At 62.9% G+C, this 136,924-nt stretch overlaps 4 protein-coding genes across 9 annotated transcripts; 2 read left to right on the top strand and 2 right to left on the bottom strand.

The window, feature by feature from the left end:
* Positions 27,308 to 38,324, top strand: BHLHE23 (basic helix-loop-helix family member e23). The gene is made up of 3 exons (XM_021078246.1): positions 27,308 to 29,026; positions 31,380 to 31,854; positions 32,139 to 38,324. The coding sequence occupies exon 1, from the start codon at positions 27,317 to 27,319 to the stop codon at positions 27,989 to 27,991; it is 675 nt and encodes a 224-aa protein (XP_020933905.1). The 5' UTR covers positions 27,308 to 27,316; the 3' UTR covers positions 27,992 to 29,026; positions 31,380 to 31,854; positions 32,139 to 38,324.
* SLC17A9 (solute carrier family 17 member 9) lies at positions 55,816 to 69,793 on the bottom strand. Its single transcript, XM_021078237.1, has 13 exons — positions 69,600 to 69,793; positions 64,595 to 64,792; positions 64,189 to 64,328; positions 62,358 to 62,457; positions 60,907 to 61,037; positions 60,352 to 60,448; positions 60,051 to 60,147; positions 59,545 to 59,632; positions 59,090 to 59,124; positions 58,615 to 58,730; positions 57,329 to 57,384; positions 57,171 to 57,200; positions 55,816 to 56,798 (listed from the first exon to the last, which is right to left on the bottom strand). The coding sequence occupies exons 1-13, from the start codon at positions 69,656 to 69,658 to the stop codon at positions 56,635 to 56,637; spliced, it is 1,311 nt and encodes a 436-aa protein (XP_020933896.1). The 5' UTR covers positions 69,659 to 69,793; the 3' UTR covers positions 55,816 to 56,634.
* Positions 74,800 to 81,685, bottom strand: GID8 (GID complex subunit 8 homolog). Of its 6 annotated transcripts, none has more exons than XM_021078239.1 (5): positions 81,499 to 81,685; positions 78,959 to 79,088; positions 77,608 to 77,804; positions 77,116 to 77,313; positions 74,800 to 76,656 (listed from the first exon to the last, which is right to left on the bottom strand). In XM_021078239.1, the coding sequence occupies exons 2-5, from the start codon at positions 79,074 to 79,076 to the stop codon at positions 76,483 to 76,485; spliced, it is 687 nt and encodes a 228-aa protein (XP_020933898.1). In that variant the 5' UTR covers positions 79,077 to 79,088; positions 81,499 to 81,685; the 3' UTR covers positions 74,800 to 76,482. The 6 variants fall into 6 exon arrangements, with proteins under 6 accessions (XP_020933898.1, XP_020933903.1, XP_020933899.1 ...); XM_021078244.1 differs by lacking the exon at positions 81,499 to 81,685 and adding an exon at positions 81,023 to 81,337 and having other exon boundaries at positions 77,116 to 77,310; XM_021078240.1 differs by lacking the exon at positions 81,499 to 81,685 and adding an exon at positions 79,237 to 81,334.
* Positions 81,812 to 129,881, top strand: DIDO1 (death inducer-obliterator 1). The gene is given in 18 exon segments (XM_021078224.1): positions 81,812 to 81,961; positions 100,432 to 100,559; positions 101,215 to 101,322; positions 102,370 to 103,201; positions 103,719 to 104,040; positions 105,463 to 105,675; positions 106,577 to 106,790; positions 114,500 to 114,968; positions 115,066 to 115,225; positions 115,435 to 115,551; positions 115,659 to 115,763; positions 115,970 to 116,102; positions 116,322 to 116,835; positions 117,224 to 117,377; positions 117,973 to 118,062; positions 118,547 to 118,742; positions 125,349 to 128,116; positions 128,119 to 129,881. Coding segments are annotated over 15 exon segments (6,687 nt in total). The 5' UTR covers positions 81,812 to 81,961; positions 100,432 to 100,559; positions 101,215 to 101,322; positions 102,370 to 102,371; the 3' UTR covers positions 128,521 to 129,881.

Here is a 136,924-nt window from a genome sequence, read left to right as displayed (position 1 = left end):
CCGCCTTGTTTCAGAACCAGTCTTTGCAGCCTGCTAGTTGGTATCATTTCCAGAGCCTAGACCCTCAGGGTCTGCCCTGGTGACTCCAGCAGAGCCCTGAGCCCTGACCCTGCGTCTGTGGGAGGTGATGGGGCCAGGACCCCACTGGCTCCTCTGATGGAGGGAACAGCCTGTCTTGCTTATCTTGTATTTTGTCACCGGTGTCTCATCAGCACTGAACTTAGATTAGCAGGGGCTTGTCTGTGACCTTTTGGCGTGCACGTGTGTGTGTGTGTGTGTGTGTGTGTGTGTGTGTGTGTGAGGGGGCCTTCCCCACCCCCACGTACACGTCAGGTCCCCTCCCACACACACACACACATCAGGAAACGCTGCCAGGGGCCCTCCATGCCATCGCTCTCTCTCACGCACTAGCTTTCCCGCCTGCCACTGGAAAGGCGACAGGTCAGCCCCCCTGTCTTGGGGTTGGGAGGCTGTCTCTCCCCAGGAAGGGAAATCTGGTTCCCACCAGCCTCCCGCACCTGACCTCTGCAGGGCAGGGGCCGAGGCAGGCCTCGCAAAGACCTGGCTGAGGTTCCCGGTGTGGGGACAGTGTCGCTTGCCACTGCCCTGGGAGAGCAGACCAAGGGGCTCCCAGCCCCAGGGCCCTGCTGCGGCCTTGACCTAGCTGCCTGCGGGGGGGCCATGAGCGCTGGCCTGGGACCAGTTCACAGCAATGGGTCCCTGAGCCAATTTACAGATGGGGAGACTGAGGCGTGAATAACAGCTCAGAAGGAAGCTCTCCCATCTTTTGAGTCCTCCGAGATCACCCTCGGCGGCAGAGCCAGCCTCCCCTACTGTCAGGAAGAGTCGGGCCCACACCCTTGCCGCCCACGCTGGCTGTTTCCCCTCCCTTCAGGCTCTGTCTGGCTGGCAGCTCCCTGCACCCCGCAGTGCGCCTGCTTTGGGCTGCCTCTGTCCCCCAGCCCTCGCTCAGGCCTGGGCCCCTGTGCCCACCTCCCCGCACTGCATCTGTCCCCCACCAGTGACAAGGACCAGGGAGGAAGCTGTGACAGGTGTGGGCTCGTGCCTACCAGATGTGGTGCCCACCAACTGGAACAGAGCCACTCTAACCAGCTCGTGTTTTTCCTCCCAAAGTAGAGTTCCAGATGCAGGCAAACGGCCTGGCGTTGGTTTCAAAGAATGTATAAGCGGTTATTCAACTGAATATTCGGTTACACTAAGTGGGGTGGGGTGGGGAGCAGAGGGCACGGCCTTGCCTCCCGGGCCTCCGTGTCTCAGCGTAAACTCAGGGTCAGGGCCAGTCGAGAGAGAACACAGGCCTCCTGTGTGGGTTATACCGAGCGGTGCCCAGGGTCCATGGCTCTGCCGGAACCCCACTCTCGGGGTCAGGACGAGCTTGGCCATCACAAAGCCTTTTCTCCGGGCCAGGCGGAGGAAGGGTGCCCTTCTCTCACTTTGGGGAAGTGCTATGGGGAGGGGGGAGGGGAAGGGGGAGGGAGTGGATCAAGGATGTGGCGGGGTAGTTCAAGGTCTGAGCAAGGTTAGTAAAGAGACTTCTGTCCCAAAGACACACAGCAGAGCCGTAACTCAGAATGCGTTAGGTCAAGATCGGCAGAGCCCGCTCCAGGCTCTCCAGGCTGAACGCTGTGGCTTCAGCACCGTGGAGAGAGCCGCCGGGTCCGGAGCCATCCTGGCCGGGCCCCAGCACTATGAACAGCGGGCCAGGCCAGCTCGGTGCCCCGGGGACAGTGGGCACAGGGCCCGGTGCTCTGCAGTGAGAGGTGAGGCAGGATGGCTGCAGTAGCCCTGCCAACAGCCGAGCAGGGACACTCCGTGTCCTCCCTCAGGCTGGCTGTCCTCCGTGGCCTGTGCATGACCACAGCTCAGCTCCCTGGGGCAGCAGGAGCCTCCCTGGGCCCACATTTTAACAGGCCTCTAACCGCAGACTCTAGAAGCCCAGAGCTCCTGGATGGGCCAGACGAGCTGCCCTTAGAAGCTGAGCGTGACTGTAAGGCGGGGGAGGGCTCCCTGTGCCCCCCGCCCCAGCTGCCACCTGCAGTGACAGGCAGCTCCGCTGGTGGCGGGGGCTTGGCCCTCCGTCCACGTCCCGCCTCCTAGGAAGGCGTTGGCGCCACGCCCGTGAGCCCGAAGCGGTGACGCCCGAGTGGTGGTGGCCGCAAGACGTTTCCTCCTTATTTTAGGGCTGTGGTTCTGTGCCCGCCGCCCATCCCGGCAGCTCAGCCAAGCTCCCTTATGTTCTGTGAACCCCGACAGTTACGTCCAAACGTGGCTCTGCCAACGCCAGGCTCCTGGCCCAGGGGACGTCCCCTCCCGTCCCCTCCCAGCCGAGGACCAGCTCCCTCTGCTCCCTCATCACCACTCCAGGTGCAGCTGGGGGACCAGCAGGCTGGCCTCTCCACTCTGCAATCCTGGGCCAGGCTCCACAGGCTGGGGAGGAGGGGACAGCCACAGGAAGTGGGCCCAGGGGTCTGGGGGCCTCTGCCCCCTCCCGGGGTGGGGGGCGCTCCTTTCCCTTGTTCGCCTTACAGAGGCATCAGCTCGTCCACCTGCTCCCCAGGAATCTGACACGTGCCGCCCCCCCCGCCAGTGTCCGGCCTCCTCCATCCCTCGTCCTGGCCTCCTGTCTGTCCTCCTTCAGAGGGCGACGCCTGCCCTCCAGGGTCCCACCTCTCCCACCCCAGGATGGGGGTCCCTGCTTCCTGACCCTCAGAAACTGGCTCATCCCAGAAAATCCCGTCCTTCTTCCCAGGAGATCCCTTGGGGGCAGGAAAGGGCTGAGGTTCCAGCACTGCCACTGGCACCCCGGCTGCTCTTTCTGCTAAAGCCTTTCTCTGTGCTGCCCACCCGGAGGCCACAGTGCCTCTGGGCCCCAGGGAAGCAGGTGGTCTCAGAGCCGGGATGTGGGGCCCGGGAGCCGGCACCTGCCCCGTCCTGACCACTGCAGGCCCCTCCCTGCCCTTTGCCTTGCTGAGCATCTCAGAATGGGGGGTGGGGGGGCAGGGGGCCCGGAGAGGAGGGAGAGCTGGGCTGTCACATCCCTGTCGGGGGTCTGGCTCTTAGCATTAGAGCTGGTGCTGTGCTGGGGGCTGGGGGCGCAGGGAGGGGGCAGGTGAAAAAATGAACAGACATGGGGGGAGGGGGACAGGCCACGGTTGCACCAATGGGGTTCCCAGCTCTGCCACTCCCACCACCTCCAGCAAGAGGTATGACAGCACCAGGAGGCCGCACCCCTTCGTCCCTTCCACCCACCCAGACATCAGGCAGGCCAGGCTGCTCCCCGGGGGAGGGAGGGAAGGAGGGAAGCCGGGGGGGGGGGGGGGGAAGGGGGGGGAGGGGAGGGCAGAGCGGGTGGTGAGAAGTCAGGAAACCACCTTAGGCACCAGGGATTCGGTGTGAGGGGCTCTGCGGCCCCCTCCACCTGCCCCAGCATCTCTCAACGGGAGCCCAGGGCCAGGAGCAGGTGGCAGTCAGCACTCCAGGGTCCCTGTGCCCGAGAGCCGCACTCCCCCTCCTCCGTCAAGTCTGGGCCCCACTGTCACTGTCCCGGGAGCCCTTTCTGCTCCCCTGCTCAGAGCTGCTGCCCTGCTCCCCTCCAACGCTTCCCCCAGTGTCCCTACATCGTGACCATGGTTGGGTCGGGGGGCTGTTCCCTTGGGCATCCCGCCCCTCCCCACCCTAAGCCCCACGGGGAGGGGGCTGTGCCTCCCCTCCTCTGTCTCTCCACATCCGGTAAGAACGTCTGAACTCTTGGAGGCAGGGGACCCTTCGCTTATGTGTGACGTGTTTCAGTCCTGGTTTGGCAGAACCTGAGCAGAGCAATCGCCTTGGCTGCTGCGGCATTGGTGCTGGCCGGGGTCCGAGCTGGACACATGCTCCCGTGAGAAGGGCCAGCACAGCAGCTCCCTCCCGGCAAGGGCCACTGTTCAAGGCTGTCTGATGGGTGTGTGTGGGGGGTCAGGGCCAGTGGACCATCCTGCCCCGAGGACACGCCTGCTCACTCAAGCTCGAAGAGGGAACACCTCCCATGGCCTCCCGGTGGCCCTGCTCCTACAGTTGCGCCTCTGACGCATGCGGTGCGTCCTGACTGCTCTGGCTCCCCCCACACCCAGAGGGCAAAACAAAATTGCTATTTATGTACATCCTAAGCAGACCCCGAACACCTTAAATTCTGCATTTTCTGACCATGCTTTGCCCACAGGGTCACAGCCATCCCTTTCCTAAAGACACCCTGGCCCTTGTGTTTCAAAACCGAGACAAAGGAAGGTGCCAACTGCACTAAGATAGAGGGACCTCGGCCTGGACAGACGAGTACATGACCCGGGGGAGCGAGAACATGTCAAGTGCATGACTTGACCTCTGGTTCAAAGCTTCCAACAGCGTTTACTGTTGTCCAATCTGAGCAAAAAATGTAACTGAAAGGGGTCTGGATGCTGAGCCGGTGTCTCCCACACAAGGTAGCAGAGCACCCAGGGAAGGGGTGGTCCAGCCGCCCAGAACATTCCGGGGCCCGTGTGCCTCATCATGTGGGGTCCAGGAGGGTCTGGACGGGAGCCCCTTCCCCGGGAGCAAAACCACCCACGGCAGAAGGCCCGCAAGGGGGCCTCCTCTGAGCCCTCCAGCCCCAGCGCCCGTGAATTCTGAAGCCCAAGACAGGCCACGCCCAGGAGCTGCCCAAGGACACTCGGGGTCAGCCCTGTGGATGCCTCCCCGGGGAGACGGCTCCCCAGCCCAGCACGAGCATGCGGGGGCAAAGCTGCTTCGATCTCACGAGATTCTCCCCAAAACGTATTAGCAAGTGTGGGGGGGAGACCCATCTCAGGCACCATCGCGGGGGAGAGAAGACAGCCTGGCATTGTGCGCCCATCAGCGGGTGGCGCCCCTCGTGGGAATGTGGGAGATGGGAGGTAAGCCCCACCCTGCGCACAGCCCGTGACAGAGCCTGAGGTCTGGCGGGTCCACCCCACCCTAACCACAGAGTCGACCGGTGGGCCCAGCTCCACCTCGGACAAAAGCCCAGCTGTAAAAAGAAGCCTGGGGGCACGGGGGACAGCTGCAGGCGGCCCGGCCGTCAAGCAGGACCCCGTGTCCCTCCTCTCAGGCGGTCAGGACGAGGGCAGCCCAGCAGGCTTGCAGGTGTGACGGCCCGCCAGGCCCCAAGCCAAAGGCCAGGCCACGCGGCCGTGGCTGGAGCAGCGGCTGGGGGTGTGGGGGCTGCCGTGGCCGCGCTGCGCTCACTGCGCAGAGTCTATTTCTGTGCTTCCCCCACCTCCCGGCCCCGTGGTTCGCGTGCTCATTTAGCATCCTCTGACGACTGTTAGGGCTGGGTTTAACCGTGAGAAATTGAGCTTGTGATGAACAATAGCTTCTAAAATTATTTCGATTCTGACAGCTTAGGGAGGAATGCTGCCTTGGCAGAAGACACAGAGTCTCATTTTCCCATCTTCACTTCCAGCCGACGCCAGCCTCAGTGGATCCTGGGCAACAGAGACGGTTGGACGGCTCTGCAGAGACACCCACGGTGGCACAGGGAGCCAGGGCCGGAGCAGCCCCCTCCCAGGGCTGGGCGAGCGCCTGCAGGGGCGGCGGTGCAGCGCCCTGACCAGCTGCACGCACAGCGGGCCGTGGGCAGACACACCCACAGGCGGCAGCAGGGGCCTCATCGATGCCAAAGATGGACCGGAACGTGGGTCTGGCTCCAAAGCTGCCCACCTCCTGCGCCAGCACTGTGGTCCCGCCGAGCCCGGAGCTGTGAGGACCCGCTGCTCCTCCTGCTGCAGCTCCCTGATGTGTGCGGGCTGATTCGGGCACGAGGTCTGGCTCACGGTTGATTTTCCACTGAACTGGCCACACCGCATGCCCCTGAAACATTCTTGCGAAAGAACTGTTGTGATTCTCCTCAGTGGCTGGTGCCTCTCCTTGCGACCGTCCATCAGATATGTGGTCCAGTTTCACCGAGGAGTCACCACAAACACCTGACACAGAGAACAGGCTCTGGGGGCCGTTTTTAAAAAACAAGTCTGTCAAAACCCAGAAGCGTTCTGTTCAGCCCCTGATGGGGAGATGCTTCAGGCTCCACAGTGAGGCCGCCCCATGTTTGGGGAAACAGCACGAAAGTAAGTATTCAAAAATCTTTTCTCTGAGCTCCCTGGTGGCGCAGTGGGTTAAGGACCTGACATTGTCACCGCCATGGCCCTGGTTACAGCTGTGGCGCGGCTTTGATCCCTAACTTGGGAACTTTGGCATGCTGTGGGCATGGCCCAAAAAAAAGTTTCTCATAATCACTGTTAGCAAAACCAAAATGGGAGCTGAGGGCATACGTGAGCCAGTTCTGACAAGACACACAGCCTGTGGGTGGTGTGACCTCCCTCCCCCCGCCCCCCGCAGCAGGAAATCCACACGGAAAATGCAGCAGGAACGTTTCTGTACCAGGAAAGTGGGGGCCTGCCCAGGATTTCTGTCCGTTTCTGCAGGAAGCTGCTGTGAATTTAAGCCAACACAGCAGCTGAAAGTAAACAGTCCCCAAAGGGAGCGGTCTGCGCTGGGGCTGGGCTGGCATCGCCCCTGAAAGCAGCTTCCAGAAGCTTCCTGTCCAGAGTGGGGCCACAGTGACCTCCAGCCCTGCCCTCACCCGCTGTCCCCTCCACTCTGCAGGGCTGGCCAGCATGTTCCCGTCTCAGAAGCAGAGTCGCCTGGCGTGTAAGCCGTGAAGCCGAAGCCCCCAACCGCAAAGCAGAATCTTCTCAAGATCGGAAGCCCCCGCGGCACACCGGACCCCCGTGTGGGTGCCCAGCGCTGCCCGGGACCAAACCACGCTTGCTGCTCTGACGCAGAGGGAGCCGGGTCCCGGCACCATCTGCCATCAAACAACCCAGAGGCGCCGTTGGCCAGCCGGGCTGGGCCCACGCTGAGGACGTGGCTGTGGGCTCCGAGGGAGGTGGTGCCAGGCCCGGGCCACCCTCACACACGAGCACCACACTCCTATACACTCATCCCACGTGTGCACACACATGGCGATGTGCACACACGCACACACGAGTACACTCACCGACATGTGCACACGGAGAGACCACAAACACACAGCACAAAACACTAACGTGCACATGTGCATCCGTACATGCGAGCATGTGCACACAGCCTCCCACACACGCGCACGCGTGGCTTTTGAATACACAGCCCTCGGGCAGGTGGCGGCTGGCCGGCAGCCCCCCTTTGGGGCGCAGACCCTTTTCCCCTCTGGCAGAGACCCCTCTTTCCAAAACTGTATCCTCTGGCCCCCAGGTCCCACAGCCGGGCTGGGGCCTCCGAGCCACGGCCCCCAGGGAAAGCAGTTAACCCATTGTCCCCCAGCCCAGGGCCTTGTGGGCTCACAGAGCTTAGCAAATTTTGCTCAACCTCCCTCCCCAGGGCGAGCGGCGGGGGGCCTCCAGAGCAGCTCCCTGTGAGAGAGGCGCCTTCCCGCCTGCGGGCATCTTTCGTTCTCCTCCAGATAAATTCCTTGCATTAGAAAGCTCACAGGAATATTCTGTCTCGCTGGGGTGAAGATGTCAGACTAACTGCAAGGGAGGAGGGAAACTTGGAAAATGAAAAGGCAGGAAGTTCGGCCAAGCGCCCCCACCTGGAGAACGTGAGACCCTTGACCCGCCAGCAGGGCCCCGGCCCGAGCTCAGACGGGTGGGCCCGACGCCGCTGCCCGTCGAGACGGAGAGAAGACGCCTTGTTCCTGCCCCTCACTGAATGAGTGAGGGAACCCGGGCGTGATGGGGGTGGGGGGACAGCGAGGGTCCCCTCCGCGCTCTGGGCGAAGCAGCACCCCAGGCGCTGGGCTGGGAGCGGCCCGTCCCATCAGCTTCCCCAAGACCAACCCCCAGTCCGCCGAGGGCCGCGGGCTGTAGAGACGGATGGTCACCCCTGCTGCTCCCCGCAGGCGCCGGCCTCTAGACTTTGGAGAAGATTCGGGACACTGAAATGCAGGGACAGCTTCCAGCCGGAAACCCACCCCGGCCCGGCCCCGCCCTCGCCCCGCCCCCCGGCCCCGCCCCGCCCTACGGACTGGCCGGCCCGCTGCTGCCCTCTGCTGGCCACGCAGGCCCACTACGCTCCCGGCGGGGGGCGGGAGAGGGAGGGGACCCCAGGCGAATTGGGACCGTGTCGGCTCCAGTCAGCGCCACGAGCCGGTTGCCATGGCAACAGCAGGGTGGGGGTGGAGGGGCTGCGGCGGAGGCCTTCTGGAAAGCCAGGAATGCGCTGGCCTCCTTCCGCGGGAGCCAAATTCCTCACGCTCTGCCTCTCCCGCGAAGCCTGCATGACCGGCCAGGCCCCGGGAGGGGGGCAGCGGACAGGGCCCAGGGCGGGATCTCGCTCTCTTGGGATGCGCTCCGTCCGCGGGACCGCTCCTTCCTCCAGGGCCCTCAACGCCTGCAGGCCACGTCTCCTCCTGAGGGTTGGAGGGCGCCTGGGGGCGGTCACCGGGGCTCCCCTGCCCGGTCACGGAAGAGTCTGTGGACTCAGCCGAAAGCAGAGCGGGGGCAGGCCTGGCACGGAGGCGGGGCCGAGAGCTTCCTGAGGCCGCTGGGCATGCACCCCTGGGGAGGGGGTAGGCAGCCGCCCAGGCTGGACGGGGTGGGGGCGGGGACCGTGGGCGGCAGGGCTGTTTGGAGCCAGGACCCTAGGCGCAGAGCAGGCAGCCCCATTAGCATGCATGCAGCTCACAGCCCCGGGAGCCACACCGCACACCCTGGGCCAGGGGGCAGGCCTTGGGCACCCCTGTCACCTATAGCAGGGGGTGGGCAGCGGGGCTGGGAGCCAGGAGGGCCCAGGAAGCCCCCGATCAGGGATGGGGGGTGCTGCCCGGTGGGAGGCTCACGGGGACCCCAGGCGCCAGCGCCCCTAGGCGGTTCCTCCCACGAGGTGGATTTATGTAAACAAACAGGGGAGTCGCTGGCTCTCAATGAAGCTGTGTGCCAGTGTAAATTAATATATCATCGTCTCCCTGAATAGAATCACTTGTCTCTGGAGGAATCACGCTGAAGACTGACAGACGGTCACTGTGTTCATTTGCATATGCAGATATGTCTAATTATTCAACTCACAATTAAAGGCTTGTGTCAGCAAATGAGACTAATTAGCTACATTTATCTATGATAATCAGCTTTTTCCAAACAAAATAGAGCCCCTTCCTTTTGCCGGGAGGTGGCACAGGAGTGCGGCCGCTGGACCCAGGGCTGACTGGCTTGGCATGGCACCCGTAGGGCCCTGGGCCTCGGACCGGACCAGCTGTGCTCAGGCCACTGGGGGGGGGGCATCCTTGTTCCCACCCGCAGGGGGGGAGGTGCAGTCGGCCCGGAAAGTGGGTCTTCCAGATCCTGCAAAACCATGGGGTCTGAGGACAGGCCTCTGGGCCATGGAGGGTCCAGGAGAAGCACAGCCAGCACGGCACATGCTCTGTCCCGGAAGGAAAGGCAGGTGCCTCCCTGGGCAGGGGGAGGGCCCCGCAGGGACGCTGGGCACAGTGTCTCTCAGCAGTGTGAGCGTCAGGCGTGAGAGTGACTGTGGCTCACAGCTGCTGAAGCCACCAGCCCGGACACTCATGGAGGTCACCCCCAGCCTCAGCTGGCCCTGGCTCCTCGAGACGGAGGGGCAAATCCCAGCCCTCCACCTGGAGCACGTCCAGTCCCAGAGCCACCCCGGGATCCTGCTGACGCCCCTCCCTCCCAACAAGGCCTCCTGAGGCCCCTCAATTTCGTGTCCCCCAAGTTATCATCCAGGCTCTGCTGCAAGGGAGCCCCGCCCATGACGCTCGAGGACCCCTCAATCTCCTGGGCCATCCTGAGCCACAAAGACCCCAGCCCCAAGGTTCTCTACCGGCCCTCACTCCAGGCAGAGGGAGCAGGCCGGGACCTCCTCACCTGCTGGACCCCTCGTCTGTCTTCCCACCGTGAACCTGCTGTGCACAGGCCTGGCTGGGGACAGTGACGCCCTGAGCACTGCAGAGAAAAAGCGGGACACTGGACAGGAGAGGGGCAGCACAGCTGGGTCCAGGCACAGGGGCGACGTCCATGCAGGGAGGGGCCGCGGCCACCTGGGGACAGAAAGAGGGTGTCCGCACACCACGGAGGCAATGAGCTCTCACTTCCTGCCCCTTCTAGATGCCTTGAGAGACAGAGCGTCCATTTGGGGCAATTAAAACCTTTATTGGGAAAAGGAAAACTTCAGTTTCCAAGGCCCAGCAGCTCTCGAAACAGCATTAACTCGAGCACGGCCAGGGCGGATCCCCCAGCGGGAGTGGCGACAAGGAGCCCTCTCGCCCGAATGAATGCTGACCTGGCTGGCCTTTCTCTGCCCTTGGAGGACGGAGGCGAGAAGCCCGGTGAGTGGGGTCCGGGCAGGGCCACGTGGAGTGGGCAGACAGGCAGGGGCACAGCCTCCTGGAACTCAGAGGACACCTGAGCCTGTCCTGGGACGCCCGCCACAGCCGTGTCTCTCCGGAAGGCCCAGTGCGGAGCTGGCGAGGCTGCTTTAAATCAGATGCTGCCTCAGCAGGTCCCCCCGGAGCTGATGGGAATCTAATTAGCCAGGCAGTCTGGCCCCAAATGTCCTCATTTCCCGGACGCTTGGGGACTCGAGTGTCTCTTGGCGGCTGTGGCTCCAGGCCCCACCCGGCCTCCGCTCTGATGGCGCTGGCGCTGTGTCGGAGGACGCCTGTTGGAAACCCTGGCTGTTTTCAGAACCTCTAATTAATTAGGCCCCGTGTCTGAAAGGCGCTCAAAACACCACAGGGCGTGAGAGCGGACGCAGTCTCCGGGCTGCCCCACTGGGGTCCCCGGGGTGGGGGTCCCTGGCTCCCACTCTCAGGTCCAGGGCCCCGGGGACGAGCCCCGAGCCCATGCCCCGGGGCCTGGGCAGCCTCCACGGGCATGACTGCCCTCACTCTGGCTTCGGGCCGGTCTGGCCAGCAGGGCCAGACAGGAGGCGGCCGGGTGGCGCTGGCTTCCAGCCTCCTGCGCTTCTCCCGAGGGGCGGCCCCCGAAGCCCTCGGCTCCCCCAGGGGCGCTGCCTCCTGCCCTGAGCTCCTCCCTCTCCGGCTCCCTCTCCACACGGCGCCCCAGTGCTCTGGCTGAGGCCCGACTCCTGGTGGGAGCCAGCTGGTTGGTCACTTGTCGGTGAACTCACTCTGTCACAAATTTTTTTGAGCGCTTGCCGCGTGTCAGTGAGTGTTTAGTCACCAGAGACGCAGCAGCGGGAAAAGCCGACCTGTGCGGGGGCCGGGCTCCCCCGACACACGGGCCCCCCTGGCCCCGGCACAGCAGCAGCGCTGTGGCTTCGAGCTGGGTGGTCCTGAGAAGGTGGCACTTGGAGGCCCCCAGGGAGCCTGCGGCTGTCGGGTGGAGACCAGGCAGAGGGGGCACGAGAGTGAGAGATGTGGCGCAGAGACTCAGAGGGTCCCTGCCGGACATGTGGTCTCCTGGGGCCCACACGTGACTTCCTGCAGGGGCGGGCCCGTCTCAGTCCCATCTCAGGTGGACTGGGGACAAGGGGGTGGGGACCCTCTGGGGGGGTGCTGGTGGTAGGGCGGGGGGGGCGGGGGTGAGAAGGCACCCTGGGTGTGGCACTCCGGGCTCGGGGGCATGGGAAAGTGCACGAGGAGGCTGGTGGCTGCCTCCTCGCCGTCTGTGGCTGAGCCCGGAGCGTCGGGAGGAGCAGCAGGCTTCTGTCCTGTGACCGCGGTTCGGAGACCGTCTCCCCACGTAAGTCTCAGACCCTCAGTGAAAACCACCTCGCCTGCGTGTTCTCTTCTCTGTGCCTGATCTTGTTATCTTTTTTGGGGGTGGAGGGACCACCCCCGCGGCATATGGAGGTTCCCAGGCTAGGGATCGGATTGGAACTGCAGCTGCCGGCCTACGCCACAGCCACACCAGATCCGAGCCGAGTCTGCGACCTACACCACAGCTCACGGCAACGCCGGATCCTTAACCCCCTGAGCGAGGCCCGGGATTGAACCCACATCCTCATGGAAATTAGTCAGGCTTGTTACCGCTGAGCCACAGCGGGAACTTCCTGCCCTCGTTATCTCAAGCAGTTCAAACACACAAATGCTGCACCATGAAGAGATCGGGCCGAGGGCTTGTCCGGCCGCCGTCCAGAGCCCGGCCGTCTCCTCCCTGGGGCTCTCGAAGCCCTTTGTCAGGTGGTCTGCGGTCGGTCGTGGGGACGGTGGTGGCGACGGTGATGGCAATGACAGCAGCAGGGACGCCCCACCCAGGGGCCAGCAGCCTCCAGGACTGCGGGGAGGACGTGGACGTGCAGGGACCCTTGGAGGCTGCCCTGGACGGCAGGACCGGCGGCCCCTGCCAGAGCCAGGAGGAGGCAGCCGTCTGCCCCGCCCAGGGCACAAGGCCGGGGCAGGGGGGCTCGAGGCCAGGCTGCTCCCAGCAGGACTGAGCACAGGTGCAGGGGAGCATCCTGCGGCTGCGAGGCTCACACCGCCCACTCTGGAGGGGGATGGGCTTTCTGCAACCACAGGGCAGGACCCTTGCTGAGGGGGTGTCCAGTGCCCGCCCCCCCCAGCCCCCCTTCCTGGACAAGAGGCCAATTCCTGGACCACCGTCCAAGTCCAGACAGGTTCTCAGCAGCTGGTTGGGGAAGCGCTAGTGTCTCAAACTGGTGAGTCCGACCTGCTGGCAGCCAGACTCCAGGCAAATCCAGAGGGCAGTGGGGGCGCCTGAATGGCCAGGGCTGTGACCTTGCCCGGCTCCCAGAAAGTGACCTCTGTGGCGTGTCCTGCCTGGAGGAGAGTGTCCTTGTTGCTGTGGCCGAGGACCTTGCTGGACCGTCCACGGCAACACAGGGTTTATGGCACCGCCCGGGCCTCACGTGCCAGCTCAGTGCTCGTAACGGAGGTGAGGCTCAGACTTCTCGCTGGCACCACTGGCCCCGTGGCACCTGGACACCCAGGCTGGGGCTTCCCTGTGGGTGACACACGTGTGTCCGATTGCGGCCGGGGTCTTGGGGGAGGCCAGTGGGGACCACACAGCTGGAGGGCCGGGGTAGGGAGGAGGGGGGGAAAGAGACGAAGACGGGGATGAGACCGGAATTGAACCCTGGAGCCTTGGTTTGGAGAAACCCCTCCTAAATCCTGCTCCTGGGGAGGTTGCACAGGGCGGGGGGCTGTACACACCTGCTGTTGGGCCTCAGGGTTCCTGTCACCTGCCATGGACCCCCAGCACGGTTCCCCCCAGGGTCATGCCTTTGCAACAAACCGAGTTAAAGTTAGCCCTCAATAAGTTCATTCTGTTAATACTTTCTGTCGCTGCAATCACAGATTTTTGTTTTGATGCCAAATTCGGTAAAACTTTAGGGTAATTAGGGTAATTCAATAATGAGCTGTAGGATGCCAAGCTAGCAAACAACTTCCCTCTCCCTCTGACACGGCGGAGGGTCAGCACCAGCAGGGTGCGATTGCCTCAGGGCAGGGCGCGTGCGGCGCCTGGAGGGGGCCTTAGGGCCCAGGTCAGTGGTGCCCTGGAGGCCTGTCTCGGGTCACGGCCTGGCAGCCTCTGCGTGTGTGGCACGGAAAAGGCAGACCTGTCACGAACCCATTCCTTCTGGAAGCTTCACGGCTGGGAGAGCAGTGCGGTTGCTGGGTTTAAAATGGGGCATGCACCTTCAGACCCGACCAGGCTGCAAACCCCGCGTTTGTGTTCCTGGGCCGCCGGGAGCGAAACCGAAACGAGGCGGCGGGTGTGCACCACCCTGTAAATGCCGCTTTCATAGACTTCCGTCCTGAATGTGCCCCGTCAACCAGAAACCGAGCACTTCCCCAAACAGCCACACGGCTGAGGCGCACGCCTGTAATGGGTGCATCCTGGGGGAGAAAGCCCCCAGGGGCAGGAACACGGCTCAGACGGGCAGGAGGGTGGCTGTGGGGACAGCGGCAGGTGCGCTGTGGCCTCCGCTCTCACGCTCATCCCGCGGGAACTGTGACTCGGTCCTCTGGGGAGGGGCCCGCCTCCACGATGCCCCAAGCCAGGCGGGAGCCAGCACCCACCACCAGCAGGCACGTGGCTCTCAGGGGGGCCCCCTCCGTGAGCCTCGACGTTGCCCAAGACCCTCCGCCTGTGGAGCGAGGGAGGCGGGCAGCGTGACTCACTAAACGGGGGTGAGGGTTGCCCCACCCCCACCACCGACGTCATTAAGATGCAGGAGCTGGGGACCCCGGACCAAGGCTGAAGGACCCAGGCTGGGGGGAGGCGCTGCGCCGGCTCCAGAAGTCAGCTCAGGAAAGAGAGGGGAGGCCCCTCCCCGGGGGTGCTGGGTTGGGGGTGTGGGGAGACACCGGCCCAGCCTCTCAGTCCATCAGAGGCTCCCCAGCGCCCTACTGAGTGGGCCAGGGGAGGGCGGGCGCCGGGGGTCCGGGAGGGAGGGTGGAGACCCAAGGGTGCTCAGCTGCATAAAACCCAGTGTTTCGTCTGAACCCCGCCCACGTGCCGCGTCGGCGGTGTCACTCCTGAGTGTGTTCATGCCTTCCTGAGTTTGCCGAGCTCCCGGGCAGAAGTGCCTCCACCCTGGCAGCGCACGCGGCTCCCCTCTGGTCCGAAGGTAACGCCCGATCCTGAGCCCCAGCATGGAACGGAGGAGGAGGAAGGCCTGGAGGTGGCTGTCACTGCCTCCAGCTGCAGGTCCCTGGGGCCCGGGGCCTGTGTGATCTGCCGAGGCTGGCACCTCCGGCCCAGCCTCCCCACTCCCTCCAGTGGCCCCTACGCACACCAAGGGGTGGGGCTGGGGGAGGAGGGTTTATTTCTGGCCAATGACCCGACTCCAAAGCACAATTTGAAAACTACGTTTGCACTTTCGCTGCCCCACCGCCTGCAATTAGCCTCCACGTCATACACAAGAAAGCGACACTTCCCAATCGGGAAAGCAGCTGCTCTTTGCAGCCTGAGACTGTGGACAGGACAGCCCGTGGTGTTCTCAGGCCCCCGCTGGCCCCTGGGAACCAGGAGTCGAGGCCCCCAGTTAGGTCCAGCGCAGATGCAGCTCTCCCCCAACATGGAGGGAGGCAGGGTGGGGTGGGGGCTGGGTCTGCCGCCCCCAGACGCCCCCTCACTCTCCCTGACGCCCCTGGGAACCTGCGGACAAGGAAGACGGGAGAGGAAGAGCTGGGGCACCCCGGTGTTCCCATAGGGGTACAGCCTGGGAAGCCCCGCCCATGAGGCTGACACCTCAAGTGTCCCACCCACACCTTGGAGGAGGAGCCCAGGAGCCACTCGGGAGGCGCTGCCACATGGCCCCATGTTCCCCCACTCTGGGTGCCTGGGCCGCTGTATCCAAACCAGCTACCTGGACCTGTCAGCAGCCTGCCCCCGAGGCCTGCACAGGCCCCCCAGCACCCCAAGTGGGGAGCCCCAAGTGCAGCTCACTGAGGGGGACGAACGGGTCAAGCTGGGTGAGTTCACAACGGACCACAGCCCCTGGTCCAGCAGAACCCAGGCCAGGGGGCTTTTGTGGAGGCACAGTCGCCCCTAACCCCAGGCAGCACCTGTCCCTGGCCTGGGCAGCCCTGCACCTGCGAGCTGCTGGCCTTCGGGTGCCGTGTCCAGCGAGCGGACAGCACATGGTGGGGTCTACACACATCCCAAGGCCCAGGCAGGAGGGCGGGCGCGGCTGCGGGCCTTAACTGCAGAAAAAGACATGAACGTTCTGGAAGGTCTGGAGCGTCTGGATTCCCCACCTCCCCCCCAGGACAGAAATCACGGGCAGAGAGGCCGCGCGTCTCCTCCGGCTCGGCAGGCGCCTCTGCTCTAAGTAGGGCGGCTGCTTCCACGGGACCCGGTCCCCATTCATCCTGAGAGTGGAGCTTCTTCAAATGCAGAAGTCACTTTGGAAAGGAGGGCACCGGGCTCGCGGTGGCTGCGCGCAGAGCGAGGGGGGCACGGCCTGCTGGGGCCAGGCGCCACCTGTCTTGAGGCCCGGGGCCAGGCTGGAAGGAGCCAGCTCAGGCCTGGCCAGCCCTGCCTGGCACCTGCGTCCACACTGCACCTGGTAGGCGCCCGAGGCCCTTTGAGGAGGGGGCGCCCTGAGCAGAGGTCCCGGGGGGCTGTGGAGGTTCAGGGCTGAGCTGCGGCTCTGTCCTGACACCCACGCACCTTGGTCCAGGGAAAAGGCGGTGGCCGGGCCTCAGGGTGGTCCTGGGGGGGTGTGTCCAACCCCTTCCCATCAGAGGATGCAGCACAAGGAGAGGAGGGCAGAGAAAAACAAGAATCCTGCTGTCAAGAAGGAGCGCCTTAATTTCACGCCACTTTGGGGCAATCTGGCGGAGAGCCCGCGAGCGTGGGTTGGTGGGTGGCCCTGCCACAGCTGACACACACCCCACGTCCCCCAGGCGGCCGGCGCCCTCCGCTAACTGCAAGCCCGATTCAGTGGCACTGAATTAACGCCATCTGTCTTCACGCAGCCAGACCAGCCACCAGACACGCGGCCTCTCCCACCTCATCGTCTCTCTGTTAGAAGAGGGGGGGTGAGCCCCCACCGCGCAAATGTGCAGAAACTTAGGAAAAGCAGGAGGGCTCGACTCCCTCTCCGCAAAATGACTCTTCTGCTGAGGGGAAAAGCCTAATGAATGGCGGTGCCCATCGGCACAGCCAAGCAGTGGCCGCATCTTGATGGGGTGCTGGGTCACAGGCGGGGCCAGGCCCCTGGATACTGGGCAGGTCTGGGCCATAAGCCTTTCATCACTTTTCACTGATGAAACCCTAGTGACAGCGGCATCCAGCTTCCTCTTGGCCGAACTTCTAGCCACAGCGTGCATCCCACAGGCCAGGGTCCTGCCACCAGTGACACTGGGACAAGACTGTGGCTGGCGCTGGACAGCAGTCCAGCAGCGAGGGGACACCAGAGCCATGGCCAGGTCCCAGGGGGCATCCCGCACCCAGCACCGTTTCAGTCTCGTAGGGAGATAACGGCACGTTTTTAGCTAATGAACATTTTTCTGATGAACTCTCTAATGTTCACATTGTTCCAGAGCCTCGCCTCATGTGGAAAGCTTGAAATAATTCCAGGATCCTGCCCTGGTTTTTGAAGTTACCGGCAAATGCCTCATTTCCAAACTTGGGGCCAGGTCAGCTGCAACTGTCTTCCACCCCCACCAGGTGGCGCCACCGCAGCGAGAGGCTCTGCCCTTCTTGGGCCGCAAAGGTGCCCACTGGTGGCTGGCTGGGTCCAGTCTGGCCCAGGGACAGCCGGCTGCCTCTTCTCCTGGGTGGCACCCACGCAGGAGCTCTGCTGTTGACGTGAGCAGGAGGGTTCTGGTGACCTTGGGCACACACAGCCCTCATTCCCTCAGAATTAAGCCGAACTGGGGTGACACTGTCTCTTCACGGGGATGGACCCAGCAGGGGGCAGTCACAAGGGAAAAGCCCCACCAGGCCAGCGGGGTTGGGGTTAGGGGCCGATGCTGAGCAGAGCTGAGTCCCAGCCCTCCTGACACAGATGGGGTTAAGGGCTGACACTGAAGCTGAGGGAAGGACCAAGGGGCAGGTCTGTCCAGCTCTGGACCCCAGGGAGCAGGGAGGGATGGCAAGGAGAGTGATGGGGGGCACAGCAGGATGGCAGCCCTCTGCTCAGACAGGACGCCACCCAATGCAGCCTCCTCCAGGAAGCCTTCCTGGAACTAACCCAGCTCCGTGACTGTCTTCTCACTGCCGCTTTCCAGGCTGGCTTGAGGGGCCTGCAGGGTGTGTCAGAGGGAGGGGGCCCACAGGTAGGTGATCAACCTGGACTGGGGGCTCTGGGGACCAGCTTCGCGGGCAGCCTCGGCACAGGCCAGGTGCTGGCGCTCGCTGGACCAGACGGAGCTGGGTCTTTCGTGGGAGGTAGGGGAGGTCCTGATGGCTGGGTGCTCACCCCAGCAGCTGGGGATGGGGCGGCCGGCCACCCAAACCACCAGGACCAAGGGAGCCGGGGCTGGAAGGGATGTCGGCAGCTCCTTCTCCTGCCTGAGAGCGAAGGCAGCCCAGCCAGCAGAGCGGCGGCGAGGCCGACCACACGGCCACCGCACACCCACACGGCTCTGGACCGGGGCTCAGACTGACAACACCCCGGGACTGCGTGTCTCGGTGGGGGGGTGGGGACTCTGATGCCAGGACGGCACCCAACTGCATGTGCAACCAGGACAGGGAAGCCCCCGGACCGTCGTGACCACCGGCCCAGTGCCACGCCCCTGCGCCTGGACACATGTCACGGCATCAGGACGCAGACCAAAGTCGGAAGTGATGTGTCCAGGGCTGAGGGGCCAAGCGAGGGGGACAGCGGGGTGCGAGACCTCCCCTGGTCTCCCCAGTGACCTCTCGGCCTCACTGACCCATCCCACAGACGGGGAAACAGCCGGCCTCGCACCCAGGAGGCCTGTGGACGAGCCAGGCCCTTCCAGATGGCCGGGCCCATGCTACGGTCACCCCAGCTGGGCTGAGCCCCCGAGTCCGTGAGGCTGGCAGTGCACATGGGTTGGGTCCTCAGAGTCACCTAAGCACAGGCCCCCAAGAGGCAGGTGCCATGCTGGGCCTCAGTTTACCGAGTTACGGGTGAGGAGAGAGTGGGTGCCCAGTGGGAGCTGCCAGGGGCCTGGCTCCGGGCCCTGAGTCCTGACCACTGTCCTCCGTGGCCTGTCCCCTCCTGCGCCTGATGCCGCTCAGCCGTCTGGGCCTAGAGCCTCCCTGTAGCCAGGCCGCCTTCCTTCTGGCACCAGCTGGCGTCCTGCAAACGCCCCTGCTCCCCGCAGGGCTCCCAGCTCAGTGGTGCCCCTCCCGGGCCCAGACCTGCTGCTGGTGACCCCAGACCCCACTCTGGAGCTCACGGTGACCCCAAGGCTGCAGACGGGCAGGAGATGGCCTGATGCATTTGCAGCAGGCCCTGGGGGGGAGCAGGGGGCCAGAGGTGGGGCCAGCAGACCTGGTGCCCCCACCCCAGGAGGCCCCCATCTCCTCTCCGTCTGGCCCACCATGTAGAGCCCAGCACTGACCACCCTTCTGCTGCATCCGGGTTATGCCAAAGGGTCCCAGCTTGTGGTCTCGCCCAAGGGCAGCCAAGGACACTCTCACCCCCCAGGCTCCCACTGCCCCCATATCTCTCCTGGCATTGGCCTCTGACCACACAAACCCGGGGGTCTGCTGCCCCCTGGAGGCCAGAAGGAGACCTGGCCCTAAGTGGCCGCCCCCCCTTCCCCAGTCAGAGGAGCAGTGGGGGTCGCCCCCTCCCCCCAAGGCCTGGTCACCCAAGCTGTCCCCCTATGGGCACCACTGAGGAGCCAGGGCAGAGCTCGCCATGACCCCTCCCTGAGCAGCCCCTGCCCACTCAGAGCCCCCCACTCACCACACACCTGCTAAGTGCTCAGCAGGTGCCCGGAGCCCCTCAGGTGAGAAGGGCTGGGAAGTTGTCCTCTGACCTGTGCCTGCACCTGCCATGAACAGGGTGGGGGCTGAGCCGCTGGCTGGGAAGAGCAGGGGCGGGAGCCAGGCTGGGGGGCGTCAGGGCCGGGAGGGCCGGGGTGGGGAGCTTGCAGGGTGCTCTGCCTTTTCTTTCATTTCATCCCAGGTGTTGGCCTGGGTTTTCTTCTCTGGGCTCCCTGCCTGGCTTTGGTATCAGGGCAAGGCTCGCCTTGTATTGAGACCGGAAGTGTTCTCAACTCCGCAAGTTTTGGGAGATTTTGAGAATTGGTGTTAATTTTCCTTTAGATGTTTGGCAGAATTCACCAGGGAAGCCATCTTTGTTGGGGGTTTAACGACTGATCCAGTCACCTCGCTGGCGATCGGCCTGGTGGCTCTTCTGTGTTCCTGATCCCGTCTCGGCAGGTCCTGCGTCCTCTCGGAACTCACCTGTGCCCCCAGGGGACCTGCCCGGGGTCTTGCTCGCAACAGTCTCTGATGACCTGTGGGTTTCTGCGGCTTCGGCGGTGCACAGCGGATGTTCACAGAGACGGTATCCACAACGGCCAACACCTCACAGAAGACGCAGAGTCTCTGTAAGTATGTGGAAATTCTCAACAGTACAGTCAATCAATTGGACCAAAGTGATTTATACGGGACATCACGGCCCCTCCCCTCCAAAAAGTCTACAAAACTTGAGCAGAGGACAGAGTTGTAGAGGTTGGGGTGGGGACAAATAGTATCCAGGGGACTTTTAGGGCCCTGAAACCGCTCTGTATGGTGGATACATGTCATATACCTTTGTAAAAGAATGTGCAACACAAAGAGTAAACCACGATGCAGGGAGTTCCCGCTGTGGCTGCGCAGGTTAAGAAGCCGGCTAATATCCATGAGGACACGGGTTCGATCCCTGGCCTCGCTCTGCGGGTTAAGGATGCAGTATTGCTACGAGCCGCAGTGTAGGTGGCACACACGGTCGGATCCCAGCACGGTCGGATCCCAGCAGCTGCAGCTTCGATTCCACCCCTAGCCTGGGAATTTCCATACGCAGCAGGTGCAGCCCTAACAAGCAACAATAAAATAGTAATGTGTCAATACTGACTCATCAATTAGAATAAAATATGTAGCACACGGGACAAGATGTCAAAAGCAAGAGAAGCTGAGGTGGGGTGTGGAGAGCAGTGGGAGGGAACTCTCTGTAGCTCCCGTTTCCCTGTCAACTTTAAACCTGCTCTTGGGAAAAAAAAGGTACAAAAAAATTTTAATTGGCCATATGCTGAGTCTAAACCAAGTTTCAAGAAATAAGTAAGCATATTACTGTCTTTAGGGAACACATTTTGCAGATGCATCTGAATGTACCCGTAGAATGGCTTTACGGGCAGTCGTGGATCCCCCCCCCGCCCCCCCGGCCACCTGTCAAGTTTTGTCTGATATATTCAATAATGTGGTAATAAAAGCCTTTATCATACCTCTTTCAGCGTCTTTCTGACAAATACCCCCGCAGAAATATAAGGGCATAAAGAATTTGAACAACATAATGTGTTTGATACGTATTGGATATAGAAATGAAATATATATAATGCATGTGTATATATATATACGTGCACAATTTCAACTGTGCCCAATAAAATTCCCATCGTACACATGAGCCAGGTTCATTGACCACATGTGATAAAGTTAGAAATCAACAAGGAGGGAAAAACAAAATGCGTACCTGGATTTTTCACCCACAATTTGTTTACAAAATTTAGAATTGATTTCCTACGAGGAAATCAAACAGTTTCCGAGGAATTTAAAGGCTCCAGGTCTAAGCCTGGGGGCGCAGAGGCAGCATCCTCAGCCGGGATGATGAAGCTCACAAGCCTTTTGGCCCAGCTCGTCGTTCCTAATGAACCCTGATAGGTGGGCATCTGGTCCAGCTGGCAGAGGGTGCCAGGAAGACCCCCTGGACCAGGAGGTACTGTCAGGCCTGTGGGGTGGGGAGGGTGTTCTAGGTGGGCAGATGGCCAAAGCCAAGGCACAGAAACTGGAAACATCCCACCTCACTGGTATCCATGTGGCCCAGCTGGTGGTACCACGGGCAGCACGGGATACAGGCAGGCGTAAAAGACCTGGCCCGTCCCCAAGGCTCAGGGACCCCATCCGCAGGGGACTGGGAGCTGCTGACACCTTCGTGGCAGATCAGGTCAGCAGGGATCTGTGTGGTGACGGAGAAGAGGGCGGGGAAGACGGGGGTAAAATCAGGGCTGAAGCCGCCGAACCAGAACCTGGGAGGCCCCACCTGCTCCCCGAGGTTTCCCGGCGACTCAGCTGCCCTCCTTATGACTCCAGGTCAGCGGCTGTGCTACAAACCAAGGCATCAGTTTAGGGAGAGGAATTCCCGCTGGTGTATCCCAGGCTTACCCCCAAGACATCCCACAGGGACTCCTGCGTGGGTACCACGTCCATGGGGGCGAGGGCCCAGCTGGTGGGGCGACTCGGGGTGGGGAGAGGGTTGGCGCAGGGGTTGTCTGCTACGTCCCATCCCGAGGCCACCAGCCAACAGCTCGGATGGCGTTAAAACCTCTCCTGCGACGTGGGCGAACCTGGAAACACACTCGGTGAGAGGAGCCAGTCGCAAAAGGCCACACATGGTACGAGTCCGTTTACACCAAACGTCCAGGGCTGGCAACCCCATAGAGACGGAAGGCAGACGGCAGGTTGCTGTGGGCTTCGCGATCGGGCGCGCGGGCTTGGTGGCGAATGGATACGGGTCTTTGGGGGGCAATGAACGTGTCCTGAAAGAGACCGTGGTGATGGAGCGTGACCCCGTGGGTGTACGAAAACCACTTCAAATGGGCGAATTGTGTAGCACGTGGGTTATATCCCAATAAAGCTGCTTTTTTTAATTTCTCCTCATCTCCGTAGAATCGCCTGGCACAGTGCCACTAGTGGGGTGAGGGGAAACGGGGAGGGAGGGAGTCCTTTGTAAACTGTCAAGTTCTGTCCAGATGCAGGAGTGGTGGCTTCGTGGAGAATCTGACAACAACGTGAACAGAAACTGGTTCCTGCGAGCGGGCTGGGGGCTCTCCTTCCTTGTCGTCCCCCCAAGGGGAGTGAGCCGGCCTGAGACGGTGGACAGTTAGCCGCCAGAGCCGCCACCCCGAGGCTCTGCCACTCGCCGGAGGACTTTGGGGACACTTACCAAGTGGTAAACCTGAAGCAGCTGGCGAGAGGCACAGGGAGACACGCGCCCCTTCAAGTCAGCTAAGCAGCAGCCTCCAGAGGCGGGGTCCTTGGGCCACCGCCCATCACCAGATACCCACAAAAACCAGGGGGGCAGGAGCAGAGTCTCACCGCAACTCCCAGGGCCAGCGCGGCCCCAGAGGAGCTGCCAAGCCCCTTCCCCACCTTACGGAGTCTGAGGCCATCCTGCTGCCCGGACCCAGTGCCCTCGGCCTCCCCCAGGACCTCGCCCCAGAAGAACCATCCTCGCCCGACAGCAGAGTCATGGCCTAGTCCAAACTTTTGCACATAGGAAAAATCACAGAAGCAAGCACGGGGTATAAAACAAAATCAGGAGTTCCCGTCGTGGCGCAGTGGAAACGAATCCGACTAGGAACCATGAGGTTGCGGGTTCGATCCCTGGCCTCACTCAGTGGGTTGAGGATCCAAGGTTGCCGTGAGCTGTGGTGTAGGTCACAGATGCGGCTCAGATCTGGTGTGGCCATGGCTGTGGTGTAGGCCGGCAGCTATAGCTCTAGTTGGACCCCTAGCCCAGGAACCTCCCTATGCTGCGGGTACGGCCCAAAAAGACGAAAAAATTTTTTTAAAAATTTTAAAAATCAGTAAAAACAACGAGGTTTGGGGAAAAAAACTCGAAGAGGATTGAAATCAATGTTCTCTATGCATCTTTCAGCCAAGGCCCAGGATTGGCCCTGCGGCCTCTTCTGTGAAAGGCGCGGCTCCTCAGCGGGTTTGGAGAGACAGCAGAGCCGTCAGAGGGGACAGAAGGACGGGGTGCGAGTCTAGAGAAGTTCCTGCTTCCGGCCCTGGAAAGGTGCAGCCTTTGGCTCCGTGGTTGGCGTGGGTCTCCACCCAGGTCTGGGGCAGCGGCCTGAGCGTCTGGTCTTTTATCCGATCCCCATTCTGGTGAAGGCCTGGGTGGCGAAGCGCTGCGTCCCAGCGCCAGCAGCGTGGGCTTCTCGGTGCTGCCAGCAGTGACCTCTTGCTGTGCCCGACTCTGCCCCTTGCAGACAGGCTGTGAGGCTGGCCCCAGGCCCACCCAGCCTACCCCGGGCTCCCCAGGTGAGCCCCAGTGCCCCACACCTTGGCAGCACAGCGGGGGCGCCTGTGATGCCTGCGTGGGCCACGCCCCTGACGGGCACAGGCCAGACGGCCACAGAAGGGCAGGGCACATGGAGGGACCCCAGCTGCCGGCTGGGGAGTGAACCAGGGGGCAGGCCCACCCCGGGGGTGGTTGTCAGAATTCTCCCCATGAAGATGACGCCGGGGAGGCGGTGCAGCTGCCCAGGTAATCACGGAGGTCGGTGCACAGCGGCCTCACACCCAGCGCTGCCCCCACCCCGCCCCCGAGAGTGGGGGAGCCCGGAGGCCCACGGCCGGATGTGCTGCAACAGCCAGCTCCCCGGGCGCGGCCTGGAAGCTGGCGCACTGGGGACATGGGCGCCCCAGGGAAGGACCTGCGGGTTCCCCCCTTCCCCACCGTGCACACGCCAGACGCCTGAGAAACCGCCCCCAGCAGCCCCCTGACCAGGATGCAGGCCTGAAAACACGCACTAACCTGCGGGCGGGTGGGTGCAGTCTCCCGGCGGCCAGCAGGTGGCGGCATCTGACCAAAAACACGGCTCTCCCTGGCTCTCGGGGATTTACCGCTAAGCCCCGCCAGGTGGACCCTCCCTGGAGGCGGCTTGAGGGTCGCTGACCCCAGAGGAAGGCCCGCCCCGGCCCACGCCCACCCCTGCCTCCAGCCAGAAAGTGGCCCAGAGCCCTGGTTTCTGGGCCTGGCGTTGGGACCTCCCAATGCCCGCCAGACCCCAGACTGACGATGTCCGATGCCCTGGGCGGTGCCCATGTTGGCTTTAATTTAATTTCAGCGACTCCACCTAACATTTGCACGTCCAAGGGCCTGCCAGACACCCCCCAGGTGGATCCAACACCCCCTACTCAATTTGTCCACGGCACTCCCTCCCCCTCAACCCCAGTCCCCTCACCTCCCAGCTCTGAGTCCCAGAGGCGGGAGGTCATGCAGCATCCCCCCTACACCAGTGCCCACCACTCATGTCCTCCTTGGAAGAGCAGGGCCCGGCTGCGGAGCGCTCTCCCTCCCACTCGCGCCGCTCCTGCTGCAAGGTGCCGAGGAGCCCGCGGGGACGCTTCGGCCGTCCAATCAGAGGGGACCTGGTGACAGCCTTTTTCCCGGAGCCCAGCTCCATCCGCCGCCGCCGCGCAGACCGACGGCCAGCGGTGGGGGGACCGCTGGATGGGAGGGCGACAGAGGGCTGGCAGGAGGCCGGGTGGCGGCGAGGCGAACCAGGAGAGCTGGGTCTCCACCTGCGTCCTCCTGCCACCCCATAAGCTCCCGTCCCCTGTGGGCGCCCGCCTCAGTTCGTCTTGGCCTCGTCTTTGGTACGTTTTGCAGGAGCCACCTCTGGCGTCGCACAGGCAGAGGTCGGAGCAGGCAGCGTGCAGCACCCCGCGGCGGACACCCTGACCCGCCCAGGCGGGAGCCGGTGAGGAGCGCGCACCTGGGGCGCCCCTCTGCTCCTTGGTCTGCAGGGACCGGAACGTGGAGAATCTGATGCTCCCGGTGTGTCTGCTCATCTCCTCCAACACGCGCATCCAGCAGGGAAGCCCTTGAGACCAGGATCCCTGTCATTGCTGGACTTCCAGAACCTTCCAGAGCTCACACAGCTCTCATTCATTTGCTCCATAAAAAAGTGCCTGGCTCCTGCTCACCTGCCCCGAGCAAACACATGGATTATCTCTGTTGCTCCTCTCCCTGGTGGAACCTGGAGAACAGAGAGGTTAAACCACTCTGCCAAGGTCACACAGCAGGGCACCACGAGTAGTTCCCAGGCAGTATTGAGCTGGAAGCCAGAGTGACACCCATCTCCGGACTGAGTGGGGAGCAAGCATCCTTGCCAATCTCACAGGCCCCAGGCAGCCTCACCTGGGAGAAAGTCTGGGGTTTTCACCCCCTGTTGGAAGGACTGAAAAGGTGGACCCAAGGCTGGCAGGCCTCCCATCAAATGGGGCAGGACCCGAGGGGAGGAGGTGCCTCTGGAGACTCTGGCAAAAGCCCTGCCAAGCCCCTGTGCGCCTAGCGCCCTTGGACCTGGAAGAAAGGCCAGGTAGTGGTGCCTGGTGGTGAGGTAATGCCCTGCACCCACCTCCAACTGCTGTGCAAAACAGGGAGTCCGGGTTTGAAAAGAAGCCAGGCTGCCCTCCTCGTCCTACCCTCGAACCTTGAGGAGGGTCTGGCCTTCCTCCTCGTCCCCTCCTCCCAGCCCCCGGGGCCCTCCTGGCCGGCCACCCCCGCTCACCCATGGGAGCGCTGTGCCCAGAGACCAGCACAGCCCCCCCCCCCATTCCAGGCCGGTGGGAACACTGCAGAATCAGGTATCAGATGCTACCCCGCTGGCGCTTGGATGACAGCCCTGGTCTGATGCCATCCGGGGGCTCCACCCAAGTCCCTGGAGAGGTTTCTGGGTTGAGACTCAGGCTGGGCACAGGACCCGCCCCCACCCCAGTCCCCCACTGGTGCAGCCCCCACCTCCTCCTCCACCAGAGCTGCCATCCCCCCCAAACTGTCGCCCCCCCACCCAACCCCCAGGACAAAATTCCCCCTCTGTGGTAAGAGCAGCATGGAAAAACCTTCCACCTGAAATATCAGGTAACTGAAACTACAGATTTAGCCTAAAACAGGGTTTTGTCCTTATAACTCCAGTCCCTGCCTCAAGTCACTGAGACTTCAGGGAGTGTGGGAACAACCCCAGGACTCACTTCTCCCTGGAAACTGCGGGGGCGGCGGCGGGAGGCCAGGAAAGGCCCAGCCACCCCGGGCGCTGGGAGGGCACAGTTTGCCACTCGCTTATGGGGCTGTGCGGCTGCTCCTGGAGGGCTGCGCGCTGACGCCCACGCGGGAGGGGCGCCCCAGGTGCGCGCTCCTCACCGGCTCCCGCCTGGGCGGGTCAGGGTGTCCGCCGCGGGGTGCTGCACGCTGCCTGCTCCGACCTCTGCCTGTGCGACGCCAGAGGTGGCTCCTGCAAAACGTACCAAAGACGAGGCCAAGACGAACTGAGGCGGGCGCCCACAGGGGACGGGAGCTTATGGGGTGGCAGCCCCCCGTGGCAGGAGGACGCAGGTGGAGACCCAGCTCTCCCGGTTCGCCTCGCCGCCACCCGGCCTCCTGCCAGCCCTCTGTCGCCCTCCCATCCAGCGGTCCCCCCACCGCTGGCCGTCGGTCTGCGCGGCGGCGGCGGATGGAGCTGGGCTCCGGGAAAAAGGCTGTCACCAGGTCCCCTCTGATTGGACGGCCGAAGCGTCCCCGCGGGCGCCTCGGCACCTTGCAGCAGGAGCGGCGCGAGTGGGAGGGAGAGCGCTCGGCAGCCGGGCCCCGCGCGCCGCTGCGCGGAGGGTGGGGGAGGGGGCAGGAGAGCCGGGAGGGGGAGGGCAGCGGGGGAGGCGGGGCCGAGGCGGGACCCAGTGGCCCCGCGCAGGGCGGGGAGGCTCGGCCACCGGCCCGCTGCGGGACGGACGCGCGAGCTGGAGCAGCACCGAGGCGGCGGCGGCGGCGCGAGCGGACCCCCGGGCGGCGCGGGCCGGGCTGCGGGCGCAGCCTCCGGTCCGGTGAGCCCTCGGGCCCCGGAGGCGCGGCCATGGCTGAGCTCAAGTCGCTGTCGGGGGACGCGTACCTGGCTCTGAGCCACGGCTACGCGGCGGCGGCGGCGGGCCTCGCCTACGGGGCGGCCCGGGGCCCCGAGGCGACCCGCGGCTACGGCACGCCGGGCCCGGGCGGCGACCTCCCCGCAACGCCCGCGCCCCGCGCCCCGGCCGCGGCGGCCGAGAGCAGCGGCGAGCAGAGCGGCGACGAGGACGACGCCTTCGAGCCGCGGCGGCGGCGGCGCGGGCCCGGGGGCGCGGCGGACGGGCGGCGGCGGCCCCGGGAGCAGCGCTCGCTGCGGCTGAGCATCAACGCGCGAGAGCGGCGGCGCATGCACGACCTGAACGACGCGCTGGACGGGCTGCGCGCCGTCATCCCCTACGCGCACAGCCCGTCGGTGCGCAAGCTCTCCAAGATCGCCACGCTGCTGCTCGCCAAGAACTACATCCTCATGCAGGCGCAGGCCCTGGACGAGATGCGGCGCCTCGTGGCCTACCTCAACCAGGGCCAGGGCCTGGCCGCGCCCGTGGCCGCCGCCCCCTTGACGCACTTCGGCCAGGCCGCCGTGTTCCCCTTCTCCGCCGGCGCCGCGCTGCCCTGCCCGGACAAGTGCGCCGCCTTCTCCGGGACTCCCTCAGCGCTTTGCAAGCACTGTAACGAGAAGCCGTAAGGGTCCCGGGCCGCCCCCTTCCGCCGCGCGCCCCCCATTTCCCCTGCCGCCCAGACTGTGTCACCCCGCCCCTACCGGATCCCGCCCGGGGGAGAAGGCGGCCCGACCTCGCTCCAGCCCTTGCGCCACGAACAGTCGGGCTCGCGGGAAAAGCAAAGCCCATCCGGGCGCTGGATTGAACGGGAGAGCTGGCCTCTGGAATCTAGCCGCGGAGCCCGCAGCGCCCACCCGGCACCCTCCCGCCTCCCCCAGCCATCGACCTTGAGGACGGCATGGGGGTGACCAACCGTGCTCTCCTCTGGGCACCGCCGCTCACCCTCAGAAAGAAAACCAGGGCGGCAGTGGGAGCGGGGACCGGCACACCCTGGCACGGATGTGCCTCCCCAGAGCCGCCCAGGGACTCGCGAAGCCCAGGGACAGAGCGGAGCCCTGCTTGGCGAGTTGTGGCCCCCTTGTTGGGCCTCTGGCGACGGCTGCTCTGCCAAACCCCAAGGTAGCCGTCTGCTTGGCCGTGTTCCTGGGGTCGCGCCTCAGCGCCTCACTCGGTTTCTCCCGCCTCTGCCCGCTCCACGGCCCCAGCGCCGCAGCAGCGCAGCTCCTGGATGCGCCCAGACCTGGCGCCGCAACTGTCGTTTGCAAAGGAGCTGGACCTTGGAGACAAGACCCTGGGCCGGTAGCTTTTCGGCTTTCCCAAGTCTGTTACGTTTATTTTCCTGCCTGCCCGGAGGTGTCTGCCTCTGGGGAGGGGGTGGGCTTGGAGCAGATGCTACCGCCCGGTGCCTCCAAGTCTGCATAGTGTGTCCCCTCAACAGCCCCGGGATCCCCAGCCACTGCTGCCCCCACCGGGCGTTCCTGCCGCGGCACCAGCGGGGCTGGTGGAGCTGGATGCAGACCAGTGCGTGCCCTCTGCTTAAAGGCGGCTGCCCGGAGGAGAGGTCCTGGGGTGTCAGGGGACGGCTTGGTCTGGCCCCGGTGACCGCCCGAGCCTCCTCCCCACCAACCCCGCGTGTTTCCGGGACAGGAGACCAGGCCAAGGTGAGTGCGCTGGTGGGGGTCTCGGCCTGGCCAGGGGTAACAGGGTCTCTTTTAATGTCATTGTGTCGATGGGGTCTGTGTCTTTTCTGTCAGTGTGCCACCAGCCGGGTCCAAGTGCCATGCACAGCCGGCCACCCGCCCTGGGGACCGAGCTGTCGGCGCTGGTTTGCGCCAGAGCGGTCCTGCGACAATATTCGGCTTTATTAACCCAATTTCCTCGGCTGTCGCTAATGCTATGCTAATAGGAAGAGGACCTGGCCCTACAAAGTGGCCTGTCTACAGCAGTTAACTTTAATTAATACGTCTCCAAAGGCCCTTTTGTATTTGCAAAATGAAGTGTGATTAAGCCTTATTCATAAAGACATATGCTGAATACTGGTTTTTGCTAATTTCCATATTTATTTCTTATTGTTTTTTCCCCCCATAATGGACTAGTTTATCAGTTTTGCACGTTAAAAAACTGGTTGGAAACTCTGTCTCAAATCGCTTCTAGACAGCTACGTTCTCAGGTGTCATGAACTTGCAGAGTCATTTCAAGCGGCCCTAAATTCAGCTTTATAAATTACTTTTCATGATCGGAAACGGCAGAGTTGCTTATTCTGGTTGAGGCAGACATGTTCAGTCCACCCTTTACATTCAGAAAAAATGTATTTGATTGCAACTAATTTTTAAAATGATATGATGAAATTTTAACATCAAATCGAACAGTGCTCATTTGTGACTGAACTCATAATTTCAGTTTTCAAAGAATTGTGTCAGTTTGGGCGACGTGCTTTTAAGTCAGAGTCGAGGAGTCCCTTCGTGGCTCAGCAGGTTAAGGATCTGGCGTTGTCGCTGGTGTGGCACGGGTTCAGTCCCTAGCCTGGCAACGTCTGTGCGATACTGGTGTGGCAAAAGAAAAAAAAAAAATCGCAGCGTCTAAGATGCAGACAGCTGATCCGTAAACAGCTATTCAGCTGTATGTGAAATAATAAGAAAAAGGTGAAGGAAAAAATCTCTCTGCCCCCTTTCAGGTGAAAAATAACCCATTTTTAAACGAGCCATTTAAGTCATCATAACTCCTTCCAATAACTTCACTTAAGTAAAAGTTAAATTCAATCTAAACATTTTTTAAAGCTGCAAAAACTCTTCTCCAGCCTCTCAGCGTGCGGGTCCCTGGGGTGAGTGGAGGAATGGTTCAAAGTGGAATTAGGTCGTTTCTTGACAGCTAACCAAGCAATCCAGTCAATCGGAATAAATGGCTGTCGGCTCCTCCCAAGTTTGCAGCAAACTCCTCGTGCTAAGAGAGCCTGGGCATTGGAAGAACTTTCCCAGCACAAAATGTCTAACACTCCCCGCCATGGCCGCGTGCCCCGAATATAATCAACCCGGGCCGTGTTGGCATTGCCTGCGTTATAAGCCAGAGCCTCTCTGGAAACTTCTGTTGGGGGTTGAGTGTCTTCCCCGAAGGCTTGCTCTCCCAGGGCTGGCACGAGCTGCTGGGGATGGGCTTGAAAAAGCTCATCACCCCGCAGCTGACCCCGAGTTCACCTTTCTCCAGCCGTCGGGGAGGAATGAAATAGGAAAGAGCTTTGCCGGTGGCTCGGATGTGAGCCGCCTCCTCACGATCCCGCTTAGGAAGGGAAGATGCACCTGCTGTGACCAGTGGAGCAGGTGTCTTGTGTTAGGCAGGATCCGAGCCGCCTCTGCGACCTACCCCACAGGTCACGGCAGCGCCAGATCCTTCACCCATGGAGCAAGGCCAGGGATCGAACCTGGAATTTCATGGTTCCTAGTCGGGTTCATTTCGAATGCGCCACGACGGGAACTCCAAGTGTCCTGTTAACAGTGGAGGACCGAGGTGTTAACAAAAGCCCTTTCCACCGCGGCTGCCCCGGCAGAGTGCCGGCCACATGTGGAATCTTAGTTTCTGGCGGCCAAGTGACAAAAGGAAATAGAAGCAAGTGACTTTTATTTATCCCAGCAAACCCCAGCTATTATCACTTCAACATGCAATCCATGTCTTTGTGCTAGGAGTTCCCATCACAGCTCAGCGGAAATGAATCTGCCTAGTATCCATGAGGACACAGGTTCGATCCCCGGCCTCGCTCAGTGGGTTAAGGATCCAGCATTGCTGTGAGCTGTGGTGTAGGTCGCAGACACGGCTTGGATCTGGCGTGGCTGTGGCTGTGGCGCAGGCCGGCAGTCACAGCTCCGAATGGACCCCTAGCCTGGGAACCCTCACATGCCGCGAGTGCGGTCCTAAAAAGAAAACATACATTTCTTATTTGTTCTCATTTAAAATGTTTTTGTAACCAATATTTTCAAATGATTAAGGAGATATTTTATTCTCTTTTGTGTCTTCAAACCCCAGCGTGTTCTGCCCTCAGCGTCTGCCTCAATTCAGAACAGCCCTGTTTCAAGTGCTGAGTGGGGCTTGTGGCCATCACGGTCACGGCAAAGGAACAGCACGGTGACAGCGGGTCCTCCGCGCTCCCACCGAGGGGTGGTCTGGAGCCAACAGAGCCTCTTCTTCTACTGACCCCGCCAATGAGGGGCTCGGCCGCGCTGGCTGCACGTTGCTTGAGCAACTCACAGACCAAGACTCCTTCATGCTCAGGTTACGAGCCGCGAGGCCTGGGGGCTCCGTCGCGGGCTCCGTGGGCCAGAAGAGGCAAGCTGCCCCGCCGGGGTCCTGCTCCCGCTTTTGTCCAGTGGCCGGCGTGGCCGGCGTGGCCCCGGTGCTTCTGGCTTTTGGCGGCGCCCGCCATTCTTTATGTCCACAGAGCTTTCTCTTCCTCCTGAGGAGACCCACGCGTCTAAAACGGCACCCTGGTCCCCGGCGACAGGTAAGGGCATCTAGCCTCCGAGGCAGAGCCCTGCCCGCGCCTGGCTCTGCCCCCAGGGCCCGGGAGGACGGCCACGCCATGGCTGCCCAGCCCACGCGGGGTCATGACAGACCCTCCCGGCCCAGGCACGTGGCTTCTGCCGCTGCTTTTTGGTGATTTCGTCCCAAAGATGGGGTTTCCTGTTCACTCACACAGATGTCCCAGGGTCCTGAGGGAGCCTTCTCGACCTTACGAGCGAGTGCAGACGCTTGCTTTGCCAAATTCGCCTGTCTGTTGCCTTGCAGGTTGGGGACGCTCTAAGAAGAGGCCCTGCCTCGTGGGGACAGACGCTGCTCTCCTAAAGCAATGGGGAAACGCACCGGCCACCACTCCAGCTGGCACAGCAGGCCTTGCGCCTCCCTCAGCCGTCTGAGAAAACTCCCACCGAAGCCTCGGAGCAGAGGCTCCTGGGCCCTGGTTAATCCAGCAGAGTGATTACAGCAATTTTATCATGCGAATTCGCTTGTGATATGTTTTAGTCTTTAATCGCTTTTGGCGTCCCATTGAAAGGGATAGAAACAGAGGGATTTACAACGTATTAAATCATTTCTCTAACAATTACCTCTCCAGGTTCATAACTCTGGACGTAATATTCCAGCTCCCCAACCGAAGTCCGTTCCGGAAAATTAGGAAGTGCATACACATGTGCAGATTTAACTCCAAAGGAACAAAGCCCACGTGACCATAGCTGCAGAAAGACGGAAATAATTAGCGAAGTTACCTTCGATCCAGCATCGCCCCGGTTTTAAAAAGGGCTGTGTGTTTCCCTGTCTGAAAGTGCCTGAGGCTCATGTATTCCCGTGAGGGTGTAAAAGCTTTTTTTGTGGCTCCCTGTGCGGGAAGACGGCCGGAATTACCGTGAGGTTAAGGTGAGGGTAGCCTTGTGAAATGCACGCATGCCAGGGTCCCTGAATGGACCGCCATTTCTCTTCCGTGGTCGGCCCTGGGGAGCCACCCGGCTGTTGCCTGGTCCGGACACAAAGACAAGCTGCCTGTGGCTCCAGGCATCTGTTTCCTGGGGACGCAGCCCTCCGAATGCAGCACAGAGCCCAGCCTGGGCCTGGCCAATGGCCTCTGTCCCCCACGACCCTCGAGGCCTCCTGGGTGCCAGCCAGCACGGGGGAGCCACCGGGGCTGCGCGGTCCTAGCTCGAGTCTGCGCAGGGAGAGCTCGCCTGCCCGCTGAAAACGGCCCGGGCTCCCCGCCAGCCTGCCTTCGCCTCCAAGCTCCGTTTTGTCTCCGCGATGAGTCCACAGTCAGTTGCTCTCCTGGGGGCCCTGATTGGGCCTGACGGGAGCCCCGTTTCCGGGTTCCACGTGGCCAGCCCTGGCTGCCCTAATGAGGCCCAGGCCAGCCGGGGAACCTGCCTTCAAACCCAAGACGCAGTCGGCCCCGTGAGGCTCTCCGATGGCCACAAAGCAACTGACAGGAGGTGTTTTTGTCGCTTGCCTCACTCTGCAGCCGGCTGGCTCGCGGCACCAGATCTGTGTCCGCGGCCCTCCCAGCTCTGCCCTGCCTTTGAGGATTAAAGTCCCGCACCTCCTGCACGCAGACGGAGCCGGCAGACACCAGGGCTCGTGAGTCAGGGTCTCGCAGTCGGGCCCAGCCTGCATCTGCCCAGGGATCCGACGGGAATCAGCCAGCTGGAGAGGGCTCACGCGACCGGGCCCACGTCACCACCAAGCAGGCAGGAGCCAGGTCCCTCCACCAAAGGATGGAAGGTTTGCGCAGAGCAGCCTGGACGCCGCCCACGGGCCGCAAGCTGGTCAGGAGCCAGCTGACCCCTGCGGCGCGGACACGCCTGCGGGTTTTAGCAAGAGGATTCGGAAACCCCACTGTCCGTGGGTCGCGTCCGGACTGCGGGTCGGAGGGGCTGCGTCTCAGCATCTGGACATGAAGACCCTCTTCCCTCCGGCACCTCCCTGACCAGCGATGCCAGCGATGCCAGCGTCCCCCCGTCCTCCCCCCACTGAGGATCCTGGGAAGGCAGAGTCTTCCCTTCAGACAGCAGACACACGCACGCGCGCACACAGGAGGGTGTTTATTTTATATTCAGGAGTCTGGATTTCCACGAGAAATGAAAGCCTTTCACCTGCTGCCAGGACTTGACAGTGACTGCCCTTCGTCTGCCCTTCGGCGTCTCCTCCGGGCTGTGGGGTCAGCAGGAGGCTCTCTGTCAGCTCCACCGCCACCTTCGGGACTGGGGCTGCCGGATGGCGTGGAGAACGCCATCCGGGAACAGAGGACGCCGCCGCCAGGCCGCGGCTCACACATCCGGCTCACTCTTCCTCTCAGTGGACAACAAGCTGGAGCAGCTGTTTCCTCTGCCTGAGTGTCGTCTGCACTCGCACACGTGTGCACGCATGTGTGTGTGCACGCATCCTGCATGTGTGTGTGTGCGTGCATGAGAGCGTGTAGTCGAAAGTCACGCGGTAAACAGTCCCATCCCCTGCCAAGGCCACATCGCGCCTGCGGGGACGGGGGTTGCACTGCCAGCGGCTATCCTGGACGGTGGGGGAGGCGCTGGGCGCAGCAGTCGCAGGGCCTGAGAGGAGGGGTCTCTAGCTGGTTTCAGGGGACAGTCTCAGTGTGGCCACAGTCAGGAGTGACTCTGCAGAGAGGCGTCAAGAACCACACGGAGGGGGCATCCCTCGGGCTGCCGTCCCTTCCAGGTCGCCCAGCCTGGCCTCAGCGCTGGGCCCTCCCCACTTAACCCGTGGCCCACCCGGTTTCCGCAGAGCGGAGGGAGGCCTGCCCGCAGGACAGAGGTCTCTGGGAGCCGGGGGAGCATGTCGAGGGGCCGCTAACTGAGATGCGGGAACAGGGAGTGGACGGCAGGCGACGGGCGGGGCCCCAGCCAGCGTGTTGTCGGGCGATCTCGCCCGTTTTCCGTCTAAGAAGGCTGCTCGAAGCAGTGGTCTCGAGGGGCCAGTGGCCTCAACGCGGGTGAAAGTGCCGCGCCCGCTCCGCGTCCTGCAGGGACAGGCGCCTCATTAACGTCCTGTCGGCAGCGGCTGCCCCGGCAGATGAGGGACACGGGCGAACCTTCAAGGTCCTGACTTCACCACGGCAGCTCACGACCGCGTGGACCTGCTCATCGCCGGGCCGTGCGACGCGCCCAGCGTCCCCTCCTCCCACCCAGCTGGGGGAACAACGTTCCCAGACGATGACCCGCAAGCAAGGTCAGGCCTGCAGCCGGGCTCCGAGCCCGCTTCCTCCTCGTCCGGGGCCTGGCGATGCAGCGGGGGCACCAGGGGGCTGAGCTGAGGTCCCAACGCATGGCTTCGCCTGTCCCCCAGCCCCTGCGCCCAGCAGCTTCGGGGCTCCATGTCTGTGACAACAAAGGGCGCTTTGCTGAAGGGCACGGTCCCCTCGGGCCCCCTGAAGAGGCCGCAGGTGGAGGAGACAGGGGGCGGCCCTCCCAGAGGGGGCATCCTCCCGTCCCTCTGCCCATGGCGGCGTCCGCATTCCTCGTGTTGCGACACCAGACTCACCATCTCGACCACTTTCAAGTGCGATTCGGCAGCGTCAGGTCCGTTCAGATGTCGTGCAGCCACCTGTTTCCAGGGCTTTGTTACTGCCCACAACTGGATATTCCAAACCAGGCCCGTCGATGAGAAATTTACACGCAGTAAAATGCACCCCTTTGATGCTGCCCCTCAGATGCTGGGAACGGGTGTGAGTCACGGCCGGTCAGGACAGAGAATCTGGCCGTCAACCCGGAAAGCCCTCTTGCTCACCTGCTGCCGCTTTCTGGCCCACAGGGTCGCTTTTGCCAGAGCATTGTCTACTGAGCTCACGGGGTGTGAGTTTTGGGGTCTGCCCTCTGTCGCTCAGCGTGACCTCAGAGGTCACCGTCTGGGAAGTGGGGAGGTGATCTCAGTGGCCGTAGGGGAGCCTCCTAACCCCCAGCATCATCCCCCCACCGAGGGCTGCGGGCCGTCGTCAGCGAGATCCTACTGTGCCCACCGTGGCGCTTTGAGCGTCAGGGGCCGTCTGCATTTTACAGAAGGATCCCCGCCCCGCGTGAGCCTCTGTGACGGAGAGAGACTTTGAGGGATGAAGGGAGCAGCCCAACCTCAGTCTTTAGGGGAAGGTTTCCAAGGATGGCCCTGCCAGCAATCCCGGGCAGCCCCGGACGAGGCCAGAATCCATGGCGCCCTGGATGCCAGTCGCCCCGACGGGGTTCCCCGACGGGGTGAGGGGCGGTGAGGGTTGGGGAAGGAGTTGCAGAGGCAGCCAGGCCAGGAAAGCCGAGGGAGTGAGAGGACATTGCCGCTGAGCTGCCCCGATGGCCGCTCGCCTCCAGGGAGGGGCCGGACTGCGTGGGTGTGTAGTGGGCGCCCTTAGGCCTGGACGGACGGAGATGGGCGCGGGGACCGGGCGCCGGGCAGCAGGTACCCCATGATATCACTGTTGCATAAACTCGGCACCCCGGGCGGTCGCTAAGCTGCCTGTCAGTTAGCGTTAACCTGGAGACACGCAGCCCCTTGCTGGGAACCACGGAAGATAAAGCAGAGACAGACGACCCTGGTGAGGAAGCAGGAATCGCTTCTGCCAGGGAGAAGGGACCCTGGCCGGGGGACAAGTGGCCAGAGACACGTCCCGCAGCCATTGTCTCCACAAACTGGGAAGGCGGCCAAGGGCTTTCTGCTGGTGTGCTTGTTTGATGGAGAAATCGTATGAAGTCTCTAACAGGCAAAGTGAGGTTAACGGGCTGTCAAGTCGGGGTAAACGGCGCGACCGCCTGGGACAAGGGCCCCAGCACCCCGCCTGCGTTGTCCCGCTCGGACCCCTGCGTGCCCAGGCCAGAGCCATCAGCGGGAAGCTATCTTCACAAACAGGAGGCATTTATAACCCCCTGGTGGCAGCTCAATTATTGGCTCGGCGGCGAGCAGACATCATGGATGAGGCTGTGATTGAATTTCCTCCTGTAACGACCCTAAGTAAATCTTTGCAATTTTCATTTTGTGGAGATTTAATATAGATGGGTGCCCTGTGGCTGGCTCCCCTTTTAATCCAACATCACTCATTAGATGGAGACGGGCAGACGTTGGTGGGCGAGGCCTGTGGGCTGAGCTGCGGACTGGCCAGCGAGAGCAGGGCCAGATGGACAGCTGCTGCCCTCCTTCTGCCATGGACGCTAATCTGAAACCTGGACCCGCTTCCACCACATCACGCACAGGAAATGCCCCAAAATTCCGGGGGGGAGACCTGGTCCGCGGTCCACACCGCTCTCCCCAGGTGCCTCTGGCCCAGAGCCTGCCTGGGACGCGTGGGCCAGCACGTCCCCCAACCCCCCCACCCAGGTCTGCTCCGTGCAAAGGCCCCTGGAAACTGGTGGGCTTCCCTGCCCACCTGGGCGCACAGCCCAGCTGGGGTTGCCAGCTAAACGCCAGCCAGTTGTTTGTAACAAGACTGTCGGAGATAATTGCGTGGCAAGTACTTACACTGAAAATGTGTTTCCTGATTATCTGAAATTCAGAGGGTTTTTTTTTCCTTTTTTGGCCACCCCGCAGCATATGGCGTTCCCAGGCCAGGGATCAGATCTTAAGGGGCAGCTGCGGCAACGCCACATCCTTTACCCGCTGCGTCAGGCGGGGGATGGAACCCGCGTCCCAGCGCTCCCGAGATGCCGCTGACCCTGTTATGCCCCAGGGTGTCCTGTACTGTCCCGGGCTGCTCTGGCACGGTGCCCAGCCCGCGCACGCTTCCCGCTGGGCCTCCCTGCACCACACTGGCCGGGTTCGCTCACGTGGCTGGGACTCCGCCCCGGGACCCTTCCTCCAGAGACCCGTGGGTTTCCTGGGCGCCAGACGAGCTGCAGAATAGCAGTCCCAGCGCCAAGTGAAAACACGGGGCCCAGGTTCCAAAATGATTAGGAACTTCAGTGACCGCCTTCTGGGGGGTGGGGGCTCCAGGTGCATTGCTCGCTCAGGCCACCGCCCATCAAGCCGCCCTGCTGCAGGTGGGGGCACGCAGAGCAGCCCGCACCCTGCCCGGGCCGCACGCCCAGAATGGACCCCTTCCTCCCACCCGCTTCTCCTCCATCCTGCAGGGCCCCTTCTCCTCAGCAGCCCAGAGACGCCGCACACATTCTGACACAGGTACACACAAATGTGCACACGTCGACACACAGGCTCCCGCCCGCACACATGCGTGTCCGCTGGACGCTGCTCATTCGGGGACGTGGGGACAGGTCCTCTGAGTGGAAAGGCAAGCTGGCCGCTTCTAGCCTCAGGGGACAGGTGCAGGCCTTGGGCCAGCAGTCCTGCGTGGGACCGCACCGCTCAGCAGAGAGGCTGAGGATTCGGGCTGTTCCCAAGACTGGCAAAGCCACGAGAAGCCCTGTTTACACAGCCTGAAACTCCGGCTCTCATGACCTCCTCACAGACGTGAAATCTCTCCAGAAGGGACGAGGCCCTGCCCACGGGGCCCCTGAGGAAGGAGCTGGGGCCGCAGGCAGGCGGGGGGAGCGGCTCCCCCCACCCGGAATAACTTTCTTCAGAACCAGGAAGTAGCGGTCACGGGCTGAGGGTGGCCCCCAACGCGGCGCCACAGCCTCATCCCCAGACCCCGCAAGTAGTACTGACATGGCTGAGGACAAGCGGAAATGATGTGGGGGGGACCACGGCCCCCGCTCCGAGCTGCCCCTGCTCCACCCACAGCCTGAACTTCCTCTGACCTTCGCCAGGTCCCAGGACACCAGCTGCCCCCTGCAACCTCAAGGGCTCGAGGTCGCAGTCTCAAGGTGGCAGCTATTTCTGCCCCCACCTGAGCCCCCTTAACCAGCGCCCTCGCCCCTCGCCCGCTCGGGCTGTAGCTCGAGAAGGGCGGCCCGGTAGCTGCCTGGCCCTGGCCTGTTTGTCTGGCCTGGGGCCCCGCGTCTGCGGTCTCAGGGGACACAGCTCAGGCACTCCGGACCACTCTGTCTCCCGGGCTGCAGTCCTAACCAACCCCAAATAAACACCCTCTTATCTCAACCAGTCTCCATTTCCGAAATGTTGGGGGACGTGGCAAAACGTGTGATGAATTTAAGGGTCTCGAGAAGAGGCAGTTACCTGGGCTGCCCGGTGGGCCCATCACATGTGTCCGTATAAGAGAAGGCCGAGGGCTGGGGCACGAGCCACGGCGGACAGCCAGAGCTGGCACGGGCAAGGACGACTGTCCCGGGAGCCCCGCGGGAGCTCGGCCCGGCCCCGATCCCGCTGTTCACGGCCCGGCCTGTGTGCTTGGTTCCGGCAGCTGCAGAACCCCCTGCAGAGCCACCGTGCTGGGCACACCCCACCCCGCACCCCGGAGGCTTCATCCTCCCAGGGGGTCAGCAGGGGACGGTGGGCGGTGGTGGCTCCTGGTCTCCCGGGAGCGTGAGTGTACAGCCCCCAGGTCAGGCCCCCAGAAGCGGCACCAAGCGGCTCGGCCTCTGGAGCAGAGGGAGGGTCGTGTGGACACAGGTGCTGACACCGTCCCCGTGGTGGCCGCACCTGCAGGACACGCCAGGAGCCCCGAGGCATCAGCTGACCTGAGGAACCTGCGTGCCTGGCCGGTGAAGGGTCATCTCGGGTCACTCAGCAGCCGCCGGAGGCCCCTTTGCGACCCGTCTTCTTTCTTCTGCGAGCACTGTCCCCACAAAGGGGGCGGGGGCTTCCCTCAGGAAGAGACTCACGGGGCCCCGGGCCCCCCCGCACCAGCCTTGACCTCTGACCTCGGTGCGCAGATCGTGATCCAAGCAATGGGGTCCGGCTGGCACTGGGGGGCGGTTCACGGTGATCCGAGACCGGGGCCCGGCCCGGGGGTGCGCCCCCTGGGGGCCCGTCTCCCCGCGGCCTCCCGACACCACTTCCCACCGGGACCTGCTCAGGAATCCGCTGTGCGAAGCCAGCGAGCCCACCCCTCGCGGCCTGAAACGATCGCCGACCCTGGTCACCATCTCCCCGCTGGGGGCAGGAGCTCCGGGGCGGCCGGGCTGGGTGCGGCTCTCGCAGGGCCTCTCTCGCGGGGCGGCCCGGGGGTCGGCCGAGCCTCTGGTCAGCGGGAGGCTGGACGGGGCTGGAGGGCTCCCTTCCCGGCTGGCTGGCTCCACGGCCCTTGGCTGCGGGCCTCAGGTCCTCTCCCCGGGGACCGTCCACAGGCCGCCCGCAGCGTGGCGGCTGGTCCCCGGGGGAGCGATGACGGGCGGACTCAGGCAGGACAGGCTGTCCCTCCCCCGCACTTCATTCCTTAGGCCGCGGCCACGCTCAGGAAAACAGAGTTATCCCTCCTCTCGAGGGGACGATGGTCAAAGAATTTAAAGGGTTTTTTTTCTTTGAGATTTTATTTTATTTTATTTGGTCTTTTGTCTTTTTAGGGCAGCACCCGTGGCACATGGAGGTTCCCAGGCTAGCGGCTGAATCAGAGCTGTAGCTGCTGGCCTCCACCACAGCCACAGCAACACGGGACCCCAGCCACGTCTGTGACCTACACCACAGCTCACGGCAACGCCAGATCCTTAACCCACAGAGCGAGGCCAGGGATCGAACCTGTGTTCTCATGGATCCTAGTCAGATTCGTTTCCACTGAGCCATGACAGGAACTCCTGGAGATTATTTTAACACCACCACATTTGTGTAGTTCAATCAAAAGGACTGAAAGAAAATCAGCCAAAGATACCCCGTCCTACAGGTAAATCTGTTTCCACAAACAATCACAGGGTCAATGATTCAGTCCTTAGATAGTCATTTCTTTGGCTTGAGCATTGGGTCTCCAAGTTCTACAGTTGGACATGAATGTCTCTCCAAGGGGTTATGTGTGAGGACACTCCTCTGTCAACCCTTTTCAAGAGCAACTTGCTGTCCTTTCTCAGAGGGTCTTTGCTGACTGTCCTCTGGGCCACACCTGCCCCTCAGCCCCATCGTCAGTGCCTGGGTCATGTCGGAAGCAGGGGGCACTCAACAAATGGACCCGGCTGCACCTCCTGGTTCCAGCAGGACGTCTCACCCTGGACCCCACAGAGTTCCCACTGGTGTCCAGTGAGGTCCCTGCCCCACCCCCCGGCCCAAGGGCTCAGGAGGGACAGTGTGCAGACACGCTGGCCCCGCCAGAACCCTGACATCATCTTTTATGGGCGGTAATAAATGCCCGCGCTAATTAACAGGATGGGCTTGATGGCAGTAATGACTGTGTATCACAGGAGTGGCCGTTCTGGGCCCGATATAAAAACTGCCATCGTAAAATTTTCTCGGTGGTATTTGCAGCAAGTTTCCACTGTTCTGAAATGAAGGAAGAGCTGGAACATTCTGCAGGGGTGCCAGGGCCTCACGCTGACACGCCAGGGCTCCCGGGGCTGGGACAGGCGCTCCGCTCCGGCTGGAAAGGGGGAGGCTGTGAACAGCAGGTGGGGCGCCCCTGACCTGGCGGTGCCAAGGCCGCCCGAGCCTCCACCTCCCGGTCTGTGAAATGGGGCTGAGACGGCGGGGCCGGGAGCGGCAGCCCTGCTGCCGCGGGCCGAGCAGACAGGCCAGCAGACACCCAGGCGGGTGGCACCGTCTTACAAACGGCCCCCCCGGGACCCTGACCCCGCGTGAAAGACCCACGCGCTCCCGGAAGCCGAGTCGTGTGCACCTCTTCCCAGACAAGACCCCGTCCTCGGGGACGGGACCCGTGTCCCCCCCTGGATACGCTTCTGCCAGTCAGTCACACCCTGACTTGGTCGCAGACCCCAGGGCCGCCGCCGCGCAGGCACAGCACTCCTCAGATGCTGGGGGAGGAAGCAGGGCCTGTCCCCGGGAGGCCCCGGCTCAGCCGAGGGACCCTCACCAGCTCGAGGTGTGGGAGCCCCCCGGCCGACCCCTCTGTCACCAGCACAGGACCAGCAACACAGGGGCGCACGCAAGACCCGCACAGGCCGCGCCTGCGAGGTTAGGCTCTTGTGTGTCCCTCCTCCGGTCCCCAGACTCACGGTCAGTCCTTCGGAGACAGAGCAGTGCCGGGGGCTCCATCCCCCGGATTTGACAAAGCCCGTGGAGTTGGGGCTTTGGGCTAACTCGGGTTGTTCTCAGCCAGCATCCCCCTCCAAGGCCTCCCTCCCCCCTCCGCCCTCCCCCTCTGCCCTCCCGAGGGGCCTGGGCGGATACCCCCTCTGCCCAGGAGTCGACCGTGGCCTCCCCGGGTCCCTCTGTCGCCCAGATGCTTCTGCAGACTCTGGAGGCAGAGTTCCGCTTTGCGACCAAAGCCAAGAGCCGATGCCGCGGAGAGGCGCCTGCCCCGCGGCCGCCGCGGGCCATGAATATTGATGGCGCTTCCTTTGTGACACGCGTCCCGCCGGGCGGCTGCTGCGCGGCGGCCGCGCTGAGATCCGTGCAGCTTTGTTCAGAGGCAGGGCGCGCGGCGCGACAGATGGACGCTCGCCTTCAAACCCCGAGCCCGCGCCCGCACACCGGCCTGGGATGGGGCTGGTAGCACACCTGCCCGCAGGCTTGTTTTCAATCCCACTTTCCAGGGGCTTCGGCTTTTTATCAGTCAAACGCCTTAAGCACTTTGTCAGCTTGGACATCTGGCCACACGTTTAGAATTTTTTGCTAAAATATTTAACAGTGCGGCAGGGGTTTCTCTGGGGACTCGGGCTGCCAGGAACACACGGACACCAGCCGCTACCTCAGAGACCCTCGGGGCCCCAGGGCCACAGCCCAGGGACGCGGCCGTGGCAGGCACGGTCCTCGTGGCCCACACTTTGGCCTCTAAACCGAGGGGGGCTCTGGGGACTCACAGGACGGCCGCAGCCGAGGGCAGGGACGCAGGTCCTTGGACACGTGCGTCCACACAGCCTCTCAACACCCCTGATCAATGCTGAACAGGAGCCCACACGGGGAAACAGCCAAATGCCCCTGGTTGAGGCCTGCTCAACAGAAGGCGTCTGTCTGGACATGGGGGGCGGGCACAGAGTGACACCCTGCCTCGGGGACTAACCTTGGGGACGTTAGGATCAGAGACAGAAGCCAGACACAAAAGACCACGCGGTGTATGATTCTGCTGGTACAAACGCCCAAAACAGGCAAATCCAGAGACGGAGGGTGAGCTCGTGGCGGCCGGGAGCTGGGGGTAAGCGGGGGCTGAGAGGACTGCTAAGAGGTACAAGCCGTCGCTTTTGGGGTGATGAAAAAGTCTGGAATGCGGCAGAGGTGTTGGTTGCGCTCCGACACAAGCAGTTCCAGTGGGAAATTTGCACAAGACTGTCGCGAAGATGAGATGAGGCTGGTGTCGATCGCAGCAGCCTTAACCCGCACCGACTCCCAAACGTTGTTAGGGATCACGGTCCCCTGTGCGCCGGGCACAGCAGTCTGCTGAGAACACACCAGCGAGTGACAACAGCGGGCCTCGGCCCTGGCAGAGCCCGCAGCTGAGCGCAAGCACAGACGGTAGCCAGATAAGTGAGCCCGAGACGAAGGAGGCCTTCCTGGAGGAGGTGACCTGAGGCTGGGAGCAAGGGAGCAGCAGGTGCAGAGGCCCCGAGGCGCGGCGTGGCCCGAAGCTTTGAACGGTGCGCTGGTGGAGAACAAAGAGGGTGGAAGGCAGTGCCAGGGGCTCGGCTGAGCAAGGTCAGGGGTGCAGGCTCGTGCCAGGAGTCTGGTCTCTGGCCCTGGGCAGCCGTCATGGCTGTGGAAAGAAGGCATGTCCAGGGCAGCTGGCATGCCTGGCATCAGCCTGGCCCTGAGCCCGTCCCTGTGCCAGGCTGGGAAAGTCCCTCCCGCAGTGCTAGCCGTGACCTCTCACACACCCTGAGAGTGACCGCAGGGTCACTGGCAAGGGTCATGCTGCCCCTAGGCAGGGCCTCAGCCCACGTCTGGGTCCAGAGCCCCATCCAGGCTGTCCCGGGACCCTCCGGGGGCCAGCAGAGAGGACAGCCACCTGCCGGGTCCAGTGTGCACCCGGGAATGAACCCTGAGAAGTCCCGGCAGGCTGGCCGGGGCTGAGGGGCTGCAGCCTGTTCCCGGGCGCCGAGTGCCGCGGTGTCGGGCCAAGGACCCGGGACCAGGGAAGCCTGCGTCTCCATCCTGCACCCCCCAGGCCACCTAAAGGGGCCGCCGGATCTCAGAGCCTCCTCCCGCTTCCAGGAGCAGCCAGGACCCACCCGTGTCTCCAGAGAAGAGCCCACTGCTGGGCCAGCCCGGCTTCTCCTGACGCCCGGCTCTGTCCGGAGTCCTGGGAGTCGGCTCCAGGGCGGAGAGGCCCAAAAGCGGATTAATCTCTGCCCAGCGAGGACAGTTACCTGAGGACTCTGGGGAGACGAGAGCGGGTACGGCCCTGGGGCGGTGACCGAGGGCTGCGGGGCCGGCACGGTGGGCGGGGGCGGCGTCACGTGTTTCCCAAACAAGACCTTCCCCACGCTCATCCCCTGCTCTCAGACCCGGGACCAGAAGGGAGGACGCTCGGGCCCAGGACAGGACCTCAGGTCAGAGCTGGAGGCGACACCCCGACCACGCCCTCGGGCAGCCCCATCCCTGGGCCCTGGGCTCCCAGGGTCCAGCCTCCAGCAGAGAAGGGCACCCGCTCTGGGGCTGCATGCGTCTGATGACCCCATCCCCGAACGCCTGTCCCAGAGCCAGGCAGACAGGGGACACCAAGCGGGCTGCAGTGTGGGCAGGACACACCGAGAGGGCCACAGTGAGGATAGGACACATCGAGAGGGATGCAGTGTGGACAGGGGACACCGAGAGGGACGCGGTGTGGACAGGGGACACTGAGAGGGACATGATGTGGACAGGGGACACCGAGAGGGACGCAGTGAGGATAAGACACATTGAGAGGGATGCAGTGTGGACAGGGGACACCGAGAGGGATGCAGTGTGGACAGGGGATACCGAGAGGGACGCGGTGTGGACAGGGGACACCGAGAGGGACATGATGTGGACAGGGGACACCGAGAGAGATGCAGTGTGGATAGGGGAACCCTGAGAGGGACACTGTGTGGACAGCAGAGATTCCCGTGCAGCCCACTCACCCCGACAATTGCCCTCCAAACGGCAGTTCCCAGAGCCGCCGGAGCGAGGTGCTAACCTGCACCCACCGGGGTTTTCGCACCTGTTCCCGGAGCCCCAGGGGCCCTTCCCCGTCTCACCCACCAGATCCCAGCCGGATGCCTCCTCCTGGAAGTCACCCCGCCTCCCTGGGCCCCCAGGCTGTTTGCCGAGCTGGTGGGGCATCCGGGTTGATGTCTGGAGCCAGCACCTTGGACAGGGCCTGGGCAGGCCCCCAGCCAGGATCCCAGAAGGGGTTCACCCAGCGGTGACCCCAACTCCCAGAGGAGACGCAGACGTCAGGTAGCCGCAGGGGCTGACCCCACTCAGCCCCACCCGGGAGAGATGGAGACGGCGGAGGCGGAGGCCCGGGGCGGGGAGGGTGGGTGTCGCCTGGCGGCCGGCGTGCCCCACGGGCCCCGCCCGAGACGCTGTGTCCTCGTCGCGTCTTCAAAGGGGACAGTGTCCTCCCCTCAAGGAGACCGGTTCTTTCCTCCTCCTCCTTGGGGGGAGCTTTCATGTCTCGCAGAGGCAGCCGTTGACACGAAAGGGTCTGCCCATCCCGCCCTCCTGCGGCCACGTGGCCACCTGCGCCTCCCGGACAGTCCCCCCTTGTCCTGCACCGCCCCCCTCCCCGGGACCCTGGTGGATCGGACTCTGCGGCCCCCTCCGCCAGCAACACCAGGACCCAGGCTGGCCGGTTTGGACTCTGGCGTCTCGCTCACCTTTAGATGTTCAACAGCCTGAATATTCTTATTTTTTATTTAAAACTAATTTGGAGTTCTCGCTCTCCAAGGGGCCTCTAATCACCAAAAAGCGCCCACGGCAAGAGCTGATTGACAGGCCAGCGTGGCCACTTCTGAGGAACAAATTGGCCATTGGCGGTGCCACATACAAAGGCAAACGCCAAGGGCGCGTTATTTATGAGCTATTAGGAAAGCGGACTGGCATCTGCTCCCACGCGGGCAAAAACACCTGTCAGACACCAGGAGGCCGGAAACGGCGCAGGCGCTTAACCATCACTTTGTTTAAAAAGTCATTAAAATCGAATGTCAGCTACAACTTGGGAAAACATTTATTCTTCAAACCCCCTTTGAATCTTGCCGATGAGGAGACAGGACTGTTTCTCCCGCGACAAAGACACGAGTTTGTAAACAGGCAGCCAAGTCCCCGGAGCTGCCACAGCGACAGAGGGGGCCTGGGAGAGGAAGGGCGGCTGTCGGGCCCGGACAGCGTCCCCGCCTGCCCCCAGCAGGATCCCGGCCCCCGGCAGCAGCCCCAGCCCCTCACCCTCATCCGGCCCAGAGCCGCCCGCTAGGCCCAGTTCTGGACAAGACTCCACAGTGGGAACCCACGGCCCAGGCCCAGGATGGGGTCTGAGTGGCAGTGGCAGTTGGGGCCTGGGGGCGCTGAGTAAGGAGCCAGAGCCGTGTCTGGCCGGCCCCGAGGGCTCTTCTGCAGGAGGGCTGACGACTGGCTCTCCCTCGGGCGTCCCACTGAACAGTGGTCCCAGGGACAGAACCTGGCCTGAGGCTGCTTGCTGCCCACAGTCTTAACTCGGTGGGGGCAGAAGATTGAAGACGAAAAAGGCGTGGCAGAGGCTGGCAGGGGCAGGAAGCCCCTCTGGACTCGGGCGGAGCAAGGACCGGGCTTGCCGGAGCCGTATCCCTGACCGGCTCTGCAGGGAGGGGGAGGACGGCAACGGGCATCAAGCTCGAGCCGGGCACGGGCGGCAGGCAGAGCTCGGGCTGGGCCACCACTGGGGACTTGGGCCTGGGAGTGGCAGTCTCGGCCCAGATTTTGGCTGTTCTTTGCCCGAGGCCTGCGCAGTGCCGCTGGGCTCCGCTCAAGGCTGCACTCAGCATTGACCAAGGGTTGCAGGGAAGGAAAGCAGCAGTGAGGCCTGCGGACATGCCCCGGACACGAGGACAAGGTGGACATGGGCCCGAGGGCCCAGATGTTACAACTGGCCCGTTTTGACACAGACAGGCAGCTGGGCTTGTGCGTTTGTCCCATAAAGGAAGTGACCCGCTGAAAATCATTTCTGGCAAGATCCCACATGGCGCAGTGGGCTGTGGACCCGGCATTGCCGCAGGCGTGGTGCACGTCTCAACAGCAGTGCGGGTTCGATCCCTGGCCCAGGAACTGCCCCGTGCCACAGGAGTGGCCACGAAAAGTAATCATTCCTGCCAAGGAAACATGGAAACAGAGACAATGGACACAGGGAGGAGCCACATGGATACGGGACAGAGGAGCTGGGCAAAGCCTGCCAGGCAGGGAGCCTGGGGCGGGGGCGGCTGCAGCTCGGGGCCCACCAGCTCCTGGGACCCCTCTGTGCACAGATCAGCTGGCAGACGTGCCGACGGGGGAGAAGGCAGAGAAATCTGAAGACCCATCAGCCTGGGGAGAAAACTGCAGGAGACCTGAGGCTGAGGGTCTCCGCCCCGGACCCCGGGGCTACAGCGCCAGCGCCGGCCTCCTGCACCCACCCCACCCCACCCACCGGCCACTGAGCTCATCAGGCAGCCAAAGGGAGGAAGGGCTGCCTGTGCCCCCCGGGCCTGGGGACAAGGGGGCCCAGGGCCCAGGCTCCCTGGGGCTTGTCCCCCCTCCTCTGTGGGTGACTGACCACTGTGCCCTGGGGAGCTGAGAGTGTCCCACCCCTGCAGTGTCACCTAGGCCGGCTCGGGGCCCTGCCCTTGTTCAACGTCTGGAGAGTCTCCGACTTGGGAGGCACGGGTCCCTCCCGAGCTCAGAGGGGTTCTGGGGGCCCCCGGCCACGGTCTGGGGCTCCCCCCAGGCCGGGCCCTGAACACACCAAGGTGGGGATTTGTTGCAGGAGGTCATGGGAGCAGGGTGGGCAGAGGAGAAGCTGGGGTGCGAGGCAGCCCCACAGAGGCCTCCACCTGCCCCCCGGGAGCTCTGGAGCCTGTGACCCTCAGGGTTGTCCTCACTGAGGCCGAGGGTGGGGCCCTCGTGCCCCCACACCTGGGGTCCCACACCTGACCCTTGGGGGTGGGGTCAACCCAGGGAAAGAGAATCGGCTGTGAGCTGCCCGCAGGGCCCTCATCTCTAAGGGGGCCTACGACACCTGCTATTGTCACCAGGGCAGGGTCCCCTGGCTCCTACAGCCCTGCGGTCAGGGCAGGTGGAAATGGGGGAGCCACACTGTCATGAGCTGAACGAGGTGCCCCCCCAAATTCATATGTTGAGGTCCCAGGACTGCAGAACGTGGCCGTTGGAAGCAGGGCCCTTGAAGAGGTGACCGCCGTGGCCCAGGGCCACTCTGGGTCCTCAGAAGAGAGCAGGAATCGGCATCACCGCGGCCACTAGAGGACCCAGGGCGAGGGCGGCCGTCCTCACGCCCAGGAGAGAGGGCTCAGGAGGGCCCTGCTGCATCTTGACCCCAGACTCCCAGGCCCCGGGACACTGAGAAGGCCCATGGCTGTTGCTCAAGCCCCGCCCCCAGCCCCTCGGCTGAGCACGTCGTCCTGGCAACCCCAGGACGCCACCACCAGACCCCTCCTGATGGCCCTGGGAATGGCCACCCAGCCTGAGCGCCTCCTCCAGCCGGAGCAGGGAGGCCAGCAGGCACAGGGCCGCAGGACGGCCAGGACCCCTGGCCCTCAGTCGTTCAGCTGGACAGGCCGGGAGGCATGTGGGGTGGCCCCGTATGGGGTGCCTCCGGAGGTCTGTCTTTGGCACTGACTCCTCCTGGCTCTTTCCTAAAGCTGCTTGTACGCCCACCACCCTCCTGGCCAGAGGCAGCTCCCTGCTTGTAGGAGGGGGTCAAATTCTCCCCCAACAACAACTGGACAGCCCCAGAGTGGTCCCCTCCGCCTGGCCAAGAAGCCCTGCCGCCAGCGGGTCCTGCCTGGGCTGTTCTTCCCGAGCAGCACCCTAAGCAGCCCACGCCGACCCAGCTCAGACACGTCTGCTCCCGCACCCCACCTGGCCCCCCGTCTTTAAGCCTCCAGTCGATCCCGCAGGATGCTCCCTCCAGCTCTGACCCGGTGGTGATCCTGCCAGTGAAGCACCCCCAAACCTGGTGATTCTCTGTCCATTTCCATGGGTCAGGCATTTGAAGAGGGCTCACCTATGCCGTTCCGTGGGTGGGGGTTCTCATGCAGTCAGCCGATGGCAGCCCCCGCCCGGTCTCCGCATACCCTGGAGGCTGGCCTGGGCTTCCTCGCAGCATGGCAGCGGCTCCCGTGGCCAGTACCCCCAGGAGCCAGATGTCGGCTCACCAGCTCTGCCCAACGTCACACTCTGGCTTCTGAGTAGCCCCAGCCCTGCCCCCCAGATTCGAGGAGGGCACAGGCCCCATCTCTCGAGGGGAAGAATTTGGGGGATGGGTGCTGAAATGGCCTCAGCGTTCCATGCCAGCTGGGCTTCTTGGGGCAGGATGGGTACCCTTCCTCTGCCCCCTCCCCGGATGGGCACAAAAGAACGCGATTATTGCTGAGGCCAGAGGCCCCAGGGCTTCTGCACCCTGGATGCAGCCAGTTCCTCCTGACGGGCACTCCTGCCCGGCAGACCATGGGTGCTCTGCCCCCCACCAGGTCTCCTCTGCTCTGTGCAGGCGCACCCTCACCAAGGCGCCCCAGGGTGGGGGGCACAGAGGGGCCCCAGACTACTGGGCCCCCACACCCCACATCAGGACCATCAGCGGGTGTGCGTGAGTGCTCTCCTGTGTTCGCGTGTATACATACATGTGCGCACACAGTGAGTGTGTACAGGTGTGCTCCATGCAGCGGGGAGGGTGATCCAGGCAGAGACAGAGGCCACAGTCTGCAGGTGGGAAATGCGGGCAGAGAGCCTGGGTGTGAGGGCTGCGGGCACGGAGCCCCGGGGCCCGGGGGCTGAGGCAGGAGCCTCTGGGCACAGGCCCAGCGAGGCTGGGGGCAGGGGGCGCCGTTGTCTCTGGGACCTTAGAGAGTCACATCAATAGATGGTCAGAGTGAGGGGCCCAGGACCCCTCTGGGGAGAGAGAGACAGCGACAGAGAGAGACAATGAGGAAAGAGACAGAGACAGAGAGACAGAGACACTGAAGAGAGACAGATACTGAAGAGACAGAGAGGGGCAAAGAGACAGACAGAGAAATAGAGACAGAGAGACAGAGAGGCAGAGACAAGAGAGACAGAGACAGAGACAAAGACAGACGACAGGGAGTTCCCACTGTGGCTCTGCAGCAACGAACCCGACTAGTATCCACGAGGACACGGACTCTGTCCCTGGGCTCGCTCAGTGGGTGGGGGACCCGGCGTTGCCGTGAGCTGTGGTGTAGGCTGCAGACGCGGCTCGGATCTGATATGGCTGTGGCTGTGGTGTAGGCCGGCAGCTGCAGCTCTGATTCGATCCCTAGCCTGGGAGTTTCCATACACCACGGGTGTGACTCTAAAAAGCAAAGCAAAAAAAAAAAGACAGACAGACCCAGAGGGAGAAGCATGTGAGAGCTGGAGTAGGTGTGGGGCCGGCAGGGCTGCTTGTCGCTGGCTGGCAGCAGGTGGGGGAGGGAAGGGGCGAGTGTCCCTTGGGAGCCACACGGTTGCAGGTGGGCGTGGGTGCGCCTGCCGGGCTCGGTCACTCTCAGGCGACAGGACGGAGGACCACCCCGCACACGGGGCACTAGGCGTGGCCTCGGTCTCGGTCAGGGCCGTTCTGACCGGCCAGGTCACTGGCCTCCTGCCGCCCATCCAGAGCAGGGCAGATCCAGGGGAGCCCGTGGGGGTGCGGGGTGGGGCAGCCCGCTCTGAGGGTCCCTTGGCCCACCTCCAGCTTCCAGCCCCTGCATGCAGGACACAGGGCCGGCCAGGCTGTGTCGTTGTGTGTCCTGGTGCCTGTGACCTCAGGTGACCCCACGTGGTCACCCGCCCTGAGCTGGGGGGGTGGAGCAGCCAGGGTTTTCTGCCCCCGAGGGGAGGAAGGTGGACGGGGCGGTGGGAGGACGAAGCGCCCAGCGGCCTGGCCGCCCCTCCCCCCGCCTGCACCCGTGTCTTTCAAAGTTGGGAACCTCTTTTGTATTCCGGAGGTCAAGGGCCAGGCCTGCCTCAATTAAAATGCACGTCCTTTAATTAAAGGCCCCATAACACATGAAGGGCATCCACTGAAAGACAACGGGTGACACAGTCGTTTCCCTGCTGTTAATTACTAATTAATGAAGCTATTTCAATTAATAGCTTCCCCACCTCGCTCCCCCTGTGAGGGGCTGGGGAGGCACAATCAGACGAGGCTCGCAGCCACCTCGCTGAATATTCATGCCGTGGCTTCGGCGGCGCTCAATTAAACATAATATAGGAAAAATCCTCGTCAAAGCCGTCCCAGCGCAGCCCCGCTCCTGCAGGAGCCAGCGGCAGGGACGGCGGTGACCGAGGGGATGGCGGGGGTGGAGGGCTCCCCTGCGGCTGGACGAGAATGTGGCCCATGGTCCCAGGAGGCGCCCCAACCGCCCAGGGTGGCCCCTGCATGTCCTACTGGGGAAAGGTGAGCAGGAGCCCCGAGGACACCAGTGAGGACCCCATGGTGCAGCCGACCTACACTTGAAGGACGAAGACAGACGTGGGGGAGGGGAGCCCAGAGAGGTGGAGGGGCCGTGAACAAGCTAATTGAGTGGCCAATAAAGAGCCCATTGAAAGGAAGGACAGGAGAGTGTCCTCCCGGCGTGAGTGGAGGTGGGGAAAGCGCCCGGCAAGGCCGGCCTGAGACTCTGGGGTCAGGAACAGAACATCCGGGAGAACGTGGACCCAGCCCATCCTGGGCGCCAGAGGAGCCCAGCCCGTCCTGAGACTGAACTCCCGCAGTCCCAGGTGGGGGCTGCCCTGCCCCTGGGGACACCTGTGCCCCGGGGAGCGGACGGGGAGGGGCATCAGCCCCTGGAGCCACCAACCACCAAGTCCTGGCTGCAGCCTCGCCTTGGCACGGGAGGACACACACACAGGGCGGCCAGTGGGAGGGACCCTGGGGACCCAGAGCTGGAGGAGGGGGTAGGGAGAGGGCCTGCCCCTGTGGGTCACCCCAACACACCTGGCCGCTCCCCGCGTCCCGCTCCCCACCACGGCGTCCAGCCTCGCACCCTTACTGAGCCCGGAACGCCCTTCCCACTCTCCCCTTTCTGCAGAGCCCAGCGGGCAGCTCTGCGCACCTCCCGCCTCCCGGGAGGAGTGGTGACAGCTGGGGTCCAAGCCCTGTCACACGGCGCCCTCTGTCGGCCAGCTGTGGGGGGACAGCCACCTGGCCCTCCCCAGGCGCCTCCCGGGTGGGCCATGCAGGCGTGTGCACCACACACACGCACACGCACACACAATGCCCAAACACAACACCCACAAAAACACACACCACACACCACACACATAACAGAATATGCACACACACACACTGCACACACCCAGCACACACGCCCTGGCAGCAGAGCCCCTCTCAGGAGCGAAGACTCCGCAGGTTTGGTGTCTGGTGCTTGGTGACCCTCCAGACGCGGCCCCACCCTCCCCTGTGGCGCTCAGGGTGGTGTCGGTCCTGGGATCCCGCCAGGGCTGCAGGGGCGCAGACCGGCTGAGCCCGACCGCTGGCGACAAGGAGATAACGCGCACGGTGGGGCCGGGGCTCCCCCCACCCCGCCCACTAACCGCTCCCTCCACCAGCAAACACTCCCGCCCAGAACCCGAGGAGCCCGTTCCAGCGCCCAACACTGGCCTTGGGCAGGGGTGGGGGCCGCAGCCAGCTCCAAGGTGCCCCTCAGGACCAGGACAGGCAGTGACAGGAGGAGGCACAACGGGCCCCGTGCTCCTCCCGCCCTGTTCTGCAGGCAGCGACAGGCGTGAGCCCAGTCTGCACGTGAGCCCCAGACCCCCTTTCTGAGCAGGACCCACCAGCCCCTCCGGGGCCCGCAGCTCCCCAGGGCTCAGACGCTGAGGCCCCGATGGCTGGGGCTCCCGTGGGAAGAGCCACGTCCTTGCTCACTCTCCCCGAGAGCTGGCCGTTCGCCGCGGGTTCAAGACAAGGGTGTCACCCTCACACCCACGCTCAGAGCCGCCAATTCGCAGCGGCCAAGGGTGGAAGCAGCCCGCTGTCCGCTGATGGATGATGGGTGAATGAGACCACCCGTCGCAGGAGGTGGCTTCAAGAGGAAGGACTCAGTGAGAGGGACTCGCCCTCTCGCTGTGCACAAAAGTCAGCTCCAAGTGGCTTAAGGACCTAACCCAAGACAAGACCCTCCAGCTCCCAGGAGGGAGCAGGGGCAGCACAGTCTCCGACATCAACCGCGCAGATGGTGTCTTTGGTCGGCCTCCCGAGGCAACAGAAATAAAAGCAAAAATAAACAAACGGGACCTAAACAAACTTACAAGCTTTTGCACAGCAAAGGCAATGATTTTTTTAAGAAAAGAAAAGACATCCTACAGAATGGGAACAATAGCTGCAAATGATGTAACCGGAAAGGGCTTAATCTCCAAAATATAAAAACTACTCATGAAACTCAACAGCAAAAAACAACCCAACTGAAAAATAGGCAGAAGATCTAAACAGACGTTTCTCCAAAGCAGGCGTGCAGACGGCAGCAGGACGTGAAGACTGCTCAGCGTCACTAGTTATCAGAGAAACGCAAATCAGAACTACAGTGACCACATCACACCGGTCAGAATGGCCGTCACTGGAGTTCCCGCTGTGGCACAGTGAGATTGGCGGCGTCTTGGGAGCGCTGGGATGCAGGTTTAATCCCTGGCCGGGCACAGTAGTTCTAAGATCCAGCGTGGCCACAGCTGAGGTTTAGGTCACAACTGCAGCTCAGATTTGATCCCTGGCCCAGGAACTCCATATACCTCAGGGCAGCAAAAAAAAAAAAAGAAAGAGAGAGAGAGAGAGAGACAGAGGGAGGAAGGAAGAGAGAGAAGTAAAAGAATGGCTCTTCTTAACAAGTCTACAAACAACAGATGCTGGAGAAAAGGGAACTTCCTGCACTGTTGGTGGGAAGGTCCATTGGTCCAACCACTACAGAGAACAGTACGGAGGTTCCTCAGAAAACTAAACCTAGAACCACCACATGACCCAGCAGCTCCACTCCTGGGCATCTCTCCAGACAAAACTCTAATTCAAAGAGATCCACGCCTCCTGTGTCCACAGCAGCACTACCCACAACAGCCAGGCTGTGGAAACAACCAAAATGTCCACGGACGGAGGAGTGGGGTAAGAAGATGTGGGACACACACGCAATGGAACACTGCTCAGCCGAAAAAAAGAAGAAACGAATATGCCACTGGCCGCAATACTGAGGCAACTAGAGGTTCTCATACCAAGTGAAGTAAGCCCGGAACAGAAAGTCAAATACCATACGATAGCACTTCTATGTGGAACCTAAAATAGAGCCCAGGAGTTCCCGTCATGGCGCAGTGGTTAACGAATCCGACTGGGAACCGTGAGGTTGCGGCTTCGGTCCCTGCCCTTGCTCAGTGGGTTACGGATCCGGCGTTGCCGTGAGCCGTGGTGTAGGTCGCAGACGCGGCTCGGATCCCGCGTGGCTGTGGCTCTGGCGTAGGCCGGGGGCTACAGCTCTGATTCGACCCCTAGCCTGGGAACCTCCATATGCTGAGGGAGTGGCCCAAGAAATGGCAAAAAATAAAAATAAAATAAAATAGGGCCCAGATGAACCTATCCGCAAAACAGAAACAGACTCACAGACATGGAGGACAGACTTGCGGTGGCCAAGGGGGAGGGGGAGGCACCGGGAGGGACGGGGAGTTTGGGGTCAGTCGACGCCAACTATTGCATTGAGAACTGATCAGCTGTGAGGCCCTGCTGTCCAGCACAGGGACCTCCACCCAGTCTCCTGGGAGAGACAGGCTGGAAAACCACATAATAAAGAGGATGCGTACACACACACACACACACACACACACACACACACACACACACACGACTGGGGCAATTTGCTGTGCGGCAGAAGTCGGTACAACATTGTAAATCAACAATACTGCAACAGGACCTAAAACATGGAAAAGAAGGAGTTCCTGCTGCGGCTCAGTGGAAACAAACCCGACTAGCATCCACGAGGATGTGGCTTCAGTCTCTGGCCCCGGGCAGTAGGTTAAGGACACGGTGTTGCCATGAGCTGTGGTGTAGGCCGCAGACGTGGCTCGGATCTGGCGTTGCTGTGGCTGTGGTGGAGGCCGGCAGCTGTGGCTCTGGTTCGACCCCTAGCCTGGGGACCTCCACATGCCGCGGGTGCAGCTCTAGAAAGCAAAAAGCAAAAAGAAGAGATGCTGGTGCAGGCTGCACGCGGATGAAGCCTGGGGACCGGCCCAGTGAGCCAGGACGGGCGTTTCCAGGAGGTCCCACACAGACGGGAGGCAGACGGTGAGGCCGGCGTCTGGCAGAGGGAAGCGGGGCTGGGCGTTTAACAGGCTCAGTGTCGTTTGGGGAGGATGAGAAAGGGAGCGTCCATCACTGAGCTGTACTGGCCGAGGGCCTCGAGGGCACCCTGGGTCCTGTGCCCGAGAAGGCCGCCCGCCGCGGGCTGGGCTCCCAGCTCAGAACAGCGCGGCCCAGCCTCCCCTCCAGGCTCCCCTCGAAAACCCGGGCCGAGCAAACAGAAAGGCCTTTCCGGTGAATTTGCGTGCTTGCTGCACCTCCATCAACACTCAGGCCAAACCGACAGAGGCCGGACTCGCTCGTGAGCAGCAGTCTTCCTTTCGGGTCCCCTCTGACCACAAGTGCGGGGTCTTTGGGGGGACGTCTTGCTCGACGTGGGAAATCGCGAGCTGTCCCGTTCTGGAAGCGCCTGACGTCAGGCGCGCAGACAGAGCCCGGGGGGAGCGGGAGCCAGGCGCCCCCCACCCGTGTCGGCGTCCCCGGGGGATCAAAGCGTCTGTTCTGGGTACTCGCCCCTGACTGTGTCTGACACTTTGCTGGTTCCCGGAACAAGTGAAATCAATCTCTAACAAGTGTTCATTCCTTTTATAAAAGGGTGTTAAATCACAGCACTCCTCTTTTTAAATAGTTTGAGTCATTTAAATAAGGCGTTGGGGTGATTTTCCTCGTTCTTAGAGCGTCTTTCCTCTGCACGTGCGTCTTGAAAATCTGTCATTACTTCGTGCGAGGGCCGCCCGCTCTTTGTCAACAGGGAGGGAGGAGGACCTCGAGGACAGGCGGGGCACGGTTTCTAGGGCGCGTCCAGGCCAGGAGGGGTCCCCACGCGCCCTTGCCAGGGCCTGGGATCCGTGGGAGGGGACTCCGGGGGCAGGTCCCCAAGGATGGGCAAGGGCCCCAAGGTCCCACCCCACCCACCCACTGAACTGCCTTGGCCTGGCCGCCTGGAGAGGCAGCACCAGGGCAGTCTCCACGGCCTTCACCCAGAGCCGGGGTTGCCACCAGGGGGCGGAGGCGGGTCCCCCGGGACACTTGGTCATATGTCAGTGTTGCCGTCACAACGGTGGCGGGGGGCAGGGACGCTGCTAAACACCCCGCTGTGCACAGGAGGCCCCACCACAGACCATGCCCCGACCCCAGGTGCCGAGAAGCAGAGCCAAGCAGGTTTGGGGGAGACTCTGGCCGGGGACCCCGGCCCCGTGACACCCGGGCCCCAGGGGCGGGCCGACCGCGTGGGGCATGTCCGGCCCACATGGAGCAGACCAGTCTAATGAAGCTGCTGCTACTAAAGGCACTAACCCACGCACCCCGTGGTCCCACCGACCCTGGAGGAGGGTGCGACCTCCACGGGCAGGGGGGCAGGGCCGGGGGTGGGGGAGGGTGGGTCGGGCGCTAGAGGTCCTCGTGGGCGGGGCTCAGGTCCACCCGCTGGGCCTTCCCAAACACCAGGAAGATGCACAGCCCCAGGCTGCTGACGGCGGCCACCAGGTTGAACACAGACGCCCAGGAGCCCGTGGTCTCGATGAGGTAGCCGCCCAGGCACACGCCCACGACACCTGCACGTGAGGGAGGGGTCAGGCAGGCTGGGGACGGGCAGCCCCACCCCCTGAGCGCAGTGGGGGTGCTGGGGGGCCGAGGCAGAGGCCCCGTCAGTCATCCAGGCGCTGGACTCTGGGGGTTCACCCACGTCTGTGGGCCAGGTCGGCAGGGGCTGTTATAAGGCACTGTTCTCCCAGGGGCCAGCTACAGAGTCTGGGCAACCCCTCTGCCCTGACACTGTGGGACCCCTGCAGGGAACCAGCCCCATCCCCACCCCCCCACCCCCGCCCCACGGGGCTGACGCTGCCAGGAGATGGGAGGCTGCCAGGTGGCACCCTGGGGAGCTCTGGACTTGAAAGCCACAGGCAGGGGCCCAGCCCACCTCTCACCTGCCAAGGCCCCAGCTGTGTTGGCCACACCTGTGAACAGGACAGAGGGTGAGCACAAGGACGGGTCAGAGGAGGCCCTTGTGACCCGCTCGGGGCAGCCCACAGGGGTGGGGGTGAGCTGCTCTCAGGCCGGGGCGGCCCAGGTGCTGCGTCCTCACCAAACAGAAAGCCGGCACAGGACGGGGCCAGGTCCTGAATGTTAACGGAAATGCCACTGTGGGAAAGAGGAAAGGAGGCAGGTGAGTGACCACAGGGTGGCCGCCACACGCTGAGCCAGCGGTCTGCCCGCCAAGCACCTGCATCCTGGACACTGGCCAGGAGTCTGGCCTCACCCCGGCCAATGGCTCAGTCCCGGCTTGGCGGGGACGCGGCCCAGGAACCCAGTCCCAGGACAAAACACAGCAGGAAGGTGGGCTTGCTTGACCGCAAAGGCACCTGCTGTCGGATGATTCGGGAAACAACATCAAGTTGCCGATTCCCAAAATGCGCTGCCGTTTTCCTGGTTAAACGCTAAGCTGCTACTAGTTACAACAGCCAAGATGTGGAAACGACCTGAACGTCTGTCCACCAGGAGAGGACTGGGTAAAGGAGGCGTGGTCCACACACCGTGGAATACTACTCGGCCATAAAAAAGGAAATCACGCCATGTGCAGCAACACGGAAGCAGCTAGAGAGTCCCAGACTAAGTGAAGCCAGACAAAGACAAAAATCTGATATTACTTGTATATGGAATCTAACAAAATGGTACAAATGAACTTCCAAAACAGAAACAGACTCACGGACATAGAAAACAAACTTATGGTTACCAAAGGGGAGGGGTAGGCAGAGGGTAAATTAGGATCTGGCATTCACATGTACACACTGCTATGTGTAACACAGACAATCCACCACGGCCGACTGCATGGCACTGTCACATATATAATACATATATTCCACGATAGGGAAATATACTCAACATTTTATGATAACCTATACGGGGAAAAAATCTGAAAAAGAATACACATATACATAAAATCACAAAATACATGCAAAAAATCTGAAAAACAATACACATATACATAAAGCAAAAGGCTGTACACTTGAAACTAACAAACACAACACACGCACACACACGCGCACGCGCACACACACACGTGCGCTTGGCCTGCGGCTTCGGCCGTCCAGGCTCTGAGGCCTGAAGCACAAGCCTGGGGCGGGCTCGCGCCCCGGGGCTCACGCGGTGCTTCTGGAGACCAGCGTCTCCTCTCCCAGCCCCTCCCCAAGCACCGGTTTTGTTTTTTCCCAAATGGTCCTGGTCCATGCGGGCTCCATGCCGCCAAGCCCCTCGCCTCGGGGCGCACGCAGGTCCACCCTCCACGCACCCCCCCAGCCATGTGGCTGCCCGCGTGCCTGGGACCCAGGAGCCCGGAGGCGGTGCGGGCAGCTTGGAGCGCCCGGCCCTCACCTGTGGTTGAAGGTCTGGAGGCCGATGGAGGCCGATGCAAAGACCACAGACGTGCAGAAGCTCGAGGTGTGACCCAAACACAGGGCGAAAACGCCGGACAGGCCAAGGCCCATCACCTGCAGAGAGAGGGACAGACAGTGAGGACACCATGGACCCTCGTCAGCCCACGGACCCCCCCCGTCGTCGCCACCTGGGGTGCCCTGAACAAGGGTCCGTGGGCAGCCGTCCCCGGGATACGGGGACAAGACCACCAGCTGGTCGGAGCCCAAGCAGAGACCCATTCGACGTGAGCAGACCCGGCCCTAAAGTGGGCACCGGGGCTCAGGGAGGGGCCTCAGGTCAGCCAGGCCCTGGCACCGACCCTCAGCGCCCTTCAGCCACCGGGCTCCCCGGGCCCCTTCGAGGCCAGGGGACTAAGAGTGGGAACAAAACAGGGACGTGCAGGGGGAGCCAGCCCATCAGAGGAGCCTCCTACCTGCATGAACTTCCGCACGGAGATGGTCCTATAACCTGGACAGAGGGGGCCGGGGGTCGTTGGCCGCTGTGCGCTGCCCCCCACAGGATCCGCCCCCCCGCCCCCCGCATCCACCCCCACCCCCACGGCTCGGTGTGAGTCCCACCCGGCCTGCTGCGGGGAGGGAGCGGGGAGAGGAGGGCCGGGCCGGGCTTGAGGAGGGCATCCCAGGCCTTCGTGAGCGTGTGCCCACGTGTGTGGGCGCGGGTGAGGGCACCACCCTGCCGCGTGTGTGTGCTCTGAGAGGGTTCGAGGCCCAGGTGGGCCCAAGCCGCCCCACGGTCTCCCAGTGCCTCTTTGCGTTTCTGCACCTGTTCTGATTTCCCGCAGGAAGCCCGGTCCTCGGCCTCTTCCCAGGACTCCACCCGCACCCCGGGGCGGCTCCCCGCCCCGCCCGGCCCTCCCCTGCACCTCACCCTGATTGATGAGGTGGTCAGACAGAAGCCCGCTGAGCAAACTGGCAGGAATGGCCACCAGCCAGGGCACCACGTTGAAAACCCAGCCCTGCAGGCGGCAGGGGGGACAGGGCTCAGAGGTGGCCAGGCGGCCACCCATGCCCACACTGACCAGTGCGGCTCTCCGCCCACAGGCTGGGCGTCAGGGGACAGGCCCTCCGGGACCCTAACTCACCCCCACCCGCTGAGGAGGGCACACTAGCCCCGTCTCCCCGGGCGCAGAACCTCCCTCGAGGCTCTCACAGCCGGTGTGACAGAGCTGGGGGGACACGCCCCACTCGGATTGTGTGGCCAGGGGGTTCTGGGAACCGGGAGAGTGGCCAGGCAGCCGAGGGGGAGCCGGCTGCGCTGACGGGCAGGTGGCAGCCGTGTCCCCGTCACAGCCCCCGCATGGCCCCTCCAGCCGCACCCGGCGGCCTCGTGCGCGCCCAGCCCCCACCCTGGGAACGGCGGGGCCGCCAACCCACCTTGGAGCTGGGGAATGTCTCCTCAAAGAAGGTTGGCAGCCAGCAGAGGAGGATGAAGAAGGAGCAAGCGGCAGAGAGCTGGGAGGTGACGGCGGCCCTGGGGGCGGGCGCCGGCTCAGGATCCATGTGCCAGGCTCGGGATCCACGCCCCAGCCCTCTTCCCGCTCCAGGTGGCCAGGGGCCTGGGGGGCAGAGCTGAGAGGGGGCCCACCCCGTGCGGCCGCTCGTCCTCTGGCTGTGGTCCCCAGGGCCCCAAAGCCCAACCCTGCCATGCCCGCCGTGCCCGCTGTGCCCCACTCACCAAACCGCAGGCTTTCGGAAGAGCTGTCTCCAGGGCACCTTGGTGGGTCTGGACACGGGCAGGCCCTGCGCCAGGACACCCAGGGCCAGGATGAGATCTGAAGGGGCAGGGCAGGTCCACATGAAAGCCGTGCAAATCAGGGACAGCTCTGCTCCCACAGGGATCCCCCCCACCAGCCCGGCTGTGCATGGGGCAGGGGGGGCAGTGGGGGTGGCGGTAGGGGGGTTCCTGTCCTCTCCATTGGCACCCAGGCTTGGGTTGAGTTTGAACCAACTTCCTCCATCTGTCCCCAGGTCCTCAAGGCCCCAGCCCAGCTCCCTCCACCGGAAGCTGCCGCCTCTGCCACTGCAAACTGCCTCTGCTCGTGCCAGCCTTCACTCAGCGGCTCACAGGCTGGACTTGGCCATGACTGGGCTGAGGGTTCAGGGAGCGGATGCCTTCTGTGAGGCTCCACCTAGAAGGCAAAGCCCAGCCCCGGGCGCCCTGGCCTGCTCTGCGGGTGCCGGGTGGAGGGGACAGGTGCCAGGCCCTCACCCTCCCCGGCGGCGCACGCACCTCTCTCGCTCAGCAGGCACTTGTACACGTACCACACCCAGAGCAGGGTGAGCCCACCCGAGAAGTAGAAGACGCTCGGCCAGCCGTACCAGTCCAGGAGCAGGGAGCCCACGGCCCCCGTCACCAGAGTCCTGCAACAACAGGGGTGCGGCTGGGGCCCCCACTTCACCTGGGCACGGGACGCCTCCAAGGCCCCCACCTGGCCCTCCCGGAAGCCGGTCTCTGCGTAGTTCACCGGGGATGGGAGGGTTCAGGGGCCTCACGTTGCCAAGGGGCCAGAGTGAGCACGGGCACAGGCACGCAGCCGTGCCTGCCTCTCTGCTACGCCTTCAGGTTGACCTACAACTGTGGTGTGGATGCTTTTAAAATAAAAAAGGCACCAAGGAGAGTTCCCCGGTGGCCTCACGGTTAAGGATCTGGCGTTGTCCCCGCAGTGGTGGGACTTGCATCCCAGGCCTGGGAACGTCCGTCGGCTTCGGGTACAGCCAAAAAAACTAAAAGCAGAAACAACCAACAAAACCTCCGCGCTGTTTTCAGCTTCAAGCATCAGAGAGAACGAGACAGAACGGAGAGACCAGACCCAAGCCCCCTCAGGTCCCACGGATCCTACGGTTCCCAGTGTCCCCCTGGGCCCTTCCTCCCGCCCGCACGCAGGCTGGCCTGTCCGGTCGGGCGGCCCCATCTGCGGGGGCTTGGCCAGGAGACAGTTAAAGGAGAAAGAAGGGGAAAAGCTTCCCCGCCAAGGCCAGGGGGCCCGGGGAGGGCCGGCCGCCCCCCGCACCTGCCGGGCCGGGTCTCTCCCCGCGCTCCCCCCGCACCCCGCACCCCGGGAAACTGGGACTGCAGATCCACAACGACCTTTGCGGGGTGAGGACACCCCACGAGGCTCCCCTGAAATTCACAGTGCCAAGGGCGCCCCGGCTGTCCGTTGGGGCTGCTCCCGGCCCCTCCACATTCTTGCCTAGACCTGGGCAGCAGTGAAGTGAGGGCCCTGAGCCAGGGGGCGTGAAGCCCAGAGGACAGCGGGACGTCCTTCCCACCCCAGCGCGGCCTCCCCAGGGAGGGTCTGGAGCTTGGGGGGGACAGGGCGAGGGGCACAGGGTTTCAGCTCTGGACACGGCGGATGCCCTCCACGCCGATCACAGGCCACCTCTCCCACCGGGATGGACACCCCGTCCAGTCCATCGGCAGAGGCGAAAGGGAGAGGGATGCCCAGCCCATGGGCCGGAGCCCCTGAGCGGCACCTGCCTCTGGCCCCCAGGACACAGAACTCAGGTCAAGAAGCGCTCTGCACAGAGATGGGGGCGGGGGGGGTGGGCGGCAGCCAATGCCTCCCGAGCGCGGGGCCCACCGTGGTCTCCAGACCTATGCCGCCCTGTCGCAGATGTGCACGCGGCCTGCCCCTCCCCTGGGACCCCCCGGGGCTGCTCTGCCAGACAGCCGAGACTCACCCGAACTGGGAGCCGGCCCCCACAGTGCTGTAGGTGAAAGCTCGCTCGCTCTCCCGCACCTTCTGCGACAGCAGGCTGGTCAGCGCAGGGAAGTAAACCCCTGAACACGTAGAGAGGGCAGGGCTGGGGGCGGCTGTGTGCCCAGGCGGCCAGCCGGGGGAGGGGGCGGGGGGTGGCTCTAGGGGACAGTGGGGGGACAGCGGGGATGATTCAAGTCTTGCTGTCCTTTCTCCATGTCACCCGCAGTGCTGAGGAGACGTGCAGCGGGGGGGCGGCGGGGGGCTCACTCAAGGTCCTGCCACCAGGACAGCTGCGGGGGGACTTCTGCTCTGGCTCCCAGAGCCAGTCCTGGCACTGACACGCAGCATCCAGCGTGCCAAGTGCACACACACACACTCACACACGCTCACACACGTGGTGTGCTTACATCCAGTGAGACCTGAACAGCCCTGTGGGATCACACAGCCAGGTCCAGGGTGTGACACTGCCCTGCAGCTACTCGAGATGTCACCACAGGGAGGGGGCAGGGAGCTGGGGACCTCCCTGCACTGTTCACTGCAACTTCCTGTGAATCTATAATTATTTCAAAATGGAATTAAAAAAAAAACCTGCACAGGGGACTGTAGTCTTGCCTGTTACACTGTGGTTTCCTCTGAAGCGCCTGGGGGAAGCTCGGAAGCCAGGGCACGGGGACACGGCCTGGTGACCAGCTTCCCATGGCCACACCAAGTGCCTGTCGCCCGGGGTGAAACTGCTCCTTGAGCCCCAGTCTGGCCCTGTAACGGGCCATAGGCTGGCCACACAGAGAAGTCCCTCTGGCTCCCAGGAGGGTGGGGAGAGATGGCCGCGCCGAGAGCCGCTCAGCTGGGTACCCAGCGGGCCACCCCCAGCCGGGCGTCACATGGCTCCGTCCTGGAAACTTCACCTGCAGGGCAGAGCACCAGCCACAGCCACATGGGGAGCACATGGTGAGTCTGAAGGAGGGCAGGTGCTGGATCCCCGGTGCCCCTGGACCACCCGTGGGTCAGATAGGTGTAGCCGATCAGGAAACAGGGAGGCCACTTCTGGGACAACTGCGGCCCCAGGATACGGGATGGAGGCAGGCCCACGCCCTACGCGGGCCCTGGGAACGGGGACCTGAGGTCAGGAGGGGTCACGTCCAGGCGAGGGTGCAGGCAGGAGCTCAGGAGCTCCCCCTCCCTGGAGGGTGGGCCATGAGCCCCTGCCACCAGCGCTCTGGGGTGACATTTGGGGGCTCCCTCCATAAGTCTAATACCGCCAAAACATGGGAGCCGAGGTCTTGGGAAAGCTGGCACCTCTCAGTCTGCTGGCTGGCCAGCGGGGGCCACGGACTCTGACCGGCCACACACACAAACTTGGCAAGACCCCACCGTGTGACCGGAAGAGCTGATGGTACCACATGGCCACCTGGCTGCACCAGACCCCTGGCAGGGGAGGACATGTGACCCCAGAAGGTGCTCAGGTGCCAGGGCTTCGGAGCACAGGGAAGTGCAGCCAAGAGCCGGCAGCCCACCAGCAGGGACAGTCCTCGCGGCCGCCTGGCCCCAGCTGACCCACCGCGGGGGAGGGGCCCTCATCGGCAACAGCGCTGAGGTGCTGACACACTTGCTGTCATTCCTTCGAGGCACAGGTTGAGGCACAGCACACCCAGGGCCACACGTGAGGACACGCATGCGTGCACACGGGAACCCACCTGAACACGCACCCGTGCACACAGGCACACGCCCACCCACCTGCCCCCGGCTCTGCCAGGCCTGGGGCCGGAGGTGGCATGCCGGCAGCGTGAGGGCAGACCCCGCGTGCCCCTTACCTTGGAGCAAGCCCGTGAGGATGCGAGAGAAGGTCATGAAGGCCAGGTGGGCGCTGCCCAGGTGGGCGAGCAGCGGGGTGGCGGCGGTGATGAAGCCCCAGGCGGAGGCCGACAGCAGGATGACCTTCTCCCCGCCGATCCTGCACAGCGACGGGAGGGCGGCTACGGGGAGCTGCGCGGCCCGGCGCCACCCCTCGCTTGGAGCAGCACTCTGGGGGGTGGGCGCTGCAGCCAGCTGTCCCCACCGGCCCCAGAGCTGCCTCCGTGGAAGCCAGGCGCTCCCTAGGCAGCCAGGTACCCTAAGCCCCACCAGTGCCGGCCCAGTGTCCCCGACGTGCACCTCGGGCCTCCCCCCTTCACTTCCTGGAGCCCCCTCCCCAGGAGCAGCCCCCCCCGGCGGGATTACCTGTCCCCCAGGTGGCCGCCCACCACCTGGGTCAGGCAGTAGCCCCAGAAGAAGCTGCTGAGCACGACGCCAGCCTCTTTCTTGTTCCAGCCGAAGTCCTGGCTCATGGCAGCGGCGCAGACGGGCATGCTGACGCGGGCGCAGTACAGCAGGCACGTGCCCAGCAGCAGGGTCCCTGTCCATACCTGGCCCTCGGGCCTGCAGGGGTGAAGGGGCCTGGTCAGGCCTGGGGGAGGCCGACCCTCTGCACGGCGGTCACCGTGCCAACATCCGTGTCTGCTGACTCCCAGGAGAAACAGGCAGAAATGGCACTCAAGCAGCGACGTGGGGACGCCCGGATGGCTGCCGTGGCAGGTGGAATAAAGAGCGGTTGGGGAGGTGCTGCTCCCAGGACCTGGGGCCCAAGAAGGCAGCTGGGCAGAAGCCGGCAGCCAGGAACCCGCCAAGCTATGCCAAGGGCCGGCAGGCGGGCGAGAGGAAGCTCGGACTCCATCTGCAGACACGTGGGCAGGTCTCCCGCCGGCCGGCCCCTCGGGGCTCAGGCTGCAGGCCGACTGGGGAGGGGGACAGACCAGCATGAGGCCAGGATCACCGGGGTGGGGGGAGCTCTCGCCTGGATGCCTCCAGGGAGAATGAGGCCTGGAGCCCGAGGGTGAGGGCGGCCTCACGCCTGAAGTGGCTCTGAGCCAGCGGGCAGCACACTCCCAGGAACCGGCTAAGTGGGTCCATCGGTCTGTCTGTCCATCCATTATCTCCGGGGCAGGCCCTGGGCCGGCAGCAGGGTGGGGCCCCACGGCAGCGCCCTCCTCCAGCAGGCTGGACCCCTGACCCTGGCGCTGGGAGAAAGTTTGGGAGCAGGAAGGAGCCCCTGGACCTCGTCACGGCTGCTACCACCCGGAGCCACAGCAGCCACCACGTCTGGGGGAAAATGCAGAATGAGGCCCCCGAGCAGAGGGGCTTGGCCCCCGACACTGGCCTCCCTCACAGGTCAGTAAATGGCACGGTGACCCGCCGGCTCCCGGTGCCCCAACAGGAGCCACTGACTGGCCTGGGGGAGGCCTGGCATCAGTGTCCAGGTCCTCCTGCCCGGCCCTCTGCACAGGCCACTCCCCCCTCAGCAAACTGCAGGGTACTTTACCCCCAGGAGCAAGCGGGGGACGCGGCCACCCCAGATCTTAGCTACTGAGGCCCCACGGGCCCCCCAGGCCACACCCTCTCCTGTCGCTGCCCCAGGGAGGAGGCAGCTGACTCCAGGCTCAAGAGCACAGCTCTGGGGTTTTGCTCATTTCCCTTTGGGCTGCCCCGCAGCACAGGAAGTTCCCAGGCCAGGACCTGAGCTGCGGTTGCGACCGACGCTGCAGCTTCGGTAACGCCGGATCCTTAAGCCCACTGTACCGGGCTGGGGATGGAACCTGCGTCCCCGCACTCCAGAAACGCTGCCTATCCTGCTGTTTTTCTTTCTTTTTTTACGGCTGTGCCCGTGGTGGCATGTGGACGTTCCCAGGGCAGGGATCGAACCCGAGCCACAGCAGTGACAAGGCTGAATCCTTAACCACCAGGCCATCAGAGAACGCCTTTATTTATGTTGACGTTTTAGAGTCGCACCTGTGGCGCATGGAAGTTCCTAGGAGCTACAGCTGCCGGCCTCCACCACAGCCGCAGCAATGCAGGATCCGAGCCGCGTCAGCAACCTACACCACAGCTCAGGGCAACGCTGGATCCTTAACCCACTGAGCGAGGCCAGGGATCAAATCCACACCCTCATGGATATTACTCGGGTTCTTAACCCTCTGAGCCACTACGGGAGCTCCCATCACTCGTGGGTTTTGGGGCAAAGGAGCCCAGCCTGCCATCCCCAGACGGATCCATGTGTGCGGGCCAGTGCCTGGCTCAGAGTTTGGGAATCACTGCCCAAAATGCTACCTGGCCCTTGACGGAGTGTGTGGTCGGAGGCGTTGACCAGCTCTCCGGGAGGAGGGTCTTGGGTGCTGTTCTGGGCCCTGGTATGACTCAGGGGAGCCCTGCCCAGCCATGGGGCCCGGCTTCCCAAGTACACAAAAGAGGCTGCACTCGACCATGGATTTCAAGCTGGTAGCTGGTCACTAGGCGCCATGCGGTCACCGTGGGCGGGGCTCCGGAACCCTCGCTGTGACCGCCTGCTTCCTACACTAGAACCCCCTATACGGGTCCAGCGGGCAGCAGCTGAGCCGGGAAGACCCATGGGTCTGCAGGTGCAGAAGCCTGACAGGGCCTCCACTGAGGCTGAAGAGGGGCCCCCCTTGGAAATGCCCAGCGACCCTCATTGACCAGGGAAGGCATTCTGGCCATCACACCTGGGCCTGCTTCCTGCTTCCTAAAATGCTACCGGGGTGACGGGGAAGCCAGGACGATGGGAACGGAGGCGCCGTGACAGATGAGATGGCTCTTGGGGCTCTGCCTGAGAGGTCAAGGTGGAGGTCAAGGTGGGACCCCACGGCCCAGCTCACCAACCCTCCCTGGGCCTGGTGGACCCCAGTGCTGGTTTTCTTTATAGAACCAAAGCCTGAGCTTGGGGCGGGGGGATCTATGAGGCCCACGAGGTCCCAGGCAGCCCATCTTCCCCGGGAAATGACGGCCGCAATCCACCCCCTCACCCTGGTTTCCGAGCTGGGCGCTGCAGGCCTTTGGGGGGACGCTGCTCCCTCTCGGCAAACACTCCCGAGGGGCCGAGGGTGAGGCGCAGTCCACGGTGCACATGAGAGGCAGGCCAGCCGGCCCCCAGCCCACCTCAGCCGAGCTGCCAGGCCCCACGGGACTGCACTGCCGTGGCCTCAGGCACCATCAGGAGAGCCCAAGGCAGGCGTACGAGCAAGGGCTGGTTTTTACCGTCTGGTGCCAAGGCGAGTGGTGGGGGCTGGAGAGCAAAGCTTTGACTTCCCAGGAACAGCCCCGGTGCCTTTAAAGGGAGATACATTCCTTTATGTGGTTGAGGCCACCAAGGGTCACCTGCTTGCAGACAGGCCCACGCCCTGGGCCCCCCTCCCTCCCGCAGGTGCCCTGCACTGTCACCTGAGAGCCCGGCTGTTTGCTTTCTGGGTGAGACGTCCAGGTAGAAACAGGGGAAGGCTGGCAGGTCCTCAGAATACAGTGCTGTCCCCCCACCCCCAGCCTCCTTATGGCCCTGGGAGGTCCAGAGAGGCCCATGAGCTTCCAGGCAACCAGTCGCCCTGGGCTTAAGGTGCTGGCAGCTTTCCTTGGGGGCTGTGGGGAGCCAGGGTTTGTGTACTTCCTCCCCGGGCCCTGGAGGCCCCTGCAGCCCTGTCCCTGAGCTGGCAGGCAAAGGGTTGTCCTCCACAGCTTCTGGGGACAGAGAACAAGCAAGTCTGGCTAGAGGGGGGCAACCCGGACACGGCCAGCCGCTAGCGTGCGGATTAGAACACCAGACCCAGAATCCAGTAGGAGCACAGATGGTCGGTCACAGCAGGATGGGTCGCAAAAGGCCTGAAGAGCTAATCCTGCCCACTCTGGTGGGACCCGAGTCCCAGGTCTGTGCCCCAGCTCTTCAGGATGCTTCCTGCAAACTTTCTAGAACCTTCTGCCTCCCGCAAATGGCCCCTGAGATGCATCCACGGCTGAGCAAACAGGAGGTCACATGGCCCCTCCATTCAAAAAAGGGAAATGCGCCAGTGCCGAGGGCAGAGGGCGGCCGCCAGGGAAAGCGCTCGGGGCCAAGGTGGCCGGCTGCCTCCGCCTCCGCAGTTGTCCACGCAGGGGGCACCCAGGCAGCAGCCACACACAGGAGCACTTGTGACAACTCTCATGACCATTATCCACTCGGGGGTGTGAACAGCCTTTTCCCGCCGAGCCCCACCCCCCAGGGCCCCCATCTGCCAGGGCTCCTTCCTAAACTGGGCATGGAGGCAAAGGCAGCCAGGTCCATAAGATCGCAGCCTGCAAGGGGGGACTGCTGAGGCCCCAGCTCTCTCCACCTAGCTGGCTGCAAAGCCTGCCTGCCACCTGGGTCAGGGCAGTGCCTGGCCTTGGCAACCGCCAGGGTGGGGTGGGAGGAAGTAAGTGGAGGCAGGCGGCAGGGTGCTCCCTGGCCCCGGCACACCTCTGTGCCACCCTCCCGCACCCACAGGCACCTGGCAAGGAGACCGCTGCTGGGATCTGGGCGCCCACCCAGGCACTGAGCTCTCCCCCAGGGCACCGTGCCCTGCCCCGCCTCGCAGAGCCTCTGGCTTCAGAGGGCTTCTTGTGACCTGACCCCCGCCGGCTTTGCCCACTTCTCTGCCCAGCCTCCGGGGCTGTCCCTTGGGGCTTTCCTGCAGGGCAGGGGAAGGCCCCGGACAGCCGGCTCCCGGAGGACTAGGAGCTGGACTCACAGGGCCTGACTTCAGGCCTGGGGTCCTCTGGCTTGAAAAGGGGCCTCAGCCCACAGAACCCAAGGGACCGCTGAGCCCCAAGTGGGTGGTGTGGGGGCTCCTCGGGGGTTTGAGTTCTTGTGAGTCACATTCAGGAACCAAGCCCCTGTCCCAAGGCCCCCTGCACGTGGCAGCAGGTGGTGGAAACACCAGGACAAGCAGTGGTGACCTGCCTGGGCTCTTTCTCCCCCACCACTGACACCCCCATGGGGCCCTGGTTCCCATCACCCGGCTGGCACTTAATGGCAGGAGGCAGCCATCTGCCCCAGGTTCCAGGGTGTGGCCCCCACCAGCCCAGTGACTGCCCTGCAGCTACAGGTGGCCCTCAGGTGGGTGGTCACAGGGGGCCTGGGTGGCAGATGTGTATGGTCCTACCGGGCAGCTCCCTCTGCGCTGCCCAGAACACGGCCCCGTCCCCGCAGGCCTCCCTGCAACGCCCCCAGACCCCGGCCAGGAGAGCGCGCTCAGGGGACCCTCCCCGCCCTGCGACCCAGTGGAAGGGAGGAGTGTCCCGGCCCCCCGCCGGCGACGCGGCCGGAGGTGCGCGCCCCCCGGACGCCCGCCCGTCCCCTGACCGCCGCCCCAGCCCCGCGCGGCCCCACCTGGACCACTGGGCGTCCTCGGCCCCGTCCCTGCGGGCCTCGTCCGCGGGCGGCTGCATCGGGCGCGGACGGCGCGGGCGCGGCGTGTCCGGGGCCCCGCTCGCGCCCGGCCGACCCACCGGGCAGCGCCGCCCAAGTCCACGTGTCAGTCCCAGCGGCGCTTCCGTCCGGCGCGCTCCCAGGACGTGTCGCCCCCGGACGGCCACCGCGGCGGGCGGGCGGGGCGCGCAGCTCAGGTCCCCGCCCCGTTCACGTCCGTCGGGGAGGCCGGGCCTCGCGGGCCCGCGGGCGGGTGGAACCCTCGCGCCGCCTGGCTTCGGCCCCGCGGCACTGGCGTCCGGAACGTCGCGGGCGCTCCGCTGCCGGCCCAGGAAGGATGGGGCTCGGGCGGGGCTGCGCCGGCGGGGAGCCTGGCTCCACCGCGCTGCTGGGCGGGGAACCTGCGTGCCCTGCGCACAGCCCGCGGGCGCGGGGGTCCTCCGCTCATGGGGCTGCGGAGGCTTCAGGTGGGAGGGTCTCCTTCCCCCCGAGAGGGCAGCCGACTCCGGGGGCAACCCGTTTCTAAAGCAGACCTCGCTCGGCAGGTGGGCTCCGCCTTGCCCCTGGACCAGCCCAAGGAAGCTGGGCAGCCAGTGCTCAACCAGGGGCCTGAGCCCTTCACGGCGACCTTCTGGGGAGTTCATGATGCGGCACAGTGGAAACGAATCCGACTAGGAACCATGAGGTTGCGGGTTTGATCCCTGGCCTTGCTCAGGGGGTTAAGGATCCAGCATTGCCATGAGCTGTGGTGTAGGTCGCAGACGCAGCTCGGATCCCGCTTTGTTGTGGCTGTGGTGTAGGCTGGCAGCTACAGGTGGGATTCAACCCCTAGCTAGGGAACCTCCACATGTCGTGGATGTGCCCCTAAAAAGCAAAAAAAAAAAAAAAAAAAGACCTTCTGGAGTTCCTGTCGTGGTGCAGTGGTTAACGAATCCAACTAGGAACCATGAGGTTGCGGGTTCGGTCCCTGGCCTTGCTCAGTGGGTTAAGGATCCGGCGTTGCCGTGAGCTGTGGTGTGGGTTGCAGACGCGGCTCGGATCCTGCGTTGCTGTGGCTCTGGTGTAGGCCAGTGGCTACAGCTCTGATTCGACCCCTAGCCTGGGAACCTCCATATGCCGCGGGAGCGGCCCAAAGAAATAGCAAAAAAAAAAAAAAACTTCTGGGTTCAGTCGCCTGCCAGGCCCTGTGCACTGGGTCCCACGGACCCTCGTGCTCCAGGGCACAGTGGCCTGGCCCATGTGGCAGGCACAGCCAGGGTGGAGGGGCTGCGAAGGTTGGGACGGCCACGGCGAGTGGGCTTCTGGCCAGGTCTGCTTCACCCAGCTGCCACCTCTCACGCCCACAACCCGCCTCCACCCTGACCCACCTCTGCCTGCCCTCCGCACAGCACCCTGGCCGACTCAGCCCCCCCGCACGTAGGAGCCCCTCCTACCAGAACCTGACACCCTACACCCTGGGCCCCCCTTCCACTCCCTCCAGCTCCTCTGTGTCCTCCCCAGGCCGGGCCTCTGCGGCGCCCCGGGCCTCGCGCCGAACTCGTACACGCCGGCCCTTCGTTCCGCCCTTCTGTGGTCCACACGATGCTCCAGGGACCAGAGAGACGGCGGGGAGCTGGAGCGGCTCATCCCCAAACAGCCCACGGCTGAGGCGGACGGGTGAGCACCGCACAGCTCCCCTGCCTCGGGCAGTTCCCCTCGCATCTGCCGCCCGAGGCTCTTCCACGATTCCGTCTAAAGACCCGGAACTACGTCATGGTGGACATTTGTCACTTCCCCACGCCCCTGTCCTCCTGGAGCTGACGATCCGGGCAGAGAGAGAACACAAGAAGGAGACCGGGGGCACGGGCAGGGCCTGCAACAGGAGGGGCTGCTGGTGTCCCCGAAAAGGTGCAGGAGTCCCGGCTGAGAGCAGGGAAGGTGCGGGCGGGCTGGAGGCCAGCTCCAGGCCGCTGGACCCGGGGGCAAGGGAAATGGGACAAAGCTGGGGGGGGGGGTGTCACAGGATCACCCTGGCTGCTGTGTGGATGGCTCAGGGGCCAGGGCTGAGGTGGGAGGACTCCGGGCCCGGCGTGGGGGGCTCCGGCCAGGCTGGGAGGGGTGGGCGCAGAACTCAGGGTCCGGGCTGGGTGAGGAAGCTGACAGCAGGGCTCAGGGGAGCACCCGACAGATTCCAGACACCCCAGGCTGGCAGGGCCTCGGTCCTGGGTGAGGCAGAAGGTTCGGAGGGCAGCCAGAGCCGCCAGGCCAAGCACCACATCCGGAGAGGGAAGCGGCCCTCGACGGTACTGGCGGCCAGGGTGGACACGCGCTCTGGCTTCGAGGGGCCTCTGTGAGTTACCTCAGCCCCATCCAACAACGGGCTCCCGAGGTTCAGGCGGACAATGACAGCGGCCGTGTCCAGGGCACACGGCAGGCCCCACGAGCGGGGAGCCCACAGCTGCCGAGCGCGAGGCCAGGCCCTGGGGCTTCAGCAAGGCTCTGTCCAGGGTCCTGGGCCGCCTTCCAGGGAGGCTGTTCCGGACCCTGAGAGCGCCGGTAGGCCCCTGGGCCTCGGCACGGGCACGAGCACACGGTGGAGCGCCAGGTGCCAGAGCAGCCCCTCTGCTTTGAAGATTTGGAAACTCTCATAAGCAATGACAATGACTTAGGACCTTCTAATTCAGCTTCAGGTCACAGGGCGGGCAGCCTGACCAGCTCCACTGCCTCCACAAAACTGAACCTTAATTTTGTTTATTTAATTAATTTATTTTTTTAGGGCCGCACCAGCGGCATATGGAGGTTCCCAGGCTAGGGGTCAAATCGGAGCTGCAGCTGGCAGCCTACACCACAGCCACAGCCACGCGGGATCCGAGCTGCCTCTGTGACCTACACCACACCTCACGGCAACGCCGGAGCCTTCACCCACTGAGGAGGACCAGGGATCGAATCTGCATCCTCATGGATGCTAGTCGGGTTCATGACCGTGGAGCCACAGTGGGAACTCCCGGAAAACTGAACCTTACGGGCGTGGAGAACAGAGGGCAGGCTTCCGGGTGGGACAGAGCCACGGCAGAGGCCGGAGCTCCCTCCCACTCTTTCAACCCCCACGGAGAACGCGTTACATGACACTTAATTCTTTGTTCCGAGCATCTTCATGGGAGGAAAACAACGAGCTTTCAGATGACACTCTGAGAAAAACATGAAACTTTTGCCATGAGATTAAGAACAGGCGGCACGAGTGGCCTGTCCTGCATTTCTCAAAAGATCCTGGGGGCCCCACCCACGCCCCACAGGAATCGTGGGGAATCACAGGCTCGAAGGCGTGCAAAGTGCCAGGACGGGGACTGTTTCACGCAGCGTCTGACACGACCGATGCTCGCCAAACACGCGCCCGCCAATCCGAAAAAGCAAGGCGTTTCTGAACCAAAGACACCGTGTCGTGCGTGACGTGCACGTGTGAGAATAAGACAAGTCCCGGCAGCGATCACACTGAGCCAAGTGAGTTAGACACGGCAAAGAGCACGTGGGACCCACACGCGGCATCTAACAGAGAGGGTGCAGTCGGACCCTCAAAACAGGATCCAGCTCAATGATACAGAGACCAAGCTTACAGTGACCAGCGGGGAATCGTGGGGGGGGGGGGGGCGGTAAACGGGGGAGGGGACGGCTGGACGCTGCTCGGTACCCACAGCGCTAACAGGACCCGCAGCACAGCCAAAGGGCTACCTGCTCAGCACCGTGTGGGCCCCGCTGTGGGAGAAGAATCTGAGTATAACTGACTCGCTTTGTTGTGCACCTGAAATCAACACAACTCTGGAAGGCCACTGTTCTCAGTAGAATTAAAAAAAGAAAAAAAAGGCCAGAGCGCTGCCCTCCCGGGGACGCCCCGCCCGAGCGGCTCAGCCTGGTCTTCTGTTCAGACCGAACTTGGCCGAACCACCCAGAAGGGAGCCCTGCTCCGCCACCCTGACGGCGGCACCAGCTCTGATGTGCTGTGTGTGCAGTCCCCTCCGAGGGCCCGGGTCCCCCGCTGCCCACGCTCACAGACGCAGCGCTTTAGGAAAGCGGCCCCCTGGCAGGATGGAGACAGGCGGGGCCGGGGTCTCCGTGCAGGCCGGCCCCGGGCCCAGCAAAGAGCCGACTTTCCTAGAACCTGGGAACCTTAATTCAAATGGCAAACACATTGGTTCTCACTTGCTTTACAACAATCCCCGCACTTGAGAAGATTCCAAACCAGGGTTTTTCCTGCAGTGACTTCATTATCAGGAACACAGGGTACCAGAATATTCTCCCTTTATCTCAAGGCACTTTGGGACTTTCTAGAGCTGCACCTGAAGCATATGGAGGTTCCCAGGCTAGGGGTCGAATCGGAGCTGTAGCCGCCGGCCTCCACCACAGCCACAGCCACGCCAGACCCGAGCCACGTCTGCGACCTACACCCCAGCTGACGGCAAGGCTGGATCGTTAACCCACTGAGCAAGGCCAGGAATGCTGGTCAGGTTCGTTTCCACTGAGCCACAAAGAGAACTCCCACAACGCACTTTCCACAAGAAAGCATGGAAGAAATAAACGACCCCTGTAAAATATGACATTTTAACAAACACCACCGAGGGGGCAGAAGGGTGCAGACACTGAGCATTCGCTTTCTGGAAAGGTCTGAAGTTGATCTGCTTGCGGCAAAGAGACCGCAAAGAGGAGGAAACAGGAGAGTCTGCAAAGCTGCCCCCTTGAGGGTTTGCAGCCCTCTCAGGAGGAGCTAAACCCCTTAAAGCAAGGTAAGGAAGCTGAGAAGACTCTCTGAACCCCCGCGTCGCACCAGCGCCCAGCTCACCTGTTTTGGCACTGGCTCATCAAGCTACTGAGTGAGCTGGCAAATAAAATACAAAGACTTTCTACAGCCAGAATTCCGGTTGTGGCTCGGTGGAAACGAATCCAACTAGTATCCATGAGGCCACAGGTTCGATCCCTGGCCTCGCTCAGTGGCTTGGGGATCTGGCATTGCCGTGAGCTGTGTGTAGGTCAGAGATGTGGCTCAGATCCGTGTTGCTGTGGCTGTGGTGCAGGCCGGTAGCTGTAGCTCCAATTGGACCCCTAGCCTGGGAACCACTACATGCCATGGGTGTGGCCCTAAAAAGACAAAAACAAACAAACAAACAAACAAAAAGAAAAAACAACCAACTTAACTATAACCATTTAATGGGATCAGGCAGGAGACAAACCCACACAGGTCCTGATGGTTTATGGACACCTGCTGCTGGTAACATGCATCTCAGACCGTCTGCTTTCAAAGACGGGTCAAATTGACTATGTGCTAACTGTGCATGGAAACAGTCTTATACACGCTCATGATAAAGGATTAGAAATAAGCTGAATGGCCTGGTGCTTTTCAAAAAGTGTATAGTTCTCTCTCTTCTTCCTTAATATTTTTCTTCCAGCTTCTGCTGCACTTGACTATTAATAACTTCAAGGAGAAAGCCCGTTTTCTCTAACTTCAAACTTCAGAGGAAGCGATGCTAGAGAAAGGACACCTCCGAGGTGGACTGCTGAGACGGAGTTGAAAGGCATCATTTTGGGGATCAGGAAAGGCCCCCCCATCCGCACAGGGTCAAAGGGCAGGACAAAGGGCCAGCTGAGGCCCGACTGATCAATCACCCTAGGGAAAAACTGCCAAGCACTGACCCCACGGAAAACCGGTCACTCAGATGCCACACGGAAGGAGAGAGGGAGCGGGGGGCGGGGAGGGCAGCAGGTGCCGAGGACGCGTAACCGGGTCTGCAGGGACGCCACCAGCACAGCCCGCCCCGCACCCTGAGCACCTGCCTGGCCTTGCTTGCCAAGGCCAACGGGCCCCTCAAATTTGCCTGCTGACGGCTTTTCTCTCCATCCAGTCGGGGCCCAGACACTCCACCTGGCAAAAGGAACCACACGGTGCTGGAGCCCCTGCCTGGGGAGGAGCAGCTCCGGAACGAGCTGGCACCAGCACCAGGGGCACCCATGCAGGACCCGAACACACGGGCCCGCGCTCGAGCCCCACCCACCACACAAGCATCCCTCCCCAGCTCCCCGCTGGGCGGGGGCAGACGCGGGGCGGGGAGTCAGGACTCTTAGGACAGCGGGGGTGCAGGCCTGGGTGGCGGTGCTCCCTGGGGAAGCTCGCCCCGCCCCCAAAAAAGGTGTGTCGGGGCAATTAAAACTTTCTAGAGGCTGTTTTGGTCCTTCTTGACGTTAAAGGGAAACCTTTATTTTCAGCGAAACGGCCTAGGAGAGACGGTTCACTGATCCCCTAGGAAAGAGCCTCTCCCACACACAGCACCAAATATATATTAAAACAATTAAAAACACACAGCCCCCCCCCCAAAGCCACACAACCCAGACCAAGAGGGCAAACAAATCCAACTCAAAACCCTCGCACCAAAGTCTGTGAGTTGGGACCTGCAAATTGCTATCCTCTTTCCGATGAGAAAACCAAAGGAAGAATCACGGGGCTGTGGACACGCTCCCACACGGAGACCTGACCTCGCCTCGGAGGACGGAGAAGAGCGGGCTCTGCCTCCTGCGCCCACAGAAAGCAAACCGAGCGTCAGAGGGCGAGCCTCCGGGGCCCACTGTTCCCAGGGACCCAGCCTCGGCGGCACCCGGAGGCCTCCAGGGACCGCAATGCCCCGAGCGCCCGCGGCAGCCCGAGCTGCTTCAGGACGCGCGGCGCCATCCGCGCCAGCCTTCCCGAGACAGCGTCCAGGGCCTGAAAGGGCCCCTTTCCCTTAGAAAAAGGTGCTGGGTCAGAAACGGCAAAGGGGAAAAGTCTCTGCTGCAGAAAACGTGCTCCGTCGCAGGGGCTGCGGAGCCACAGGCCCGCCCGCGGCCTCTACTTGGGCTCCTCGATCGCGCCTTTGCTGAGGTCTGTCATTTTGGGGTATTTTACTTTCTTCTGGTCCAGCTCATTCTGAGCCCAAAGGAGGAGTTTCAGCAATTTTGCCAGCTTGGGCGTGGACTCACGATTCTCATAATCGAGGACGGCTTGGTTCACCTCGCTCCACACCTAGAAAACAAACCCGCCGGTGACCCCCGGCCCGCAGGCAGAGCGGCGGCGGCAAGGGCCCCCAGGAAGCGCCCTTGGTCTCAGGGGAGAAGCTTGTTGTTTCTTTACACAAACCCGAAGCCGCTCACAGTGAGGCACCCGCAGGCTGTTAGACACAGTCTGCGCGCCCGGCCAGGCCCAGGGGTCCAAGAGGAGAGGAGAGGCCGGCACGGGGCCGGACCAGAGGGGACCCCGAGGACCCACCCCTGCAGATGGGGCACTGCCAGCTGGAGCACAGCAGCGGCGATGGGGACGGGCAGTGTGGAGGCACTGGAGCCTGAGGGTCTCCACGCAAACAGGAAGGGCGTCAAGGTAACGGAGACACGCCGGCCAGGAGGCTGGACGCGCCCCGAACCAGACATGGCCTCTGTGCCCGGGCTCGGGGGCAGCTGTGCCCAATCCCCCCCGCCCCGAGCCCACCTTCTGCCTCTGCAGCATGTTGAGCAGGTCCCCGAAGGGCGACTCCTCGGGGCTGTCGAAGGCCAGCAGGGCCAGCGTGCGCTCCATCTCCGTCAGGCACTCCCGGCTCTCCTCGCCCTGCTCCGCCAGCTGCGTCTGCGCGAACTCCAGCGCCGCCTCCGTCTCCCGCTGGCGGATCAGCTCGATCAGGTGCTGCTGCTGGGCATCGGCAAGCAGGTGGCGTGAACCCTGGGCAGCCAGCCGCAGGGGCTGCCCTGTGGGCCACGCCGCCCAGAGGCAGAAGCGCATCTCAAAGGACAGCTTCCTAGCACCTCTGAGTTACTGGGTTTGCGTTTTTAAAGCAACAAATAGCTTCTGAAATCCTACGCCAACAGCCAACTTCCCCGCGTGAAGGAAAACACTACGAGAACTAGCCTGGGCACTTCTGAATCCCCGGAGGTGACCCCGCTGACCCAGTGTCCACAAACCAGACGCCACTCGACCAAAACTCACCTGCAGGTGGAAGTAAAGGTAGCGGTTGGTGTCCAGCAGCTCCGGGTGCAGACTGTTGATGAGCGCGATGGCCTCCTGGATCTGGCCTTTCAGAATCATCTCCCGGATCTTGATGCGCTCGTCAAGCGTCTCCAGGTCCACACTAGGTTCGATGCCGGATTCCATCCGGAACTTCTCAGCCGCTTCCTTGAAGCCCTCTGGAAACGAAAGCCACCATGGCTGCTCGATTAAGGCAAAGCCCTTTCATCTCCAGAAAGCCTTGAATGAAGACCCTCTGAAGCATTCCCGGTGTGGCGCAGCGGAAACGAATCCCACTAGGAACCACGAGGTTGCGGGTTCGATCCCTGGCCTCGCTCAGTGGGTTAAGGATCCAGCGTTGCCGTGAGCTGTGCTGTAGGTGGTAGACGCGGCTCAGATCCGGCTGTGGTGCAGGCCAGCGGCTACAGCTCCAATCAGAGCCTTAGTCTGGGAACCTCCATATGTCGTGGGTGTGGCCCTCAAAGAAAAGACAAAAAAAAACCCCAAAAACAAACACCTTCTGAGAGGCACCCTTGTAGGGGCGAGGTGACTGGCTCGTTAGGCTCCTGATGCACAGAAACAAAGCAGGAGCACTTTGTCACCGTCCATCCCGCCCGAAACACCCCGACCTCGCCGATGGCGAGGATGGGTGCTGAGGCCAGGGTGCTGGTGCAGCTCCTTGCAGGGGCTGGGGCCAGGCCTGGCGGGGAGAAGCTGTCCGGCCGGCCGGGGAAGCAGGGCCCTGGCGGCTGGCAGGACGCAGCCACTGCCCCTTTGGTGAGTCCGTGACCCCCTTGGACATGAAAGCAACGCCACCCACAGCGCTCCGCCCGCCGACACACGTGCGCACACAGCTTCAGGCCGCTGCTTCCTAACGCTTGTCAGAAAGGAGCCCTAACAGAGATGGACCCGGGCCGGGGGCGGGCACCCGGAACCCCCAGGAGGAGACTCGCACCCTCTGGAGACCCGTAGGTGGTCTCCCAGCGCCCAGAGCCACCCTCCTCCTCTCCAGGGTCAGGGGCACTGAGGGGCAGTGGCTGGCCAAACGGGCCAGCCCGGCCTTCGCGTTGACTCAGAATGACCCTCGCTACTCCGGCCAGTTACAAAGACGTCCAAGGCCGAGCAGCAGGGCTTGGCCTCTGGTCCCGGAGCCCTAGGACCGTGACATCGGCTCCAGAGAAGGGGCATCCCTTTAAAACGATCGCTGCAAGGTCACTGTGTCCGCACTGCGTTTGGCTGAGGCCTGACCGCGGGGCAGGGCCGTGGTAAGGCCTGCTGGGCACAGCCCGGGAGGAGCCTGTCCGAGCGGCACGGCCTCAGCGCAGCCCGTTACCTGTGACCAGGTAGTTCATGATGAGGCGGTTCATGTCTGCTCGCTGGACGTGCAAGTTGTTGAGCTTCTCCATCCACTCGTCCTTCGTGATCTCGTCGGGTTTTTCCGCGTAACTCATTCCGAATTACTTCTACGGGGGAAAAAGGAATGTTTGAGGAACCGACGAAGAATTGTGTGTCAGCTGCGAACATTTTGGAAACAAACACAGCGACAGAGCAAGAAGTAAAAGGCAGAGGGGGCAGATACTTGCGATGTGGAAAACAGCAAGTGCAAAGGACCTGAGCCTCAACACGGTCGGTGTCTGGAAGGTAAGACGGACGCGAGGAAGCGCTGACGGTCTTAGAACCAAGGTCTGGCGGTCAGCTGGGGTCAGACTAGAGCCCTCCAGGCCGAGGGAGAGCTCTAGAGGGACCCTCTCCTAAGCAGAGGGCGGCTGCGGGAGGTACAGGCTGAAGTCCCGGCTGCTGTGTGTGCCTGAGAGAAGCCTGCGTCCCACAGCCACTGGCCAGGCAGAAAGGGAAAGGTCCGACGGCAGCGAGAGTTAACAGAGCCACGGGGCTCTCCCCACCCGACCCTGGGCTCCCCCAGATCTGCCTGCACGCAGACGCGCGCAGCTCCTCCCGCTGGACGGAGTCCCTCCAAAACTCACCACTGGGCTGACACACACCAGCCCGTGCACAGACTGTGCAAAATGGCACAGTGTGGAGGCCGTGCACCCAGAGTTCATCCAACAGCAGCACGGACAAACATCCTGTGCTTCCCGGACCACAGGCCCAGCTCCGAAACCCTGGCACAGACTGGTTTCAGAACTTAGAATTGCTCAGACTGTACAGAGACCATCTGGGGAGTTCCCGTTGTGACGCAGCAGGTTAAGAGCCTGACAGTGTCCGTGAGGACGCAGGTTTGATCCCTGGCCTCGCTGGATGGGTGAAGGATCTGGCATTGCCGAAGGCTGCGGTGGCCTGGACCCGGCGTTATGGAGGCCTGTGGCTGTGGCTCCAACTCGACCCCTAGCCCAGGAGCTTCCACAGGCCGCAGGTCAGGATGTAAAGAGAAAAAGAAAGTGTTCAGCCATACACACACACACACACACACACAAACAAAACTGCTTTGTTGTTGTTGTGAGGGCCTGAAACATGACCCTCGGGAGGCGGTCACCCCTGGGAGAGGGTCCCTGGGAGCAGCAGGCAGGCTCTCGAGACAGACGGTGAGTCCACTTCAGTTTTACCCCTGTTACTGACAAAGGTGTTGCGGATATTACCTTACATCCAGCAAAGTACATCTGAAATTGCGTCCAGACATGAAGCCTAAAGGACGCTCTGGTTTCCCGGCAGACGTGGGAGGACTGTGGGTGGTGAGGGCTGAGCCGGAGGATGAGCCAGGGGCCACCCGGACAAGGAAGAGCAGCTATGCAAGAGCCAGAGGGCAGAGCCCACCTGAGGACACCGAGCCAGGTGTCTGCTGCTGGACCTCACGTGGAAGGACAACAGAACCAATGCGATGAGGACCATGGAGACCGGGAGACCCTGGCGCGTGGAGCCGCAAGTGAGGAGGAAGGACTGGGAGAGGAACAGGTTTGAGGAGCCAGGCCAGTTTGGGCTGCCTATTACACACGCCGCAGGAGTCAAGGCGGCACCTGGATCACAGGTCCCGAGCTCAGCGCCGGAAGCATTCATTAGGGAAACATGCGCCACACCAAGACTGAAAGCCCGGATTCCGCCAAGGCTGCCCAGGGAGAGAGTGGGCGTGGGGAGCAGAGGGGCGCCAGACCAAGTCCTCGGTAGCGGGGACGCCGTGCCCAACTCGGATCAGCAGAGGAGGAGGCGCGGCGAAAGCAAACTTAGCTTGTAGGAAGACCTAAGCGGGAGCTGCGGTCCTTCCAGCGCACACCTAGCCCTCGCGGCTACGGCCAACTTCACGACCAGCGGCGTAACTCCCTCAGATCCAACCCTGACTCCCAGACAACAGAGCGAGAGCTGATGTAACAGCGCTGGAGAACGGACCCGGGAACCACCCCAGCTCCGAGGGCGCGGGACCCCAGCTCCCCAAGCGGCAGCGTCCGACCTCAGCACTTGGACCTCCGCTCTGAAGCGGCTCTGTGTCCAAACAGTTCCCTTGCGACACAAGTGCGCCGTGTCGACAACCATCACCCCAGCAGGCGACCGCCCCTCAAGGCTGCAGCCTTCCCTCGAAAGGCGCTCGGGTCGGGAACACACACTGAATCCCGGACCCGGGCTCCGCCGCGGCTAGCGAGGAGGGAGGCAGGTTGACTCGCAAACCCTGCGAGCGCCGCCTCCCGCGAGAACGCGGCCCGATTCGGTCCTGCTCGGACCTTCGACCCGGAAGGCCCTGGCGCGGGACGCCCCGGCCCAACCCCCTCTCCGGCCCCTCTCCCCTCTCCCGCCCCGCGCCCGTCCTCCCCGGCCCCGACCCCGGCCCGGCCCCTCCCCTCCCGGGGCCCTCCGCTCCCCGCCCCCGCCCCGCCGCGCTCCCGCGGGAACGCTGGGCCCGACCGCCCGGGCCCGCCGCGGCCATCTTACCGTTCGGATCCCGCCTGCCGCGCTTCGGGGGGGGGGTCTTCGCGGCCGCGCGGGGGGCCGGGCTGGGCGGGGAGGGGGCGGCGACGCCGGGGAGGGGGAGGTGGAGGCGGGGGCCGCGGCGGAGGCGGGGGCGGGGAACGGGAGGGCAGACGCACCGGCGGCCGCCCCCTCAGCCACTTCCCGCGAGATCGCCAGCTCGAGAGCCGGCAGCCAATCAAGTGCTCCCGAAGGGGGGGCGGGGCGAAGCGGCCCACCGGAAGCGCGGAACCCCAGCTTCCGCCCTTGCGCAGAACTCCCCTCGCGGCGCCCTCGCTCTACGGATTGGCGCGAGAGTCAAAAGGCGTCGGCCGCTTCTGGGTAAGATGGCTGCCGCGGAGGTGTCGTTGTGGGGCAACTTTGCGTCGGGACGGCGACATCTAGACTGAGTCGGAGGCGAAGGTTCCAGCGTCCTTCCGTCTTTGGTGTGAGCCCGCGGGCATGGGCGGGAGCGGGGGGCAGGCGCCGGTGCTCCGCGCAGGCCCGAGGCAGGGTTCCTCCTGGCCGGGCGCCTGCCTTCGCGCAGGCCGGGGAGGAGCCGCCGCCCGAGCGCGGCCGGCGGGAGGTCTCCGCTCCGACGGTTGGGGCGGGCTCGGGGGCCACGCGGCCGCGGCCGAGAGCGTGCAGCCGCTCGCTGCCGGATGACTCACCCGGAACGGGCCTGCCCTCAGGGAGCCTCCCGCCCGGGGGCCCTGCGGCCCGGGGCCCGGGGGTCTTTCCCGCCCGGGCTCCCTTAGCCGCGCTGGGGTTGGGCGAAGGCTGCAGCATGTGCCACGGGGGCCGGGAGAGCGGAGGGTCCCCCTGCGCCGTGGCCGGACCTGGTGCTCGTGGAGGTGCAGAAAGGCACCTTCATTTGGTTGTTTTCGTCCGTCTGCTGGAGCAAAGTGCAGACTTGGTCAGAGCAGGGCCTCGTTTTCTCGTTACTGGAGAGTAAAGTGAAAAGATGTTAGAACTCTTTCAGGAAGGAAATTGAGGGGGCAGCCCTTTATTCCATCGGATGAAATCCGCCGTCCTCCTGCAGTCAGAGGCTGGAGGGTTGGTGTGGTTGCTCTAGAGTCACCTAAGAAACGTGGAGGTGGTGTGGGGCTTCTTGCACAGAGAGCTATTTGGCAAATAGGTTTGACAGGGAGGACGAATTGTAGATTATTTCCGTTCGTCGAATGAGCTACATTTGCAGGTTCAAAGCTTTGGCACAAATCTGTTTAAAGTGCAGATGTAAATGCCTGACAGACGTGCGATTCCATTCTTTTCAGAGACTCAATCCTGTAAACAACCTTCGCTGTCAGCTCAGTAGTGAGAGGTGCAGACTTTAAAAATTATTTCAAGGGTGCACGAGCACATGCCGGTGCCCTGAGGAGACAGAACGTTCCAGCCCCTAAAAAGGGTTCAGGGGGCCTTCTCTGTGGGTCATAGGTTAGCGGCCGCTCTCCCCAGGTCCTGCGCCCCCCTCATTCCACCTAGACAGGGGCTGCCTTCTGTGGCTCCCAGCCTCGCCCCCACAACACCGAGGCGCCCTCCTTCCTCTCCTCCTCCGTCCCGGGGACCCTGCCAGCTCCCTCGAGACACCCCCGCGGCAGGCAGGGCGATCTCCCTTCGTCCCTGTCCTCTTCACACCCCTCAGAGACTCCCCTTTGGCACCAAATGAGCTGAAAGCCTCGCTCCCCTGTCTCGCCCTTTCTCTCCCCATCGCCCTCTGGGCTCTCGGCCTGTGTCCCGCACTCCCCAGGCTCGCTCCTGGGAGTGGGGAGAAGGACCCTGGCAAGCAGGCTGTAGCGCCCCCCCCTAATGCTCACCTGGTCCCCACACTGTCCCCTTGGTGTGTTTAGCTCCTGACCTGTGTGGCAGGTGCCTGTGAGCGGGTCACGACTTACCTGAAACACCTGAGCCTCCGCAGAGCTGAAGCGTCTGGCGCGTGGCGGGAGGCCCGTGGATGCTGGCTGGGAATGTGGAGGAGGGAATGGATGCGCCACGAGGACCCCAGCTGGAAGCAGGGACGGCCAGGGGAGGGGACGGTCTGGAGTGGGTTGACGGCCGTGGAGTGACAGGGGAGGAAGGTGGCGCTCAGGTGCGTGGCCAGTGAGGGCGGTGGTGGTGGCACCAACCGAGGGAGAACGTGAGTTCAGCCTGGGCCGCGTGCGTTGAAGTGCCTGTGAGTGTCCATAGCTCGAGGGCAGATGAGGCTGCAGGTGACAGTTTTGCGGCGACAGTGGTGACAGCTTGTGAAGGTCAGTAGACAGGTCAGTAGGCACATTCAGGGTGGGTCCTCCCAGAGCCGGGCCCGGGCACTCCTGGGGCCTGGTTTCTAGCGGGTGTCCCGGCCGAGGTCACGTGTGGAGTGGCTGTTGACTTGACATCCACCAAGCCTGCCCGAGGGACGGCCAGGAGGTGCAGTGAGTGTGGGGTGAGGTGTCCAGTCTGGAGAATCCACTGGGGCCCTGCAGTGGACGTGGGGCGGAGTGACCAGGTGGCACCGATCCCGGGGAACACTGAAGCCACAGGGTTTGGTGGCTGGTGTGGCACGGGGGTCGGGGGAGGGGGGGAACCTCTGGGCTTCTCATTGGTGCCTTTGAGTTTGTAGGCGGGCCCATCACTGGATGGGGACAGGAGAGGTTCTGCACTGGTGGAGAGCCTTGGGGGTCGTGAGCTCATTTCACAGGCGCTGGGCCTTGAGGTGCTTTTGAGGCATCAAGTGGAGAGGTTAGGGGAGCGGGTGAGTGGAAAGGTGGGCCAGACCTGAGAGCTCGAGTCCCCTTTGGGGAGAGTGGAGGTAGAGGCAGGGGCAGCCTGCGCGCCCTGAAGACTCAGCCTGCAGCGGGGAATGGGGGGGCGGTGCGCAAGGAGGTGAGTGGCTGCGGGGCCACCTGGTCCTCGTCGTGGCAGTGAGCAGGTGGAGCGAGATTTCAGCCCTGCGGGTCGTGAACTGGCTTCTAAGCAAGAGGTGGCCTGCGGAAGAGGGCGCCAAGCTGCCAGGGGGCCAGAGCTTCCACCGTCCTCCAGGCCCAGGGGGAGTTTCTTTTGGCGGATAAATGTTTTTGTCCCCTCCCTCGTCATAACTGTTTCTCTTTGTCTAAAATCAAGGTCTCGTTGAGGTGCATTGTAGGTTTGGGGTGTACAGCAGAGCGCTTCCCAGGGTAGCAGTCTGCCCAAGGGGGCCATCAAAGGTTGCCTTGTTTTCAGAGGGCGTAAGAGTGGGGGTTTGTTTTGTTTTGTTTTGTCTTTCTTTGGGCCGCACCCGCGGCATATGGAGGTTCCCAGGCTAGGGGTTGAATCGGAGCTGTAGCCACCGGCCTACGCCACAGTCACAGCCACAGCCACGCAGGATCCGAGCCGCGTCTGCAACCTACACCACAGCTCATGGCAAGCCGGATCCTTAACCCACTGAGCAAGGCCAGGGATCGAACTCCAAACCTCATGGTTCCTAGTCAGATTCATTAACCACTGCGCCACAGTGGGAACTCGGAGAGGGCGTAAGAGTTTTTTAGCAAGGCAAGTGTGTTTTGAGAATAAAATGCAGTGTTTCCGTCGATCAAATCCTGGACTGTTCAGAACCAGGCCATCCGCCCTGGTTTACAGGACCAGTGTTTTGGTGGGTGTTTGTCTTACTCTCAGTCCCAAAAGCATAAACGCAAACCCTTACACGCTAGAGCCCTGCTTTCACGGGGATCTGGCAAAAATCAAACCTGGTTCTGCAGGTTAACGTGTGAACTGAGGGCTTGCGGCTGTCAGAGTCGTGACAAGTAGGGGGTCAGCTCCCGGGAAGCCGGTGTCCCCAGCCTGGTTTTTCACAGTATCTTGTCCTGAAATTCTTCACGAAGACGTTGAAAGGAGTAAAGACCACTTATACTCAGAGGCTGTAAGTCTTGGCTAAGTCCCTGGGAAGCGTGTTTGATGGGGTCTCGGGGTCCCCCGTCCCCCCCCGCCCCGCGGTATCTCCCTTTCTCGACGGCTATGTGACACGTTTCTCTGGTGAAAGCAGGAGTGATGTCTGGGCTAACCCTTTAACTCCGGCCTGGAGCCACCTGAGCCCCGGGGGGGCGCGGGCCCGGCGGTGCGTCACTCCAGGTCACCTCCTGCTGGACTCGCGGGCCCTTCGGACCCGGCTGGTGAGGGGGTCCCGCGCGCAGGGCCCACAGACAGCGGGGACCGCGCCCGCGGACACCCGGGAGGGTTCACGGGGTCTGGCGCGCGCCCAGCCGGTCGACCAAAGGTCTGGTTGGGGAAGGAGAAGCCCGGTGGACCGGAGGCGCTTTTCCAGTGACATCCGCGCGCTCCGCACACTCGGGAAGTTTCGTTTTGGCTTTTTGGACTTTAGAATCCTCGTGTGTTTACTCTAAACGCCTTTACTTTCCGCTGGAGCTAGAGGAACTGTGTGTCTGACAGGCGCCCCACGTTTTTCCACTTTTCTGTGCCACCGAATAGGCAACACCACCGTCTGCAGACGGACTCGAGACGACGTGCGGCCTGTCCTCGGACTTGTAAATTTTAGAAGCAGCTCGGTTTGGAACTCACCACCCTTTTAGAATTCAAAGGGTAATTTATGGGTGTTGGTTTGTTGAAATTCAGAGTAAAACCTTTTGGCGTTACTGATGGCTCCGCCTTTGTCATGCTTATTGGTGTTCCCTTCAAACGCACGTTTTCGCACTTTCACCATCTTGTTTCTGTGAGCCGGGCTGGAGCAGGAGTTGATACTTTTTTCTTCTTTTTTGGAAACGCAGAAAGCCACTGTTAGACCGTCCGTTTCACTTCTCGAGTATCTTCACCTCAGAGAAGATCATTTTCAAGTGTAGCCCGTCTAGCTGCAGCTGCGCCCCTGCCCTGAAGCCCCGCAGGCGGCGAGGGCGGGGGCCCTGCCCTGGGACACCCTGTCCGCAGACCGGCTCCCTGTCCCCGTGGGGCTTCCTGTAGCTTTCTCGTCGGGCTCAGCAGCCGGCTTAGGAGCTCTGTGCAGGTCTGTGGGCTTTGTCTGTCCTTTTTTCTGTGTTTCATCCTTCGTGGTGTGATGAACCCCGGAGGGTAAAAGGTCCATTGGAGCACGTGGTGTAGACGGCACACCCAGTGGGGTGTTTGCCTTACTCTTCAACTGCTTTTCTGGAAAAATCTGTGAAAAGCTTTGGTTTTTCTGCTTTTTAAAATCTGGTGTGTTCCGTTAGAGACTTAAGAGATGAAACCAGCCAGAGAGGAAATACAGTTTTTGTGTCTTAGACTCATGGAAGTTTTCTTCCGGAGTCACCTTGACTTACTTTTCACTAACCTCACAGGAAAAAGGCGACCTCTCAGTGACAGGCACGGCTCAGGACGGCACGGTCCCTCGTGCTTGGACAGCCAGGCTCGGACTTGCCGCGGGGAGACCGTGCTTCTCGCGGCCTCTGGGCGAGGGGAGGACTGAGCAGAAGGCACCTGGAGGCAGGGCCCCGTCTCTGCGCAGGCCTCCCAGCCTTGCCTTGGGTATTGAAAGCCCGCGGCCACCTGCCCGTCTCTTCCAGTGGCTGGGTCACTGCTGCTTCTCTCAGTCCGCCACGGCGACAGTTGCTAGCGTGTTAAAGATGGACCCTGTCCCCAGGCGGGCTCCGGCACCGTCGGGGGGCGTTCCTGCTCCCCTGCTCTTGCCCGGAGGACAGAAGGCTGCTGTGACTGCGCACTCCTTTGGATGGGAGCTCTGTCACATTCCGCTGGCTTCTCAGCAGGTTGCGCTCATCCTAACTTCCCCCCAGTTTTTAAATTTTATTTTTCGCTTTCTAGGGCTGCACCTAAAGAGGCTCCCAGGCTAGGAGTCGAATTGGAGCTACAGCCCCCAGCCTACGCCACAGCAATGCAGGATCTGGCCTGCATATGCGACCTACGCCACAGCTCTCGGCAACGCCAGATCCTTCACCCACTGAGCAAGGCCAGGGATCCATCCCACAACCTCATAGTTACGAGTCGGATTAGTTTCCACTGTGCCACAGTGAGGACTCCCTTTTTTAAAATTTGTTTATCCCCCCCCCATTTTTGCTTTTTGTTTTCTGGCCTCTTTTCCATGGTGTTGGTTTGCCTTGCCTTAACCGCCGAGACGAACGCCACGGGGCTCTGCTTCTGAGGCCCTGCTCCCTCACCACCCACCCAGCAGGGTTCCTGCAGGCCCCGGAGCTGTGGCTTCTGATGGTGGTACACAGAGCTGGGCTCTGTCCTGCTGCTGGACAGGTCTGGTGAGGAAGGCTAGCCTGTTTTCTTTCGAGGGGAGCCAAAGCCTCGTTAGTGCTGTGGCCCGTTTTGCTTTGGGGGAAGGAGTTTCCAGCTTGCTTTCGGCCTTGCTGAGATGCCAGGGCTGTGCCCTGCCACAGCTCAGGTCGCTGCTGTGGCACCAGATCCATCCCTGACCCCGGGAACGTCCACATGCTGCAGCTGCAGCCAAAAACATACAATTACCTGTGAAAGTTAGCTGGCTTAATACAGTGTAAAGGTCATGAAAATTCGTAGGCTTTTCAAAGAGAATACAGTGGTTGATACTTTTGTTAGGGACATAAGAAAATACTAGATTCATCTGTTTCTGGGAACTTGCGTTCTAGCCTCAGAAGGGTGGGTGGTGTGTTTTGTAATGACCTTTGCATTTAGCTAATACCTTCCAAAGGGGTAAGCCTACGGCCTCTGGGTGCCAGGCACCCCGGGGCCCTGGAATAGGGTGAGGAGCCCCACAGGGACCTGCTGGAGTGTGTAGCTCTCCTCAGTGCGCCTGGTGCCATCCACCCAGCCTCGGGCCTGGGCTGCCCATGGCCGCGGGATCAGAGGGCGCCTGTGGGAGCTCCTCCAGGCTGCTCCTCGGGGACGCCTTTGCCCCCTGGCTTCCTCTCTCCTCCTCGGCCTTGCTCTTCTGCCCCCGACCTGGGTCTGAGTTTGGGTCCAGGATCCCCGGGGACCTTGCCCGGGGCCGGGTATCAGGCCCCACCCTGGGCACGGACCACCCAGCCCCTTCTCTGCCTGCCCGCCGAGTGTCCTGGTTGTGCTCTTCTGTCTGTAAATTTACTCAGCACCGTCCCCTGGGGAGGCGGCAGGAAGGCTCTGGGTTCTGCTCATGCTGCTGCCGCAGTGCCCCCCCCCGGGGGGGGGGCACGGACGCCTGGTTAGCGTCCTGCTCGTCCCCCGACTCTGGGGGCGTGTTGTGTGTGCGTTGCGCTGTTGAGTAGAGAACTTCAGGCAGCTGGCGTCGGTCTTCTTTAACCTCTTCCTCTGGCTTTAGCTGTTGAAGCAAGTGTGTCAGAAGGTATTCCTTAGCTAGTAGAGCGCAATTAAAAAAATACCCAAACTGCAGTCTCAGAAGTGCCGTTTTCACCAGGGAACGGCAGCTCCCACTAGTGACCCGCACGTACCTGAAGAGGTCAGAGAAGGGCAAGGGCCTGACTCCGCCCGTACGTGGCAGGTGCGCCTCAGCTCAAAGGCCCATCGTCCGAGCCAGCTCCTGCTGGGAGATTGGAAAGGGAGGCCTGGGAGTTCCCGTCACGGCACAGCGGAAGCGAATCTGACTAGTACTCGTGAGGACGCCAGTTCGATCCCTGGCCTCGGTACAGTGGGTACCAAGCATTGCCGTGAGCAGTGGTGTAGGTCGCAGACGAGGCTCAGATCCCACGTTGCTGCAGCTCCGATTCAACCCCTGGCCTGGGAACCTCTATATGCCAAGGGTGCGGCCCTAAAAAGACCGAAAATAAAAGGGAGGCCCGGCTGGGTGGAGGGAGGAGGGCTGAGCTGTTCCCTTCCTAAGAGCCTCCTGAGGATCATGGGGCACCTGTCTGTTGTCCCTTCTGTCCCCTTGGTTTTCTGCTCAGAGCTTCCTCTTCCCCTGGTGCCTTTCGAACATCCAAGCAGCACCCCAGTTAACAGTCTCACCTTGTGGAAAGATCTGCTGCTGGCTCTGCCTCATGTGAGGATTCTCAGCTAACCTGGCCCGGCGGGTCTCCCCATTCCAGCTCCTACTTGGGGCCCTTTGCAGGAGGCCGCCTGTGAGCCCCTTGCCGGAGCATGGGAGCCCTGCTTTACAAACAACCAGCCGGAGGTCACAGCGAGTTTCAGTTCCGTCTGTCTGGTGTCTAAACTCATGACACCTATGGGGCAAACCTGAAGACGAGCAAGAAGCAAGTGTAGACGGCGCCCCTGCAAGGCTCGATGCGGGGCTTGGGGGGCAGACGGACTCACACCAGCAGAAACAAGCCGGGGCTGAGGTGCTTGGAAGAAGACGCACAGTCTCTCTCGGAACCTGGCGGCCGAGTGAGTGAGATCGTTAAAGGCACGCCTGCTTCTCCACGTGGAAGCACCTGGAGGCCCCTGCAGGGGCAGGGCTGCAGTTTTAGTGCCCCAGGGCACGTGTCTGCTTTTTGCCCAGCGGTTCCTGCTTCTCGGAAATGGGGCAGAGGGATCTATGGAGGCAGTGATGGGGACGAGGGCCCTCTGCCAAGGAGCTGCGGGCCTTAGGGCTGGTGTCCGTGGCGTCCAGGTAGCAGGCGTTTTCCCCTCTGAGATCCGTTTGCTGAGTATCTGGGGACGGCAGGCGCTGGGGGGGTTACTAGAGGAGAAAATCCAGGTGGAGGGTGGTCGTCGGCCGGAGCGCTTTCCCCGCCGCCCCAGTGGCAGGTGTGCCTGGTTGCTTGAGCTCCGCTCCGCTCCGCGGGTATGCGGGGGCGGCGCGGGCGCTGAGCTCCTTGGCCGGGCGGGCAGCCGACGCGAATCCCGGAGAAGCCGGGCACGCAGTCTGGTGGCAAAGGAGCGCCGCGCCTCGCTCCGCGGTCCTCGTCCCGGCCCCTTCGGCCTCAAAGTGGGCGGGGAAGCGCCGTCGGGACCCGCGCGGGGCCGGGCCGGCGGGGCGGGGCCGGAGCCGCGCTCCTTCCTCCGCTCGCCGTGCGGGGGCGCTGCTCCGGGCGCGGCCGGCCTCTCTACCCCGGGCCTCTCGGTGGCCGGCGTCTTCCGTCCGCTCGGCGCGCGGGCGGCCCCTCTACCCCCGCGTCTCGCTGGCCGGCGCCGATCCCGCCCGCCCGTTCCGCGGCGGTCGGAGGAATTGGCTGCGAAGCCCTAGAGGAGGCCTGCGGGCCGCGGTGAGTGGCGGCCGGGCGCCCGGCCGAGGGGCCGGCCGCCGTGCGGCCGCGTCGGGGCGGGCGCGCCCGAGCCCGGGCCGCCGGGAGCCGCAGGGGCCGCGCCCGCCCGCGTTCGGCCGAGCGGAGAAGATGGCGGCGGCCGCGGGGCTGGGGGGCCGCCGCGCGGGGCGGGGGTCGGAGCGGGGAGAAGCGGGGCGCCGCGCGGGGCGGGGCGGCGAGGGGGAGAACGGGGGCGCCGCGCGGGGCGGGGCGGGGCCTCCGGGCGGGTCACCCCCTGAGCCCCCGGAGAGGAGCGCGCGCGCAAAGCCGCCCGGCGCCCCGCCGCGGCCGTGCGGGAGGGCGGACCCCGGGGAGCGAGATGCTCCTTCCTAGAAGTTCCCGGCCGGTTGCTGGTGCAGGGAAACGATTGTTTCAAGCAACCTCAGCGTAGGATTAAATCCCCCCGCCGCCTTATTTTCCAAAACCCAGTTGGTTCCTCTAGAATCTTGGAGATGAAGTTCAGTCTAGATTTTTTGGAGTGTGGTTCTGTCCGCTTTCATTTTGCTTGATGGTCTCGGTTTCTACTCGACGACTTATCAAGGGTAACATGACAGTAGTTGCGTGGTGCTCGGTGCTTAGGAAGCAAAGGGGTTGTCGGAAAATTGGTTTCCCTTTTTTAGAGAATATGTGCCTAGTCTTGAAATACAGATTTTTAGCTTTTATTGCGTGACTCGTTGGACTTATGACACAAATTTGTGTTATAGTTTACTCTCTGGCCATCCCGAAAGTACAGAGGGGCCACTCTCGCCTTCCACGGGAGGTGTGCCTAGCTGTCCTCTTTCTGGCTGACGTCTTTGGGGATCAGAGCCCCCTCGGCTTCCTCGCTTTGTTGGGGGCGTCTGTTGCTCCTCCAGCGGGTTGCAGGTCGGGGCAGGTTGTTTGCTCTGAATCTGGCACGTCGGGCAGTGAGCTCAGAGCTGAGGCCTTGGAACAACAGCTCATGAGTTAGCTTGAAGTTACTCTAGTTGGTATCATCGGTGTGGTCGGCACCCGGTGGGATCGAGGTCTGTGCCGGCTGTCTTGGGCGTTCTGCAGGAGGGAGAGGCTGTGTGTGCAGCTGTTCTGAGCAGTTGATGGGTGCGATGCGTTCCGCCTAACCAGCAGCATGTTTCCGCGCCCGTTGCAGTCCCAAAGAAGCTGGAGCGCCTGTGCGAGACTTGCCCGAGACTGCAGAGCTGTGTGGTCCTCGGCTCGGTAACTTGCTTCTGAGAGAGGCGCGTGAGCCATTCTCCTTAGGGAGGCCAGGTCTGCGACCTTCAGAGTGATTCCTGGTTGTACTCAGCACACAGCTGTTGGGCCCCCCGCCCTGCAGAGGAGGGTAATGGGGACTCTTGAGGCTCTGCCAGCTCCTTCATTGAAATCCGGTGTTGACAGCCCTGGGCCCATCTTGGGGTTGGCATACATATACAACTCTATAACTGGCCCCCTGTTTGCCCGCTTTAACATGGCACAGACCTTTCGGGTGTCAGCTGGGAAGACCAGCCCCAACCCTGTTGTGGAGCTTTCTGCCTCGTGCATTCCCTAAGCCCTCTGGGTTTCCTCGTTGCCTGTGTCCCTGCAGACTTGTTTTAACAGTGAGTTTAGGAGTAAGATATATCTTTAATTGACTTTTGGTTTTCCACAGAGAACTGTCCATTATTAGTATTTCATCGGGTTCAGGCGATTTCAAGCAGGGTGCACCATGCTCTGATAAGAAAGGGCACAGAGTGAGGTCTGTCGTTGGCTGCCCCCTCTGTCGTCTGCCCGTCCCCCCTTACCCTTTCTCTCAGGGCACGCAGTGCCCCTCCCAGCCAGTGTGCCTGTGTGAGCATCACAATGGCTTGTTGAGGAAATGTCACTGGGGCTTGGGCCTGGCGCACCCGGCCAGGGCTTCACGCAGCCCTTGGAGTGGGTGAGGTTTGTCTTCCTGGTGGGGAGGGAGGGCTGGGAGCGGCCACTTGGCCTTCCATTTGCTTTCCGAAGGCAGGGTTCTGGGGTCCTGCTGTGGACCCTCTAAGTCTTCCTATGACCATGAGTGCCTGCGTGGCTCAGAGCCCCTTCCTGGGCAGCCCGTGGGTGGGTGCTTCTTAGCCTCAGTTGCCAGGTGTGCAGGTCCCGAGTGTTGTGTGTTTCTGTTAACATGAGGGGTTTGCCTTTTCATCCACTTGACCATGGGACCAAGGGACTTCGTTTGGCTCTTGGAGAGCCAAGACTGGACATTTACAGGCCGGCTCCCCAATTCCTTGGGTGCCTGCAGTTGGCATTGTGTCCGAAAGACACCTGGTTTCTCGTGTACCTGGTGGGCCCAGGAAGCCCCTTAAGAAGACTGGCCTTAAACAGTCTCCCTTTTGCTTTTCTTCTTGAGACGGTGGCATCCCTCACAGAGGGTTAGCGGTACCCTCTATGGCCAGCATCGAATGATGTGTGTGAATTTCGTTAACAGAGGCTCCGTGGTTACCAGTCAATGGACTGGACGAGCACTAGTTGAGAAGGCGGGGTCAGAAACAGCCTTTATGAGCTCACTTCCTCCCAGTGCCCACAGCTCTGGAGTCTCTTCCTTGGGCCACTTTGTGCGTGCGTGTGCGTGTGCATGTGTGTGTGTGTCTTTTTTGTGGCGTATGGAGGTTCCCAGGCTGGAGGGTCCCGTTGGAGCTGTAGCCGCCAGCCTACAGCACTGAGGGATCTGAGCCAGGTCTGTGACCTATGCCACAGCTCACGGCAATGCCAGGTCTGTAACCCACTGAGTGAGGCCAGGGATCAAACCTGCGTCTCATGGGTACGAGCTGGGTTCATTAGCCACTGAGCCACGAGAGGAAGTCCCTCGTTTTGTTTTTGAGTAGGGCATTTGACCCTTGAACAACACGGGTTTGCACCGTCGGAGTCCGCTCATCCAGGCGCTTTTCCAGTAGTAAATAGCCCTCTATTGCAGGAGCTCTAAGTGCGGGTTCTCTGTGGGGTCTTGGCTCTAGCAGAGCGGGAGCCTGACTCCTGCGTTGCTTAAAGATCAGCTCTGACGTTGAGGGTGAGTTGTCACGTGATGTCGAATAGGCGATTGTACTTACCTCGATGAGAATTCTTGCAGCCAGGACGTTACAGCTGCTTCATCAGTGGGTGTGGTATCTGGTTGGCGTCAGAGTGAGGTGCTGCGGGTTTTGTCCTTCATGTGCTGACACCGCCACTCACGTGGTATTAACACGCCTTTTACAAGAAGGTAAATGAGGATCCCCCCCGCCCCGTATAAAGATAGCCGTCCTGTGTTTGGGCTGCAGGGAGAAGCGTGTCTGTGTAGAGAGAACTGAACACAATGACGGGCATAAAGGAGGTGCCAACATGGCTCAGCAGAAATGCGTCTGACCAGTATCCCTGAGGACGCAGGTTCCATCCCTGCCCTCACTCAGTGGGCTAAGGACCCCTTGTTGCCGTGAGCTGCGATGTAGATCACAGATGCAGCGCGGATCTGGCGTGGCTGTTGCTCTGATTCGACCCTCGCCTGGGAACCTCCATATGCCGCAGGCGTGGCCCTAAAAGACAAAAAAAAAAAAAAATGCAAAGAAGAAAGCAGAAAGCCCAGAAGTGGCTCCATGTGGAAGCACAGTTACAGCTGGGGACCTCCTTTTGAATTTGGGGGAAGGGGTGCAAGAGGTGCTGGCAGTTGTGAGCTGCCATGGTCATTCCGGCGGGGGCTGTTCCAGGGCAGTGGCTGTAGGGTCCGTCACCCTTTCCTTACAGTCTTGAGGCGTCCCGGCCTGTGGATGGTCCTTGACTCCCCCCCCCCACCAGTCCCTTGGTGAGGACATCGGCTTGTGTCCTTTCTCCTAAGGGGTGGGGCCTGCTGGGAGCAGCCTCATACACGCACCTGTACCTTCCCGGTTACCTGGGGGGGGCCCTGTCCCGCGCTGCGGGTCCAGTGGGGCCGGGCACACAGAGGTGCGGCCTGCTCTTTGCCAAAAGCACCTGAGGGACACTCTGGGTGAGTATTTGCAGGCGCTTCTCTGGGCGCGTCTGAGCGCTGACAGCCCTCGACGAGATGCGGGCTCCGTTTCCTCTTAGGAAGCGGAGGCCGGCGTCGTCCCCGTTTCCTGGGCGCTGGGTAGGTTCACAGCTGGGGTTGAAGCCAGGGCCCGTCCTGGAGGGAACCCTGCTGTCTTCCACGTGCTGCCCCTCCAGCCTCCCAGCCCCCAGCCTGCTCATGCCTGGGGGGAGGGGACCCTGCTGTCTGCCCTGGTCAGGTCCCCGGCGGCTGAGCCTGCACAGGCCGTGGCCCCCGGTGCCCACGGAGACAGGGTGGGCCCGGCCGCTGCCGGGATGCAGGCCCTTGGCTCTGCAGGGTTGTCTGATTGTGGCTTAACTGCGTCTTCCCTCACCTGAGGCGCTGGCAGTGCCGGGACGGCTTGTCCCTGCACCCCCACCTGCGCCGCGGTGGCAGGGGTTGGCAGGAGTTGGGGACGCCGCCTCAGGTTCAGCTCTGCACGCCTCGGTAAGAATGAACCCAGAGAAGACGAACACAGAAAACCCCTGTAACCACTTTCCTTGAGGCCAGGCCTTCCCTGTTGGCCTCGCCGAGCCTTGGGAAAGAAGGGAAGGCGGCAGTACAGGGTTCCCGACTGTTCCCGTGGTCTCCAGTATTTATCTTTGCCCCCCGGCCTGTGCGCTCCTGAACCTTCACGCCGGAAGCCAGTGCTGGGGAGGGAAGCAGGCCTTTGGGGGGGTTTTCCCTCCAACCACTTCGCCTCTGGACGTGGGGGCAGTCCTTCTGAATGCTGCTGTGGTTTCAGAATTGGGCATCCGGCCTTCTCAGCCATCGTGAGGGGAGCTGGGGGCGGCCTGGGCAGGTCACTCCTGGAGCAGCGCTGTCCCTGTCCTTTGGCTCCTTGGGAGCGGTCCTTTGCAGTTGTCCTCCGTGTCCAGGCTGTGTGGCAGCCCTTCTCCAGCACCTGCTACTAACGAGGACCACAGGGGGCTTTCGTGCCTGTTGCATCTGCTGATGCGGCCCGTGTTTGCCACTTAAGTGAGTCTTTTGGAGTTCCTGTCGTGGCTCAGTGGAAGCGAATCTGACTGGCATCCGTGAGAACGCAGGTTCCATCCCTGGCCGCCTCAGTGGGTTCAGGATCCTGCGTTGCTGTGGCTGTGGTGTAGGCTGGAAGCTGCAGCTCCGATTTGACCCTTGGCCTGGGAACCTTCATATGCCGCGAGTGTGGCCCTAAATAGACCCAAAAAGAGAGATTTACTTATTCATTTAAAAATAACAACCCTTGCGTGTTAACGTAAATAGCACTTTACAGAAAGTAGGTCCTGAGGTAAGACAACTTGGTGGGAGCGCCTGTCTTTCAGTGTTGCAGGCCTCTTTCCCGTCTGGCTGAAGCGGCAGGAGCTGCGTCCGGCCCACGTCCGGAGCGGCCTTGGTCCTGCAGCTTCTGAAAAACTCCACTCTGGTGCCACCTGGGGCCCTTCTGAGAGGTCCGTGGCCACGCCGAGGACCTCAGCTCCAGGTGTGGCTAGAAATGCCGTGTTGTTGAGACACGAGAATTAAAAGAACAGCTGGCCTTGAAATTTAACACATGGGGAAATGTGTTAACTTTTAAGAAGCTAGTGGTGACTTTGAACTTGGGGCTGCGGGGTGCTCAGCCCTGTCCTTGTTTTTTGGGAAGAGCATGGGTGTAGCTAGTTTGTCATCCCCAGGGAGGAGATTTCAGTGCAGCCGGGTGCTGGGGGGGGGTGTCTTTTGGCTTCGGGGCACGATGGCATTTGGCCTGGGCATGGGGGAGCCTGTGGGACCTGCACAGCAGAGGGCTGGGATCCTGCTGCAGTGCCTGCTGGGCCCTGGGGGGAGCTTTGTGGGTGTGAAAGCCCCCCAGTGGGCTGCAGACTTAGAGACTCCAGGGGGGGGGGGGGGGGGGTGACCGGCAGGGGTGACTGCCCTGGGAAGGAGAAGGCACTCTCTCTCTCCTGGTTCTCCTCCCAGGAGCCCATCCCAGCATCCTTGGGTATCCGGCAGTAGCCAGAGCTGCCCTGCAGGGCAGCACCTCCCTGAGGACCACAGCCTGTTGGGGGAGGGTCGGCCTTGTCCTAGGGGCGCCAGTCACGGGGATGTAGGATTCAGGGGGTCCCTTGGAAGCCATGTCTTGTTCACTGTGAGACGGGAGGGAGCTGGCCCAGGCCCCTTGGGGGTCACACACCGTGGGTCTATGTCTCACGGCTCGGACAGCTGGAGGCCCCCGTCAGGACCCCGTGGCAGGGACCTGGGCACAGGCCTCCTTCAAGGGCAGTCTGACCTCCCGACTGGGCCCCTCCCCAGGCCCCACCTCTTCGTCCTCCCGGGGCCCCCGGGTTTCCATAGCAACGGGGCCGCGGCAGGGCCGTCCAGGGTGGCCGTTTTGGGGCTGTGTCACAGCCTTCCTTCCGCAGGACGGGGCGAGCCGCCTTTCCTTGGCATTCCCCGGGTCACAAGCCGGGTTGTGCCCTGGACATTGTCGTCGTGGTGGGTACCTTTGCTTTGGAGCAGCGTTGGTGGTGACCGTGCTGACTGGGGAGCGGCCACCTGAGGACGGCAGGTCGTGTCCACGCTTGAGTCAGGGACTGTGTTCGGGTAAATGGAGGTTGGGTTTGTTCCTTTACCTCGTGGGCTCCTGTTTCGTGGACACGTGTGGGCGCCCGCGTGGCCGGCAGTCAGTCGAGGCGTTGGTCAGAGGACACGCACTCCTGCGGCAGAATGTGGCGCGTCGTCTGCGGTTTCTCTCTGGGTGTCCTCTCTCAGGGGCTGTTCCGTGAAGAAAAGGGGGCGGTCGTCAGGGTCTCTGATCGGGAACGCCCGCCGGCCCCTCTCGCTTTCAGCGTCTTCTCCGTCCCCCTCACCCGCAGCCGAGGATTCGGTGGCAGGTGGCAGGCCCTTAGCACCAAATGTGAGTGGCCTCACCTGTCAGAACTGAAAATCGAGCCGAGAGTCTGAGGGTGAGGTGGCGGGGTCGCGTTGGGTGCGGTGTGTGGCGGGCAGCTTAGAAGCGCTTCAGAGTTCAGGCTCGCCGCTTGACTGTTGCTCCGGGCGGGGGCCGGGTATCGCGGTTTGGAGAGTGCAGCTAGGCTCTGGGGTATGTTTTTGACCAGCTGTGGCTGTTTTCTCACGGTTGTCTTGCTCTGAAAATAGGAGCTTTGCCGCGATTGTGTATTTTAAAGCGTCTTAGAGAAACTAGTCTCGAGTTGGTAGAACTAAACATTTAAATGGGCACGTCTCGAACTTGAGCCTTCAGATGTAGAGTGGTTGCAGTCAGGCATCGCTGACGTGGTTGGGGGCGGGTATTCTTGGTGTCTTTCCTCGGACAGTCACTTCCAGCAGCTTCACTCGTTTTTGAGTTTGGCAGCCTAAAGGGAAGACGGAGCAGTTATCTCGGAGCAGTTAGTGGGAGGAGATGTTTGATGTCCCAGTCCTGAAGCACGGGCGAGTGCTACTGCTCGGCCGCCCCGGTGGGTCCTTAAGCTGCTGGAAGCTTTCCCGGTGTTTCAAACCCTTTTGGGGACTCAGCCGTCCCAGCTCTCCTGGTCCCGGGTGCCCTTGTAAGGCACAGGCCCCACGGACTTCAAATGCGCCGCCTGCCCTGGGGAGCGGGAGCCGCCAGGCTCTCTCTGGCCAGCGCTGCGCTGCGGTGGCTAGAGGATGAGCAGTGTGGACCACTCTGCGGAAGGACCCGCCCCCAGACCGCCTGCCCCGTGTTTTCTCAAAGATGAGCAGCGGGAGCCTCGAGGAAAGCAGCTGACAGTATATGTAACGAAGGCCAGCATTCGAGCGATAGGCGAAAACTAGGACTTTGAAACGTCGTGTTTGCACTCGTGGCTTTCTGGGCCTCCCAGTAAGTACACACCCTCCTGCAGATGGGCACTGACGCTAGCAGACGCTGCCCGCAGCAGTGGGCCAGGACTTGCCACGTGACTGCCACGCACGTGGGCCAAGGATGCCTTCCCAGTGCGTCGTGATGGGGGGTGTAGCGTCACATTCGTGTCACAACTAATTTTTATGGAGCTGTTACGTGTCGTTGAACGTGGGATCAGCGAATATTCACACTTCTGAAAAGCTCTCAGATTTAATTTTGGAACTATCGGTAGGTCTCGCATAAACGAGAGGTCTTTGGGGTTCTCTCTTGAAGAGTAAAGGGGCCCTGGCAGCCCCGGGTTGGAGAGCAGCTGCCGGCTGTCACCCCTGGGACGGCTGTCACCCCTGGGACGGAGATCTCTGCTGCCGTCTCCAGCCGGCAGCCTGCACCGGGGAGCAGGCAGGGGACGGGGAAGTGCTCCTCGGGCGCTCACCGCCACGCCGCCTCGTCCCCGCTTCCGGGGGGCGGGGGCTGCCTGCCACCCTTTTCCGCTGGGGAGACGTTTGTTACTAGTAGGGCGCGACCTCAGTTCGCCCACCTGCTGTCCCGGGTGGACCTGCCCGCTCTTAAGCTGTGTTAGGAATGCAACACAGTTGGGGTTTTGTTTTTACTTGTGCCTTGGTCATAGGCGTTTTATTTTTCGTTTGTCTTGGTGCACTGCTTTTATTTCATGAGCTGAAATTGTATGTTAGAATTCCTGGGTAGAAGAAATCCTAGAATCACTTTGGTAAATAAAACGTTCAAGATACACCAGTCCAATTATCTAGCATGATTTGACGTGAACTTTTTATCAGCGGTAACGTCCTCGTTTCTTTGCTTTTTGTAAGTGTCCCCCGCTGTGAAATAAGAAAGGAAAGATGATCTCCAGCTCCTCCCGAGGAGGAGCGTCTTTAGAGATGGGTCTGCGGCCCGGGAGAGGGGCGGCCGTCGTCGGGGCGGCTGTCGGCTGTCGGCTGTCGGGGCCAGGGTGGGGGCTGCTCCAACCGGACCGGCGCCGTCTCTTTAAAAGGAGCCGGGGCGGAATGCCTCCTCTGAGGTCACTAAGGAGACCACAGTTAGGAGGAGGCCGTTGGAGGGAGGCCGGGAAGAGGTGCCATGCGGGCGGGGGGCTTGGGTCTAGAGTGTGAGTTGTGTTGAATTCGGATAGCCAGGGCTTTCCTGGGGACAGGGCCTGTTTGCTGCCTTTAAACTCGCGGTTGAAAGGGGATCGGGAGGGGGGAGGTTTTGAAGTGGATGCGACAACGACCGCGGGGACGCCTCTCTGAAACCTTACCTTTTACCCGAGAGGACAGCGTGCAGTTTCTTTACCTTTTACCCGAGACGACAGCGTGCAGTTTCTAAGTAATTCCCGTCAAGCACGACTTTGTTGTCCATCGTTTTGTGTTTTGTTCGTGTTTCTCTCTGGATTCTAGTGACCGGGTCCCTCCCCGCAGTAGATCGGTAACTGGACCAGAGGCCACTGTGAGGCCGCGGCGCCTCCCTCCCCGGCCTGTCCCAGCCCTGCTCTCGGAGCCTCTTTCCTTCCGTAAAGTTCCTTAAGGAAGAGGGCTGGGGCTTGTGGGTTTGGGAGGGGTTTTGGACTCCCCAGACGTCTTTGTAGATCACATCGAATGAGACACTGCTGGGAAAGTTCGATGTCCTTTTCCTTTTGGTCTTTAGAGGGCCGTACCCTTGGCGCATGGAGGTTCCCAGGCTGTAGGGGTCGAATGAGCTGCAGCTGCCGGCCTGAGCCACCGCCCCAGCCCCGCCAGCTCCGAGCTGCATCTGTGACTTAGACCACAGCTCACAGCAGCGCCGGATCCTCAACCACCTGAATGCGAGAGCCCAGGGATCGAACCGGCATCCTCGTGGATACCAGTCAGACTCATTTCCACTGCACCACAGTGGGGACTCCCCCTCTTTTTCTTAAACGTGGTTTTGGTTCCAGGTAAAATCAGTGAACCAGCCGTGTTCTCTTTCAGGAGCTCACTCTGGGCGCAGCCTCGGAACAGCCTGTGTTGCTGGCAGCGGTGTTCGGGGGCCTGGGGCCTTCCTGGGTCACACATCGCCTCAGCCAGGAGTCAGAAAAAGTGTCCAAGCTTTGGGACAGGTAACCTATCAAGAGCATGTCCTTCCCCCCCACCCGCCCGTCTTTTTAGGGCCACACCAGCAGCCTATGGAAGTTCCCCGGCTAAGGGTCAAATCAGGGCTGCAGCTGCCGACCTACCCCACAGCCACAGCCACGCGGGATCCGAGCCGCACCTGCGACCTACGCCACAGCTCACGGCAAGGCCGGATCCTCCACTCGCAGAGCGAGGCCAGGGGTCAGACCCACGTCCTCAGGGATCCTAGTCAAGTTTGTTCCTGCTGAGTCACGACGGAGCTCCCGAGCTCACGTTTTTAGATGACTGCAGTAACAACCACGGGCTGAGAATTGGCCTCAGCGGTCCCTTGATGGTCTCGTTAGTGCACCCGTGTGACCCGTGTGGACTCTGCTGACGTCATGCCTAGCGCCCTTGCCGAGGGTGACATGTGCACCATCTCCGGCGGAAGCTGCGCTTTGCGGAGGATTCTTGCTGTGCTGCACAAGAGCCGCGTGTGTCCGGAAGAGTGCTGCGGTCCGGGCACAGGCGCCCGTGTCCCGGCTGCTCCGGGGCGGGGCTGCCGAACCGGTCGGGAAGGGGCACGCGATGACGCCTCGTGGGAACCGGAAAAAGAATTCAGTTGCCTGTGGTTTTGAACTTTATGTATTTTACCTTTTGAAGGTTTCTGTTCTGTACCAGTCCTGCCCAGGATGGAACGTGGCATAAAATCTGAGTCACGTTAGCATTTACCTGTGATTGAAGTCTGCACAGCTGGGAAAAATTCTCAAGGTACATACTAGGTTTTTTCATTTTATTTTTTATTTTATTTTATTTTTTTTTTTTTGTCTTTTTGTTGTTGTTGTTGCTATTTCTTGGGCCGCTCCCGCGGCATATGGAGGTTCCCAGGCTAGGGGTTGAATTGGAGCTGTAGCCACCGGCCTACGCCAGAGCCACAGCAACGCGGGATCCGAGCCGCGTCTGCAACCTACACCACAGCTCACGGCAACGCTGGATCGTTAACCCACTGAGCGAGGGCAGGGACCGAACCCTCAACCTCATGGTTCCTAGTCGGATTCGTTAACCACTGTGCCACGATGGGAACTCCTTTTCATTTTAAGTGAAGTTTTCACAGACACGACCCTTTAATCATCTATTAGAAAGATAGTTGGAAAGAAAGACTAGCCAGAGAAAGAACCCTCTGAAGGTCCTGCCTGGCCCCGTGTTTTGCCAGTGTCCCGTGTTCCGTGGCCACGTGACCCCACCCCAGAGCTCAGGGGAACCCCAGCAGCATGGCTTGTGTCCATACAGTCTTGGCTCAGGAATCTGGGCCAGGTTCGGGGCCCGAAACTTGACCTCACGAGGCAGCCCCAGGGCCCCTGCGGCTCAGCCCGCTTCAGCAGCGCGCCTGCACTTGGCCCCCGCGGCTGGGCGGTCCATGCCTTGGGTGCAGGTTCCGAGCCCACGGCCGAAGCAGCGAGTCGCGGGGTGGACAGCGTGCCGTCCTGCTGTGTCCTGGCGCCGAGGCTGCTCGCGAGCCCTGCCCCTGCCCCTCAGATCCTCGCAGAGCAGTGGGGGGATCAAGCAGCCAAGAGACCTGGCCCCCTGCCGCCTTCCTCTGAATGTTCGCCGCGACGCATGGCGGCTTGTCCCGCCCAGCACGCCCAGGAACCCCCTTCAGTGGTGCTGGGTGGAGGATCGTCCCCTTGTGCCCGGTCGGGGGTCCCTCCCATCCCAGCAGGGCTGCCTCCGTCCCCGCGTGTCCCACAGCTGGTCGTTCCGGGCCCTCGGCCCGGCCCCGGTGGACGCCTGTCATGCTCTGCTTGCGTTTCCTGTCAGGTATGGACGAGAAGGGCGACCCCAGCAGCGAGGAGGCACCCAAGGCCATCAAGCCCACCAGCAAAGAGTTCCGGAAGACGTGGGGCTTCCGGAGAACGACCATCGCCAAGCGCGAGGGTGCGGGGGACGCGGAGCCCGAGGCCCTGGAGCAGCCGCCGCCGCAGCAGGGCCTGTCCCTACGGCGCAGCGGGCGGCAGCCAAAGCGGACGGAGAGGGTGGAGGAGTTTCTCACCACCGTGCGCCGCCGGGGAAGGAGGAGCGCCCCGGCGCCCCTGGAGGAGCCCGGCGAGCCGGCGTCCTGCCCGCTCACGGATGGCGACACCGCCTCTGAGGGGAGCGTGGACAGCGCCTCCGACGGGAAGGGCGGGCCCAAGCCTGGCTCCTCGGCTGTTAAGGAGCGGCCGGCCTCCTCCAAGGCCAAAGGGGGTGACGACGATGAGGACGACACCTCCGATAGTGACAGCGATGGGCTGACTTTGAAAGAGCTGCAGAACCGCCTGCGGAGGAAGCGGGAGCAGGAGCCCGCCGACCGGCCCCCGAAGGGCCTGCAGAGCCGCCTGAGGAAGAAGCGTCGCGAGGACCCGGTGGAGACCGCGGGCGTGGAGGCGGCCGACGCGGGGGAGGGCTCGCTGCCTGTCAAGGCGGAGCCCGAGGCCGACCAGGGGGCCGCGTCCCCAGCCGCGGAGGACGACCGCGAGGGCGAGCTGCAGGGGCCGGCGGCTCCGGGCGGGAGAGAGCAGGAGCGCGGAGGCCCGGGGCGCCCCAAGCCGGAGTGCGAGGTGTACGACCCCAGCGCCCTGTACTGCATATGCCGGCAGCCCCACAACAACAGGTGAGCCGCTGAGCGCCCTCGGCAGGCCCGGGCGGGACCTGCCTCGCCGGAACAGCCGGACGGCCATGGTCACGAAGCAGTAAACGGGGTGGGCGGGGACTGTCCAGAGCCACCGTCCCTCTGCTGTGGCTGGCGGTGGCCGGTGGGGCTGTCGATGCCTCCGTCACGCTGGCCACACACAGCTGGCGCCGTCACAGAGAGTGGCCCCGGGGACACCGCGCCCAATGGTCCCGTGGACGCCGGGCAGCCCAGGGCCTCGAGCTGCGACTGGCCGCTGGGGGCGTTCGGGGGCAGGGGCGTGGCTGCCGGGTTGGGCACCCTGGTCTCCGGGGCAGATGCCCCCCGCCCCCAAAAGAAGACGTGAAGGCTTTGGCTGAAGGTCAGTACCCGCGAGGGAGGCGTGTTCCCGTTGCTGGGTGTCTGCACTTGTACAGCCAGAGCGTGAAGACCACGCGGCACCTCTCGGACCTGGAGCGTGTCTCCTTCGCGTGCCTCACGCCCTTGCTTGTCGTTCCAGGTTTATGATTTGCTGCGACCGCTGCGAAGAGTGGTTCCACGGTGACTGTGTGGGCATCTCTGAGGCGCGAGGGCGGCTCCTGGAGCGGAACGGGGAGGACTACATCTGCCCCCACTGCACCATCCTGCAGGTGCAGGACGAGAGGAGCGCGGAGAGCGCGGGCCCGCAGGCCGCGGGGCCCAGGCCTGCCGACGCCGACGGCGCGGACTTGACGAGCGTCGGGACCGTGGAGCAGACGTCGGGGGGAGACCAGGGCATCAAGGGGAGGATTGAGAAGGCCGCGAACCCGAGCGGCAAGAAAAAGCTCAAGATATTCCAGCCTGTAAGTACCCGTCTCCCAAGGCCGCTGTGGCGGGACTGTGGCGCCCTCGGACAGAAAGCACCAAGGCCGGGCGCCAGGTTGGTTTCCGGGCGCAGGAGCGCCGTCCTGTGTGCACGCCTTCGTGCGGCCGGAGCGCCTGGGGCTCCCTTTGTGAACCCTGCCATTTCCTTTAATGGCCTCCGAACGGTGTTACTTCTTTAGACGGCCTTGCTTTTTAAGAAGCCCGTAGGTGTTCCCACCGGTGGAATCTCCAGCTCAAAGCCCACGTGTTGAGGGCCGAAGTTATTTTTGAGTCATGGAAGTGCCTGTGTCCCCTGGCAGCACCCGCCCCTCTGCGAGACGCCGGGGCGTGGTGGGAGCTCTCTGGTGCGCACGCAGCCGGCTCTCCTCTCCCCGGCCCTGTCTGCCCGTGGGTCCTCCCAGGGGCCAGGGTTCTTTGTCCCGGGTTCCACGTGTCTTGAGAACTGTCTCGGGCTCCTGTGATTGTCCTGCTCCGGCCTTCCCTGAGGCAGGGCCGAGTCTGAGCACCCCTGCTGCTGCGTTAGCTGTGTGTCAGCCTCAGCACGGGGCTGGGGGTGTGAGGAGCACGGGGTGGAGGCGGGCGGGTAACGGGCCACTGAGGCGGGAACGGAAGCATAGCTTGAGGAGCGCTGTCGTCTTGCTGCTGGAGAGTGGGGGACTCCGGAAGCTTTCGTCACCTCCGGTTAGACCTGTGCTCGGTGGAGGAAGACAGGGGCAAAATTTGAGAAATATGCTTTTGCCCAAGTGTATCTGAGGACCGTGGTCACGCGTGGTGTCAGCCCTGACCCAGAACGTGCTGTAGAAGCCCTGAGCCCGAGCAGCTGCTCAGCCCCGGTGGTGCTGCCGCTGCCACCAACCAGGCGGCTTCAGACGCACATAGTTCCTGGCCCAGAAACTGGGGTCTGGTTTGGCCAGGCCCTGGGCTCCGGTCTCGCACGACTTGGCACACAGATAGGTCCCGCTAGGGCTGAGGCTGCTGTCTGTGCGGCGGAAATTGAAGAGGCTGTCCCGGGGGTCACCTGGCAGCCTTGCCCTCCAGCCCAGCCCTGGGTGCCCCTCGCCTCCCCGGGACCAGCAGTGGGGTCCTCCCTCTGCAAGGCCCCGTCCCTCTCTTAAGGGCTTTTGCCTGGTAAAGTCAGTGCTCTCACTCGGGATTGTAATGACGAGGCAGAATCCCTGCCCACTCGCCCGGCAGCACGACCGCGCCGTCTGAGCCTGTCGTGTGTGGCAGTGCAGGCCATTGGAAGGCCAGCGTCTCGGTCGGGGCGGGGGTGGGGGCGCACCTGAGATAAAGATCCGTTCTCACTCCTGAGCCCGTAAGCTCGGTGCTGGGGGAGCGGGTTTCAGAGGGCTGCCCTGCGGAGCCCTATCCACGCATCCAGGCCTTGCCCTGTCCTGCAGGTGGTGGAGGCGCCAGGCGCCGCCAAGTGCATTGGCCCTGGGTGCTCTAGCGCGGCGCAGCCGGACTCCGTGTACTGCAGCAGCGACTGCATCCTGAAGCATGCCGCCGCCACCATGCGGCTGCTCAGTGCCGGCAAAGAGCCGAAGCCAAAGCCCAAGGAGAAAGGCAAGACGAAACCAGAAAGACTCATTCTTCAAAAATGTACTGTTCAGGTAGGTTGACCAAGGCCAGCCCTGAGAGTCGAGGACACGGAGGTGTCGCTTGTGGGCCTGGGGGCCAGCAGGCCCAGGCGTGGTGCCGACGGTGTCAGCTGCACCCGGCCCTCCAGCTTGCCCAGCAGCTCCTCGGCAGACTTAGGGCGAGCAGGTGTCCCAGCAGTGCTTCTCCCTGCCTCTCGCCGAGAGGCCCTTGATAGAAACGCAGGGACCAGCTGCCGCCTGGATGTCGCTTTCGGCCCGGAGCCGGCCTCTGGTGAGAAGGGCCGGAAAGTTGACTCGGGCAGGCAGCCGGGGATGACGAGTGGGTTCCAGGGAGAGGCCCTGTGCTCTGATGGCAGGCCTGGTCCCCAGCTCGCCATGTTACCTTGGCCTTGCGCGGCCGGGCATGTGGGAAGCGTTGGGGTCCACCGGCTGCCTTTCCCCTGGAAGACCCTTCCTGGAGCTGAAGTTCAGTTTGGCGTGGCTGTATTGCGGCCCCCTTTCTGCTCGTGCAGAACAAAACACACTGCGTGCCGTTGGGGGTGTTCTCGGTGTTTTTGCTGCTGCCTGGGCAGGAGCAGCGGCTGCCGGGTGCGGTCTGGGGGCGCCGGGGGCGGGGGTGCCGCAGCTTCTCCTGTCCTCCCTCCAGTGGCCGTCTTCCGTCCTCAGCCAGAGTCCGGGTTATTCTGTCGGGAGGGGCCCTTCATGTCACTCAGATGTTGACATCCTGGACGGGACGTTGGGGTGCTGAGGGCCTGTGGGCCGTGGGAGGGGGCCAAGCAGATGCGGGGCACGAGCTCGGGTGCCCGGAGGGCTCGTGACGACCCCAGGAGCTGTGCTGCAGGGCCTCCGTTGCAGGGACATGAGCGGAGGTCCATTCTGACCGCCTGGTAACTGGGGCTTTGCTGATATCCAGGCAGGCATTAAAGTCGCTCCTGTGCACAAGAGACCGGCGCCGGACAGGAAGGAGAACGCAGCGAAGAAGGCGGCAGCTGCCCCGCCCCGGAGCGAGAGCCTGGCCCCGGAGCCGGCCTCGGAGAGCAGCACGCCGTCGTGGGCCAGCGACCACAATTACAATGCGGTCAAGCCCGAGAGGACCGCTGCCCCCCGGCCGCCACTGTTGTGTAAATGTACGTATCACCAGGGTGCTCGGGACACTTCCCGCCTCCGCGGGCGGCCGTCAGCGCCCGGGGCTTGGCCCGAGTGCAGGCCGCCTCCAGAGCCTGCGTGCCTGTCCTTGGCCCGGTGGGCTTCCTGGCACGTGTTCCCCAAACCTGTGCAGCCTCCCTGCTTCTCCCTGGCGCTCGCGTGTCTAACCGCCGTCTTTACCCTCAGGCTGGGTGAGTATCCGTAGGGCCTCTGCAGCGCCTGCCCCTGCCGCTTGGCCCGGCAGCGTCCATTGTCCACGGCCACCCCCCGCCCTCGCGGTCCCCGCTTCCCATGTGTTGCGGGAACTCTTACTGCACAAGACTGTCATGGCTGGTGTGCAGCTGGAGTGTGATTCTCAGGACTTCAGTTATTTTTGACCAACCAGACATTTTTTCATGCCCGCTTCACACACTACACACCACATGCACACACGGGCCAGTCCCGAGGGCCGCGTCCTGCTGCGTCCTGTTCTGTGAAGGTAAGTGGGCACGACCTTGTCTGCTCTGAGCAGCTCCCAGGCCAAAGGGAGGCCCCGAGTCCCAACTCCACTCTGGGCCCCATGAGGCCGCCTGCCCAGATGGCACGGAGACCGTGCAACCTGAGTCTCTTGTGTTTGTTCGTGTTGCTCAGCTTCGTTCTCCAAAATTAAATTTTGGAAGTTGAAATTGGTCATAGGGCTCATTCCATTATTAAGATTATCTTATGCAGCTTTTATTTACACTTTTTTATACGCTTGTGGCTCTTTTAAAAGTGCCAAACGGTTAGCCAGCCCCAAGTTGCAGGGTGGTGGCGGTGGGCCGCCGCCTCCGTTGCGCCAGCCCTTCAGCTGCTCACCTGGTCGATGCTGCTGTGCCGCGGCCGGAATGCGTTGAACCAGATCCTTACTTTGAGAACGAGATGGCCCAAGACGTAGGAAATGGAGTCACAGGTGGGCTCCAGAGCAAGAGCATGTGTGTATCTAACCACTTTCTGGATTTTAGGAGTCGTTAAACACAGAATTAAGCCATTGCTATGTTGAATGAGTCTCGACACACCTTAGGTTGTCCGAGCTGAGACGTTCATGCTAACACCCTGTCTCAAACGCCCATCAAACGCTAGCCCCCCGCACCCTGGCGGCGCTCTCTGCTCGCAGAGGTTAGGAGCAGCCCTCAAGCTCGGGGAGCCGCCGCTGGGCATCCTCCGCAGGACGCAGCAAGGGGGCCCAGGCATGTGACAGTAGGAGGAGGAGGGGCAGCCCGCAGACCCCCCGGGTGCCCGTGTCTGCCGTCAGCTTCCGTCTCTGTCGACCAGAACGGGGCACTGCCCTGGGACCCTGCCCTGGGACCGGGGAGGGCCCTGCGGGGGGCGGGGTTGGGGCTCTTGCCAGTTGGGCGGGGGCAGGGAGGAGGCGGCAGCTCGGCTCACAGGCCCGCTCGTCTCCTCTGCCACCGCTGCCGCTCCTGAAGCTGGCGAGCCTCGGGGATGGGGGCAGACGGATGGCTGGCTACCCTGCTCAGCACACGGACACCTCAAGGTCGCAAGGATGGATGGCCACCTTTCTAGCACGTGCAAAGGACCTGTCTTTGAGCTCGTTGCTTTGATCACTTTTGTGACCCCGGAAATGTCGTCTTCCCCAAAGATGGTCGGGAGCGTAAAGGGTCACTGTCCCCTCCGCCTGGTGAGGAGCACTGGGCCGCTGCCTCTTCCCCAGACAGAGCATCACCTCGCCGTCGCCGGGCCCTTCCCGAGTCCCCGGCCACGCCTCACAGACCCGGACTGTGCTCAGGGGGAGCGATGCCACCCCTGGCCCCGGTCGGGGCTTGGGCAGCCAGGCTGCTGCCCCGGGGCGGCTCTGGGCCTCCCTCCCCCGGGCTGTGGAGCCGGCCTGGGTCGTGGGTGCAGGGCGGCTCTTCTGAGGGCATCGAGGGTGAGACCTTGCTCTGCAGGGCTCGTGAGCAGCGGAGCCTCCTGTGTCCTCGGGGCGCGGGGCAGACACGCACTTGTTCTCGGAGGTTTATCAGGATTTCTGAACAGCTGCCCGTCCCCTTCTCCCCTATCACGTTTCTTTGTGTTTCCACAGCCTGCCTTCTCTTCCTCCTCCTGCCTCTGCACTCCCACTGTGGGCTCCCCTCTCGTTGCTTTCCAGGGCACGAGCAGGGCTGACGGCGTCTGTTCCACCGTGTCCCTGGGTTGGTGGCAGTTGGAGGTGGGCTGCTGCTGAGTCGCAGGCACAATTCTAGTATCGTGGGCTCCACGAATGGCTCTGAGGCGACTTAAAACACAGGGTCAGGGCAGATCGGAACTGGAAGATGGGATTTCTACGGCTTCATCTCGCTTTGAGAACCAGAATGGAACCCCTGAGGGAGCCTGCACGCCCAGCTCTGGCGCTGCCCCACGCGCCACGCGTCACAAGAGGAAGTGGCTTCCTCTGGGGAGAGATACATGGGGTCCTGAAGCCAGGCCTCAGTCGAAATCCCATGCTTGGGACGGTCTCGTTTTATCGGTTGCACAAGCCATTTTTAACTGTCTCTATCAGAATTGTCTGTGGCCAAAAAACGTGGGTGGGGCAAGCAGACCTGTGCGTCCGAGCCAGTTTGGGGGACACCGCCCCGAGCAGTTACGGGGTTTACCGTGACAGGGTTTCCCAGTTCCCGCCGAGCTAGGATTCTCTTGGCTGTCCTTGGCAGCCCCACACTTGTCACAAGGGTTGGCCACCAACTGTCCAGAAAAGTAGGGCGAGAGGTGTCACACGCACCTATGCTCTGACGTTTTCAGAGATCTCGAGCTCCCCCGCCCCCCGCCAGAGGGGTGGAGTCTAGAAGCGTCTAGCAGGATCGACCCTGCTCCCTCACCTGCTCTTCCTCAGCCATCACGTGGCCTTTGGGGGTCTGCATCTACCTAGCGCTGCTCACAGACGGGTGCCGCAGCCAAGTCCTTGGGTGGCCTTGAGTCCAGGGTCCCTCTGGAGACGGTGCAGTTCCCGTGCGGGACACGCGTTTCAGTGCATTTGAAGTTAGGATGCTCTTGGCTGTGCGTGGGCACGTCCCCGTGCACATAGCTGCAGGCTTAGCGCTGAAAGTTAAGGAAGCAAACCCAGAAGATGGAGGAGAAGCTTTTCCACCTGCGTTTATGTCAGGGAAGGTCGGGGTGACGCCCGTTGCTACGCACCCGGAGGCCTTCAGCAAGACGCACAAAGGTAACCGCTGCTTGGCCTGCGGGCCCAGCCACCGGCCCTCTGCTGAAGGTCACCCTTTGGGACGAGGGGCCTGGGGGGCACGAGTCTGAACACAGGCCTGGTCCTGTCGGGTTGCTTCAGATAACCTTACCCCAGTGGGGAGAGGGCCGGGCACTGCCCATTGCAGGTCTGGGAAGGGGGCGAGGTCCCTGGGCACGGCCTCAGCGCTCGTGTTGAAAGATGTGACCCGTCCAGCACGACTCGGGTGTGGGTGTGGCTTGCAGGAGGCTCTGTGTGAGACGACTGACACGGGAAGGGCCCTTTGCCTCCAAGCCACGCTTGGACGTGGGCGAGTGTCTCGTGGGCAGCTGTAAGCACCTCCCCGTGGAAGGTGGCCGTCACTCGGACCCTGGACGTGCGTGGGAACAAGTCCGCCCAGAAACGCTCACTGCGGCCCCGAAGCACCACAGCCTGGCTGTGGCCCCAGAGAAAGACCAGCACGCGGGCCTCGGGCCCCCTGGAGGGGTTCGGGGCGTGGGAGCCAGTTGGCACGAGGGGCGTCCAGACAGGCAGAGGCACGAGCGCAGTGGCTCGCTCTTGCTGCCGGGTTTTTCACACTCTGGAAAATCGTGTCAGGAAGCGGAGTTGAAACGGGGAAGCTCCTTGTACATGTGTCACACTGAGCTGGCAGTAGGGCTGATGTCCCCATGGACCCCACCTCCCCGGCTGCCCCTCTGTCCTCTGAGCCTGGCACTCACTTCCTGTGGCAGTGGTGCTAGCCGCCTTGCTCTTTGCGCTGAGCGGATTCAGGCCCCAGTGGGGTGGGTGGGGTGTGGGGTCGGGGGCCCCGGGAGGGAGCCCCTGGGGGCCGCCTCCCTGCCCCAGCAGCTGGGGCTCTGCCTGGCTCCTTGTCCCGCCAGAAGCTGGCTTTGGTTTCTCTGGCGTTCACAGCCAGCCGTTGGTGAGCAGCGGGCCCCCCCCCCCCATGTCAGGGACCGAGAGCCTCACATCTTCTGGGGGCGGAGGGTCAGCTGGCTCCTCGTGGGGCGGGACAGAGGGGACAGAGCAGCTGTGGTCGCTGGGGCTTCTCAGCAGCCCTGTGAGGAGCTGTCGAGGCCTGGGCGGCACGGCGCTTGCAGCTCCCGTCCTGCCGGGACTCCCTGGGCCGCTGGGGGCCAGAGCAGTGCGGCCGCCCTGTCCTTGGCGGAGGCTCGCCACTGCCACCCAGTGGCCAGCGGGGCCGCAGCGCCTCGGCCGGCCTTGCAGTTGACGCGTCCCTGGTTTCGTGCCTAGTGGGAGATGAGCCAATTAGAGTTGCTGGCCCCTGCCAGGCTCCCCACGGCCCCCCAGGTCCCCATGCAAACACACGGCCCCCCAGCAGAGGCTGGCTGCTCCCCAAGACGGCACCTGGCCTGCAGCCCGGGCCACTCTTCCTCCCCGCAGGCAGGCCCGCCCAGCCCAGGCTGGGCACGCGCTCCCGTGGGCCGTCTGGGTCCAGCACGTGGGCAGGCGTCCCCTGGAGCCACTGGCGGGGGCGGGGAGGGCTGCTTTCCTCAAACAGGCTCTTGGTGGCTCCTTAGGTGCTCCGAGCCCCTCTGCGGCTTTGCACGCACCACTGCAGTACAGTTTGGGGTGCAGGGCTTGCGAATTTGCTTTTAGCCCACTCGGAGATCTTGTTTCTCTCACGATCAGACACTGGTGCTGCACTGTAGTCGCTTGTTCCAGCAGCAGCCGACCCCCAGGCGGCCGACGGTGGGACCGCGTCTGGCCGTGGTGTACACGGTCCCCTTCAGAGTGGGAGAGGGATGCGGCCAGCGGGGGGAGTCCACCTGCTCCAGCTCTTCCCAGTACCTTCTCTGCAGACCTAGCTGTTGGCATATTTACTCTCGGAGAGACAGGGAAGGGATGATGAAAGTTGACTTTTCAAAGCCAGAAGCAACTAATTTTGTAAGAGTCGCTTCGTAGTTAAGGAAAGCCATCTTCTGCTCCAAGATAGGTTACATCACTCACTGGTCCGACCATTGGCTCGTGGGTCCCACTCATCACGTGTCCTGGGCACGTCCTAAAAATAACCTCCTGGCTTGGGTTTCCCTGGACGTTGGATGAGTGGAAACACTGATCCTGGGGGCGGGGGGTTCTGGTGAACGTGGGTTGTCACCTGGCGAGACTTGTTAGAGGCCCCTCACCGCGTGTCCTGCGTTTACAGTCAGCCCCTCACTGGGCGTTCTGGAAGCACCGTGGTCCAGCCCTCTTGCTTTATTTACTTTTTTTTTTTTAATTTTTATTATTTTTTTTGGTCTTTTTAGCTATTTCTTGGGCCGCTCCCGCGGCATATGGAGGTTCCCAGGCTAGGGATCGAATCGGAGCTGTAGCCACAGGCCTACGCCAGAGCCACAGCAACGCGGGATCCGAGCCGCTTCTGCAACCTACACCACAGCTCACGACAACGCCGGATCGTTAACCCACTGAGCAAGGGCAGGGACCGAACCCGCAACCTCATGGTTCCTAGTCGGATTCGTTAACCACTGCGCCACAACAGGAACTCCCCTCTTGCTTTATTTAAAAGTGTGCTGTTGGAATCCCCGGCAAGTCGGCGAAGGGCAGCAGCCGAGCCGCTCTGGGGCCTCGGCGTTAGTCCTACAGGCTTGTTCCTTCCTGCCCGCCCGCCCTGCATCCACCCCGAGGTCTGGCAGCTCCGCAGTTGATGCGCCCAGTGCTGAGGGTCACTGCTGCCCAGGTGACTGCCCTCGACCTGGTGAGACGGCACATGGAGGAGTGCGGGTTTTATTCCTGGTTCCAGGTGTGCCCCTCTCCTGCTTTGACGTGGGCAGAGAGCCCACCAGTGCTTTCGACTCAGCTTCCAAAGCAGTGAAGCCTTTGGAGCTGTGACCCGACAGCGGTCGTCGGGCAGCAGTGGGTCACTTGAGAGCAGGTGGTCTCTAGAAAGCCCGGCCAGCACAAGCCCCGGGGCCTGCTCCACGAGCACACGGTCCGGTGGTGGAGACTGGATGTGGGGCTGAGGGGCCTCTGTGAGATGAAACCAAGTCAGGATTATTTACTGATAATGACGTGTTTCTAACACTAAGTTTGGGGTGCATGCAATGCTGTTTGCAAACTTTCTAAAATGAGTTACACTGTAAAGTGGAAAAAACCTGAGGTCCCTGGGCTCTTAATTCAGAGCTGAACCAGCCTCACTGGCTGCTGGAGAAAGGAGGTCCCTGGGGTGGCCCCTGGTTAAGATTGTGGGATTGCTGGAGCCTCTGTCGAATCTTCCCTTTGGGGTGCTGGGGGTTTCAGGGCTCTCTGCACCGTTGGCAGTCTGGGGAAGCAGGTGGCTGTGTGACGGGACCTGCCCTCGTGGTGTCCCCATGGTGTTCTGCCTCTTCACTGGGCCCGCCCCTGTGCCCCGGTTTGCCCCTCTGGGTGGATTCCTGCCGTCATGTGCGCCGTGCCAGGGCAGAGCCGTCTACCAGCAGGTCCCAGCTCTGCTTGGCCGCGGGTCCCTGGGGCTGAGGGCTGCGGGGTGGAGCGCGGCCAGCCCCTCAGCACAGAGTGCTGGCTGGCGGCGTAGAAAGATTCCTGTGCAAGTTGAGCGGTTTGTGATGCTTTTGTTTTCGCTGTGGTCGCCCTCCTTGCCTGGATTACAAGCGCGCCCTCCGAGCCTTGCTGGCCGCCAGGTGCAGCTGCTGCCCCCCAGCTCGAGGTGTCAGAATAGTCGCTCTCGCCTCGTGCAGGTCCTTCCGACACCCGAGGGCCCCTCGGGGACTGTGCCCTCAGAGAACGCCCCTGTGTGATCCGCCCTGAAAATATTTTCTACGCTCAGGTTTACCAAAAACCACACTTGAATTCTCCTTGAAAATGGTCGAAATGTGCCTTTTCTTGATGTGAATGTGCCCTTCGGGTCAAGCCTTGGGTAACAGGACCTTTTTCTAATTTTCTAATGACTCTTCTCTTCTCCACTGGAGCTGTCTCCTTTCTCCGGTACAGCGTGGTGACCCAGTCCCACACCCGTGTGCACGGTGACCACAACGTCTTTTCTTTGTTTTTTTTGCCATCTCTTGGGCCGCTCCCGTGGCACATGGAGGGTCCCAGGCAAGGGGTCGAATCGGAGCTGTAGCCACTGGCCTACACCACAGCCACAGCAACGCGGGATCCGAGCCGCATCTGAGACCTAGACCACAGCTCATGGCAGCGCCGGATCCGTAACCCACTGAGCAAGGGCAGGGATTGAACCCGCAACCTCACGGTTCCTAGTCGGATTCGTTACCCACTGCGCCACGGCGGGAACGCCCCCAGAACTTCTTGGTAGAAGTAAAAGTTGTAGTTACTCAGGTAGCATTTCTTCTGGCACACAGCGTGGTCGCCGCCGTAAACGCCGCGTTGCCCTCTGAGACCCCTTTTCTGGGCGGACCGCGTCCAAGCCCTCTTCGGACTCTGTTTCGCGCCGTGACGCCTGGTTGGCGCTGCCAGTTCGGGGGGAGGAGCGGTGTGGGGTCCCCGCGGCCGCCTCACTAAGCAGCCTCGTCTCTTTTGCAGCCGGGAAGGAGGACAGACGCGTGGAGAAGGTGGTGGCAGCGGCAGCGCCCAAGAAAGGGGCTCCTCCGGGCTCCTCTGGGGGCGGCAAACAGCCCGCGCCCCGAAACCTCCTTCCCAAGAAGTCTCCTCCTTTTGCGAACGCGGCAACGGCCAGGCCAGCCATCCGGAAGTCACCCTCGGGCTTCAAGGGCACCGTCCCCAAGAGGCCGTGGCTCTCGGCCGCCCCCTCGGGCGCTGGCCCAGCGGCCAAGCAGGCCGGCCTGGCACCGGGTGCGGCCTCATCCGCTCCCAAAAAGTTCCCGGGACCGGCAGCCTCGGCGGCCGCCGTCAAAAAACCACTGCCCGCCTCCGCTCCCCTGGCCTCGCCCGCCCTCGGACGCCTGGTCCCCTCCAGTCCCGCCTCGTCCCAGCCAAACTCGCAGATTCGGCAGAACATCCGGCGCTCCCTGAAGGAGATCTTGTGGAGAAGGTGGGCTGCTGCCCCCTCGCCCGCGCTGCGCCACCGTCCCGCGTGCCAGGCGTCGTGGGCGGGTGCGGTGCTGACGCGGGCTGTGCTGTCGCTCCAGGGCCGCCGACAGCGACGACCTGGTCATGACGGAGAGCGAGGTCGGCCGGGTCGCGCTGCGCATCGAGAAGGAGATGTTCGGCCTCTTCCGCGTCACGGACAGTCGCTACAAGAGCAAGTACCGCAGCCTCATGTTCAACCTCAAGGACCCCAAGAACCAGGTGTGTCTCCCGCCCGCTGGGGCCCCGTCGGCCGAGCGTGCCGCCCCCGCCCCCCGCGGGGCGGGTCTTCTGCCTCTCCCCGACCCCCCTGCCGGCCGACGGCCTCTTCTCTTGGGGGTGGTCTTCGGAGCAGAGTCGGGGGGGCCCTCGCCAGCGTCTGCGGGCGGGCCGGGCTCTGGGGCCCGTGAACACGGGGCGTCTGTCTGCAGGGGCTCTTCCACCGCGTTCTGCGGGAGGACATCTCTCTGGCAAAACTCGTGAGGATGAAGCCGGAGGAGCTCGTGTCCAAGGAGCTGTCCGTGTGGAAAGAGAGGCCGGCGAAGGCCGTGAGTGCCGCCGGGCCGGGCGCGGGCCTTCGGGGCGCGGGGCTGACGGCCGGGCGCGTCCTCCTGGGGAGGCGGCTCAGCACGTCTGTCCGTCTGTCTCGTCGCAGGTGATGGAGCCCAGAGCGAAGCTGCACAGTGAGAGCAAGAAGCCTGCCGCTAAGCAGGAAACAGCTCCCGACCTGGGAGACTCTCCACCGGTGTCGGACTCGGACGTAAGCAAGTGTCGGGGACCCCGGCGGGGCTGCGTCCGCGGCGGGCCTCGCCCTCAGCCCGCAGGCGCGCCCGTGTCGCTGCTCGGCTCCTGCAGTTCAGGGGCCTTTCTGTGCTCAGGGTCGTCAGCGACGCGAGGTGTTTCTTCCCGCGGCCAGTTAGCGGGGCGCCGGGCGGGAGGACGTGAGCGGGTCTGTTGCCGTTGCAGGAGCAGCAGGAGGCGGTGCGGGCGGCCCCCGAGCGGAGCGCGGCGCCCCTCGACGTCTTCAGCAGCATGCTGACGGACACCACCAGCCAGCACCGGGCCCACCTCTTCGACCTGAACTGTAAAATCTGCACAGGTCAGCCTCCCGCGGGCAGAAGCTCGGGAGCCCCTCTCAGTGACAGTGGATCTGGACCAAGTGTAGACACTTCAGAGGCGAGACTGGTTTTCTCAAGGTCACCAAGTTCGCCTCCCCCTTCTTAGTGTCTTTCTCTGTCGAAGGCAGGTGTCTTCTCGTGGGCAGACGTGCCCTCGAACGCGTCGGGTTCCTCACGCAGGCCTTCCTCCCGTTGCGCAGGTCAGGTCCCATCCTCAGAAGACGAACCAGCTCCCAAGAAGCAGAAGGTGTCAGCTTCCGCCCGGAAGGAGGACTCCAAGCCCGTGTTGGGCAGCCCTGCCCCGGAGCCAGGCCTCAGCTCCGCGGACGACCTGGTGCCAGACGCTCTGCCCAAACACGCCTCAGAGCCAGACCTGGGAGGCGCCGCGCAGGCACACCTGGAGGGCACGCATCCCCCGGTGCCTGCAGGGGACACCCCCCCCGCGCCCGCCACCCTGGAGGACCCCCCGGGCCCAGCCCCCGGTGGGGGCAGCGTGCTCACCACCGTCACCGTGTCCGGCCGGGACCCCAGGACCGCCCCAGGGGCGGCGAGCACCGTCACGGCTCCCGCGGCAGCCCAGCCGCCAGAGCCCCGGCCAGACCCCCCGAAGCCCGTGGCGACCTCCGTGACGGTGCCCAAGTCCATTCTGGCCAAGCCGTCCACGCCCCCCGAGCCCAGATACCTCCTGTCCATCCCTCCGTCTCCGAGCACCAGGTGAGGCCTCCACGCGGCCGGACGAACCGCCTCGCGTCCTTTTCTTGGGTGACGGGAAGGGGCAGCACGAGCGGGTCCGGGGCCCGGCCCCGAGGGCTGCCAGGGAAGACGGCTTCCCTCAGTTCCGTGTCTCAGGAAGGCGTTTGAAAGCCTCCGTTCTAGGAAGGCTGACGAGCACCTTGGAAACAGATCTTGAAAACTGCAGTTTGTGTCCGTAACCGTCCGGCTGAGTTTCCTCGACCTGGATTGTGCGTCTGTCATTGTGACGAAAGCAGCCCGTTTGCAAAGTCAGCTGTGGCACTTGCAGGGCGTCCCTCAGCTTTCGTACACGTGTCAAGTCTTCCTGCTCGGGAGCGACTGACCTGCTGTCCGGGGCTTTGTCTTCCAGCGTCCCGGAGTCGCGGTCGCCTCCCGATGGAGACACCTCCCTCTTCTTGTCTCGGCTCGGCACCATCTGGAAAGGGTTCATTAACATGCAGAGCGTCGCGAAATTTGTCACGAAAGCGTATCCCGTCTCTGGGTGTTTTGACCACCTCAGTGAGGTTAGAACCGAGCGCGCGCGCCCACGCGTGCCTGCACCTGTCTTCCGGGCGCTCTGACCCTGCGCTGGCGTCGGGGGTGGCGGCCCTGCCGAGGGCCAGGACGCACACGGAAGGGGAGGGGAGTTGCCGTCCCGAGTCGGCAGGCCCGGCAGCGGGGACGGTGGCAGAAAACTGAGAAATCGGGCCTTGCACCTCTTTTGGAAAAAGCTGAAGCTCGTGTACCCCGTCGTGTGAGCGGGTCCTGCCCGGCTGGGTCACAGCCTGGGCGTGCATGTGCCCGGCCAGAGGTGTGGCGGGGCCCGCCCAACGTAACAGCTCTGGTTTCTCGAGATGAGTGAGAACAGCGCTGGCAGTTAGGACCTCCGTCGTGTGTGTCCCTCAGAGGGACACAGCCGCGTCCTGCCCCCGTGATCCTCTTTAGCGGAAGGGGGGCTGGTGACGCCCGGGCCCAGATGTTGCTTGGCTGGCAGCGTGTCGCCGATGCTGGCCGTTTTCCCGGCGGTGCTGGGGGGGTCTCTGTGGCGACCTGTGGGTGGTCTGGCGGCGTGACCCCAGCGTCTGGGCTCCCCACTGACTCCGCGTCTGTTCTGCCCAGGACCTGCCCGACACGATCCACGTCGGCGGGAGGATCGCCCCCAGGACGGTCTGGGATTACGTGGGCAAGCTCAAGTCTTCCGTGTCCAAGGTACCCGCTCGGCCCAGCCGGCGCGGCTGCTTTCCCTGCGAGCCTCCCGCTGGCGGTGCTGTAGCCAGGAGAGGCCTGGCTGGCTGGCCGGCTGGCTGGCCGACTGCGTGAGGGGGTTCGGGTGCCCGGCCCCGCGTTAGGCAGTGAGCCGAGGTGGGGCCTCGGGCCTGGGCTCTGCCGGCCTGAGGGTCCTGAGAGCCGAGGCTCAGGCGCCGCGTGGGTGCAGGGCCGGCTGCGGGAGGGGCTGCCGTGTGCGGGTTCTCTCGGGGACGGGGGCTCTGTGGGGCGGGCTGTTTTGAGGCCCCGGGGCTAGAAGCCGCGTCGTGGCTGTTGGGCCGGGGCCGGCGCTCTCCCCGCCTTGCGTCCCTCGGACGGCGCAGGGCCGCTCGGGCTGCGCTTCGGGCTCAGGGCCCAGGGGCGGGCGGCGCGCTCGCACGGCCGCACCAACAGCCGCACCAACGGCGCCCGTCCCGTGTCTGCCCAGGAGCTGTGTCTGATCCGCTTCCAGCCCGCCACGGAGGAGGAGGAGGTGGCCTACATCTCCCTCTACTCCTACTTCAGCAGCCGCGGCCGCTTCGGGGTCGTGGCCAACAACAGCAGGCACGTCAAGGACCTGTACCTGATCCCCCTGAGCGCCCGGGACCCCGTGCCCTCCAAGCTCCTCCCCTTCGAGGGGCCAGGTAAGCACCAGCCTTCGGAGCCCACGTGCCCCCGCCCACGGACCCCAGGTCCTGCGCCTTGTCACCAGTGGGCCCTGTGGGGCTTGGCTTCCGGCATGTGGGCGGCTGGCCCCAGAGGCAGCCTCCCCCAGGCCAGAGTCGCCTCAGGGAAGTCTCAGGAGGCGGGAGCGCCCCGCAGCGCCCACCCCCAGGCCGCGCCTGCCCCAGGTGAGCACCCGCTGCCACTGAGAGCACGGGGGACGTGGGGGGAGCGCTGGGCAGAGGCCCGTCCTCCTCGGGGACTCCTGGCGGGTCCCTCTCCGGCCTGCTGCTCGCGTGGCCGCCTTCAGCCGGCCTCTTCCCGGGCGCTCGTCCCTCGGCGGGGGCTGCTTCAAAGGACGGCTTACACGTTAGCACAGGCTTGTCGGGGACCGAGGGTGACGCCGGGGGGCCAGCTCCTCTTAACCCCCAAGAAGGTGACGTGACGTAGGTTTTGCAGAAAGGTGCCTGAGCGGACCTGTCCTTGGCCTTGACGCCCCGGGAACTGACCCCCTAGAAGGGGCCGAGCTGACGCACGTCGGCGCTCCCGGGCGCTGCCTGTGCCCAGCCTCCTGTCCTGCCCGCAGCGCCTTCTCACCCTGGGCCGTACCCACTCTGGTCCTGCCCAGAGTCCCAATTGGTTCCCGGGGTTGCAGGGCCAGGGCTCACTGGCGGACACACGAGATTCTCATCACACCGAATACACGGAAGCCCAGCTTTTTGGGGTGTCTCCCACTCAGTCCTGAGGTGGTGCCACATGACGGGCGGCGGGGGGCACGTGGGGCAGGGTTCCTGGCGGGCGGCTCGTGCAGCACAAGCCAGCTCCCTGGACGCTGTGTTCCCGATGTGACCGTGACAGTGGGGAAGCCGCCTTCGTGACGACGACGAGCCTCCGGTCAGTCCCGGGCGGAAGCCTGCGTGGGGCCCAGCGTGAGCATAGGGTCCCGTGACCCCACACCGAGAGCTTTGGGGGGACGGGAGCATGAAGTGCCGCTTCGTCCCCGCCTGAGCCCTCACCCCACCCTCGCCCGACCCCATCCCGGGCGCAGCCGGTCAGACCTGCCAGGCATGGGGCTGAGGGCAGCAGGGTGATGAGGCAGGGACGGCGGGGTCCGGGCAGAGGCCCCCCATTGCAGTGTGGCGGGGCTGCCAGGGTGACACGGGGACAAGGAGGGCTGGGCTGGGCTGGGAGGGCGCACTCGCCTCATCTGTGAGTGAAGGGCACTGACACCCCCCCCGCCCCCGCCCCGACACACGCGGTCGGTCCCCAGCCGAGTGGGCCCGGCCCGGCCACCCGCTTTCCTGTGGCTGACACTTGCTGACGGGCAGCACAAAGCCGCGGAGTCCGGCCAGGATCAAGGGCAGGTGTGTCTCATGCAAATAAGATAGTGAGGCCTTGGGAGACGTCCGCCCACAGGGAGTTTCACCGTTAGTTTTAAAGGCAGTTTCTCCAGGGCTTCTAAGCCTACCTCGCCTGTCTGAGGCAGTGTGAGTGTGTTTTAACTTTCCAGCTCCTCTCTCTGACGTTCATACCTACCTGTGTTCCGTACACTCGCGTGTCAGCCATGTACCTTGACCCCGGCGGCTTACCTGCCTGAGCCGCACTCCCCAGCGCAGGGGTCTGTGTGTCCCGGGCTCGTGGTGCCTGGGTGTGTGCTGTGTGCGTGCCTGAGCGTTAGGAAGGTGGGCCGGGGGTGGGCCAGCCCTTGGCAGCAGCCATCGGGTTGAGCACGTGCTGGAGCGTCCTCAGCCCCACGCCAGCCCCGCAGGAGGGAGCAGCTGAGGTCGGTGCCCAGTAAGTGTCGCTCACGCCAGGGTCCGTGCTGGCCCCACCTCTGTTCCAAGGCCTGGTGGGCACAGGACTCCCCCCAAGGGGGTGTGAGGAGCAGTTCTGGGGCAGAGGAGGGACGCCTTTGGGCCCGGGTCCCTCGCCTCCTGCACACAGGAGCCCAGCAGGTTTCGACAGTTCAAGCTTGAGAAGCAGGTAGGGATGCGAGGGATTTAGGGAAGCCTGTGAGGCCTGCCCGTGGGCCACGGTGAGCACGCGGGGGGCCTGGTGTCCCCGCAGAGCCCTCGGCACACACCTGGGTCCCTGGGCAGCGTTAGAGCCTATCCAGAGCCTGTTCCACCTCGGGGACACCTTTGCCCTGGCCTTTTTTTTTTTTGCTTTTTAGGGCCACACTTGAGGCATAGGGAGGTTTTTGGGCTAGGGGTCTAATCAGAGCTGTAGCTGCTGGCCTTATGCCACAGTCGCATCTGTGCCTCACACCACAGTTCATGGCATCACCCAATCCTTCACCCACTGAGCAAGGCCAGGGATCGAACCCGCAACCTGATGGTTCCTAGTCGGATTCTCTTCCGCTGCGCCACGGCAGGAACCCCGGTCCTGGCATGTCTTCATGGCTTGTCCCCTGAAATGCCAGGGTGTTGTCACTTCAGAGGACCTCTGACCGGCCTTTCCACTTGGGGTGGCAGCTCAGCACTCCTGACACTGACAGTCTGCTCACTGGGGACGCAGCGTCTCAGCTGCTCTGTGCATCTCAGGGCCTTCGTCAGGGGACCAGTCAGGTGGGACGCCGGGGCCAGGCCAGGGCAGCTGTGCCCCTCGTGGGTCAGGAGGGCTCTGCCCTCCGCCTGGAACGCCCGAGGGACCTCGGGGGCCTGGTGGGCCACAAGCCACCCAGGAAAGGGGAGGACCCTGCCGCCCTCGGGGTCGCGGTGGAAGGGTGGCTGGACCTGCAGTGTCGTCTTCTGTACACGCTTCCCACCGCTTCCTAAGCTAGCTGAGCGGGTGGGTGACTTGCAGTGTCGTCGGGGAAGCGGGTCCTCGGTTTTGGTGTGCGTGTGCGAGGGTGCGCGTGCACGTCAGAGCCCTGCTCAGACGCTGGAACCGAGTCACACGGTGTGGGATGGAATGTGCTGCTCCTTTGAAATCAATAAAGACATTTCGTGGAAACTGGTCATGGTTTGTTTGAATCTGAACCATTTGGTAGATCTTGGTACCTGTCCCAGGTGCGCAGTGACACAGGACCCCGTCGCCACCTTGCTTGTCAAAAGTCCCGGGCGCCCGGACGAAGACGGACCTCGCAGCCGTGGTTCTGCACAGGCCTGGGGCGCGGCCCTGGAGCGGGCGAGGCGTGAGCGTGAGTGCGCTGGGGCGGGCCCCCCTGTCCTGCCACGGCCGAGTCACGGTCGCTGCTGCTGTTCACGCAGCACAGCCTCCGTCCCTGCAGCTCTGGGGCCTCGGTTGGGTCAAGTCAAATGACCAGTATTGGAGTGTGCCGGGGAGTTGTAGGGGAACAATTACACACCGTTTGGATGGTTTGGGGGTAAGGAGTCGGCCTTCGGCTGGTCTCTTGATGCAAACGAAGCCTCTCCCTGCAGTCTGTCACTGGAGGCTGCTTCTGCCACCCCTCCTCGGCAGCCCTGGCACCTTTTCAGACGCCCCTTGTCCCCGGGCTTGCCGGCTCCTTTCCCATGTGGGGGGCTGGTTCTCACCAGAGGCTGGAGCTGACCCTGCGTCTGTGGGGACTCGGGGGCCTCCATGCGGCTCACGGGGCTTGTTCGTCCACTCGGGACCTGCTGGATACGTCTGCTCTCGCCCTTTGGAGGGGCGGCCGGGCGGGGTGCCAGCGCCCTGTGCTCGGTCCGACCAGCACCGTGTGTGGAGACGGAGGCTGGCACGTGGAGCTGCAGCTGGTCTGCGTCCCACCCGCCTGGTTTGCATCCACTTTATGAGCTAGAAGCCTCGCACCAGCCCTCCGGGGAGGTGGGTAAGCTGCATCCCGCTCCCGACAGCTCGGCAAGGAGGCGCCCCCTGTGCCCTCGGCTGGAGCCTCCACCTCCACCCCCGCCCACAGCTGGCACCACTGCTGCTGTGCCCTCTCTGCGGGGGGCCCACTGGCAGCAGCGAGCCTGCCACCGCCCCAGCGGGTGCCTTTTCTCCTCCTGGTCCAGGGCCCTGCAGAGGGATGGAGTCCCGGCTGGACCCCCATCTCCAGCACGGTGGCTGCTCGGGCCCGGGGCCCGTCACGGGTGTGGTTTCTTTCGTGAGTGGACGTTCTTCCCGAGGTGCTGGTGACACAGCACGTTTTCACGCAGTCCTCACTCGAACCTGTGAGCCGGGCAGGGCGGCTCCAGAATAGGGCCGTGTGTCTGGAGGCAGCCCAGTTCAAGTGTGGGCTTCACCCTTGGGGAGATTGCCGGGGAAACAGAAGGCTGGCGCTCCTCAGACCCTGGAGCGCGAGAGCTCGGCGCACTGGCATCCCAGCTGCTCGCCCAGTCCCCGTGACCTTCCCTGCGACCACGACGAGGGCAGGTCTTAGAAGTGCTGCCAAGTCCGAGATGCACCGTTTCCATCTCAGGCAGTTAGCAGTTGTGGTCGGAACGGCCCCCCAACAAAGACCAGAGACCCCCGCCCCCCTGGATTTCACACAGCAACTTAGCGTCCACACAGCTCACTTCACCTGCAGCGTGATAAGTGCCCCCAGCCCTGATGTTGGCACTTAGAAGGTTAGCTCTGGGAGGGGGCCCAGCCCCTCCGTGTGGATGACAAGCCCGGCCCCGCCCCCGCCCCAGGCCCTGCCCCTGCCGCTCTGCCCGGCTTCTCCAGGGAGAGCCAGGCTTGCGGAGCTGTCCCCTGGAGCTTTGGGTCTGCAAGCTCAGGGTCGACGCCAGCCGACACTGGGGCCACACGGGCCAATGTCGTGGTTGACCATCCCCCAAACTGGGTTTTCGAGAGCTCTAAAGCCCTCGGGGTTAAAGTTACCTTAATCTAGTTGATCAGAAAGTGAGTTTGATGGACGCCCTTCCCCTCTGAGCAGAAGCGTGGGTGTGAGGCTCCAGTGGAGCCTGCTGGCCTCCCAGCCCCCGCTCCTGCTCTGTCCGGCCCTTCCTTCCCTGGCTCCTGGCACCACCTGGGGGGCGGAGAGGCCTCCTGGAAATCATTCCTCTGTCCCTCGGTCCCGCAGCCGCAGCCTGTGGAACGAGCCCTTTGGACACTGCCGGGGGCACGGGCGGTCCCTTGTCGGTCGGCGATGCTGGGCCATCCCTGCTCCCTGGGGGCAGCTGGGGTGTCCACGGCCTTCAGGCTCAGCACCCATCTCTTGGAATTTAGGAAAGTGACACGTTTCAGAACTATGTAATGACCAGGAACAGCTACTGCAAGTGAAGTGTGGGCAACTTAAAATTGCGAGTCGGAAGAACAGGACGGACCCTTCTAGGGGCCGGGGAAGCTGGGACCGGCAGTCTTCATGCACAGGGCTGGCTTACCCGCGCCTTGGATTTGTTCCGTCGGATGCTTTTGCATTTGTCTCTTTGTCTTTTCTGGGGCCGCTCCCGCGGCATACGGAGGTGCCCAGGCTAGGGGTTGAATCGGAGCTGTAGCCGCCGGCCTACGCCAGAGCCACAGCCAGGCGAGGGCCGAGCCACATCTGCGACCTGTGTCACGCAGCTCACGGCAACGCCGGATCCTTAACCCGCTGAGCGAGGCCAAGGATTGAACCTGCAACCTCATGGTTCCTCGTCGGTTTCGCTAACCACTGAGCCACGACAGGAGCTCCCAGTTTGATGCATTTTAAGTATCTTCTGCTGTTGAGATGAAACCTTGGACCTGTGTTTATCGTGTCTCCCTAGACGCCCGAGTCGTGCCTTGGGCTTCTCTGTCCTGTTGGCCTTCTGGACTGGGTGTGGGTGTGGGGGCAGGGGATCGTTTCTGAAACGGTCGCAGCTCTGATAGAATGTGCTGCAGGTAGAGGGGTGGGAGTGAGCCCTTCTTCTTGAGAAACAATTGTTCTTAAGCGCCACGCTCTGCTCGGAGATTCGCAGCGTGTTCCCTGCGGTCTCACCTGTGCCGCCCCTGTTCTGGGCGGTTTGCAGAGACCTGGGCGTTGGGGGCTCTTGATAAGTTCGCGACCATTGAGCTTCTTTCTGAACCCAAAAGAGTGTTCCGCCGTTTCCCCCGGTTCTGTCGTTCCGCCGCGGTGCCTGTGAGGTTGAGGAGTGTATGCAGGGTGGTGGATCGTGCCCGACTCTCCGGTGGTTGTGGTTGTGGAGCTGATCCCCAGTCGAACCTTTAGTGTCGGTGGGAACGGCGCGTGTGCGGCAGCTCACACGGTGACGTTGGCAGGAGCGCGTTAGCTTTCTGATCCGTGGCAAGAGGCAAGGAGGAGAACCCAGCTTTTCCGCAAGGTTTTGTTTAGAAGACATCCTGCCACCTACAGGCCTGGCGCCCATGTGTGCGGGGCCGCGGGACGGCCTTCGCCCCTCCTCGGCCATGCCGCTGTCGCCGTCGTCGTCGTTGTGGGGTGGTCGCATTGCGCGGTGGCGGCGGTGGTTGCCCGTGGGTGGGCCTCCTCCTGAGCTGGGCCTTTGGCGGCTGGTGTGCGGCGTCGGGCCGGCCGGGCGGGCGAGCAGAGCAGAGTCCGAGCCTTCTGCTCTCGGCTCTTCCCACGCTCGGTTTTGTTTTGCCCCAGAAGTTCCTCCTTGTCCGAGGACGGCAGCCGCCACCGCTGCCCTGAGAACGTTTGCCTCCGAAGGACGGAGGCCGCAGTTCCCGCCTAAAGGTGGCACACGTGTCTTGTTTTTCAGGTCTCGAGTCTCCGCGGCCGAACATAATCCTCGGGTTAGTGATCTGCCAGAAAGTAAAGCGTCCGTCCGGCGCCGGCGAGCTGGACAAGCCGGAGGAGAAGCGGGCCCGGCCGCCGACGCAGGACGAGCTGGACGGCGCCCCCTACGCCAAGGCGCCCGGCGCCCTGCTCCCCGAGAAGAAAGCCCCCAAGTATCCGCTCAGCTCGGGGGACCTGGCCGCCAGCTCCACACCCCCGGGCTCCCCCCCACCCCCGCCCCCTCCCCCGGAAGCCCCCGCGGCGCCCGCCTCGGCCTCCGTGTTAAAAATACTGTCAGCCCTCAAGCCAGGTGCCGCCAGCGCCGTGTCGCCTGCGTCGTCGGCCGTGGCGGCGGCCGCGGCCCCCGCCGCTCCCTCTGCTTCCAAGACGGCGTCGCCCCTGGAGCACATCCTGCAGACGCTCTTCGGGAAGAAGAAGTCCTTCGACCCCCCGACCAAGGAGGCTGTGGAGGCCGCGCCCGCCTGCCTCGACCCGCACGCCAGGGCCGACAGCGGGCTGCCGGCCGCGCCTCTGCTGGACCCGATCGTCCAGCAGTTCGGGCAGTTCTCCAAAGACAGGGCTCTGGAGGAGGAGGAAGATGACCGGCCGTACGACCCCGAGGAGGAGTACGGCCCCGAGAGAGCCCTCGACGCGCCGCTCCTCGAGCGGGGCAGGCGCCAGGACGCGGAGGCGGCCCCCGAGGCGGCCGAGCGTGAGGAGGTGGCCTACGACCCGGAGGATGAGACCATCTTGGAAGAGGCCAAGGTGACCATCGACGACCTGCCCAACCGGATGTGCGCAGATGCCCAGGCCGGGCCCGGCGCCCCCACCCCGTCCCTGGCCGAGCAGCAGCAGATGATCGAAGAGCTCAGCCGCCAGATCGAGGAGCAGAAGCGCCAGGTGGAGGAGCAGGAGGAGGCGCTCCGGCTGCAGCGGGCCGCCGTCGGGGCCTCCATGGCCCACTTCTCCGTGTCGGACGCACTCATGTCGCCGCCGCCCAAGGCCGAGCTGTTCCCGCAGGAGCCACAGGCTGGGGGCAGGGCGGCCGTGCTCCCCGCCAGCAGCCAGGGGCCCGGCCCGAGCGCCGACCTGCGGCCCAGCCGGGATCCCCGGCAGGCCCGGCGCCTGGCCGCGGAGAGCAGTGAGAGCGAGGCCGCCCCAAAGCCTCCGGCCAACGGCACACGCGGCGCCCCGCCAGCCAGAGAGGTTCCCGGCGGGGCCGTGGCGGGCCCCGGGCCTGTGCCAGCCCTGGAGGAACCTGACTCGGCCCCTCCACCCTGGGCTCCGGACGAGGAGGCTGCGCTGCCGGCCAAGCAGGACGGGCCCCTGGGCGAGCGCTCCCAGAGCCCGGGGCAGCAGCCAGGGGAGAGCGCACAGCCCATGGCCCCCGGGGATGGCGTGCCCAGGCCCGCCCGGAAGGTGCTGCTGCCCACGCCCCCCGGAGCCTCCTTCCAGCCTCACTTCCCTTCGCAGAACGAGGGCCAGAACTTCAACCCTCCGGGAGGAAGGGATGCCTTCTCAGGCCCTCTCTACGCATCTCAGGAAAAAGCACTCAGCTGCTTCCAGTACGAGGATCCGAGACCTGCTCAGTTTGCTGGACGGGGCGACCCCCCGACGGCTGAAGCCGAGGGAGACAGAGAGCCCCAGCCCAGGCCTGGCGAGGGGCCCGGCCTGTTCCCCCCAGCCACCCAGAAAGGAGGGCCCCCGCCCCAGTTCCCCGGCCAGCGGGAGCCCGCACCGCCGCGCACTTTCGGAATGTCCGGCCTTCACGGCCCCAATTTCCCGGGACCGCGGGGGCCCGTCCCTCCGTGCTCCGAAGAGAACGTCGTTTCTAACAACGAGGGGCCCAGGGGGGGGGCCCCGCCTGGCAGGTTCGGGCCCCAGAAGGGGCCCATCCCTTCCCTGTTCTCAGGGCCACACGGGCCACCTCCCTATGGGGACGGCAGGGGCCCCTCCCCCTCTCACCTCGGTGGGCCCAGGGGAGGGGCCCCACCCCCCTTTGAAGACCGCACAGACCCCCACGGGGAGAAGAGGGAGTTCCAGGACGGCGCCTACAGCGAGGCCGTGGGCCCGCCCGCCCCGTTCGAAGGGCCAGAGCAAGGCCAGTTCCTGGGGGGCCGGGGCGGGGGCGCCCCGTTCCAGTTTGGAGGCCAGCGGAGGCCTCTGCTGTCTCAGTTTAAAGGACCCCGGGGCGGCCCTCCCCCCTCGCAGTTCGGGGGTCAGCGAGGACCGCCCCCTGGCCACTTCGGGGGCCCCAGGGGGCCGCACCCTGGGCAGTTCGAAGGCCCCAGGGGCCAGGCCCCCAACTTCATGCCGGGGCCCCGCGGGATTCAGCCTCAGCCGTTCGAGGAGCAGAGGGTCCACTCGCCGCCCAGGTTTGCCAGTCAGAGGGCGCCGGCCCCGCTGCAGTTCGCGGGCCCCAGGGGCTCAGCCCCGTTCCCCGAGCAGGGTGAGGCTGCGCCCCCGCGCTTCCAGTTCCAGGGCCAGGCCGCCCCCGGCTCGAAGCCCGCGCCCCGGCCCCTGCTGGAGCTGCCCAGCCACCCGCCGCAGCACCGGAAGGACCGCTGGGACGATGCCGGCCCGGCCCCGGCCCTGCCGGCCGCGCCTGGCCCGGGCCCCGAAGCCGACTTCCGCGAGGCCAAAGGCCACGAGTACCGAAACCAGGCTTTCGAGGGGCGGCCGAGGGAGCGGTTTGAGGCCGGGCCCAAGGAGAAGCCCCCCGACGAGCCCGAGGCCCCCCGCCCGACGGCCGGCCGGGCCGCGCCCTCGATGACCGGCGCCGCGAGCGGGAGCGTGGGAAGCCCTGGGAGCGGGAGCGCGGCCGCACCTGGAGCCGCGAGCGGGACTGGGACCGGGGCCGCGAGTGGGACCGACACCGCGACAAGGACGCTGGCCGTGAGTGGGACCGCGGCCGCGAGCGGAACACGGGCAGGGACAAGGGGCGCGAGTGGGACCGGGGCCGCGAGCGGAGCCGCAACCGGGACCGGGACCGCAGGCGTGACCGCGAGAGGTCCCGCAGCAGGGACCGCGACCGCGACAAGGCCCGCGAGCGGGAGCGAGGCAGGGACCGCAGGGACCGCAGCCGGAGCCAGGAGCGGCCCCGGGACACCAAGGCCGAGGCCCCGCGGGCCCCCGACCCCGCCGCCCAGGCCTAGGGCGCCCGCACAGAGCAGGACCCTCTGGATTCAGAAGTGACTGTAATTTTGTGCGTAATGGTTTCTTCCACTGTCTCACACCTTTCCAGTTGTGACGCTTTAAAACTAACAAACAGAAACTAAGAACTCTCAATGTTTCCATTGAAAGTGACTGAAATGGGAAATATCCAGGAAAGCATATTGCTTTTTCAGATCATAAAGTTATCTTTTTCTAATAACTCGACTCTTGTAAATTTTAAGGGAATCTCAGTGGACCTCAGAGCCATACCTGCCCGACATCTCATCTGTGCTGCTGTTTTCACAGGTCCGGGGGGGTGGGCGGGCGGGCGGGGTGCTGCGTGCTTCTGGGGGGGCGCCGGGAAGCAGCCCACACGCGTTCTCCTCTCTTGTAAAGGCATTGGAATTACACACTTCAGCCGGGAGACAAAACGCTTTTCTTGGTTTTGCTCAGTTTTTAGGTATCGCCTTACACATTTCTTTTCAAATACATGATTTAAAGCAACATCTAAATAGAAATGGTTGAATTTTAAATAACAGTTTGTTTTAAAAGGTTTCAGTTTTACCAGCCTAAACAAAACGAGAAAATAACCAATTAAGTGAACTTTGGGGGGGGAGGGCTTCGATATGAATAATCAGGACCGTGGGGGGGGGGGGGGCGCTCTGGCGTCTGAACAGTTCTTTCTCGATCCCAGGAGGAGGCCGCTAGCGCCAAAGCGTTAGATTCGTCAGGTGATAAATTTCAACGTTTGTCATTGAAATGGAACAATATTTGTATAAAGCCCGAGATGAAAATAGTGTATTAGCTTCAGAGCTGCAGACTCGGAAGTTTTTCACTGTGAAACACAGTATACTGCTTCTCGTCATGTATTTTCCAAGTACTTCTCAAGTGTGAAATAGAGAAAACCGTGCTAATTTATTTGACTGTACAATACACTTTGATAATTTTTTATATTTTCATAAACTTCCTTTTGCAGATGCAAAATTATTAGAGGATTTCGTTGGTTCTTTGGGGTCTCGTCGCTACAGAGTTTTCGCTTTGTAGCACAGACATTTTAAGTTGTGAGAACCCAGCGATTTGGGGTGATCGGTGTTAGAGACCCAGCAGGAGGTTAAATTACACGAACGTGGAGTCAAGTTCCAATAGCTAACGTGACATGAAGGGTTTTTTTACCTGTAAAGCAAATTTTTCTAATTTAAATACAACAAGTGTAAAAATCAGGTGTGTTTCTTTAGGTTTACTGGATAGAAGTTTCTGTAAATTGTATTTTATACTGCAAAGGATTCTATCACTGTACATTAAACGTGGAACTTATAGCTTTGTTACTTGACGTAGAATAAACACCTGCAGCAAGTTGCCTGCCTCTCTCGTGTCATCGCTTTTCCCTGGCGGGAAGCTGGGGCCAGACGGCTGGCTGCCTTATTCCTGCCGGTCGGGTCGGAGTGCTGTGGGCTGGACTTGCCTGTGGCCCACAGATGCGGCCCCAAGCTCAGGGGGGAGCCCAGCTCCTGACTGGCTGGCGGCCGCCTGCCGGAGGCCCCCTCTTCAGGGGGCTGTTCCAGCGCGGGTCCCACACCCTCCCCTCCCTCGGCAGGTGTTTCTTGTGCGGCCTACTTCTGACCTTGAGTGGGTGACCCACGCCTTGGTCTCAGCAGGCAGCAAACCCGAGGCCGCCAAGGGAAGGACGAGAGGCTCCTGGCTGGGGGATGACCGCGACGGGGGCCGCAGGGCAGGCAGTCGACCAGCCCCCGCAGGGTCCAGCCGCTGCCTCGGGCTCAGGGAGCGCGGGGCTGCCCAGCAGGCTGATTGGCGCATGCTGGGCCGGCCGGAGGCGGTGGCCCAGGCCCTGTGCCTGGTGGCAGCGGAGCCCACGGGCAGATGCGGGGCTTTCAGGTCGAGGGGAGCGGCTCGTCGCAACCCTGCTCAGGCTCTACGTGCCTTGCCTGGAACGTGCCTGTGCGTGGCGGACCCGAATCTGGTGACCCCGGTGGCAGCGTTTAGCTTCTCACCCAGCTGGCGCACTGTCACCTGCGCTGTGAGCCGGGGCAGGACAGGCCCAGGCCCCGGACCTGGCCGTCCCGGTCGCTGGCTGCGGCAAGTTGGGGTCCCCCAGGAGACCCCGAAAGATGACGCAGGGAAGCCCAGAAAGGCTGCTGGGAGCCGTGGTCCTGCCAGAAGAGACCCGACTTCCGCGGGACGAGCCGTGCTGGGCGGGGCGGGGGCGGGGCGGGGCGGGGCCGTGCTGGGCGGGGCCGGCCGGGCCGGGGCGGGGCCGTGCTGGGCGGGGTGGGGCGGGGCCGGCTCCAGACCCGAGAGCCCTTCTGACCGGCAGCCTGCTGCCGGACCCCCCCCCCACCCCGCCGCCGCAGCAGCACGCTGCGGGGAACACGTCCGTTTGCTAAATCCTCAGTCCTTCGAGAACAGCTGCAATGTTTGATCCTCCCTGAAGCTCCACAAAACCCTCCCGCGGGGTCGCCACTCCGCCACCACCCCTGGCTCTCCAGGACCAGCCCCCACGGCTGGAACCCATGACCCTGTTTGGCCAAAGTCACCCACGCCCAACCCTGGGCGCCCTGCTGCACTGGGCTCTCCAGGAGCCTGACGGTGAGGGGTCCTGCTCCAGGACGTGCTCTCCTCTCCAGAGATTTCGGGGGCTCGTTCGGGAAAGGAGAGGCCGCCAGGCCCACCCACACCTCCGCCCCCGCCGGAAACTGCTGGCAACGGCCTGGACATTGCATCGGTTTGCCCCACTATTTTTCTCTTACAAAGTTGGGCTTCTATACATCTTTTTTTAAAATTATGTTAGTTGCAGGTGGACAGCACAGTGGTTGGGGTGTCTATACAGATACGGAGATGTATCCTTTTTCAGATTCTCTTCCCTTAGAGGTTATTACAGAGTATTGAGCAGAGGTCTCTGTGCTCCCCGGCGGGTCCTTAGTGATGACCTATTTTACAGCCAGGAATCCGGGATCCTGTCCATTCTTGCATCTTCTTTTCCACTTCTTTCACTCCAGGTGAGTCCCAGAGGCATCGAGAACCCATCAAAAGCATTGTTTCCATTTTTCACATTGTTCGAAGGTTTGTTATCATGTACTTTCAAGAGACTCCGTGCTCCCTGTGGATCTGCGGGGCCCTGTGTATCCTGCGTGGAGGTTGCGAGAAATGAAAGACCCGGAAAACCCAGCGCCCCGGTGCCGCCATCCGGAGGCAAGGCTCCTAATGTCCCCCCCCGCCCCGGTTCCCTTCTTCCACGCCCGAGTTCCCTATGCTCAGCGTGTGTCACCGAGGACACACTGGGCCTCAAGGACCAGAAGGTCGATTCGGCGACTTCGAGTGCTGCTTCAGCGGGTGACGTGCCCAACGTTGTGTCCTTGAGGCTGCAGGTTCGACCCCTGGCCTCACTCAGGGGGTTAAGGATCCGGCGTTGCCGTGATCTGCGTTGTCAGTCGCAGATAAGGCTGCGATCCAGCATCGCTGTGGCTGTGGCACAGGCCAGCAGCTGTAGCTCCGATTGAACTGCCGGCCCAGGAACTTCCATAGGCTGCAGGTGCGGCCTTAAAGAGGAGAAAAGAAAAAAGAGTGAGTTACCAGGGACAGTCCTGTGCCTGCCAGTCTCCTGGCTGGGTGGCTGTGGCATTACCTTCCCCTGTGCTGCCACTGCCAACTTGTGACTTTTGGCCTCAAGTCTGCCCCTGCAGCCGTCACGTCATCACTTCACTGTCATAGGAGGAAGCCAGCCGGAGCGATGGAGGCTCTGTTCCCCGCTCCCCCCGCCCCCCTTTTTTTTTTTTGTCTTTTTGCCTTTTCTAGGGCCACTCCTGCAGCATATGGAGGTTCCCAGGCTAGGGGTCTAATGGGACCTGTAGCCACCAGCCTACGCCAGAGCCACAGCAACATCAGATCCAAGCCGCGTCTGCAACCTACACCACAGCTCCCAGCAACGCCGGATCCTTCACCCACTGAGCAAGGCCAGGGATCGAATCCACAACTTCATGGTTCCTAGTCACACTTGTTAACCTCTGCGCCACAACGGGAACTCCATGTTCCCTTTTTAAAACATCTGTTCTGACCTTGTTGGCCAGGCTGGCACGAGGCCACCCCTGGTTCCAAGGGAGCAGGTCAGGATTTCAGGATCGGCCCGTGAGCCCCCCAGCGGGGCGGGGGGGAGGCAGGTGCTCCCACCCTGGAGAAGAGCAGCCGGTTTCCAGTCAGTGCCTTTTCATTAAACTCCACGCTCCACACTGACCCCAAAGCCCACATCACCAGTGGGGACAATTCCACCCCAAGGAGCTGAGAGTTGGTTTGGGGGCCTTAGGGAGTGGGATGGTTCATGGCCTGCGAAGAGACGCCGCACACCTCAGGGGGAGAAGCCAAGCAGAGGGCCGTGTCTCCGGAGGCCCAGAAGCACGCCCGCAGGTGAAGGTCTTTGCTCAGCAACACCTGGAAGCAAGTATTGACAGCGGTTTAGTCACCCCCCCGGGGCCCTTTAGTCCACGTGGATCGATGGACCAGGGCCAGCCTCGAGGAAGCGAGCACGTCCAGGGAGGGAGAGGGCCGGGCCGCCAGCCACAGCACCCCACGTGCGCCGTGCTGGAGGGGACAGGAGGCAGGCCATGCGGGGTGGCGAGTCCTGTCGGATGGCCGTGCTGGAGGCCTGTGACTGTGGGTCCGTGACACCCAGGTCACCCAGGCGTCCAGGGAGACTGGGTGCTGGACTGGCAGCTACCAGAGGGGAGTCCCCCCACCATGCAGGCGCCACCCGCATCCGAACCAAGAGGAAAGCGGCTCGAGTCTGGAAGGTGACTTGGCCGTGGTCACGCCTTTCTCCCCCGGACCACAGAATGCTCGTGCCTGCAGGGACAGGCTCACCGTTTTCCCCTGTACCTGCCTAAGTAACCAACACTCTCCCTGTGTTCAAAATCCAGGAGGAGGAGGCCAGGAGGCAGGGACCCTCTCCCGCACCCCGCCTTCCCCGGCCGCTCCCCAGTCCTCATCCTGCCGCAGGCCTTCTGGCCTGATTTTCTCTAGCACAGGGGCCACCAATGGCTGCTTTTAATGTCTTATGATTCTAGGCGTTCCCGTCGTGGCGCAGCGGAAACGAATCCACCTAGGAACCATGAGGTTTCGGGTTCCATCCCTGGCCTTGCTCCGTGGGTGAAGGCTCCGGCGTTGCCGTCAGCTGTGGTGTAGGTTGCAGACGCGGCTCAGATCCCGAGTTGCTGTGGCTCTGGTGTAGGCCGGTGGCTACAGCTCTGATTTGACCTGTAGCCGGGGAGCCTCCATATGCCGTGGGAGCGGCTCAAGAAAAGGCAAAAAGACAAAAAAGAATGTGTTATGATTCTATACATTTCAATTGAAGACACAGCTGGGCCCCCGCCCCTGCTGGCCTCTGACTCCCACCGCCTGGCCCCTCATCACAGAAGTGCTGATCCCGTGCTGCTTTGACCTTGTGCTTTCATTTCCTTGGAAATCCAAAGCAGTTGCCCAAAGATTTCCTTTGCTTTGTATTTGCTGGTGCGTGTGTGTGTGCGTGTGTTTCTGTGTGTGTGCGTGTGTGTGTGTGTGAGAAAGAGGGAGATGAATCAATACTTTCATAGCTGAGGAATTTTTGAGCAAGCAGAGGGAAGCTCATATTTTGTTCAGTGTCCTATTTCTTCGTTCCATAAATCGATTAAGCAATATTTTTAGAAATATTTAAACACAAGGTCAAACTCTTAAACATCGACTCAGATTTAATGATGTTAATGTTTCCAAATATGTAGAAGTCAGGTGCAAAGGTATTTAGGCCGATTCTCCTCTGCAGCTAATTACAGTCACACCCCAGGAGCTCCCTGGTGGCACACCAGGTTAAGGACCTAGCGTTGTCACTGCTGTGGCTCAGGTCACTGCCGCAGCTCGGGTTCGACCCATGGCCTGGGAACTTCCGTTTGCAGGTGGCACAGCCAGGCAAGGAAATTGAGAGGAAAGGAAGGAAGGAGGAAAGAAAGAGGAAGGAGTCACGCCCTAACGAAGGGGTCCCAGGCTCTCCTGCTCACAAGGCACAGCTCAGCGAGCTTTCCGGACGCCGGTGCCCGGGTTTCTCTGTGTCACCTGGTCAGAGAGAGACCAGGACAGAGGGAGAGACAGACAGAGTGACCGGAACAGGGAGAAGCCCCAGGGCTTGGTCTGCAGGCTCGGCGGGGCTGTGGGAGCTGCTGGGAGCTAGACTGGCGGGGGGACGGGCCGAGGGCGGGGTGGAGGGGAGGGAAGGACAGAGGGCCTCGGGTGTGTCTACCTCCAGCCTCCGCAGTGCGGATGTCCGGCGTGGCCGTGAAGGTGATGTGCACACCTGGCCCGAGAGGCTGGAGGATCCCGGGGGCGTGGGGCTGGCGGAGGTGACTGCCCCACGCAGGACCCGGCTCAGCCCTCGGAGAACAGGCGGTAGGGTTGGGCTTCTCCTCTGGCTCTGGACCTCGGGCCTCGTGCACACTGCCGGCCAATCCTCCACCAGACGCTGAGGCTTCCACGGAAAGAGAGATGTCGCACCCCCGCCGCCTGGCCCGAGCGCCTCCCAGACTCGCCGGTTCCCAAAGCCAGCCCCGGACTCACGCTGCCCAGCGACACAACGCCACCAGCCACGGCCGGGAGAGGAGACCCTGCTGTCCCTTGTGGGGATCCTCCCCGCCTGGGCGGCTGGCACTTGGGGGGCTGCCTGGTCCTGCAAACTCTGGGAATGAGAGCAGTGCTCCTGCCATGGCCTGGCTGGTGGGGACAGCAGAGGGGAAGGAAGGGGGGGGGGTGGTCAACAAACACACAGGTGGGACGGGCATGGCTGTCACAGCCGTCACTGCAGCGGCGGCGCCGTCACAGGCACTGACCACCACCTCCGTCCACTCCCCGAGGGCAGATGCTCCAGGGTCCGTCCCTGGCAGGGGCCCAGGCCTCCATTCCCGCCAGAGCAGCCTCAGCATCGCCACGCTGGGCCGGCCGCCGGCTGGAGGCTCCTGCTGCCCCCTCCCCGCGCCCCCCACCCTGGAGAGTCTCGCCAGCACCCTCGCTTTGCCCGTCATCTCACTGGCATGAAGAGGAAGCTGTCTTGCCCTGGGCACCACACCCCAGAGAAGCAGCGTCGCAGGAAGAGGAAGCCCTGATTCCTCAGCGTCAGGAGAGGGGAGGGTGAGAGGAGCCACCCCTATTTCCACGCCTTGGTTCCAGAGACAGAGCCCCAGCACCCCTGCCCCACGCGGGCTGCCGCCTCCTGGCACGGTCACTGCGTCTTGAAAGCACTGACAATGACAAATGACAGCGAGGACGTGGCTTTTCAGGAGCTCTCGTTTGTGGCTGGTGGGATGGGAAATGGTGCCGCCACTTTGGAAGGAGTCTGGCGGTTCGGTTCCTTCCACACCCCATTGGGTCCAGCAGTCGTGCTCCTGGGCATTTACCCAAAGCAGCTGAACCTCCGTCCCCACAAACGCCCGCACGTGGCTGTTTACAGCGGCTGCAGGCAGAGCTGCCAAAACTCGGAAGCAGCCAGGACGTCCTCCAGCAGGTGACGGATAAACGGTGGAGCATCCAGACTGTGGGCCACGATTCCGCCCCGACGGAGACGAGCCTTCCAGCCACGCGAAGCCAGGGAGGAAACGCACGTGCATTTCGCTAAGTGAAAGCAGCCACCAATCGGAAAGGCTAGAATTCCCAGTGTGGTGCAATGGGATCGGCGGGGCGCTGGGATGCAGGTTCGATGCCCGGTCTGGCACAGTGGGTTAAGGATCGGCTGTTGGCACAGTTGCAGTGTAGGTCACAACCGTGGCTCAGATCTGATCCCTGGCCTGGGAACTCCGTATGCCATGGAGGGTGGGGGAGGCAAAAAAGAGAAAAAAGAAAAGAAAAAGAAAAGGCTACAGACTGTATGATACCAAGCACATGGTGTTCTGGAAGAGGCAGAACTATGGAGACAGTAAAGGGAGCAGGGTCTGCCCGCGGCTGGGGGGGCAGGGCAGGCAGCAGCGCTCGGGGATCGGGGGGTGGCGTGAACCCGCCGTGCGTGTCCTACGCGTCCTGCTGGTTCTGAGTGAAACTAGGTGCTGCTGCCCTTTAACTGCAGGGCCAAGTCCACCGCCAGGATCAGGGGATGGGCCGGGACTCCGTGTCGTGCTCTGACCCTGCGGAACCCACTCCTGGCTTCTCGTGGGTTCCCCTGGATCCTCTCCTAGCTCACCGTGCTGCCTGCGAGGGAGGCAGTTCTACTGCTCGTCTCCCCACTTGAGCTCTGCCTTCGCTTGCTCCGCAGCACGACCTCCAGGACGACGGGGGCACAAGTGGCGACGGGTCAGCTCTCCTTTTCCTCCTGGAGGGAGGCAGTCCGTCTTTCCCGTTAAGCGTGGGGTCCACTGTTGCTGTTGCATCCATGCCCTTTATCGGGATGAG

Source organism: Sus scrofa, chromosome 17, assembly GCF_000003025.6.
Source record: "Sus scrofa isolate TJ Tabasco breed Duroc chromosome 17, Sscrofa11.1, whole genome shotgun sequence".
Classification (NCBI taxonomy): Eukaryota; Metazoa; Chordata; class Mammalia; order Artiodactyla; family Suidae; genus Sus; species Sus scrofa.
Note: the sequence above shows the minus strand (reverse complement) of the source record. Positions and strands in the feature narration are given on the sequence as shown.

Coding starts and splice junctions, on each gene's coding strand:
- GID8 (XM_021078239.1), bottom strand. CDS start 79,076: ATGAGTTACGCGGAAAAACCCGACGAGATCACGAAGGACGAGTGGATG. Junction 77,805..78,958: donor CATGAACTACCTGGTCACAG/GTAACGGGCTGC, acceptor TTTCGTTTCCAG/AGGGCTTCAAGGAAGCGGCT. Junction 77,314..77,607: donor ACCTTTACTTCCACCTGCAG/GTGAGTTTTGGT, acceptor GCCGATGCCCAG/CAGCAGCACCTGATCGAGCT.
- SLC17A9 (XM_021078237.1), bottom strand. CDS start 69,658: ATGCAGCCGCCCGCGGACGAGGCCCGCAGGGACGGGGCCGAGGACGCC. Junction 59,125..59,544: donor TGACCACCTCATCAATCAGG/GTGAGGTGCAGG, acceptor CCCTCTGTCCAG/GTTATAGGACCATCTCCGTG. Junction 57,385..58,614: donor CTCCAGACCTTCAACCACAG/GTGAGGGCCGGG, acceptor TCTTTCCCACAG/TGGCATTTCCGTTAACATTC.
- BHLHE23 (XM_021078246.1), top strand. CDS start 27,317: ATGGCTGAGCTCAAGTCGCTGTCGGGGGACGCGTACCTGGCTCTGAGC.